The sequence below is a fragment of the Myotis daubentonii genome, chromosome 3, assembly GCF_963259705.1.
Source record: "Myotis daubentonii chromosome 3, mMyoDau2.1, whole genome shotgun sequence".
Taxonomy (NCBI): Eukaryota; Metazoa; Chordata; class Mammalia; order Chiroptera; family Vespertilionidae; genus Myotis; species Myotis daubentonii.
The window spans coordinates 62,135,824-62,280,002 of NC_081842.1; positions in this window are offsets into that span (position 1 = coordinate 62,135,824).

The following is a 144,179-nucleotide window of genomic DNA, read 5'->3' on the forward strand; positions in this document are numbered from 1 at the left end:
CCTGGGACCTTTCAGTCCACAGGCCGATGCTCTATCCACTGAGAAAACCGGTTAGGGCTTTTTTCAGGATTCTTGGTTTCACTTAAATTTTGGGGCTCTGTGGATTCTTTTTGTGGCCCTTCAGCAGTGTGTTTAAAAAATGCAGTTCTCTCTATTTTTTAATCCAGTGTTTAGTCACTTCTATCAAGGATAGTTATTCAGAGTATTTTATTTGCAACATTGCCAGACACGGGTGTCTTCATCTCTCTCTGCTCCTTACTACCCTTCCTTGCCCTATGTTTTCCTCTCTTCTGCTCCCCTCCCCTTTCTTCTCTCCCTTCTCCTCCTGTCTCCTTTCCTGCTTTCCCAGCTTTCCTGGAATGGTTCAGCAAAACAAGCGTCATCTTAGAAAGAAGAGGTGTAAAGAATAAAGGCCTTTTATGTGCGTGATGGGCTTTAACTAGACCAGCACCAATTTTCTTGCAGATTTTTAATTTATTGAATTATGTCTAAACAATGCTCTAACACAGTGGTTCTCAACCTTCTGGCCCTTTAAATACAGTTCCTCATGTTGTGACCCAACGATAAAATTATTTTAGTTGGTACTTCATAACTGTAATGTTGCTACTGTTATGAATCTTAATGTAAATATCTGATATGCAGGGTGGTCTTAGGCGACCCCTGTGAAAGGGTCATTTGACCGCCAAAGGGGTCACGACCAACAGGTTGAGAACCGCTGCCTAGCCCCTCTTTGCAAAGTATGGTGCTTTATTCATTATTATTTCTACAGTGAACTGGAGAGTTATCATAAGGTCACACACACAAACTTTCCTTCTGGGTGTATATAAAGTTAATCACATTTACAGGAACATAAACTGCATAAGTGAACCCTATCTCTGTCCTTAAGCCTTCGACTGTATTCAGTTTCACCCCCGTGGGCTAGGCTTTCATCCCTCTAATCTTTGGACATTCCAAAGTTTCTTAGGCATTTCTGAAGTCTGTTTTCATTGGATTATTAAAAACCTGTTATTTGAAAGTCTTAACATGTTTTCTTCTCAGATCTGCAAATTGGCTCATATCTGGAGATTCACTTTCTTTTCTTCTCTGGGGATCAGGGGTGACCATGATGGCTGTTTAGTCTGAATCACAGGGTTGAATTGCAGTCCTCACAGCCCCATGCTATTGGTTTCTCCCAGAAAGACTAGCTTGTAGAGTTGATTTTATCATCCAGAAAGAATGAACTGATCTGACTTTCAGAAACCATTCAGTTAAATTTAGTTTGGTGCCAGCACAGAAAATTCATATGTCACTCATTCACCCAACATTTATGGAATACCCACTGTGTGCCAGGGATTAAGACTATGTGTGAGGGATTGGAAATATAATTATCAATAGGGCAGATTCCTATTATCTGTATATCAAACCTCACCTTGAACATCTTAAACTTACCTAATGTTCTATGTCAGCTATCTACACTAATAAAAGAGAAAAATGGTAATTGGCGTACGACGATACCCTTTTCATTGGCTAATCAGGGCTATATGCAAATTAACTGCCAACTAAGATTGGCAGTTAACTGCCAACAAGATGGCGGTTAATTTGCATATGTAGGCACAATGCAGGGAGGCGAAAGGGAAAGCAGGAAGAAGCCCCTTGCCACTGACAGTGATCGGAAACCCAGGGGGGAGCTAAGAGCTGTGGGGCAGGGCAAAGGCGGCCCTGGGGCCGCCTTTGCCCTGCCCCCCCAGCCATGATCGGGGAATCAGGCGCCTTTTCCGCCCTGGCCAGTGATAGCAGGAAGTAGGGGTGGAGCCAGCGATGGGAGCTGGACACGGTCGAAGCTGGCAGTCCCGGGAGCTAGGGGTCCCTTGCCTGGGCCTAAAGCGGAGCCCACGATCGTGGGGCCGCTGCAGCTGCGGGTCCCCGCTGCCCGAGCCGGACGCCTGAGCCAGAGGCATTAGGCCTGGGCAGGGGCGGAGCCTGCAACCACGGGGAGCTGGGGGTCCCCTGCCCAGGCCTGACACCTCTGCCGGAGGCCTCAGGCCTGGTCAAGGGGCCGATCCGGTGATTGGTGATCGGAGGGTGATGAAGGTCAACTCCTCTGGCCGAGGCATCAGGCCTGGGCGGGGGGCTGAGCCAGGGTTTGGGGGGATATGATGGTCCCCTTGCCCAGGCCTGAAGCCTGGGCCAGAGGCATCAGGCTTGGGCGGGGGGTGGAGCAAGCGATCAGAGGGAGATGGGGGTCCCCTGCCCAGGCATGATTCCTGGGCCAGAGGCCTCAGGCCTGGGCGGGGCCAGAGCCAGTGATCAGGGGGAGATGGGGGTCCCCTGTCCAAGCCTGAAACCTCTGGCGGAGGCGTCAGGCCTGGGCAAGGGGCTGATCAGGTGATCAGAGGGTAATGGGGGTCTACGCCTCTGGCTGAGGCATCAGGCCTGGGCAAGGGGCAGAGCCAGCAATCGGAGGGGTCTGGGGGTCCCCTTCCCAGGCCTGATGCCTGGGCCAGAGGCATCAGGCCTGGGCTGGGGGCAGAACAGTGATGGGGGGAAATGAGGGTCCCCTGCCCAGGCCTGACACCTCTGTCAGAGGCGTCAGGCCTGGGCAAGGGGCTGGCTGATCCTGCGATTGGAGGGTGATGGGGGTCAACGCCTGAGGGCTCCCAGTATGTGAGAGGGGGCAGGCTGGGCTGAGGGACACTCCCCCCCCCCCCACACACACACACCCAGTGCACGAATTTCGTGCACCGGGCCCCTAGTATCTCAATAAAATTGGAAAAAAATAAGACATATTCCCTGATCGCAAGGAGTTAATGGTTTAAGAGGGATGGTTAATAGTTCATGGTTTAGTACTCTGTGTTCTAAAAGAAATACCATCTTCCTCCCCTATCCTGCTACCTCCCACCCCTCAAACAAGCTCTGGAGACATGGTTGGCTTAATGAATATGCAATGTTTATAAAGTTGTGATCTCAGTAGTGTAGCACTGGTCCCAGAGTAGTTTTGCATTTTTAAAATCAAGACCTGGAGGTACATTCTGATATTTATGCTATGTCTTTCTTAAACATTAAATGTCCTTGCAAATTCTACTGGAATGTTTTATTCTATTTTATTTTTGGATCCCCCAAACTTGGAGTCTCTTACTCTTTAATAATCCAAACTCTCCATCTACCCTATCCTGAGAATGCCCCCTTGTTTATTCAGTACCCCTCTCCCCTTCTCCTTTGTGCCTGGGTAATTGTACTTACTTTCCTGATTGCTTTTCTTGTGATAACCATATACTTGAGGAGAGGACTTAGAGTCCACAAAAAATCACAGGGTTATGGACTTGAAGGAAGGGACCTGGGTATAGCTAAAAAGGACAACATGAGGGATTCTTGAGGGGATGGAAATGTTTGGTATCTTGACTGCATCAATGTCAATGTCTATGTCCTGGTTGTGATATTGTACTATAGTTCTGAAAGATACTACAATTGAGGAAATGGGTAAAAAACACATGGGATCTCCCTGTATTATTTCTTAAAATTGCATGCGAATCTACAATTATCACAAAATTATAAGTTTAATAAAGAAGCAAATATTATCTCTCCATTATAGTGCTATTTATAATGGAAAAATTTGAAGCAATCTAATTGTCCAAAAATGAGGGATATTAAATTAAATTATATTCATAATGGAACATTATGAAACCTCCTAAATAATTTTAAGTAAGCATTTTAAATGATGTTAGAGTGTTTTACTATAATGTGAAGTAAAAGAGCAGTATGCAAAATTGTTTATACCTTATGATCTCAACCATGTTTAAAATTTGCATTAACAAAACTAGAAGACATAGTACTAGTGCATAAGCAGAAAGTACAGGAATAGAGGCACATACATATGGAAATGTAGAATATGATAAAGATGTCATCTCAAAACACTGGAGCAAAGATGGACTTTTACATAAATGATGCTGAAACTACTTGTAGCCATTTTGAAAAAGATTAATTAGGCCTGTACCTCACACTGCGAGTAAGAATAAACTCCAAATGGTTTAGAGATCTAAATGCAAAACTTGAAATCATACAAGTAGTAGAAGAAACATAATCTTAATCAACAAGTCAACACCAATGAGGTAATCTGCCATGTGGGCCCTCTCCATCCCCTATGGAAAGCAATCTGGTGTAATAAAAATCCTTGCTATTTTCTTCCCCACCAAAAGATGTTCCAGGCCCCAAGTAATTCTTTCTTTTGTTAGTAGCTCCCTTGCCCCACCCTTCTTCCTATAAAACCTTCCATTTTGTATGACCCCTGGAGTTGTTAGATGGGATGCTGCCTGATTCATGAATCTTTTAATAAAGCCAATTATATCTCTGAATTTAGTAAATTTGATTTTGTTTTTTAATAGGTTATATAACCCATAGAATAAATAAATATCATTGAATTGCACTCATCCAAAATCTGTAATTGAATATGTAGATAATCGTGGGGAAGTGATAGGTCTTCCTTACAGAAGAATTCCCATTAATACATATAGAAGGAATGAGGAGAGAAATGGCCATTGGGCAGATACAACAACAATAATGATTTTTGCAGGCAAAACCACTACTAGATGTTACTATCATTGGATCAAAGTTTGAGAGGAAACAGGATATTAGCAGTCTCAGAGTATCTTACCCAAAATATCAATTACAAAGAGGGAAATAATAACTACAGTGAAGAAATCCAACAAACACCACCTTGGCTAAATGCTCAAGATAAACACCAGTAATCTGATCTATCATGTACTCTCTGTACTCAGAAGGACACAGCATCACTTCTGAGGTGTTATTTTAAGATTTGCAGAGCCTCAATCTATTAATCAGGTAATACTAGACAAACCCAAATGGAGAGACATTCTGATCAAAAGTTCTTAGGTCACACAAGACAGGTGAAGACTGAGGAACTGTCATAGTTTGGAGGAGACTAAGGAAATACCACAACTAAATGCAATGTTCATCCTTGATTAGAGAAAGGACAATAGGGAATAAATTGGTAAAGTTAAAATAAGGTCTATAGTTTCACTGATGGTATAGTACCAATGTTAATTTCCTGATTTGATCATTTCATTAGATTATGTAAATTGTTAATATTAAGGTATACAAGAATACTTTGTACTATTTTTTCAGCTCTTCTGAAAGCCTAAAATTGTTTCAAAATAAAACATAAAAAAATATTCAAAGAAAATAAGACAGAATGTAAACAGTGTTATTTTTTTGGGTAATACTATTATAGATTTATTTATTGACTACATTTTTGTATTTTTCAATTTTATGTACTATTTGAAAATATAAAATATTTCAAATGTATTGAGAGTAGAAAGAATACATTCGATAACTACAATACTACTGGGATTTAATGATATAAATATTTTCCATATTTACTTTAGTATTTTTTAAGGATATAAAATGTTTCAGAGACATTTGAAGAGCTTCTTTCTCATTTTTACCCACATTATATATATATCTACATATCTATCTACACACAAACAATGTTAAACATTGCTGGGTGTATTTTTGAATATACAAATAGTATAATATAAAAAATGTACAAATCCTTCTACAACCATTTCATTCAACATTGCTTTAAAAAGTAGTTCATGCTCTATTCATTTTAAATGCTATATAGTGTTCCCTTGCATCGTTGTATGCATTTAACCATTCTTGTATTGAAAGAACTTGCTTTTTCTCCCTCCTCCCATTATTACTATAAATAATGTTCTGATTACATTGTGGACAAAACTTCTTGTGAACCTGTGTGCAAGTTTCTATAATAAACCTCATAAAAGTGGAAATTCTGGGTTGTACATTATTTGCATCTTGTGCAGGATTAAATGTTTCCCAATTTCCCTCCAAAGTGGCTAAACCCATCTGCACTTCCGCTATCAGTGTGTGAGTCCCCATTTCTCCACATTCTTTCCAACACTTCTATCATTAGACTTTTAAAATTTGCCAGCCTGATCAGTGTGGAATGGTATTTCATTTTTGTTTTAATTTGCATTTTCCTGCTTAGTAATGAGGTTGAACATCTTTTCATGTTGCCCTTGGTCACTTGTGTTTCCTTTCTGGAAATTACTTTTCATAGCTAAGTTTTTACTATAACTCCCTATGTACTGATCATGAAGAATGGCATCACAAATGATGCAATGCTTGATTACACTGGCTGAGATATAATATCCACAGTCATAGAGAGCTGTGTTTTGTTCCAGATATCTGTCCAGAGAATGGTATTGAGAATGGTTAAGAATTGAAATCATGAAATATGAGCAATGGTTGCATCAATAGGGAATGTTTCCCCTGAAGTAGTATCTTAGGAGGGATGTGACAGCTGTTTAAAAGAAATCAAAAAGTTTAGGGAGGTAGAAGGTTTATACAGTAGTCCCCTTTTATCTGTGTTTCATTTCCATGGTTTCAGTGACCAGCAGTCAACCTTGGTCCAAAAATATTGAATGGAAAATTCCAGAAATCAATAATTCATAGTTTTAAGTTGCATGCTGTTCTAACTAGTGTGATGAAATCTTGTGCTGTCCCACCCAGGAAATGAATCATCCCTTTGTCCAGCATCTGGGCCTTGTCAGTTACGCTCCCTGTTCCCTAGTCACTTAGTAGCCACCTTGATCATCAGATTAGTTGCACTAGATATTATAGAGCTTGTGTTCAAGTAACCCTTATTTTGCTTAATAATGACACCAAAGCACGACAGTAATGTGATGCTGAATTTGGATATGCCAAAGAGAAGCTGTAAAGTGTGTCCTTTAAGTGAAAAATGTATGCATGTATAGGATAAAGCAGTATATATAGGGTTTGATACTGTCTGCGGTTTCAGGCATCTACAGGAGTTCTTGGAAGGTGTCGCTTGCACATAAGGGAGAACTACTGTATGTATTAATATTGTTTCAGGTGAGCTAAGGCCAGTGGTAGGAATTTTGAAGAAGCATATTTGAACTTAAGGTCAAGGTGACTTGTGTTTTTATTTTTTAAGCAATTAGATTTATTCTGAGATGGAATGGGTTACCTGATCCCTGAGCATGTTTAAGCTGTTCGTGGGCCCCTGTGAATGTAGTTACAGAGATTCCTCTGTAGGCAAGGTCCCTGAATGAATAATCTCTACTCCAACTCACAAATCCATGTTCTATATATTAAACGATTCCTAGAATAAAGTTCCAGGAAATCCACAGAGAGTCATTTTTAGAGTTCATACTAGGTGAAAACATTGCTTGAGTTAGAGGTGAAGCCATCTAGTTTTTCTAAAATTCCTCAGCTAAACAAATAAGCCTAAATTGGCTAACCCAAAGTGCAGCATCAACTCCAAGTTCAAACTTGATTTTTATTATGGCACTTCACCCGCACCCTATTCCTACTTCTCCTCTGGGTGGCACTCTAATATATGCATTAGCTACCTCCTGTAGATATCCACTGGTACCATTTTATCTTTCATCTGAAAGATGGGAAAGCATAAGAGATAAATGATAAATGGATATCCCACTAGGGAAAGGAGAAAGTTATAACATTAGACAGAGTGTCAAGAGTTGTTTTGGAGCAACTAAAGGACCCTTTGTAAATGGACTTGGGGTACAATGGGAGGAATTTTAATTAGAGGGAGAAATTTTTATAGATTTTCAAAACACATTGAGTGTTTTCTGGAAGCTGAGGAGTCCTTTCTGAAGCCACTTAGACAGACTGACTTTGGGTTAGAGTTTAGATGCTGTCTTCCTGGAAACACACTCTTTGCTGGGATGACCCCTGACAGACCCTAAGTGGCCTTGAACACTCGAAGGTCCTGTTATGTTCTGAGGATCACAAGTGTTTCCCCTGACTACCCCATTTAGGACTTTAACTAAAGGGCCCCAGGCCAGTCACTCTCCACTGACTGTCCATCTGCTATTGTGCACAAAGTCGTCCACAGAGTCCCATAGGCTCCCCAATGCCCTGCTGTGCTATTGGGTCCTGTATTCTAGTATTTCCTCTCCTGGGCCAGGTGGAGGTGGGTCCAGGTTGGTGTTTGGACTGCTGGCTTTCTCTCATGCCTTGGGAATTGGCGATGGTGCCTGGTGCACTTGTGTCAGACAGATTTTACAGCCACTGATTATTCATTTCTCCCCTCTGGCAAGAAGCCTTTGGAGGCAGAGGAGGGCAGAATACAGTGTGGGCAGTTTTCTATCCTCTCCCTAAATGTGACCCTCATTCTCTCTTCCTTTAGAAAAAACTTTCTCGTGGACTCCTGCCAGGAAAGTTGACATCCCTGGCCTTCCCGATAGGCCCAGATCGGCCAGGATGCTCGTATGAGCGCAGTGTAGGCTTCTGGGGAGAGTGCCTACTCCCTAGGGGCTCCTCAAAAGGGTAAGATGGCATGAGTTTTGTGGACATATTATTCTCGCTTCAGGACACATAAAATAGTTGAAGGGAGATGCCCAGAGGGGAAAAAAGAAGTAGGAACCAGCTGAGAAGAAATATACAAGAATACGAATGCCAACACTAAGAGGACTGGGAAATTAAAGGGATTGAGTGAAGGGTAAAAAAGTTGAAAATTTATGTAAATACAAAGAATCAAAAGAAGGCTTTGAAAAAGAGATTAACATAATTATGGTTCTGAGAGGGTAGAATTTTGGCTAGATCATTAGTTTGGAGTCCTTGGTAGCAGAAAGTGTGGAAGCTCAGAGGAAGTTTGCTGAATAAATCACCTGGAGTCGACTGGATCCTACATGTCTGCTCTGCCTTGTTCATAGCACATGCTCTCTCTCCTGTAGGGTGCACTTGGCGTGCTAGGAATGGGAGCTCCGAAAGACCCAAAATGTTCAGGGCACCGATATTTGAGCATCTGCCTTATTTTCTCCTGAAAAACCCAGAAGAGCATTTTGCCATTTATAATGATTCCAAACATTTGAAGAAAGCAGTTTATACTAGTAAATGGAAAGGAGACCAGGAAACTGGGGACTCAGAAGGGTAATTATAGAGAAAAATGCTAATCGCCTGTAAGCAGCCATAGTGATTTGCAGAAAGCTTGGTTGCCTTCTGGATTTCTGAGCTGATTGTGGCCTGGGTGTACACTGGGCCAGATTCTGATTTCAAACAATCTGTCCTAACTTCAAACCCTATCAGACAATAGAAGCCTTGCCTTTTGGAGGCCACATGATAACATTTTAGAGGAATCTGAGAAAGGCATTGCTGTCCGACAGTACTTCCCCCAGTGGATCAACAAATGCCACAACAGAGGAGAACCCTACAGAGCATCCAGACGAGTGATCTCCAACCTCAGACTCTGGCATTTGAAGCAGGATAGGTGCCCCCTAGTCACTGTGACATTAAAAAATGTTCACATTTCTGTAATGCCCCCTGGGAGAGTTTGTGCACGTGGTTAAAAACCCACACAGTGCTAATTCAATCTCTTTATTTTATAGATGAGGAAATGGAAGTCCAAAGAGGTTAAGTGACTGGCCCAAGGTCACACAGTGTAGTAGCAGCAGAGCCAAACCCAGAAGGTATCTGCATGTATATCCTTCCATAGGGTGGAGCTGCACCCCACCCCTTCCATTCACTAACATAGAGCCATTTCTTTGGGATCAGGTTTTGCATTTCCAGTAGTCCCCACCCAGGTCAAATAGTACAAGGAAGTATGACATGACAAATCACCCTTGGGCTACTTTGGAGAAACCTAGAAATAACAGGACAGCAAAATGTTGACAGGAAAGGAGTGTATGGAGTAGACAAGAGAGCAACTGAGGGCAAGGGGTGCTGCTCAGGAAGAACCCCAGAGAACGGACGGCCCCTTAGATGGTGCCGGGGCCGGGGTTAGCTTCAGGTACACCTCGTCTTCATGAAGCTGTGAGCGCAGTTCGTTGGATGCATCGTGATACAGCAGTGAGTCTGGCTACCAGATGGGACTTGTGGATCAGTCTTTTGACTTTGGTTTATAGATCACCCCTCACAGAATTTATATCATGAATTCATCTTCGGGGCAAGTCTCTCTAGTACTCTTGTTCAGTCTGAATTTATTTCTGGCTTCTCAAACTCAGCCCACTTTAGGTCCAGAATTCTAGGCCGACTCTTCAACAAATCCCTTCTTGCCCTGCAGCAGGCAGTTTGGAGCCAGCACTCAGAGAAGCACATGCTTGGCTTTCAGCCAGAGCTGTGGCGGAGTCTCAGCGCTGTCCCTCCCCGAGCTGCTGGGACTTTGGGCACCTCTTAGCTTCTCCAAGACTCTGTTTCCTTCTCTGCCGGGAGCGGGTCCATCCTTGCTGTTTCAAGGGACCTGGCGTATATAGCATACTGTTCTTAATATGTTTGCTCCCCTTAGCGCTGTGTGTTTTAACCAAGGTCACCTCTCCGAGAAAGGTTGTTTCCCCAGGTAGGGATTTTTCCCTGAAGTTAGGGAGGGAATAAAACCCCTTAACTAAGTGCCAGGCGGGTAATTAATCACTTTAACTACGAATAATCATGCTGAAGCTACATAATCTTTACTCCCTGGAATGGAGATAAGAAACGCCCTAACCTTTGTAATAGAAATTGATAGGATTGAATCAACTGGTATAAATACAGATGTAACAAGACAGCAAGACACAGAACTCAGGAGACAGAACTTAGAAGAGAGCCAAGAAGACAGAACCTACACAGAACCTACAGACAGAAGAACTTCGCTGGAGAGAACATGGCAAAAGATCCTGGACTGAACCTGACTACAGAAATTGGCAAGAGAACCTGACTAGAACCTGGTGACCGAACCTGGCTGGAGATCTCAGACAGAACCAGTCTGGAGAACCTAGCTACAGAACCTGGCTATGGTGATCACCTGAACGCTGCCTCCATGTCATTCCTTCTTCACCGACTCCGTCCACACCTTTGGGGACCCCTGGACCTGCTGGGGTTGGACCCCGGCACTTCTCTGTAAAGTGGGGGAGCCAGCTGGTTTACATGGGGGAGTGTGCGTAATATAGTCGGCATCTAGTCGGTACCAAGTATTGGTGTCCTCCCCTCTGCCTAATCACAAGTGATCTGGAATACAATTCCTCTTCCATTTCAAAATCCCTGTGGCTTTCCCAGTCTCCGCCTTGGCCAGTTTTCCTGTCGTTCTGTCACTTGTGAAGAGCCATTTTGTTTCATACACAGGATCTTCAGTGGCTTACGTACATGTTCAAGGGAGCTCAGCTTGTCACAGAGCTGCTTCGTTTCCCCATGGCCACTAATCCTACAAGGTGCATTCTCACAAGGTGCTCAGAGGCCACTGCGGCTCCTTAAATCCCTGCACTCACAGATAACAACCACTCAGTTTACCTCCCACATTTACAGGACACTGCAACCAAATGGCTCAGCGTGTTCTGTTGTGGCAGGATGCACGGGAGAACGATCAGCCGGCACTCTGAGGGAGGAAAGTTAACCTTTATTTCATAGATCTGCTAGTCCAGGGGAATTCTGGATCCAAAGCCTGAACTGAACTCGTGGGGAGGCTCTGACCTATATGTGACCTATATATCTCCTCCTATGACGGGCCCCTGAGGGTCCCTGCAATTCCACCCAAGTCAGTCTTGCGGCGGCGGGGGTGGGGGTGGGGGTGGATGGGTGCTGGGGGCATGCTTCGGAGCTCTACCCAAGTCAGCTGTGGCGGAACCCTGGGGTTAGGCTCTGCAGCTCCGCTTCAGTCAGGCAGAACGGGGAAGTAAGACTACAGTTTTAACCAGATACTGAATTAGGTTGCAACCCGCCCTTCCCCCCCAGCCCTCCCCCCCTGCCATTTTCCTTTACAGTTCAAGATGAACTCCTTATGAGACTCTGCTCCACATTAACCAGAACCCAGGTTCTGCCTCTTCCTCCTCAGGGAAGCCAGAGTCCATGCCAGGGCAGTCTGCGGGGATCAATTACTTTTAGAAAGGGAGCGCTTCCAGGAAGTGTCCTCAGGGGCCCTGGGTCTCAGACATGCCCCTCTGCTCTGAGACAGGCCGCTGATTTGCATCTGTGTTGTGACAGGGTGATTATGCATGTTGTGAATAAACACACTTACGTACGCATGTGTGCTGTCACAGCAACGAGTAGCAGCCAATAAATACCGGGTTAAGAACATGCCAACATCTTCCCAGCAGCTGGCACAGCTGAAAACTTGCCTGCCTTATTAACACTCAACTTATCTGGAATCTGCTCACTGAGCAGAAACAACTTCATCAATTTCTGTAATTTGCATCCCGCCTCACTGTGGCTCATCACCACTGACCTCACTGCCTCCTGTGCCACAGCAGATTGGCCTCCCAGGTCCCATCTTCGAGATGTCCCTTACCTCTGCCCGTCAGCATCAGAGACCGAGCCGGGTGAAAGCTTGATGCTGCTGCCAGGGCTGGGAAGGAAGCATGACCATTTTCCCTTCATTCTGGACAAAGTGACATTTCCAGATTCCCTTCTTCCTCCTCCTGTCTACTTGTAACCTCTTCCTTCCAAGGCAGGTTAGAATGGAGAGGTCCAAACCTCCTTCCAAAGACGAGGCACAGAAAGGGGCCGGCAGCAATTGGGTTGTGTAAGAAAATATTTGAATCCCTGCCTGTGTCTATCAGAGTGAGATTAGTCGATTTTGTTCACTGTGTATGCCAGTTTCTTCTAATCATTCTAGTCTAGTTCCCCAGCCTTTTCACCTTTCTCTCCTCTGCCCTGGCTCTTTCACTCTGTGTGTGCTGCCAGCTGTCTTATTAGCCACAGTTCACAACTCCTTGCATCCAGTTAAATATTTGCAGGTGCCTTTTCTTATTGGTGTGAGGTGTAGGGGAAGCTGATTCCTTCTTTCCTCTTCTACATTCCCCCTCCCCTGCCACCTCATTGTCCTTGATTAAAAATGGTGGTGGTCTGCCCACTGTTGGGGAGCGAACGGGGGGGCGGGGGGGGAATCTTTCCCAAACTGGCCCCACCCCTGTCCTAATCCCTGCACCCCGTGGACTGGAAAGGTGGGTCCTAAATACAGCAGAACCTCCGAGCAGTGGCCTCATTAAAAATCACATCACGGATTTGTGTGTGTTTTTTCCTCCCTGGCTTGATGAAAACAAAACAAGGAAGAGGTGGGGAGGGAGGAAGGAGGAGAGGTATAAGTGAGTTGCTTAATGGAGACACAGTCTGAATATTTAATATGCTGATTTTATTGAATAAACGGTGAAAAAGTGATTTTTGTTTGTTGCTTGCCTGTCAAACCGTGGCAAACAAGCATTCTTTTCCCTGACTGGAGCTTTTTATTACTGTATGGATTCTAGAGTGTAATTATGCCCTATATCTGAGCTGCATTATACACACAATTATAATTCCCCAGCTGAACTATTTATTTATTACCAGGAGAAATGTTTGTTCAGTTTCCTTGGAGGATTTTTTTTTTTTTTGGCAGCGCCTCTCATTGTCTTGTCCTTCATCAGGATGGACTGTCTGAGAGTAGCTGCTCGCTCTGAGCCCCTGGCTAGTCTGTTGACAGTTGGGATTAACTTTCCAGCCACATTTATTCATGGTGTTGGAGGAAGACGCTGGGTCAAAGAAATTCTAGGGCTATAAGCATTTGAAAATGTTTTCAGAGCTTTCATCGGAAGGGCTTTTTATTCTAGCTATTATCATCTTATGAAATCTGATTTGGAATCTCTTTAGAAAATAGCTTTCTCTAGGTATAGCCTGCCTGCCTAGCAGTTCATAAAAACAACAACAACAACAACAACAACAACAACAACAACAACAACAAACAGAGCCCCAAACTAGTAGGAAATTGTTAATTTTTTACTTTTTTTTCTATATTAGATTAGTCCAAGTTATCTCACGTGAAATTGTGGTCTACACCCAAAAACTTGTCCTACCTAATATAGTAGGGCTACTATATTAGATATTTGAGGAATTTTAGAGACCCCTGACTTAAGGAAATTTTGAAGTGGCCAGAGAAGAACAGAAACATCTTTAGAAACCTGATATTCTTTTTTCAATCTACTTGTCTCTAAACAGCTTACATCTAGGCCTTATTTCTTTTCTAGGTCTCAGGATTCAAACATTGATGGCTGCTTTGTAATGATTTTTTAATTGTTTTATATCTTCTTTATTTTTGTAAAAACATGTACAGATGGTGCCAGTATAGTTTTCTATTTGCTATGGATGAAAAGCTCAGTACTTAATTGTGAAGAATTTGTTACTTCTACTTCCTACTTAGCTTTTCTTCCTTCGAGTCTCTCAAATATTCTTTTCTCTTTTTACTTTTTATCTTTCAAACTTATAATAACCTTTTTGAAATAGGATTACTTTAAAAAGAAACCAAACATTTTAATTAGGAATTAAATACATTTTCTCATGTGAATATTTTCCCCCAACATTTTGCTTTAATTAAGCTGGCACACATTTGCAAATAGGTTCTCATTATTTCTCCTCTTCATTTCTATTTTTAGTCTGGTTTGTCAATAAACTCAGGACATGAAATCCAAAGACACATAATGTGTGAACCTACAGTGTTCCAAATATCTTTTTTCTTATAGATTGTTTTTAGTCAAAATTATATCAAAAGGTAGAAAAGAGGAAGAGGTATACATAATTAGCTATGGGCCTGTGCCTACTATGAAGGTCCTGACATTAATGCAGACTTTTGAAATGTTGTAGAGATAAGCAAGGTTCTTTGCTACCACTCTGTGCTCCTTTAGCATCTCTATTTTGAGGGCTGACTGTTTATTTATTAAGAATTCTTAACCAATGGTAATTAACTTCTTCAAAAATTCTAAACTGCAAAGAGATAATCTAAAACCATGCAAAAGATGTCTAAACCAGCAATAAAGCAGACTACAATACCAATGAATGGGGACATATAAGCAGATAGAAATTATAATACAGATCAATAAGTGATCTTATAGTGGGTAAAAGATGCTTTTGGAGAGATCTCTACTAGTCTTGGGATGGGAAGAGGTTTGCAAAGGAAGGGAGGTTTTAATGAGACCTGGAGGAGAAATAAGAGTGAGCCAAGCAGAAACAGATCAGAGTTCTAGGCAGAGAGAACTGTGCTTACCTTCAAGGGCTACAGGTGAGTACATGTACATCTTGGTACCTTCATGGTGGCTTGAGCATGGCCCAGTGAAGGATGATGGTGGAGAGGCAACTGAAAGGTGCTGCAATATGCATAAGACTATCATTATGTGGAATGCAGAGTTAGCCTTCTTTGTCTCTTCCCCAAGGATCAGTCTGGTTTCCTTGTTGTTTTAGAGTAAACACTTGACAAAGTTTTGCTCAAGACTGAATGATAGAACATATTGGTGGTGCAGAGGATAGTATGGGTATGGTAGGGAGGGGTCCAAGATTCCCCCTAAAGATTTTCTGCCTTGAGCTCTAGGACTGTAGATATGTTGAAATATCATACCCATGATTATGTAACATTATACCACAAGTGGATTTTGCAGATGTGATTAAGTTACTGATCAATCATTTAAAAGCAGAGAGTTTTTACCAGCTAGTAGAAGGAAAAGTCAAAAAGATTCCAAGTGTATGACGGATTCAGTGCACCTTTGCTGGTTTGAAGATGGAGGTTCCCACATATCAAGGAATGAGGGAGGTCTCTAGAAGCTGAGAACAGATCCTGGCTGACAGCCAACAAAGAAATGAGGACCTTTGTCTTACAATCTTAAGGAACTGGATTTTGCCAACCATCTGAATCAGCTCAAAAGTGGATTCTTCCCCTGTTTCCAGATAGGAGCCCATTCCAGCTGACACCTCAACACCAGTGAGAATCTAAGCAGATAACCCAGTTGAGCACCCCTGGACTTCTGACCTACAGAACTGAGATAGTAAATGGGTGCATGTTTGTGGTAGTTTGTTATGCAGCAATAGAAAGCTAATCCAATGGGCATTACGTTTATGAAGCTTTAGAATTAGACAGATCTGAATTCAAGTGTTGAGTCTTCCACTCACCATTTCTATGATTATGGGACAGTTACTTTGACCTGAAATAACTAGTAGGGAGACTGATTGAGGAAACGTTTGGAAAGTGCTTACCTCAGAGTAAAATGAGCAGTAAATGTTAGCTGATCTTACTATTGCTACCATTTCTATTTTGTAAAATACCTAATAAGGTGCCTGGCACATAGTAGGTGCTTAATCAGTGCTAGTGCCTTTCAGCTTTCCTTTGTCTTCCCTCAGTTAATTGAAAGCCCCCAGTTCTACTAACTCACACATTCCTGCCTATCTCCTACACTTTGTGAATATTGATTTTGAGACTGGAAGGGAAACATTTATCATTCTTAATTGCAATAAAATCATTACAATGCTGTTAAACATTCAAATAGAAATTAAGTTCCACTGCATAATGCAAAGACAACTATTAATCTGTGCCTGTAGCCAAACTCAGGAAAAGTGATATGGATAACATTGATGTAATGTATTAATAACACCATGATGTGAGGGAAGGAATTTCGATCTGAGCAAAATAGTTATATTTTACAGGCAAGTCTTTCTGTTTCAAAATGGAGAACCTGCAGATAAACTCCTGCAGCAAAATCAGAAAGCAGAAGAAAAACTTTAAGAAAAATAAAAAAGTCATTTAATTTCCAAGTAATTACTAACACTAGCCAGGAAGGATAAAGTTGCAGCACTGATATATAAAGATTTGTGTTCACTCTCATACAAATTAGCATTAAGATGGATTAGTTGACATATTCTCTGCTCCTCCTTTCCTGATCAAATATAACCTCAGCTCCTGAGACTGACAACCCAGGCTCTCAACCTGGATCACATGAAGGTTTGGGGGAGACCGAAGCTGAATTACTTTTTGGAGCCCTCGTTAAGAAAAAAGATGTAACAAATTCCAAATTAGGCAGAACATATGGATACGTACTCCTCCTAAATGAGAAAAGAAATCATACCCATTACTAATTTTTAAAAGAGGTCATATCACAATCATAACAAAATTAAGAAAAATGGCTTATTAATTTCCTCTATAACAACCTTCATAACACTCTTTCCCTACATATTTGGTTGCAGGCTCTTGGGTCATTTCTTCATCTGACAGTGATTTTATAACTTTTCTATAGAGAAAATTCAGTTTTTCTTCAGCATGGTCGACAGAAATTTGTTTCCAATTGGTTAAAAACGAGTTTTCTGTTTCAGAAGGTTGTCTTGAAAATGCTGCACCTGTAACTTCCTCAGTGGGATCTTGCTCAGAAGATGCTTCTCATCCCAGGGCAGGCCTTGCCGAAGCCCGGCCCCTTGTTGCCTCTCGGCAGGGCTTCCAGAGATGCAGCAGTGTACTCACTGCCCATCCTTTTGTCAACACCTTCCTTTTGATTTCAGAACAGCCCCTCTTTTAGACCCTTCTTCTTGGAGTCAGAGATGGTGTCCAGATTCTCGCTCAGGTGCACCATAGGCAGTGTTTGCTGGAGGAGAGGTGGATGTGGCGGTGCTGCTGCAAGAGCAAGCCCAGGAAACCATAATCATGACCTCCATGCTGGGGCAGCATGCCAGGCCTCCACGGGCCACCGAGGCTGCTACTGCTTCATCCTCGTGTCCCTGGAATAGAACCTCACCATCCTTAGGAGGAGCCAGGAAAGTGGAACTTAAACTTCATTAGCGTAAGCTTAAACCCACCTCTTCTCTTCACTTATTCTCAATCTACCTTTGCAACTTGCAAACTTGACTAAAGGTTGCTCCCCAAAGATGCCTATATCTTTACCACTTCTGACCCTGACTCATTTCAGCACCTCTGCTTGAAATGCCTTTCACCAACATTTACCTGTGAGATGCCTGGAGCCTATTTCAAATGCTACTTCCCCATGAAGCCTTTCTTGACTCCCCTTACCAGGTGATATCCTGTCTATGCTCAGACCCCGTTAGCGTCTACTGTCCTTGGTTTTCACAGGGACTGTTCCTAATTTGCTTTGTATAATCTATACTAATAAAAGAGTAATATGCTAATTAGACCAGGAGACCTTCCAGAGACCTTTCGGACGTCCTTCCTGACAAAGTCATGGTGGCGGGGCTGAGGCAGAGCCAATTAGGAGCAATCAGGCTGGCAGGGGAGGGCAGTTGGGGGCCAGCAGGCCAGTGAGGGGGGGCTGTTGGAGGCGAGCAGGCTGGTTGGGGTGGTCAATTGGGAGCAAGCAGGCCGGTGGGGGGAGTAGTTGGGTCGGGGGAGCAGACCAGGGGTGGGGGAAGTTGGGGGCAATCAGTCTGGCATGGGTGGGCAGTTAGGGGTGACCAGGCCGGAAGGGGGGAGCAGCTGGGGTTGATCAGGCCGGCAGCAGAGTGGTTAGGAGCGATCAGGCAGGCAGGCAGGTGAGTGGTTAGGAGCCAGCGGTCCTGAATTGTGAGAGGAATGTCCAACTGCCGGCAGTCAGACATCCCCCGAGAAGCCCAGATTGGAGAGGGTGTAGGCCGGGCTGAGGGATACCCCCGCCACACACATGCATGAATTTCATGCACTGGGCCACTAGTGTTAATGTATACATTTATGTATTCATGAAAACTGAGCAGAAAATGTCTTCAGCTAAATAAAAAAGGAGGCAAAACCAAACAAAAGTATTTGCTTTTCAAGTTTTGAACATTAATTTCAGTTACAGTGGGGGTAGGGGCTTTGAAGGAAAAGGGCTCTTGTGTGTGTCCCTCTGGAAGACACATGAGATCTAAGGATGAAGAGCAGTCAACCAGGAAAAGGAGAGAAAGCATTCCTGGCAGAAGGAATAGCATGTGAAAGGCCCTAGGCAAGGAAGGACCTTGTTGCATTTCAAAACCCTAGAGGATGCTTATTAGTATTCGATCATGAGCACCTCTATTGCAATTATTTGTTTCTGTGGCTATCCTTTCTCACCCTATAAATTCCAAGAAAACAGAGATGATTTCTTAAGCATTTCTGCATCCCCCTGCCTATCACATTGCCTATCATATGCTCATTAAATGTTTGCCTGACTCAAACCTCATTTGTTAAATGAAGGAAAGCAGAGAGCCTATGTCAGAGCGTACAGAATGTTCAAAATAATTTTTCATATCTCATCAATTCTAAGATGCACATATCTTCACAATTTAACATCTCTGAAATTGGAATAATTTTTGCAGTTGATAACTACATTTGCATGTTTTTCTTTCTTAGTAGTACATAAAATAATAATGTGTTTTATAATCAATGGTGTGTTATATTCAATGACATGTGGCAGATGTCTTCATCTGGCTAAATCCTTCATTGTTAATTTGAAGAAGTAAGTGAATGGTTTTCATAATTTTTAATGTTTCAGACTGTTTAAATTAATAACTAATTTGAATCTGGTGGTGGAGAGTCTTACTCTGGACTAATAGACTTACAGGGGTAGATGAAAATTAAAGGAAATTTGTTGCACTTTTAATTTATTTCAGAGTGTAGTGGAGACATATTTTGTTTGTCCTAATATACTCATGGCCTTCTCCCCACTTATATGAACTTCTGTCTTCTTTCTGGGGCACTGTGTCTCCTTTTTCATCTATTTAGTGTTTACTATGAGAAGGACAGTGTTAATACAGTGGGATCCTGATTCCTAACCTCATTTGATTGATTTGAATGGCTATGATGGCAGTTGAACCAAGCATAGTTCCTTCCGCAAGAATTTGGGTTTGCAAAAACTAGAGAGCATTAGTCCTGTTATCATGTTGGGTGCCTGTAAAGTTTAAAATTTGTGAAGTTTTGGGGTTCACACTCTGTCATGGACACTGAGAAGCAGAGGAAGTCTCTCTTTGTTCAGAGTGATGGAAGAAATGCACACATGCGATGACATTGGGGTCCTGTCTGCATTCCTATCCATGGCTTCCATAAGACAACTAACAACCTACAGTATCTTTTGTCTTAAGTCCCTTGTAATCGCAACCAGTTGAAACCAAAACCAATATAGTATTCTCAGAAAGTGGTCACTCAGTACCTGCTTGAATAGCTCCAGTGATAATAAGAAATACACCATCTCTCATAGACCCTATTCCAGTGTGGGGAAATGATGATTATTTGGGAGTTCTATTCATATGGAGATGAAATAGCTTCATGTGAATTCCACAAGAGGTTACTAGTGCTATACACCAGTGCAAACAGAGTGAGTGTATTATGGCTTCTACTTGAGAGCCCCTCACCTGGATAACAACTAGCCCCTCTTCTAAGCTTTACTTATCCAAAAGAGATATGCCAGGCTCATCAAATTAAATTTGTTTTCATTTTCTTTACCAAAGTAATGCTCATGGAGAAATAATTAGTATATTCCTGACTGATGTTTTTGCCATCAAATCTATGCTTTCTGTTCTAAAATTAGATATTGGGGTCAAGGAGACCTTTGTTTTTATTGAAGGTTTGGTTGCAGAGTGGTGTTTAAAGATCTGGTTTCCTGGTGGGAAGTCGAAAATATGTGAAATTCACACATGCCACTTTACAACACAACTTTATTAAAACTCTTAAGTATGATGTTACTTTTTGGAATAGACATTCAGGAAAAGCCCAGTTACTTTGATTTTCACTGTTTACCATTAAGGACCTTAGTAGACAACCTGAAATCTTAAAAATCACAAAAATACCCAGAATAAAAATTTAAGATATCCTTATATAAGGAAAGCTGCTGACTATAAATACTAAATACTGACCATTCCAATAAGACCTGCCCTATCCAGATAGCTATCCTATATAATAAAAGCATATATGCAAATTGTCCCCTTGACCAGGAATTCATCCTGGGAGTTCGACAGGGGGGCGGGGCCAGCCAGAGGAAAGGAATACCTGTCTGGCAGCAGGTAGCCACTAGGGACCCTACCAGTGCACTGGGCCTCTAGCTTATAACAATGCCTGGAGCTCCTTGGTTTGAAATTTTGTAAAGATAATTTTATTTCAGAAAAGCTTTGGCATTACAGAACCAGAATTATACACTTGACTATGCACAGTTATCTTGAACATACTGTGGAAGATTGTATGGCTCATAATTAAGGACCCTGCCTGGGAAAGATCATATATTCTTACTCTGTTAGGCTCAGGCAGGGCCCTTTGACTCATCTGGGCCATCACAATGAGTGATGCATGTCATTTCTGAGCAGCAGCTTTATGGCGTGGCAGGAGGCTTGCCACATTTTTTTTCCTGTCTGATATGACTACCAGCAATGTTCCAGATGGAGGTTACTCTGTCAGCCTGAGCCTGGGAGCAGTACTACAGCCCCTCTGTGATAGACAGATAGCGTGAAAAAGAAATCAATCCTTGTTGAAATATATTGGGATAATTTTTTATGACATCATAACAGCTTACCTTAGCTAATATCCATGAGACAAAATACAATTGCATGTATATCATAGGACAGTCTTCTCTGTTTTTTCTTTATCTTTTCAAAAACTCTTAGTTTTGTTGATCTTTTCTACTATCTCTCTAGTCTCTATTTCATATATTTCTGCTCTAACATTTGTTTTTTTTCCTTCCTTATAATAAATTTATGCTTAGTTTGTTCTTCATTTTCAAGTTCCTTGAGTTATGAAGTTAGGGTGTTTATTTGAGAACTTTCTCTTTTTTTCTTAATGGAAGAATTTATCACTACAAACTGTCCTCTAAGAACTGTTTTGCTATGTCCCATAAATTTTGGTACATTGTGTTTCCATTTACCTTTGTCTCAAGGTATATTTCGATTTTCCTTTTTATTTCTTGTTTGACTCATTGGTTGGTTGTTCAGTAACATGTAGTTTAATGTTTAGATTGAAAATTTTCAGTTTTCCCCCCTGCTATTTAATGTCTATTTCAAACAATTGTAGTCATAAAAAGATGCTTGATATAATTTCAATCTTCTTAAATTTGTTAGAACTTGTTTTGTGGTCTAACACATGATCTATCTTAGAGAATGTTCCACCCACACTTGAAGGGAATGTGTATTCTGTTACTGTTTTATGGAATGTTCTGCATATATCTATTAGATCTATTTGATCTAAAATGTAGTTCAGCCCTAACCGGTTTGGCTCAGTGGATAGAGCACCAGCCTGCGGACTCAAGGGTCCCAGGTTCGATTCCAGTGAAGGACATGTACCTTGGTTGCGGGCACATCCCCAGTGGGGAGTGTGCAAGAGGCAGCTGATCAATGTTTCTCTCTCATCGATGTTTCTAACTCTCTAACCCTCTCCCTTCCTCTCTGTAAAAAATCAAGAAAATATATTTAAAATAAATAAAAATTAAAATATAGTTCAAGTACAATGTTTCCTATTGATTTTCTGCCTGGATAACCTAGCCATTTTTAAAAGTGGGGTATTGAAGTCCCCCACTATTATTGTATTACAATCCATTTTTCCTATCAGATCTGTTAATATTTACTTTGTATATTTAGGTGCTCCTATGTTGGATGCATAAATATTTACAATTATTATATCTTCTTGATAAATTTAAGCCTTTATCATCTATATATAAAAAAGGCTAATATGTTAAGTGTCTGATCGTCCACCGGTCGCTATGATGTGCACTGACCACCAGGGCGCAGATGCTCAATGCAGGAGCTACCATGAAGCACACTGGCCATTTACAGAGAAATGGCACTGTGGACCTGGCACCCACAAAGCAATACTTGGCTTCCCCCAAGTGGGACACAGGCCCTGCCACCACCCTGGAGTGACACTCCCCCAAATCGCTGCCAAGACCCCATGTCACAAAATGTGGCCCACAGTCCAGCGCAGTCCAGCCCAGCCCAGCCCAACCCAGCCCCAAAACAGTTGCTGTGGGCCCTGGGTAATGACATCATGTAGCAACACCCAGCTTCCTCTCCCTAGCAACTAGCCTGCTTGCAGTTTCTTCACCCCAGAAACACAACTTGCTTTTTAGCCAGGTGGAAACATTTTACACTTTAACCAAATGTCTGTTAAACATTTTCCCATGCCTCTTCTCATTTGATCTTCACAGAAGTCCTGGAGTAGATAGATAGGAAACTCGGTGAAATCCTATTTTCTTTTCATTAGCCAGGAAATGGAGATTTAGAAAGCTTAGAAACTTGACCCAACTGAAAAGAAGTAAGAAATGGTGGGCCTTGAAAATGACTTCAGGTTTTCTCACTGCACAGAATATAGTCAAACACTGCTGCAGTTAAATATTTTACCCTTTGTTCTCCCTGCGTGATCTACAATAATAATCTGCTTTGTGTTGATATTTACTGCTGTGTTGCAGACAATTACCTGAAAGAGAAGTTGGGGTGCTTCACTGGGCTGGAAAAAGTTTAGCTAAATCAGAAAGCAGGTCTAATTAAGCAAGTTTATTGTATATCTATAAAAGGCTAAATTAACTCACGCATGTGTGATACATGTAAAGCTTTTACTGGCACCAATTGCATTCATGTGTTTTGTTCTGTCATTGTCGATTGTGAATTTGGTTGACACTTCTATTATAGAGAAAAGGAGAATAGCGATATTAAAATATTTCTTCTAAATAATTTCCTTTCAGTGTGCACAAATTCGTGTACCAGGCCACTAGCTATATAATGATCTTCTTTATCTTTTGTTACAGTTTTTTACTTAAAATCTATTTTGTCTGGTATATTTATAGCTATTCTTGGTCTCTTTTGATTTCCATTATAATGGAGTATTTTTTTTAATCCTTTTACTTTCTTTTTAAAAAATATATTTTTATTGATTTCAGAGAGGAAGGGAGAGGGAGAGAGAGATAGAAAGATCAATGATGAGAAAGTAGCATTGATTGGCTGTGTCCTGCACTGGGGATTGAGCCCACAACCCGAGCATGTGCCTTTGATCAGAATCGAACCCAGTCCACAGTCCAATACTCTATTCACTAAGCCAAACCAGCTAGGATTTATCTTTTGACTTTCAACATCTGTGTGTCTTTGTAGCTGAAGTGAGTCTCTTGTAGACAGCATATCATTGATTATTGTTTTTTTAAAATTCATTCAGCCATTTTATGTCTTTTAATTGAAGAATTTAATCTATTACATTTAAAGTAATTAATGATAGATAAGGCATGTTGCCATTTTGTTAATATTTTCTGGCTGTTTTAGTTCCTTTGTTCTTTTCTTTTGCTTGTTGTCTTCCATTGTGATTTAATAATTATTGATAGGGTCATGCTTTGATTATTTTCTCTTTGTCTCTTGTGTATTGACTATAGGGTTTTTCTTTTGGTTACATAAAATGAGGCTTTCATAAAACATCTCATAGTTATAGTACTCTATTTTAAGGTGACAACTTAACTTTGATCACATATAAAAACTGTACTCTTTTATTTCCCTACTCCACATTTTATGTTTTTGATGTCAATTTACATCTTTTTATATTATATTTACATTTGCAAATATGGTAGTTATAGTTATTTTTAATACTTTTGTTTTTTAACCATCATACCTGAGTTATAAGTGATTTATACATCACCCTTATAATATTAGAGTAGTCTGAACTTGAGTATATATATACTTTTACCAATGAGTTTTACACTTTCCATAAGCATTCATGTTACTAACTAGCTTCTTTTTGCTTCAGCTTGAAGAACCCCTTTTAGCATTTCCTGTAACATAGGTTTAGTGGTGATGAAGTCTCTCAGATTTTGTCTGAGACAATCTTTATCTTTCACTTGTAAAAATAACATTGTGGGGTAAAGTATACTTGGTTGACAGTTATTTTTCTTTTAGTACTTTGAATATAACATCCTACTCTCTCAGCTTGCAAGGTTTTTGCCAGGAAATTTGCCTAAAGCTTTATGGAGATTCCCTTGTATGTTATGCTTCTCTCTTCTTTTGCTGCCTGCAGAGTATTCTCTTTGTCATTGATGTAGGGCAATTTGATTATGTGTCTCAGTGAAGTCTTACTTGGGTTGACTCTGTATATTTTTTAGCTTTATGTACTTAGATATTTATATCTCTCCCTAGATTTGGGAAGTTTTTAGCTATTTTCACTTTAAATGAGTTTTCTGCTCCCCTCTCTCTTTTCTTCTCTGGTACTCCCATAATGCATATAGTATATATTTAATGATGTCTTATAAATCCCATAGGCTTTCTTTACTTTTTCTTTTTTCTTTTCTCCCATGGATAATTTCAAATGACTTGTCTTGGAGTGAAGAAATTCTTTCTTCTGTGATCAAATTTGATATTGATGCTCTACTGCATTTTCATTTCATTTATTGCATTATTCAGCCCCAGAATTTCTGGCTTATTTTAAAATGATTTTTAGCTCTTCGTTAAATTTGTCATTTTGTTTATATATTGATTTCCTAATGTCATTGAGTTGTCTACTTTCTTTTGTAGCTCTCTGAGTTTCCTTAAAATAATTATTTTGAATTATTTGTTACACAATTCATTTATCTCCATTTCTTTGGGGTTGGTTACAGGAAACTTATTTTGTTCTTTTGGTATTGCCATGTTTCCTTGCTTTGAAATGTTTCTTTAAATCTTGCATTGCTATCTTTGCATCTGAAGAAGCAGTCACCTCTTCCAGTCTTTACTGACTGACTTTTGGACAGAAATACCTTTACCAATAAGCCTCGCTAGGGATTCTGAGGCTTTCTCAAAACTTTTTTTTTTATATATGCAGCTATTCCACACTTCTTGTTCCATCTTGGTGGAGGGATTCTTAAGGTTGTATGATTCTCTTGATATTGCAGAGCCAGTATGGTGCTCAGAGTCTCTCATTTATTTTTCCTGGGCAATGCCCTGAATTGCTCAAATTTGTATGCTTTCTCCGAATCCCACAGCCGGGCCAGTTTCTGCATGTGCTTGTGATCTGTCAGCAAATTCTTTTACTTGCAATCCACAGGGTTGCTCATGGAGAACTAGCCATAGGTGAGTGGGGTGGTAAGTGGGGCGGACTGAGCATTGGGTGTTCCTGGGGGCTAGTTTGCAGGATACACAGGCGAGGCCTCTCTGGTAACTCATGGGCGGGTTTCTTGGTGGAATCTGTGAAGCACTTAATAAGATTTGTGGCCCTTTGTTAAGTTCTGAGCCCTGGTTGCTATGCTTCCAGCCTCAACCAATCCTTTAACTAGCTGTGTTGATTACCTCCATATTCTTGAGCTTGCACAAAAGTATTCTTGTCTGAGTGTGGTTGATCTATGTACTGTGAGGGGATGGTGGTAGAAAACTCTTATTCCATCACCTTGCTGATGCCACTCTTCTCTATCTTCAACTTTTATTTTTCTTCAATATTTGAAATTTTATTCAGATTTTAAAAATTGGTGTCCCCATTTCTCCAAAACATTAGCTCATAGAGGTGTGTTTTGTGAAAGAGAGACTTTCTAATTTCAGAATCCACTTCTTTAATTTCACTTAACATGCATACTTAGGATGAAGATATGATGAATAACTGAGAGAATATCTTTACTAAGCTGAGTTTCGATTGTGTTGAATGGTGCTGACTTGAGAATATTATTATTCACCAAAATGCATTCTAGAAAACATCAAAGGCAGACATAAACTTTGGTTTTTAATACTAATTAGAGGCATCTATTTCCCAGGGGTGAGGCATTTATCTTTGAAAAGAGGGAGATAGTAAAGCATAGAAGAAGCATCCTGGAGCACCAACAAGCCAATAAATGATTGAGTGGCTTTAGGAAAGGAGGAAAAATAATGGAGAAAAAAATAAGGGAGATAAAATGAGATGTTGTGGTGAAGATGAAGAGCTGGGAAAACAGCTCAAGTGTGTTTCTATGCATGGGGGATAAAATAATTCAATTATGTATACTGCATTGCCTGTTTTTTTATACAAATTCTTTCCCTTTTTTGAGTCACGATCATATAACAATATTTAATTTGAAAAAAAATGTACTTTTCTCTGCAATTTTTGATCCCCAGGTGGGCTGATGCACCTATACATTTATTTGTACATTGCTAAATCTACCTCATTATTTATATTCAACACTTACAATGAATCTTGAAAACAGGAAGCACAAATTTCATGCTTTTCTTTCCCCAAATTTGAAGCAAATAGATGCAGCTTCATTTGACATACAGAAAAATAGAAACTTATTTTGGGAGAGAGCTCAAAATATCTACATATTTTTCCAGGTTTTCCTGAGGTGTTTGCCTTCATATCAGTGAACATAATGCCATGGCAACCATGAGTAATTTAGGATCTAAAGATCTGGGTTCTAGTCTGTGTTCTGTCTGTTCCTAGCTGGGTGATTTTAGGAAACTCAGTTAATCTCACCAGTTCTTAGTTTCTTTACTTGCAAAATAAAGATTTATCGCTGAAACCGGTTTGGCTCAGTGGATAGAGCGTCGGCCTGCAGACTGAAAGGTCCCAGGTTCGATTCCGGTCAAGGGCATGTACCTGGGTTGTGGGCATATCCCCAGTAGGAGATGTGCAGGAGGCAGCTGATCGATGTTTCTCTCTCATCGATGTTTCTAACTCTCTATCTCTCTCCCTTCCTCTCTGTAAAAAATCAATAAAATATATTTTAAAAAAAATAAAGATTTATGAAGAATACCTTTAAGGTTTCTACCATGCGGTTGTTTTTATTATAAAACTCACGAGTCAATTCAATTCTCTAAAGCTTTTTTGGGAGTATTAACTATGTGCTAAGCACCAAACATAAAACAAATATGAGATAGCATGGTCTGAAATAGTTCACCATGGAAAAGAGCAACAGTAGAGAACTGTCTCAGATACTGTGACTGTGGAAGTGGGGCTGATTAATTCTATGCAAGAGGATTAAGAATAATCTCTGAATAAAGGTGAGGTTGAAGCACAATTTTGAAGGAGAGATAAGAGTCACCATGTAGACCAGAAAAAGGATTTTTTTATATTATGCAGCTCAAAGGTCTTTAGCCTGGATGTTTCCAAGTGTTCCAGGGTCTGATGTCTTCTTTCCTATAACATTGAGCCCCTAACTCTATCCTTTGCAGATGTCCATCAAGCCCTTAGTAGAAATCTATGTCTATGTTTTAGGTAAGAGACATTTATTATCTTCTAAGTCAGAGGTTCTCAACCTGGGGGTCGAACAACCTTTTCACAGGGATCGCCTAAGACCACCAGAAAACACATATATAATTACATATTGTTTTTGTTATTAATCACTATGCTTTAATTATGTTCAATTTGTAACAATGAAATTGGAGGTCACCACAACATGAGGAACTGTATTAAAGCGTTGCGTCATTAGGAAGGTTGAGACCACTGTTCTAAGTGGTTCCACTCTGAGAGATGCTTTGAAATTTTTACCAGCAATAATCTTAGCTTTCAGCCCCTGAAGCTGTCACCCTTGCCTACTCAGCTCTACCTTCCCTCTTTCTTTCATGTTTCCAAGCTCCATGGATACAGACATCTTTTACTGGAGGTTTGGAGAAAGTAGAGGGCAATTATTAATAGTGGAGGAGGACAACTTTAGAGTAACTATCATAGAATTTCCATTGACCCTTGCTTTCAATTATGGGAGTTTCTCTTGTCTCTCTTCATGTCTCCCCATTTTCCCTCAGGATTTCCCTTGTAAATCCCCAAATTCCTAGCACTTGATTAGGCAATGCAATTCAACTTCTCATTCTCATTCTCTGGCTATGCCCATGTAGCATGACTTTTTTTTTAAAAAAAATATATTTTATTGATTTTTTACAGAGAGGAAGGGAGAGAGGTAGAGAGTTAGAAACATCGATGAGAGAGAAACATCAATCAGCTGCCTCCTGCACACCTCCCACTGGGGATGTGCCCGCAACCCAGGTACATGCCCTTGACCGGAATCGAACCCGGGACCCCTCAGTCCGCAGGCCGACGCTCTATCCACTGAGCCAAACCGGTTTCGGCTAGCCTGACTTTTTAAAAAATCTTCACCTGAGGATATGTTTTTTTAAAAATTGAGTTTAGAGAAAGAGGAAGAAAGAGGAAGAGAGAGAGAGAGAGAGAGAGAGAGAGAGAGAGAGAGAGAGAGAGAGAGAGAGAGAATGTCTCTCATATGCATCCCAACAGGGGATCAAGCCTATAACCTGGCTATGTGCCCTGACCAGGAATTGAACCCGCCATCTGTGTACGGGGCGATGCTCCAACCAATTGAGCCACCCACTCAGGGCTGAAGCCGGCTTTTTTAACTGAAGACACCCATTAAGAATGGGTAAGTCTTTTATTTTCATTTTTAAATATATTTTTATTAATTTCAGAGAGGAAGGGAGAGGGAGATAGAAACATCAATGATGAGAGAGAATCATTGATCGGCTGCCTCCTGCACACCCTCTACTGGGGATTGAGCCCGAAATGTGGGCATGTGCCCTTGACCTTAATCAAACCCAGGACCCTTCAGTTCACAGGCCAACATTCTATCCAATGAGCCAAACTGGTTAGGACAGTGTCTTCTTTAACTGATCTGTAGAATATGAAATGTGGGCACATTTACTTCTGTAACTTACTAGTTAAAATTAAAATCTAAAATAAAATTCACTTAAAGCAGACACACATTTTCCCTGTCATATTAAAGTGTTACAGTGAGACAGTTCATGGTGCTATGTTTGCCCTGTTCCACTAAATCTACAGAAACCCAGGCTATTTCTGTCTTGCTTCTTTGACCATGACCTATATCCTCAAGGTCATCCTGTGACCACTTGAGCTCAAGATGTTACACCTTGAAAGAATGAATGAAAACAAGGCAATGGGTAAGACAGTGCTTTATCTTAGGGAAGATTTATGAAAGTTGCCATGCAATTAACTGAAAATAGCTCTTTACATCTCATCAGCCAGAATTTTGCCCCATGGTCACACATCACACACAGCTATAAGGGAGGATCAAGAATGGAGCCCCTGCTAGAACTTAAGGGTTCTACTGCCACAGAAGAAGGAAAAATTGTATTAAGGGACATGCAGGCATTTTAGTGGCAATTCTTTTTTTGTGATGCAGAAGGTGTAAACAGAAGGCTCTAAGTAGCTTTTAGCTTGTCTTTATAGTGACTATTTAATCTTATTCATGTGATTCTTTGTAGATCCTACACAGTTTCTCCAGATTCCACTTAAAAGATGGATGTTAAAACTAGACATGGAGTTGTAATAAGGGCCTCACCAAATCCTTAATCTCTGTTTACTCACTTGTCAAATATGAGACTTTTCTGTTACCATCATGGGATTAGAGTCCAGTTTTTTTAAGGAGCATGAATGAGTCATCGGTTTTGTCAGTCTCATTTTTTTCTTCTGTTGTTATATTTGTGTTGCGTGAGTCAATAATCTTTTCTTTGGATTCTCTTTCACATATTCTTTTTTAAATATTTAACTTTGTACTGGTTCTCTTCAAGCTCTTTTTAATGAGAGCATTAAATCTGAGTAAGAGCTAAACTGTAAGGGGTTTAACAGAGTAAGTATCATAAAGGCATTGTTAATAAGGCCATTCTGTGAAAGCCTGTTGGATATATTTGGTATTTGTATAGCTATAATTATTCATTCATCCTTTTATTCATTTAAGTGATATATACTAAGTGCCTACACCTTGTGCTTGTACTGAGCATGGTACCTGCCAGGGCCAGGCCATTAAAAAGTGCCAATAGACAAGGCTCCCTGACCTCATGGAGCCTACTCTCTAGTGGAAGAGAGATAACAACAACGACAAATAAATTAGTTATTTTCCTCTCATCATAGAAGCTCTAAGAAATGAAAAAAAAATGGATTCTGGGAAAGAAAATAATGAGAGTGGAGGTCTACATTAGGGAGGATAATCTCAGGCTAGGGCTCTCTGAAGAGGTGGCATTGAAACTGAGGCCAGAAGGATGAAATGAAACCAATCGTGAAGAAAAGCGGGGAAGAGCAGTCTAAGCAGAGGGAGCTGTGAACGCAAAGGGAAGAAACTTAGCCTGATGGAGATGCTGAACACAGGACAGCATGGATGGTGTGCCCTGGAAGGCTTAGTGGGCCTATTATAATGCTTGCTTTCAGAATGCAAATTTGTTTCAATACATTGAACGGGAACAATTTGAGCATAATGTGGATTTTGCATTTGCTTATGTGTGATTTTGTCTGAGAGGAACACTAGGTGAATGCAGGAAACCATGCCCAGCTGAACCAAGCGGTGTGGGAAATTACTAAATGTACACGTGCATATACCTCAGACATCTACCAGCTGCCTCAGTTCACTGTGAGCATACAAGTCACATCCATCCCCCCTGGCATTACAATCTTTCTCAAATGATTTTAAATATTCCTCCTCCCATCATTTGGCAATAATTCATAAGCTGAAACTCTCTGGCACCCACTTCCAAAAGCAAAATTCAAGATATTGATTGTAGTACTATACATTTCTTAACCACTTAACGTATGAAAAAAATGATCAAAGTCACTAATCATCAGAGAAATGCAAGTTAAAATGACAATGAGGTATCACTTCACACTTGTCAGAATCAACAAATGACAAGTGCTGGCGAGGATGTGAAGAAAAGGGAACCCTAGAACACTGCTGGTGGGAATGCAGACTGGTGCAGCCATTATGGAAAAAAGTATGGAGTTTCCTAAAAAAATTAAAAATGGAACTGCCATTTGACCCAGTGATCCCACTTCTAGGGATATATATCTTAAGGAACCCAAAATGCCAATCAGAAAGAATATATGCACCCCTATGTTCATAGCAGTGCAATTTATAATAGCTAAGATCTGAAAACAGCCCAAGTGCCCATCAGTAGATGAGTGGATAAAAAAGCTGTGGTAGATTTACACCATGGAATACTATGCAGCCATAAAAAAGAAGGGTCTCATACTCTTTGGGAAAGCATGGAAGGACTTGGAGAGTATTATGCTCAGTGAAATAAGCCAGTCAGAGAAAGACAAGTATCACATGATCTCCCTCATATGTGGAATCTAATGAACAAAATAAACTGATGAACAAAATAGATCCAGAGACATAGAAGTGTGGAACAAGCTAATGAATCTCAGAGAGATGGTGGGGGTGGGGAGAGCTTAACCAGTAAACTTGTATGTATTATGCATAACCCATGGATACAGATAATAGGTTGGTGAAGGCCTGGGGTAGGGGTCAGGGGCGGGCTAGAAGGGGTCAATGGGAAAAAGAAAAGGGAGACATCTGTAATACTTTCAACAATAAAGATACATTTTAAAAATGTAAAATAAATGTGTAAGACTATGCTACCATTTTTATTAAATTTCTACCTTTATAAAATGTGCCGCTGATGAAGTTTTGGGCATTGCTCCTCCGTGGGTTTTTGTTGCATGATTTTGCAGAGCACAGCACTTTCAGGAATGCATATGTTACATTAAAGCAGAACTCTCGGTACCTGGGAAGGTTGGAGTAGGCAGAGGCCAGATCCTTATACATAACCTTACACACTATGTAAAAGAACTTTTGTTTTTTCCTGGTTATAATGGGAAACCCTCAAAAGATTTTCAGCAGGGGCATAGCACGGTGTGATTTGTGTGGTGGTAATGTTTACAGTAGGAGCTGAGAGTTGAAGCAGAGAGATTAGTTGGGATTCTGTTATAACGTCCAGGTGAGCATGATTGTGATTAGGATTAAAATGAGAGCCGTGAGGTTAGAGAGGGGTGTTTGGAAGTCAGCTATGGCTTGGCTTGTCGCATGGTGGTTGCCAGCTCTTGCTTCAGGGCCACACCAATTTCTCACATCTGGACTGTATCTCCGGCTCAGACCCCTACACTCCCTGGTTGAACACGGCCCCACCTAAAAGGAGACACCGAGACACCAGCCATTTCTGAGGGAATCTGGGCCATCCTGTCGTTTTCCTGCTCCAGTACTATTATGCCGTGCAAGATCTCTTTCAAGAAATGAGAGTGCCCTTGAAGGTATCTTTTGTAATCAAAAATGCTAATTTATTTTCCTTACTTTCTATCTTTTTCTTTTAAGATACACTTAGGATTAATAAAATAAATTGCAAGACACAATGACTTGAATCGTGGGATGCTTAAGGAATTAACTGAAACAAAAACCTTCTGAAAACTCTGGGAGGCTTGCTGAAGGGCCTGTGATACCAGATGCCATAAACCAGGCAGCATAATGTTCATATCTAGGAATACAAGACTGATGGGAGGATTCGTTTTTACAGTCTGAGGGGGATTACAAAGGAGTGAGGGTGGAGAATCAAAATGACTCTTAAAAGAAATCATCTTGTCAAACTAATCTGACTTTTTTCTACCGCAGTGTGAATGTGCTAAAGTGGCTTGGTGCTTATTGTGCTTTAGATTAGGCATTTGCATGGCATTTTCCTCAACAGTCTGGGAAAAGTGATTTTGAACATTTTCTCCTTGTGGGGTACCGGGATCAGAGGGAGGCCTAGTTTCATAGAGTAACAGATGGATCCAGGCCTCAGCGGTGGGGAAGTTTGGCTCTGAATAAAATGGGGACTGAAGATGTCCGAACTGAAGATCTCTTTTGTGAGTAAGAGTGAGCAGGCCAGTTTGAACTGGGAGCATCTACAAGTATCAAGTATCATTAAGGTGATAAGGAGTAGAGATGAAGGTCACCATTGGATCTTGTGACACACCTGTCACTGCACCCAGTTTATTGATTTTTTGAAGGTTGGGCCAAGGTATGAGGGTGGGGAATAGGATGTCAGAGGTTGAAGACTCACTACTTCTTGGTGTGTCCTGTTACCCTCTGTCTAACGGAGCAGTAAACACTGTCTTGGAGAATCAGATATATAGAAGGTAGGTTGGAACTTAGGATGATCTTGACGTACTTATCAAGTGAACTTTTGTTTTTCTCCAATGTAGTTGAAATTAATTAATCATTAACAAAGTCAGGCAGGATAGAAAACTACCGTAGTGAATAAGTAAGAGTCACTTGTAATTAAATTAACAATATCCAATTATATACAAATAATTAAACTGCAAAGGATTTTTTTTAACACTTTATACTCTATGGCAGGGTAAAAGAGAAAATACTGCTTTCTTCATTTCATCTCATCTTTTTTATGTATTGTATTAAATATACATTTCTGATTATAGTACCTGTTTTAAATAATTCTTAGCAAAGACTATACTTTCAGGGATCATTTCTATAGTTCCTTAAATAATTCTTAGCAATAATCCTATCTAATAAAGAGGGAATATGCTAATTGACCCTCATGTTGTCTCAAAGATGGTGGCACGCACAGCCAATAAGAAGAGAATATGCTAATTGACTGCCACACCCTCAAAGATGGCGGTGCTCACAGTCACAAGATGGCAGCACCTAGTACCCTCAGCCCCCCAGCCACCCAGGCCTGGCCTGAGGCACAGGCAAGCCTCAGATGGTGGCTGCCCAGCCACCCAGGGCCAGCCTGAGGCTCAGGTAACCAGGGCTGGCCGAGGCGTGAGCTGCTGGCAGTGGCAGCAGCAGAGGTGTGATGGGGCATCTCCTTCCCCTGATCACTGGGTCACCTCCTGCCCCTGAGGGCTCTTGGTCTGTGAGAGGGGGCAGGCTGGGCTGAGGGGCGCCCCCTCCAGTGCATGAATTTTCATGCACCAGGCCTCTAGTATTATATGATCTGCAAGATGGGTATATCTTTCATAAAGCAAGTCTTTGAGGAATAAAATAAGTAATAATGACTATAGACTGTTAAGCACTTATTATGTGCTGGATCCTATGTTAAGCATGTTTTATTTATTACCTAACAATTTTTATTCCCTAAATTTAGGGATTAGGAAACCAGAGAGGTTCTATAACATACCCAAAGTCCTAGAGTTAGAAAATGGCTAATGCCAAGTGAATTCTACAGCTAGTTCCCCCCACCACTGAAAGAAAAGTGAAAAGAGGCCTCCTCTCTGAATACAGTGAATGATTTTGGATGCAGTACCAACTATTGATCTCTTCCATTCTTCTGAGGACTGGACACTTTTCCCATCTGGGAATTTTTTTCTTGAGGACAGAGGTAGTTTATGACAGATATGTTATTTATGACTATTTTTGAACTGTGATTTGGCTGTTCTGATTCTACATTTTCTGAGAGAGTCAGAAGCTTTACTGTTTGGTCTCAGGAGTTCTCTGAATTGTGGAAATGTGTTAGTTTAATCCTTGTAGCCTGTGTCTGTGACTAGATTTAAACCAGTGGTAATAGTCAACATGCTACATGGCCATACACAACCTCACTAGCTCCTGTCCATCACACCAGGGCAGGCCCCCACTGGTACATCTCTTGCAAGAATATTATAAGGAAGCAACAGCTACATGATGGAATAGTGGTTCCTTCCATGATGTGGTAGAAGGTATGGGGGCAACAATTATTGTTTGTTTTATCTTTTTTCTAGAGACAGGATTTTGATTCCTAAGGGTTTTATAGCCCTTAAGAATCAAAATATTCTTTTAGGTAGTTCTTGCTAAATAATACAGTTACCTTTTATTAATCGTTTATTGTATACTAAGTCAGACTTCATTTAAAATATGTCAGCTCTAAATATTAGCTCTAAATATGGCCACTATCATTTTACTCCCAATAGTATTTGCCCACACACTCCCTACCCTCAACCTGGACAGATGATCCTAACAAATTTTTGCCAACGCAGAGGCCATCTGCTTTTATTTTTTTGTCTTTCTACCCATAAGAGGTTATGCTTATAAAGAGAGCTTTAAAAAGTCTCTTCCAAGTAGCAGAACTATAGTTTTAACTTGGCTGTAGCTAATGGTGAAGCCCATGTTCTTAACCATCATCCTTTTCTACTTCCAGTGAGATGACCATGCTTTAGGCTCTTTAGGTTTTAGATTTTAGAACTAGGAGTTGAAGCTTTCATTCAACTCCTGGTTCTAATCCTATATAATAAAAGCTTAATATGCAAATCGACCAAACAGCCCAACTACTGGTGGAATGGCCAGTCGCTATGATGCACACTGACCACCAGGGGGCAGACGCTCAATGAAGAAGCCGCCCCCAGCCCACAGGCCCCAGACCAGCCGAGGCAGGTGTGGGAAGGGGGGGGGGAGGAGAGGGGAGTGATCACCCTGCTGGTCGCCCCACAGAGGGAGGCAACCTGTGGTGGCAGTGAGGGGTGGGGCCAGCTAGCAGGCAGCGCCTGGCCAGCCAAAGTGAGTGTGTGTGTGTGGGGGCCCTGATCACCCTGCCGGTTGTCCCACAGATTGGCCCTGATCGCTGGCCAGGCCTAGGGACCCTATCCATGCATGATTTTCATGCATCTACCCTCTAGTTGAATATAAGTAAAAATAAAGCTGAACACTTTATATGAATATGGATACTTATGGAATTCTTTATGTAAGTTTATAATCATGTTGGCATGCACACACACACACCCACCATATGGGTATATGTCAAAAGCAGAGGTGTTCTCCCTCTGTCCCCTGCTAAACTAGAGAGAGAGAGAGAGAGAGAGAGAGAGAGAGAGAGAGAGAGAGAGAGAGAGTGTGTTTGTGTGTTTGTGTGTATGTGTGTTATTTGAATTAGTTAACTCTAGCTGGTGGGACTTTTAAAAACAATAACATTTTACTTGTAAAAGTGAAATTAAAAAGATTTGTTTAATGAGTCAGGGATTTATTTAAAACATGTTTTTTGTCTAAGTACTTGGTATGAAAGCAAGGGAGCCTGTTTTATTTTATTATTATTTTTTTTAAATCCTCACCCAAGGGTATTTTTGCGTTGATTTCTAGAGAGAATGAAAGGGGTGGGGGAAAGAGAAACATTGACTTGATTGAGAGAATTCAGTTGGTTGCCTCCCACATGTGCCCTTCCCCACTCCAGGCCAGGGAACCTGCAACTGAGGAAGGAGGAACATGCCCTTGACCAGGAGTTCAGCCTATGGAGACCCTTTGGTCCTCAGGCTGATGCTCTAAATACTGAGTCAAACCAGCCAGGACAGGAGCCTGGTTGTTTGTTTTTTTCCTTACCCAAGGACATATTCACCAGTGAGAGAGAGAGAGAGAGAGAGAGAGAGAGAGAGAGAGAGAGAGAGGAACATTGATGTGAGAGAGAAATATCAAGCCGTTGCCTCCCCTACAACACCCAACCAGGGTGAACCCACTACCTAGGTATGAGCCCTGACAGGAATTGAACGCACAACTTTTCAGTGTATAGGATGACACTCTATCCAACTAAACCACAACAATGGCCAGTGTGGAAGGGAGCCTGTTTTTGTTGGAATCTCAAGATTTGGGTTCTCATCTGACTAAGTCACCAACTGCTTGGTTGACGCAAAGAGAATCTTCGGTTGACTCAAGGAGAATCGTTCTACCTTCTTTATACAGGATAGGTAATTTTGAGAGTTGAACTAGACTGCTTATAAGCTGACTTTGAGCTCTAAACAGTCATACATTTGTGAAAATAATTATTTCCACCCTGAAACATATAAAGGAGTCTTCTCTTTAAAGAGAGACACCTATTATGATATAAGCAAAATGAAATTTATTGATTAATTGCAATAAAGAACACTACATAGGCAGCTTTGAGATGGCAGCACATGAGGTGAGTAATATTTTTTTATTGCTTATGGGTTGGGGGACAGAAGTTGTTAGGGTAGAATATCAGAAGTGGATGAGTCTTTGAATTTATTGATTTCTGACAGCCAGGGTCGATGTCCGTGGATGAACAAGGAAGTGTTATGCGAATTACAGATGTTCTGTGGTTGTAACTGTATACCTAATGGGCACCATTGTTCTAGTTTTCACCTGTCATACTGTTAGTCTGGGATCTGTGAGGAGTATGAAACTTCCCTCAGGTCCTTTCAGCTGATCTAAATAATAATTAAAATCTACAAGAGACAAATGAACAAGAGAAAATAACCAAATTTAATTTTATATGTATGCACAGGATCCCTACATACCAGTGCATGAGAGGTTCATCAGCAGAAAGTTAAAATTAGGTATATGTGGCATTCCAAGATAAGGATTGGGTAAGATGCCTTTGGGGATTCAAAGGGTCATTGCAGGATGATAAGAAGAGCAGGTGTTCATTAATTAGAAGTTTTTCCTGCTCCATAGATAGGTCATAAGTTGTTATTTCTGTTGATAACTCTTATTATGGGCAAGGTCCCTAATTTAAATTAAAGAGAGGTTGAAGTTTCTTGTGAGCCTGCAGGGTCTTCAGTTGAAAATAACTCACATGCCAATGTGGCACATTTTGGGGAGGCTGGTTCTGAATTCCTACAGTTCTCCAGAGAATCATAACTAATTTACATATATAATTTATACAGAACATATACATTCCTTATATATAATATACATTTATTATTACCTATTACACTGAGTGGCCAGATTATTATGACGACCTGATGTTTGTAGGCAAATTAGCTATAATTTCCCGCTGAAGTTGCTAGAGGCCCAGATCGTTATAAACGTCTGAATAGCACAACATACCTAAGCATCGTTGCTGATCAAGTTCATCCTATCATGTTGATGGTGTATCCCAATGGAGATGGCTTCTTCCAACAAGACAATGCGCCATGCCACGGTGCTCGTATTGTGCAGGAGTGCTTTCAAGAACATGAGGGAGACTTTACCTTGCTGAAGTGGCCCCCACAATCACCAGATCTCAATCCAATTGAGCATTTGTGGGACGAAGTTAAAAGAGCCATCAGGCAGCTGGTTCCACACCATCAAATCTCACAGAACTGGACAGTGCTATTCATCAGGCATGGTATTAGCTTCCTCGCATCACCTTTCAACATCTCGTGGAGTCAATGCCAAGAAGAATCGCCACAGTATTGAAGGCCAAAGGTGGCCCAATGAAATACTGATGGGGTGGTCATAATAATCTGGTCGGTCATAATAATCTGGCCACTCAGTGTATGTATAATACATTTATTATATTCATTCATTAATTCATTCAAAGTATTTGGCTCATGCAATTATGGAGGCTGAGAAGTCCTAATATCTGTAGCTGATAAGCTAGGAGAGCCAATGGTATACATTTCCAATCCTAATCTTGAGTATGAAGGCAGAAGACAGGTGTCCTCCTGTCATACGGAGGGGGCCCACCCTCACTGGGGAGGACAATCTGCTTTACTCAGCCTACCTATCCAAATGTTAGTCTCACCCAGAAACACCCTCACAGACATGTCCAGAATATCTAATCAAATTCCCATAGCCCAGTCAAGCTCACACATAAAATTAGTATCACCCCTACCATTTTTAATGAACTATACATTTCTCTGGGACTTCTTGGTGACAGGAATTGTGACTTGTTAATAACCAATATAGCATAGGAGCTGGCCTATATGTCATAGGTACTTAATACATGTTTGTTCAAGAGTGAGTGAACAAATGAATGAAAAGAAATTGAAAGTGGTCTAGTGTAGCTTAGATTGGGGGTGGGTAAGGATGGGAGCTGGGTAAAGATTTCTTCTACCTTATAGAAAATTGATACCATTATTTTCTGAGGGGGAGACCTTTTCAAAACTGCTCCATTTACTGTTGCTTATTTGAATTGATGTGACATTCCAAAGTTGGTATTTCTTAATAGCTGTGATTAGCATATCCAAATACTTCTCCAATGACTTCTGCAACATATTTCTTTTGTCTGAAGTTTTATTACGATTTAGATTGGTAATTGTGAGGAGCCAGGCTAGAAGTTTTATTTTTATTCCTTTTGCTGGTTGAAACATCATTGTGTAAATGGATATCCCAGGCATGGGGTGTCCTACCCCCAGGGACAAGAATCAGTTCAAAATTCCTATAATTGAGAAAACACAATTTGAAATACAATTTATGGTTACAAAACCCTTGTAGGTCCCATAAGGAAACAAACTCTACTCAAGGTCTGTCCTTAGGCATAAATTGTGTTTAATTTGCTTGGCCAGGCTTTTCTTCATGCGTACTGCAGAGGGAAACTGCAAGGCATCTCAGACCTTGTCCCAGTGCTCAATTAAAAGTCTGAATTAATAAAGCTGTCTTAATTGGATTGACAGAACTAGCAATATGACCTCATCACCCAGTTACACCTCTCTAATCCTGGGTTTAATTTCCATAAAGGACAGATAGGAACTAGCACATTCCCGTTTTCTTAATAACATCCCACATTCGCGGTTATAACATTCAGTGCCCCAGCTCACAACTTTATCTACCAATCTAGAGTGTGTTCTGGAGCTAGTTAAATTAACTTAGCTATCAAAATGCTAAGCTTGATAGCTCATTTATCTTTCTGTCTCACAACTCGACATTACAATACAGTAGTGATTGATCTTGCATCTTCCAGGTACCATATAGTATAAAAACCAAGAGAAGATTAATTAAAAGCTGTCTTACCCAGACAGGTTTTTAAATAAGTTTTAGATTTACACTATATATCAGCTGAAGCAGAAAGAGATTCTAAAACCAGGAGCTCTGAAACATCAATTGGATTTTTCTTTTATGCGGAATATGTATGCAGTAGTCCTGATGACCATTATTATTCTTTCACAAGCGTTGAATACCAAAAGAAGGCATAAAGACTCTGCAATAAATGTCCTCTAGCTGTCTCCATTCCAACACAGCATAACATATGGTACAGAGAACATGTTGTTGTACAAATGTTTTACACGCACAATCATAACTACTTAAAAGTTTGCTTTATAATCTTTTTTATGGATTTGGAAGCTTGAGAAATTTTAAGTGAATATGAATGAAAATCCCAGGACTGGGAAAGAGGAAAAATTCACATATAAAGGTGTCTTTTATGAATTAGTGAGAGGTATTTACAATAATAATAATTGTAGCTACCACTGAGTGCATTATTGTGCCACATGACTTATTTACATTATCTCCAAACTTTAGAGTAATTTTAAAAGGTTAAGTATTATTGTGCCCATTTTACAGATGGAGAAACTGATGTCCTGCAAGGTTAAGTTCTGTGGCCAAAACCTAGTGGCCAGTTATCAGCAGAGTTGGAATTTACATTACAAGCTGCTTTACTTCCACCTCCCTGCAGAGCAGCAAACACATCTACTTACATTTTCTCTCTTAGTATGTTTGGGCGGCTATAACAAAATACCACAGACTTGGTAGCTTATAAACAACAGAAGTTTACCTCTCACAGTTCTGGAGGCTGGAAGTTCAGGATCGTGATGCCAGCAATATCCAGGGAGGACCCTCTTCCGGGGGCCCCCTCATTGTGAGACTTCTCATTGTGTCCTCACATGGAAAACATGGCTGGAGGTCTCTCTGGAGCCTATTTTGTGAGGACACTAATCCCATTCATGAGGGCTTTGAGACGTTTTGATAGCCAATAAAATATTTGGTTTATGTAGGCTGATCAAGCTTAAGCTCTCTGTTTACCAGCACTTGTTGCTTCCATGGGATGTGCCACATCTTCTAAGCAGTGCTCCTCTCTAGTCATCCAAGGGGTTCTTTTTGGACTTGGGGCCCCACCTTACTTAATAGTCTTAATGGGCAAAAGTTCCTGTTTTGATTTGAGTATTTAAGTCCCTTGACAAGAAAATCATCAAGTCCTGTTTTTTCTACATTTAAAATGAAGAGCTGAGTTATCCTCGCAAAGCTTTAAACTAAGAAATCCCAAAGATGCTTATAGATTCACTGTAAAGGGAACACGATTATACCATCATCTCTCTCCTTTACAATCATAAGCACCCACCATATACCATGAATAACTGTACTGAAAATATCTGTAGGTTTTTATTATTTAAGATGAAGTGAAGTCTTCTCTAACTTTAACCAGAAAAAAAGGAAAGGAAAATAAAATTCACTGAGCACCTAGTAAGCAATAAGCTGTGTTCCCTACAACCTAATTTGTGCAGAGAATCTTCTGAATATCAGGCTCCGTGCTAGGCACTTATGTGAATACAAAGACTTTTAAGATACATTTTTTTCCCTGAAGGATCTCCTGGTCTAATAGGAGAATAAGATTATATCTACACACCAAACAAATATGTAAAATAATCACTCAAAGACATGATCAATGAGAAAACAATCTTCTTCAATAATGTGGACATTTGTCTTATTGGCTAATTCTCAAGTTAGAATTTGGATTAATTTCCAGGAGGTAGTGAACCCTGGCCCCTCCTCTGGGTAATATTTCTCCTCAGGGTCAGTGCTTGCCAATAACCACAATGTAGCAAGGGGACAAAGCAAACCCCAGGGTTTTACTCTGGAGGTAAAAACAAACAAACAAACAAACAAACAAACAAACAAACAAACAAAAACAGTCCCTAAGTTCCCTGTACAGACAGGCATGTGTGTACAGTTTGAGACTCATTGATCTTCAAGAGTCAAATATCCTTCTAGCCCTCTGTAATGGGCAGAATTCTAAAGACGTACTGTCCCCCCCCCCCCCCAGCCCTCAGATTTCTATCCTCTGGTTATTCAAACAAACATTAATCTAGATGCTGCTGTAAAGGGACGTTGCAGGTGTAATTAAATACTCAAGTTAGTTGATCTTGAAATACAGAGATTACCTGAATGAACCTCTATCATATGAAATCATTAAAAAGAAGAGTTTTCTCTGGCTAGCCATGGAAGAGGAAGTCAGGGGGATGTAAGCACAAGAGGGATTTGATGCGCTGTTGCTGGCCTGAGGATGGAGGGAGCCATAGGACAAGGAGAGGAGGTGACTTTTAGAAGCTGTAAGTGGCCCTCAGCTGACAACCAGCAAGGAAATGGGACCTCAGTATGACGATCCCAAGGAACTAAGTTCTGGCAGCAACACGAATGAAATCAGAATTAGGGTCTTTCCCAGGTGTCTGTGGAAGAGCCAAGCCTGGCTGATACCTCAATTTCAGTCTTATGCCACCTGAGCAGAGAACCCAGTGGAGAGTGTCTGGATTTTTGATGTACAGAGTTATGAGCTAATAAAGCAATATTGCTTTAAATCAGTGATTTTCAACCTTTTTTTCATCTCATGGCACACATAAACTGATTACTAAAATTTGGTGGCACATCAATAAATATATTTTTGCTATCTGACCAAAACAGAGGTACAATTTTGATTTATTCACATCAGACGGCCATTATTGTGTTGGCTATTGTCATTTTTTTAATTTGATAATCCAAGGGAAAAGAGGTCAGTGCCCCTGGCTAAATGAACAGTCATTGCATGTTTTAAAATTCTTGTGGCACACTGGTTAAAAATCGCTGCTTTAAATTAAGTTTGTGCTAATTTGTTATACAGCAGTAGGGCACTGATACACCATTAAACCCATGGAGGCTCTCTGTCCAAGCTTCTGCTCTCAGGGACTATCTATTCTCTGAAGAAAAGGGGAAACTTCCATTTATGTGGCAGTCAACTTGAAGTTAAAAAAAAAATCCTAAACTTTAGGGTCTCACAACTGGATTAAAGTCCTGCGTCTGCCATTTGCCCACTGTGCTACCTGGGTAACCCCTCTCAGCCTTGTTGGCTACCCCTGCAAAATAGGCTTAGTCCTCTTTATTGAGCAGGGATATCATGCAGATGAAATGAGTAGTATGTGAAGTGTAGTGAGTGCTCACTAAGACCTATTTTTAATAGTTGTCAGTTGGCTTAGTGACTGATTTTTCAGCATCTCTTTTGAATTATATAATTTTGTGGAGAAGCTTCTCATCAGGGAACCAAAGCTAAAGTAGAGACCTCAATTTCGTAACCTTCTGAGACTTAATTGGTCTAGGTGGCCAAGGTTGGACTTTTGATAATGTCCCACAAAGCAGGAAAAGTAGTCCATTTCCTTGTTATTGAGGATGCTTCTTGTAACTAACTGAATCTGGGTATTTATCAGTTGCTGGGTGGTCAGGATTTGCTATTGTTTCACTTTCTGAATTTAGGTCTGAGAAGTCTCCTGGTGGGTGGTGATAGGTTTATTAATTGTGTATTTGAGGAAAGTACTTCTTGAATTATCACAATCAACCAGTGTCAGTAGAATATATCTCAATACAGTTTGAAAACTGAAGAAGAATATTGCAGGAGGATTTTTGTTCATCTCTACCCTGATCACTCCTTAAGCATAAGTCCTCAACGTGCAGTTCTTAGAACTTCAAAGTGTCAAATCTTGGGCCCCATCCCAGACCTACTGAGTTAGAACTATTAGGGGTAGGAACCAGTATTTTATCAAGGCCTCTCTGCACTGTATCTCAGTCTTGAGGACCACTGTCCTAAGATGGGAGTGACTCCTAGCAGCATCTCCTAGAAGTTTTAAGTGGAATGTTCATTTTTAAAAAATGATGAACAGTCACAGAGAATTAATGAGAAAGATAATGAATGATCCAATTCTATAAGATACTGAACACAATCTCAGTTGAAATGCCGCCTAAGTTTTTCATGTATATTAAATTTTTGTAAAATGGATCACTGTGTAAATGTATCAGGAAACTAGTTTTTAAAGAAAAGAAATTAGGTGGCAAGTTCTTTTGTAAAGTTAAAACTCTGATTTATCTGTTTTGTAAGCACATTTTTATGTATTGAATTTTCTTAGGAGAAGGCAGATTGTATCTGGTAGTTTTATGCATTGGAAATGCTTCTGGAGAAATATTTGATTAGTTGATATGGGAGTCAAAACGTGCTACGTTGTGGAAAACGGAGAAAATTGCAATGTTTACTGGAAATGCTTTTAAAATGGAATTTGATACTTTTTCTATAGTTTAATCTATCTATCTATTTATTTATTTATTTATTTATTTATTTATTTATTTATTTATTTATTTATTTTACCCATGAAGGCGGTACAAAGAAGGGTAAAACCATGGTTTACTGGTAAGAATGTGAACAGTGCACTTGGGTCTCTCACTTACCATCTTTGTGACCTTGGGCAGTTCCTTCCTCCTTGGGATTTCTGTGTTTCTCAAAACTTGGAAGTAAATCTACGTTCCTTGGTGACCTGGTTAGAATACAGATAGTCTGGGGACAGGACCTGTAGCAATAGCCTTTTGCTGGTGTCACTACTTTAGCTAAATAGTCCACTTTTAGGTTGGGCTGGAGAGAATGGCTGGCTTCTGTGTTCTGGGATCCACCTCCAGGAATATGGCAAGAGAGCAAACTGGTTCAAGGAGCTACTAAATGAGAATATCCCTGTGGTCAAGGAAGAGACTGTGCTTCTTTCTGAACAGAAGCAGGTGATACTAGAAAGTGTTTCTGTAATACTTTGTCCTTCAAGGGTCCATGGGCTAGATGCACGCGCAATTACCTTTCCAACACTATTGCAGGGCAAAAGTCTTGCAACTTCAAAATGTGAAATTGTTTCAACAAATCAATTGACAATACTGTATAATTCAATAATTTATAAAAATGACATAAATTATAATTTAACATTTAAAAAATTATTTTCAATTGGGAGATTCTAATTTGTTGACATTAAATTACCAAAGAAAAAGTAGAGAAGTGAAGATAGAAAGCAGATAGGGTTATTAGGCATCTTTATATATAAAGAGGTAATATGCAAATTAGGCCAGGATGCCATAATGGTCACGACCAGCTCAGAAGGAGGGGCCAGGCGAAGGCCAGAGCTGGAGAGAATAACACACAGGGCAGCCCACGCCTGGCCCTGGAGCCAGAGAGAACAACATGCAGGAGGGCCGGAGTGGAGACACAAATCTGCAGGGGTCCCGGCCCCTAGCATCCCCATGGCCGTGGCACACCAGCAGTCCTGACTCTGCTTGGGAGATGCAGAGGAAACACCTTTTCTGACCGCTCATTGGCTAAGCTTGCGGTACGCCACTTGCTTGGGTAATAAGAATCCAAGAAGGTGATCTAGGGTTTTTTCACCTCACTCCTGGAGGAAAAAACGAAGGTCCACTGCTGAAGGAGCTAAGAAATTTCATTTCCTGCCCTAGCCAGATTGTCTCAGTGGATAGAGCCTCAGCCTGCAGACCACAGGGTCCAGGTTCGATTTTGATCAAGGGCATGTACCTAGGTTGCAGGCTCCTCCCTGGCTAGGGCCCAGGTCAGGGCTCATGCAGGAGGCAACCAATCGAAGTGTGCCTCTCACATTGATGTTTCTCTCTGTCTTTCCCTCTCTCTTCCATGTTCTCTAAAAATCAATTCAAAAATATCCTTAGGTGAGGATTAAAAAAAGAGAAAGAAACGGCATATCCTATGAAAGAGACATCTTGAAAATGCCTAAAGAAAGTTGTCATTTCATTTTTTCATGGTGAAGGGACTGGAATCTGTGTTGTGAAAACACCTTGGCGACTGCAACAGCCAGCAGTGGCAGCAGCAGCAGGGTGATGGGGGTGGCGCCGTCCCCTGATCAGCCCGGTTGCCTCCCACAGAGGGAGGCCAGACTATAGCTTAGGCCCACTTCATGGGGAAGTGGGCCTAAGCTGTCAGTAGGACAACCCTTGAGGGTTCTCGGACTGTGAAAGGGGGCATGCTGAGCTGAGGGACCCCCCACCCCCCAGTGCACAAATTTTGTGCACCGGGCCTCTAGTTGTAATATAAAAATGTAAGCTCCTGTGACTAGGGCTCTATCTGTTGTCCCTTCCCTCTCTTTCACAATATAGCATCTATACTAATACTAAGTATACTAATACCTGCTAACATTGTTTGAGTGCTTGCTGTGTATCAGACACTGTTCTAAGCACTTTACATTTACTAGTTCATTTAATCTTCATGATAATCTGTTGATATAGTACTAGTCTTACTGTTGAAAGAAGGAGGGTTGAATTATTTATCCAAGGTTAGAGAGCAGGTAAGTGACAAAGCCAAGGTTCAAACTCAGGGGATCCATAGTCTAAAACCCTTGTGCTATATCAGTTCTTGTAGCAGAATGATTTCTGTTCTGGTTTTTAGTGCTAAATCTTTCTGTGATTTGTCCAGGTAGTTCTTTTATGTCCAGGAGCCCAGTGCAACCTCACACAGAGCCCCATCCTACTGGCCTGTTCCTACACCTCACACCTTTCCCATTATACTCCCACCAACCAACCGAAACTAACATCTGTACTGCACTGATCACATTTTATTTAACTGTGACTTATTTCTTTAGTTAATCCTCTTGCCTTGGGACTTTCTTCCAACTTTTCTTGGCAAACTGTTCACTTCAAATCTGTGTGTAAACCACACATCCTGCCCCATGAGGTCCAGTGTAAAATGGAATCATTATCTCCTGCCTGTCTCTGGGCTCCTAGAGCCTTCCCACTTTACTCTCTTTCTTGCTTTGACCCACTTCATTATTTCACTGTCTATCTGCTTCTCTCTCTAGGTCTTACCTTCTGTTTCCATCTTCATGCTGTCCTCCTGGACTTGAAGGTAAAAATCAATTTCCCTTATTTGCCTCTGGGTCCTTGGGGTAAATACTTCATTAAGATTTACCCCCTGAATCTGCTCTGTGCCCCTTCAGGGAAATATCCATACTAGACCCAGTTCTGGCTTATGTGGTCCCATCCAGGGGAGGGGAATAAGATGGAAATTTAGAGTCTCATTCAAAGTTGTTAAGAACTGAACCTCACCTTCTTCCTGCCCATTTACGTGAACATTTTAATAGTGGCTTCACCGTGATTCCTTGGTTTACTTCAGGCAGAAAACAGGCTCCAGGAAGTTCAAGTTAGAGGCATGTTTCCAGTGCCTTTCAATTCACACCTATTCAAACATGCACAATGTGTCCCTGAGACTGACTCTTAATATATTCTTTTTAATTAATGGAAAGTGGAAACAATCTAAGATCAGGATTTAAATGATGTTTTATTGAATTAATTTTTCCTGTAGGGATTCTCTGACAGATGGAACAAACCTGGCCTAGCAGCAGCCTTTTCTAAAACCTTTCAAGTCAGGCACTCACAAAACCTGGAAGAGGAAACTATCGACAAATTACATCCCAAGTTCCAATCTCCTTTGTTTGTTCAGGTCGTTCAGGATATCATTATCATGTTAATGGAATTCTCTTATTTCTATTTGCAGATCCTTTTGTGTGCACATTGTAATCTGATTTGAAACGAACCATTTTCATCTTTTCTGAAAGCTTAGCTCACATGCTAGAGGTGTTGAGCCAACAGATTTATTGGCTATCATGAAAGAGATACCCCTTACTTTTTCATTTCATCTGCCTCTAATTTTCTGACTTCCTTTTCTTTTCTTTTCTTTTCTTTGAAACTCGATTGTAACTGATCCATGTTCTGGTGTAACAGAAGACCCTACAGGTTCCTGTAGTCAAACTAAGATAGGGAGTGAAAGCTAAAACGAGTTGCCGAGTGTTTGGGGATAAGGCAGGCAAATATATATATATTTTTAAATTTTTAACTGTATTTGAGTGTGTGCCTTCTCATTCCATCAAAGTAGTTAAATTGACTGTAAGGATGGTCCCAGGTTCACTGTAGAAGAACTTAATTCTTCATTTGATTTTACCCAGAGAGAACATTTTTATAGGTTGTGATTCAGGGATGATCATTTCATGCGCAAATGGTGTGTTTTAAGTAGTAAACAAATAATAACTTCCCAGACCCGAAAGATAAGTTTAGGCAAGGCTCACATCCTCCGGTGGTAAATCTGGAGCCCAATTTCAAACAAGTTGACTGCGTTTCTTTATGGGGCAATATGACGATGTCGGGATGCGGAAGTTTTATCCTGTGCTAGCAATGATAAGAGGGAGCAGCAACCTTAACAAGAGTTGATCAAAAGTCCCAATCAAATCCCACATCTGCAGTCCTGGAAAATTACAGTGCAAATAACAGATCATATGGAAATTCTTTTCAGTTCTATGTGTTTCACTAAATCAGAGAATTTTCTTGCTACTTTATTTGGTTTTCTTTCTCCCATAAGTAATTACTCTTTATTTTAAGCAACAGAATCACTTTAATTTTGCATTTTTTCATCTTTATATAGATCTTGGCAAAGATTAATCCATTCAGAATATTCTGGGTACTTGGCTCCTGTGTTTCAGGATTGTAAATGGAGACAGCAGGCAGCTTGCCTTTCTCCTGCCTCCTACGTTTATTTGAATGTAAATTACGTAACAAAAGTGTCTCCTTGCACAGCCTCAGTACTTACTATAGACAGAGAGAACTATGCTCACTCAGAGTTGCTGCACATCCACCAATAAACTCACTACTGCTCTATTGGGGCTTAGGAAATTCTGATGCTGTGAGAAAAAAAGTCAATAAAAAATTCATCCATGGCTAATTCCTCCTCTTGTCCGTTTTTGCTGATCTCCCCATGTCTCTCCTCTCTCAGCTTGCAGTCTCTTATTCCCTCTCATTCTTTCCTTAATTGATCCCCTTTTTGTTTTACCTTAAAAAAATCTTTTCTGTATATGTTCTCTCCCTTTTAGGTTAGTGTTTCTTCTCTTTGGGCCCCAATTCCCATCCCTCCTCCCCCAGTTTGTCTACCCCTTTCTCTTAAAAAGGAGCAGAGATGCTTTTATTGTTGTGGTCTGCTGTGAACTGGATTGATTTTAGACTTCACTTACCATCAGCTCCCATGCCCCTCTCCTCTCCAACAAGCAGATGAATCTGCTGCCATCAGGGCAATCTGTGTCCTTTGTATGTGCACGCACATGTTCTAAGGAGGGTGTGTGTGCATGTGCATGTGCATATGCATGCTGGGAATAGGAAGCAAGGAAGGAAAGGAGCATGAGGTTGATCACATCTCAAGGGCACCAAGTACATGGTCAGACTCCTTGGGGTAGTTACTGGCCCTAGTCCAACATGTTTATTTTGCTTTTGTGGTAAAAGGCAAGAGGAGGACACTACAGGCTTTTCTCTGCTTTACTCCCCCTGCCCCCCGCCTTTTTTTCTGTCTTCTTGCTCCTAAATAAGCCATTGAGATGTTTCAACAAAAAACACAGGCTGAGCCTTTGGGTAATGCCTTGGTTTCTATACTTTGGAAGGTGCTAGAGGTGAGAGGATTGGGTGACTGACCTCCTTGGACATCACACTCAATGGCTTTAACCCCTGAGGTGCTCTTTGCTTTTTGGTTGGCAGTCCAACCCTGTACGACTCATCATTTCTTTTCCATTTCCTCCTTCACCCCAATATTTCTCTTTTTCACATACACATAGTTTCACTCTACCAGTATGTCCATAAATATAGAACTTTAGAATTTGAAGACAAAAGTAGGGATAATTTGGAGATGAGGATATTGATTTATGTAAAGGTGAGATGATTAAGATCATTCAGGAAATTATAGGGACTATATTTTCCAGTTCAAAACTGAATCCCATAATCTGACAGTAATAATTACAATAAGTGCAGCAAAGACAGCAGCAATAACAACAATAATCACTGCTGTTAATTGGTTATCCATATTGCCAGGCATTGTACAAGATACTTTGCATCTTATTAGATCCTCCTAGCAATCCGCTGCATGCCAGGTTATTATTTTTATAGATAATGGAGGCTCAGACAGAAATCTACTTCGTAATAATAATAATAATAATAATAATAGGGCAAAGCAAGGTTGTAAATCCTAGTCTCTTTAATTCAGAACTTTTGCCCTACACTGTGGGGTACTGGAGCCATCTTATGCTGGTTCATGAGAGCTGATTATTGACATCTCTTTCCAACTCAGTGTTCAGACATCATGTTAGTAGCTTGATATCAGCCATGGTGAAAGTATTTACATCATGTGAATTGGCACAGGCTACAGATCAGGGCACGATTTTTATTTTCTGGAGAACTGCGAGTTGTTAAACATTTACCAACACATCCCTGCCTAATTGTATTTTTATAATATTGTTCTTTGAACAATAGGATAGGATTTTTAAACATCAGGACTCTACTAGAAAATCTGGATCATCTGACCACTATCATGTTGGTGGAAAGACCTAAATTAAGATTTAGTAGATGTCTACATACTCCTGACTTAGTTTTATTTTTTCTACCCCTTGCTGGAATTTATTTTGTTATAATTTTAATTCTACCAGCTCTGTGTTAGACAAGGAACATTTGGTTGAAGGGACAGAAACCCATTCAATGCATGTAAGCTGATGAGGGAAAATACATTGGGAAGATACAGGAACACTGGGGAAATCCACCCCACCAAACTCCACAGCAGGAGTGCAGCCTCCTGTGGGAGTGGGACATGGACTGGAAAGGTAGTCCTGAACTCCATTACTTCTGAACCTTCTGGTTTTGTGTCATTGCATCTCTCTCTGTGACAATGTCTGTAGACCAGCCTTTCCTGCTTCAGTGGCAGCACAGCCAACTCCCTGATTCATCTGGATTCTTGTTGCTAGCAGGCACAACTAGACTCAACGTTTTTGACTCTCATTTTCTAGGAGAGTAACACTTCCCAGCCTAAGATGGGTCAGTTGTCCAATAAGCACAGGCAGGTGAAACAGAACAGGGCATAAGAAAGGCTGTGGAAAGAGAGGTTTCTCTAGGAAGAGAAGAAAAGAGTGGGGAGGAAAGGCTCTTCTTCATCGTTAGTACATTGACTTGGGAGGGCGAGGATACCAAACCAAGAGAGAGACTAGATTGTAAGCAATCTGAGGTGAGAATCTGGTTTTTATTTATGTCTAACTATCTGATACATTTCACTATAGTTGGCATTTAATAGAAAATAAGATTTGAAAGGGAAGAAGTGGATCTGTGGACAAGAACACATTTTTTCAAACTAAATGAAAAAAGTCTTTCAGTAAGAAAAATGGAAGACTAGGAAATAGTTCATAAATGAAAAACAACATTCTGGTTACCAATGAGATCTGCATGGATCTATGGTGGTTATCAAGGGGCTTATGATGTAATTTCCAACATTCAGATATAACATTATATTGGGAGTCCAATTCAACATAAATTTTTACTATTTTCAAACTCCCTTCCACTTGCTTTATCTCCTTACAAGTTTATGACTAAAAGCAGAATCAGCCTAAGAATAATCATTTTATAAAATTGCATGCAAATAGAAGAAATCATACCCAAATTGAGGAAAATAACCATGTTTTTCCTAGTCAGTTTTTAGGAAATTGCTTTTAAAATAAATGCTATACCATCCCTACTTTTTTATGGTTAATGAGGAGCAAAATATGTGCCCTCAGGAGCACGAGCTCAAGAGTTTACATGATCAATGTAATTGGAAAAACTTCTTATCCTGCATACTGGACGGAAAATCTAAGAAAAGATTTTATTTGTATTGTTAGAATGTTACTGCCTAAAGCCTTCACATGGCCAGGAAAGTATTGTTAAGATTAAAAATAATTGCCCAAAATCCAATCTAAATTTTCCAAGATTTCAGGGAAAATTATGGTTTAGTCTTAGGGTTTGAATTTATTTTATCCTTTTTAGTATCTATATTTATTATTAATAATTTATATTCAAAATGCAATAAATATAATAGTATCAACTATTAATTTTTGGAGAACTGATTATCCACATTGAGATTTACTCATAACACATCTTGCTTTTGACGTCCATGTAACATAACCTTTCCTGCTTGAGCAACTCCTCTAGTGACATTATCACCATCTCAGTAAGTTTATTCTTACAGGGAATTGCAGCCTGCAAGGAACTGGAGGAGTATGTTCTGGTTGACTTGTTTTACGATATAATAAAACAATCAATTACTCTAGTTTTTCTAATTTCTCTTTCCCTTTCTCTCTCTTCCTTGTGTTCCCCACCTTTCCCTTGCCAGGTGTGAGACAGATGGCCATGCAGTAGGGAATAATTAAGGGCCTCTTCACTCCACTGGGTGCTTTTCTTCTCTCTCACTTGTGTTGTTGCATTTACCCAGACCTCAAAGGGGATCAAGGAGAACTGTGTGGTAAAGGTAGGTGGGACCATACACTGGACTGATTTGTGCCAACTGTACACTGGAATAAGCATGCCAGTTGTCAAAATGCTGAAGTACTTTTGTACGTGTTGATAAATAGTCATTGTTTTGAGCCCTTTAACATTTAATCACTCCTCTCATCCAGCTTGTGGCTTCCAGTGTCCCAACTCAGGGATATCCCGAGTCTCCCCACAACAAGTGAGATTGCTACCTGGCCCAGAAAAGGGCTGTAGGCTTTATTTTACTGCTTTTAAAACCACTCTTATTGTTTGTTTTTATCCTATGTGCAACTCAACCTAATCCTTATATATTTTAGAAAAGTGGTCAAACGTATAACTCAAATAATATGTGTGGTTGTTCTAGTATTAAGTTTAATTCCTCTTCTTAAAGGAACTGAAGAAATACTTGGCCACGGCCTAAGTAAAATATATCTGCCCAGGCCTGTTTCAGATCATCTCTTTCTTATGCTGTGGTTCATTATTTCAGTTAGGGTGCTTGTCATTGCAAGTGATCGAAAACCCAATTCAAATTTATCTGCTTCATGTAATTAATCACCTACAAAGGAAAGGCTTGGGGTGTGGCTTTATCCAGGACTCACAGGATGCCATCCTGATGTAGATTCTCTTTCTCTGTTCTTGGCCTTACTTCCTCAAGCATGGCTTTGTAATAAGACCCCACCTGTTCTCAGATTCACTACAGCCTCTCTCTCTTTGTGATCTCCAGAGAGAAAGAAAGCAGAAACAGCCTTCTAATGTTCCCAAGTCAGTGTCTTAGATCCTTGAGTCTTTTTGGACCTCATTGACTTGATATGGATCTGGCGTCCATCCTTGAACAAATCACTGTGGCCAGAGGAATGGACTATGCTGGTTTGGTTAACCTAAGTCACATGCTCTACTCCCACATCTGGGGTTAGACTGGCTCCACTGAAAATACGCAGACTAGGGTGGGCGAGAGAAGATCCTCAACTGAAGGGAATTCTCACTTATCACTTCAGGATAGTAGATGCTGACAGGAATGTGCCCGACTGCCATTGATTTACTTCTTTATTCCATATTATTTATGTTCCATCTCCAAATGGACAATTCTTTGTATTGGTAGTTTCACTCTTACAGAATTTTCAGTCTCTCACCACCATTCAGAATTTAGACCTTAATTGCAAAACGTCATAAACTATGTTTCGATGTTCTTAATTGGCTACTGTGCAGATTGCAGTGTCAGACCTGAGACAGCCAAAATATAAGTTGCGTGGGGCAGACACCTTGCCTATCTGCTTCTCTGTTTTGTCCCCAATATCTAGTGGGTGCTCAACAAATAGTTATTGACAAAATAGAGGTTTCTTCTCCTTCAGCACAGTTTCTCATTCTCCGGGGATGCTGCTGCCATACGTGTCCTCTGTCTCAGCTGTTCTGGAAGGCGATGGTAGGACGAGTTTCACAAACAGCCTTGATCTCTGGTAGGAAAACACGCTTCCAGAAAGGGGTATTTGAAAAGTTCTCACTTTACAGGGACTGACTCTATTTCTGACTCTATTTCTTGCATCTCAGAAATAAGAAACATTCCTTTTATTGGTAGGTCCTCTGGCATTTCCTACTTTAACTCACTATCTGTAGGAAAAATAGTTTTGAAGTGGCACTCACTGATGGTTTTCTAGACTTGAGGGCAGGAAGAAGATGGGATCTTGCATCTCTAAATGTATTGTCAGTAAATATTACTCTTTATAAATAGGATTTTTCATGTGTCAGTCTTATTGTTGTATGTAATTTTCTTCCTTGTAGCAATTATAGAGCAATGAAGGAGATCTGGAGGAAGCCTGTTGTTTTCATCCATAGGCTGGGAATTCATGGGGGTTTCTTTGAGTTCTGACTATGTGAGCCCTGCAGTTTTCAACCCCAGAATGAGCCACAAAGTGGCACACTCCAAGGTCTCTTTTTTTGATTAGCAGCATCTCTTATGTGCACATGGTACACCATGATTCACACGACATGCATTTACCACTGCGCTGGTTTCTTTGATCTTTGTAACAGCCTTGGGAGGTAACCAGGGTCAGGAATTTTTTAACCTGCTCATTTCGCCAATAAATAAACTGAGATTCAGACAGAAGTGACACAATTTGTTGGAACTCTGCAGCTAAAGGTGTGCAGAACTTCATCCAACTCCAGTTTCTAGACTCCTAGCCTAGCAGATTTCCCATAGCATCAAACGTGAGTGTCTTATTTATAGACTTGATTCTAAGCTCCTAAAAGAGGGTCCTGTTGATTTTCACCCTGAAGCCCTTATGGCATCACACTGAGCTGTCTGTGTATCTACACTGGGGTCTCAACTGCCAGACTGGGATTGGAGCAGCAGGAAGGGCCAGGGAGGTTCTGCTTGGTCCCTGAGAAGACCACTTGCTGCTACTCCATCCATCAAAGACCACTTGGTGCTTCTCCATCAGGTACTGCTGTTCAAAGCCTTTGCACTCATCATCGTCCAGGTCTGATCATAACCCTGTGCACTCTTCCAAAGAAGGAAGATTCTTCTTTAATTTTAAGTTTATTTTTTATTGTTGACATTATTACAGATGCCCTATACTTTTCCCCAACTCTCCCCTCCACCAGCCCCCACCCCACCCCAGGCCTTCACCATGGGTGTGCCCATGGGCTATGCACATATGCATATAAGTCTCTTCCCTCACCCCTTCCTTCTCCTCTAAGATCATCAGTCTGTTCGGTGCATCCATGCCTCTAGACCTATTTTATTCACCAGTTTATTTTGTTCATTAGATTCCACATATAAGTGAGATCATGTGGTATCTGTCTTTCTCTGACTGACTTATTTCACTTAGCATGATATTCTCCAAGTCCCTCCATGCTGTCACAAAAGATAAGATTCCTTCTTTTTTGTGGCCGAGTAGTATTCCATTTTGTAAATGTATCACAGTTTTATTATCCACTTATCTACTGATGGGCACTTGGGCTGTTTCCAGATTTGAACTATTGTCAATACCACTACTATGAACATAGTGGTGCATATATACTTTTCTGATTGGTGTTTTGGGATTCTTAGGATATATTCCCAGAAGTGGGATTGCTGTGTCAAAAGGCAACTTCATTTTTAATTTTTTGAGGAAACTCCATACTGTTTTCCACAGTGGCTGTACCAGTCTGCATTTCCCACCAGCAGTGTACTAGGGTTCCCTTTTCTCCACATCTTCACTTGTTTGATTTATTGATGGTAGCCATTCTGGCAATGCAATTCCTATCAGAAGATTTATACAACCTTTTAGGTCTACCCCTTTTATCATCTGAGGCCCATTTGGATGAGAGGAATGTTTGCCTATGAATTCTTATACCCTATGGCCAAATAGGATGCCCAACTTACTGCCATCCAGGGAGATAAGTTGATTCATTTATTTTTAAATTTTCACTATAGTGTGCAAGTATATATACATTACTAAAAATTTAGAAAGTTGGTTTTATTTTTCTTTGTATATATTTGTCAGAGTTGTAATAAACATGCATGCATATTTGTATGAGACATTTTTCATTTAATTTTATTTTATAAGCATTTTATATATTTCTATGCAATCAGGATTGAGTACCTAACATGTGATAAGTACTCATCTGGGCTCTTTTTAATGGTCTATTCAATAAATGAACTATGATTTACTCAACCATTTATCTATAGAGTTACATGTTTCCCCAATTTTTCCACTATTATAAATGGAAGTCCAATGAATATATTTGGGTAAACAGCTTTCCCTACATTTTCTTAGGATAGATTTCAATAAGTGGAATAACTGGGTCAAAGAGCATGAATATTTTGATGGTCATTAGTACTTACTGCTAAATTGCTTTTCAGAAAGGCTGTTTAACTTTATAATGCTATCAGTATTGTAGAAAAATATCAATGTCACTGGACTCTCACCAGCATCTGATTTTTTTTTTTTCATTTTAAAAAACACTGAGGCAAAAAAAGGGGGGTATTGTGATTTTTTAAAAACTCGCATTTTCTGTTTAACTTGAGAAAGGTGAACATTTTTTTCAAATGTGTTTTCTAGTTTGTTTGTGAGTTGTCTGTTTTCTTTTAGAACACTGGATTTATAAGCTGTGTCATTGCAGGTTAAATAACGACAGCAGCCAAGTTCTTGTAGGGGACACGCCCTCCCATGTTACAGCATTGCTTCCTTCCCTTGTCCTCACCCTGTGCAGGCTAACAGGACAGTCGCACTGCTGCACCGGACTATTTCCAGAAGATGTTAATGGTCTGCTTTCCCTTTGCTTTGACAAAGCAGCTGTGAAGGAGCCAGGATGCCAGCATGCAGGAAAAAACCCAGGGTAGCAGGAAATTACCCTAATAGGGTGAAAATTAAGAAACGACCCATGGCACAGCCTGTTTCCAGGATACAAGTGGTACTTTCACGCCTTCACAATTATTCTCTTAGAATCAATTTGCTGGTTCTTTGGGGGGGGGGGGCATATTAGATTTGAACCTGAAGGGGGTTAAAGAGAAAAGGATAAATGCTTGAAAAATATTAAATTCTGTTTAATAAAGAAATTATTTTCATCGTCTCCATTGAGTAGAAAATCCAACTCTTAAAAATGTTTTTTCTCAGTCTTTTCTATTTTGGGCAAAAACAAAGCATCTCATTTTGGGTTATACATTTTTGGACTCAGGTAGAGGATTAGACACCTACAGCAGGAAAACACTAAAGGCTTTTTATTCTTCATTTGCATAAAATACTAGGAATGGCAAGCCACTGACAGGTGATGGTGTTGGGGGCCACCAGGTTGATGGCCTGGAGGTGGGAGGTGGAGTGGAGGGTGCTAAATAGCTGCTGAATCAGCGTTTGAGGGGCAGGCATGTTTGCATCCACCTGCTTCTGTGCCAGGGGTTCAGAGCTTGAGTTTCTTCATGCTTTCCTTCCTCATCACTTTCTCACATCTCTAGCATACGACTTATATAGAAAGAGCCATTCAGATGTCTCTATTTCATCTACCTCTTTTGCTTTGGGTTTGTAAGTCTTGAATTGACTGGGGAATCTGGCAAGCACTGAAAAATATATTATTCTTTTGTATGGAAAATATTCAATATTTCTTTGTTTATTATTTCATTTATTCTCTGCACAGTTTATTTCAGCACATAGTAACTCTGAGGAGTTAAAAATGCAAGTATCTTTAAAAATAATCTCCACCCTGGTATATGCTGGGGAACCTACAACTGAGGTACATGCCCTTTACCAGGGAATCGAACCTGCAAACCTTCAGTCTGCAGGGCAAAAAAATGGAAATATTTTTCCTTTCATTTCAAAGGGTAAGATCTGCATTTGGTTGACTAAATGTATAGATATCTAATGAAGGACAGTAAGATAGAGATAGTAGATACTAGATGGTGAGGTCTTTGAGGCAGGGCATGCCTTGCTTATCTTGTGACTCTACATTCTTGGCACAGAGAGGATGAACAATGCCTGGAGATGACCAATACCTGGTGACTGAGCTGAATTAAGTACAGGAAGGGCAGCTTCTTTGTTTTTATTCCCTGAAACTCCCCTCTGAGGATAAGTGGACAGCTATTAGTGTATTCAGTAGACCCAATTTGATTTTAATAAATTCATAGAAATTCAACCCATTCATAGTGTCACTGATTTCAGAGTTTGAAAGATCTTGGATTTCAACTCCTCTAAACTTACCCTCTATGATTGTCAGTACTGAACTTAAAAAATAGTTTTAAAGTTCAGAAACAATGGGTAAAACTAACAAAATAGGATTTAATAGGGATTCATTTAACATTCTGTGAATGATTTTTTAAAATACATCCTGAGTAAAAAGCTAGTTGAGAATGAGATTGAAAATATGCATCAGAACTAGCCCTTAATGTCTGTTTGTTTTTAAGAAGTAATAGAGGTAGAAGTAAAATCTGGCTTCAGTGTTACAAAGAAAAAATTAATTCTACTAATTCCTTCATTTATTCAGGTACTCAATAATATGATGCACTCCTTGACAATGTAAACTAAGCATATAATATAACATGCACAGTAATGATGGGGAAGACCTGCCCAAATAGAAGAGAACCAGGGGCTATATAGTCAACCAATCCTACGAGGATGCTTCCAGTGATGGACAGCTCCTTGCCTCCCAGAGGGAGCCCTACATTTTAAAACAGCTCCCTAAAAATCTTATTAAATATTAAGTTTAATACTCTGGTCCTAATTCTACCATGTGAAAAGCTATAGAAAAATTATAATTTCTTTGCACACAATAATCCTACCCATAATTGTCTGAAGTCCCTGCTTATCTTTTAAAACTTAATTTGAATACCAGCTCCTCTGTGAAGCTCCCCAGCAGTTGTTTCTTTGCCTTTATTACTCCACGCACGGAGTCCTAAAACTTACTCTGTATTAGAACATCCCAGGGAACAATTAAAAATACAGATTCTAGAACTACACTCAAGAATATTGATAAAGCTCCCCAGAAAACCCTGAGGCAGTTCGTTCATTTGTTAAGTACTGTAAAGGGGAGAGGAACATGCATTTATGGAGCACTTACTATGTGCATTAATGATTCCTTCTTTAGTTATCATATTCATGTGTTTTTATTGTTCTTTAAATATCTCCATCATTACCTATTGAATTGCAAATTAACTATCTCCTCATCTATATTCCCCACCATACTGAAAAGTTTTAATTCATTTTTGTTGTTGTTGCTTTTGTTTTGTTAATCTTCACCTGAAGATATTTTTTCATTGATTTTTAGGGAAAGTGGAAGAAAGGGGGGAGAGACAGAGAGAGAAACATTGATGTGAGAGAGACATATCAGTTGGTTGTCTCCCACTTGTGTCCCTACCAGGGCCTGGATCGAACCTGCTACCAAGGTTCATGCCTGTGACTGGAATCAAACCCTGGGACCCTTCAGTCCACGGGATAATGTTCTACCCACTGAGCCAAACCAGCGAGGGCTAATTCAATTTTTATATTCCCAAGGATTGATGGAAGTGCCTGATTGTCCAATGAATGAATGAGGGCAAAAGGCTTAGCATTAACATTTGTTCGTACTTTAAGATAGGAAAATTAAAACAAGATTTTTAGAACAGTGGTGGAGTCAAAATTTGAAAATTAGAGTCAAAGTAGATAGGAGTGAGTGCTGTCTGAGTTTGGAGGAAAGCACTTGTGGTGGTAGAGAAGGAGAGGGAGCATGGATTTGAGTGCACAGGTTGGCCAACCAAGAAGGTGATTGGAGCCGTTTCTAGAGAACGTTTGTTTGCCTCTGTGAATAGAGGCCATGTCCTATCTCTGTACCCTTAACCCTGAGCACAGTCTGATATATGTAAGAAGGCTCTCAACACATGTTTGAGGAATGAATGAATGAATGAATGAATGAATGAATCACTGTCTGACACTGCTTGACAACAACAAAATCCATCTTCCCAGATGTAACTAGATCAGAGAAGCTAGGGCTCAGAGGTCATCTATCTCTATCCCCTCCAACACTGTCAGGAATGGGGCATGGACTGCATGGCTGTTATGGGCCCTGTGCAGCAGGACCTGAGGGAATAGCATTACCCCAGGTATTGGGAAACTTGGCTAGCACAGAGTAACCACCAAATAATGGCAGAGGCCCAAGGTTTCTCTTTTGTAAAGAGAGGGAATTTGCCTATATATTCTATTAACTTCCTAGTACCACCACAATTTATTTAGAGTCTCTGATATCAGTGTCTGGACCAGGATAAAGAGGAGGATTTGTTTAATGAATGGGGTGTGGGGGTAGACCTGAGAGACAGAGAGAGGAGGGAGGAAAAGAGAGGAAGAGAGAGAAAGAGATAGAGATTGAAATTGGCAGGGAATTAGTAAGGTATTGGCTAATGTGTCTGATAGTCTCATATTGCAGCTGCAGGAGTGAAGAGTATTCAAAAACTCTTCTCTCTCCCCTCATTCAAGTAGATGGAGTCAGGGCAGAAGGTGGATTGGTCAAGAAAATCAGGTCCTTTTGAGATCTTTAAATCTTCTTTATCATCTGATGGTCATCAGATCAATAATGATTCACCAAAGATTTAATTGAAGGGACAGTGAAGCCATTCATTTCAGGGACTTGCTTTGAATGGTTTGAAACAGTTACCACCTAATGGCTCTGCTATATTCCTGGAGCTCTGAATGGCTGTTTAATATTCTAGCTGTGTACAGCCAGTGAGAGCTCCCAACAGAAAAGGGAATTAACTGTTTGGTGTGTTTTAATGAGTGAGCAAAGATCATGTGAATCGATTATCAATTTGGCCAACTTTCTTGCAGGGCTTGTGTAGCAGAATTAAACGCAAACAGACTGCATGTTTACCAAAGAGGAATGCACCTTGGAGTGGCTATTAGGTTCTCAGGAATGGGATTTCTGTGATGCACTGGAGCTTTTTCTCCCCTTCTCTTATTTCTGTCAAGAACATATGTTGGAAATGGAGGTGGAAATCACTTAAAAATATGATTAGATACAGGACTAGCATACAGAGGGCCTGTTCCTGTACTAGGTACAGTTGAGACCATCCCAGTATCTTTCTGTTCGTTCAGAGGTCACCACCAGAGTCCCCAGGGACATTTGAGGATGACACTGTCTGTACTGACACTGTGTGGTGTGCATGTACTTAAATTTTAAAAGTGGTGTATTTACTTCATGGACTTGCTTGAGAAAGAATGGCAGAGACATGGCACCAAAAGCTTAATAGATCTGATTTTACCTCCAGGATGTTCAGATTGATAATAATTGGAAAGTGGGACTTAGAATGGGCTGTGATTCTAGTTCTTCCTTCCTCTTCCTCCTCTGCCTTTTGTGTCCTCATTCTTTGCTTTCTAAGGAAAGCACAGCTGCTTATATACTCATGGCTGGTGAATAGCATTCCTCTGTCTGAGTAGGCAACTTGGAGAAAGAGACACCTGGACCTGTGAAAAAGAAAGGGAACAAACCCCTGGCCAACCACTTGCCTGAACCAACAGGATTAGACTCCCCTCTGTTCCCCGTCTCTACTTGGGGACGTCTCTGTTCTGGCACCCAACACAGGTATGCATTACCATCTCCATTATTTGCTACTTAGTCATTGCTGCTGCATGACTGAATGAATAACCTGCCATGAGCTATGAAGTGATACACATTCATTTTTTTATTTTCAACTGTTGGACCTTTCCTGGTATTCATAAATTTCTGGTTTCTGTTGTTAAGCACTGGGTTTCAGTAGACTGTCCAGTTGAATTTTAAAAGTCCAGAGATCTTGTCTGGCCAGTGTGGTTCAGTGGTTGAGCATTGACGTATGAATCAGGAGGTCATGGTTCAATTCCCAGTCAGGGCACATGACCGGGTTGCAGGCTCGATCCCTGGTATAGGGTGTGCGGGAGCCAGCCCATCAATGATTCTCTCTCATCATTGATGTTTCTCTCTCTCTCTCTCTCTCTCTCTCTCTCTCTCTCTCTCTCTCTCTCTTTCTTCCTTTCTCCCCAAATTCAATAAAAATATGGTTTTTTAGAAAGTCCAGAGACCTAGTGGTTTATTTCAGTATTAATTAGGTCAAATAAACAGGAAGGACAGAGATTTACTGAGCCCAGGAGGAGAAGCTGATCTTCATACAACATGATAATTGAAGTGACAGTGAATGTCACGTTCTTTAAATCTTCAAGAAGTACAGATGACCCCAAGCAGCAAATTCATAGTAAAGTGACGAAAGTTTAAATAAAGGTTTGGAAAAAATGTAGAGAAAGAACTGTGGTTTTTTTACTGATTAGGATACAGTGGAAGTCCTTGCAGGGCTGGGTCTGGACAATGGAAAGGGTCACAGTTTGACAGTTTCTGTTCCCTGTTGGCATCTCAGGTCTCCCAGGTCACGAGTGCTCAGAGGGCTTGGGGCTCCTATTTCCTGCATCTTTCCCACCATGCATGTCAGAACTCACCAGACTTCTGTTTGCCTGCCCAGGGACTGCATGGTTGACCAAGTAACTTGTATTCAATGAATTAAATTATAGTAAGACTTGAAGGTTTGGTATTTTAGTTTCTAGGGTCATTTGCATTTTAACTGGGTATGCATGCACTCTTGGTTTAGCTCAAAGAATATTTTACTGATGCCTGAATTCCCAGACAGACAGGAAGGTGAAGCAGATATTTTTCTCAGGTTTATATTCCAATGTCAGACCTCAAACCCTGTGATTGGACATAGCACATTGCTCTGCTTTCCTCTTTCCTCTTCTGCTGCTTTTTCTCTATCCTTTTCTTCTTCCACCTCTTTCTTGTCTTCCTCCTAGTTCTTTGTTCTTCAAATGCTTCTCTTTAAAGGTCTGTAGACCCCAGAGTCAGAAGTTGCACTGGACATTGTTTTATGGTTAAAGGAAAGCTTTCACCAAAGTGTCCTTGGCCTTAAATTGTACTGGAAAATGGGGTAGTTGTGAGTGAGTTGGCAGGAGGAAATGAGACTGAATGTTTTGGGATTTGGATTGGGCCCTTGTCAATCACCACCACCTTTGCCCCTTGGTGAGCTAAAAATACTGCTGGACTTTTCTGCTCCCTAACACAGAGGATTATTATGTGGAGGATTTGGATCACAGTTTCTCTCCTCTATGGAAGATAGAGTCAGAAGAATAGGTTAAATCCAGCAGTCAACAAAAAGAAAACCTCGTGATAGGTAAGAGTTGAATAAATTATTATAAGTGGTAGTATAATAGCATTACCATTTCAGTCGCTATTTACAAAGAGTCACCTTCACTATCCTTGGTTAGATAAGATAATGACTAGAAGACAAAGGCCTTGTTTGGACTTGGGAAACTTAAGAGGCCCAGGATATTTCAATGATGTTATTATTCTTTTTTTAAAAACATATATTTTATTGATTTTTTACAGAGAGGAAGGGAGAGGAATAGAGAGTTAGAAACATCTATGAGAGAGAAACATCGATCAGCTGCCTCCTGCACACCCCCTACTGGGGATGTGCCCACATCCAAGGTACATGCCCTTGACCAGAATCGAACCTGGGACCTTTTAGTCCACAGGCCGATGTTCTATCCACTGAGCCAAACCGGTTATGGCTCAATGATGTTATTATTCTGCTAACCAGTGGATGGTGTACTCTAGAGCTATAATGTTCTAGAGCTATAGGAGCCACTAGCCACAGTGGTTGCTGAGTATCTGAAATGCAGCTAGCCCAGACCAAAATGTATTGTAAGTGTAAAATACACACTGTGTTTTGAAGGCTTTGTTAAAAAGAAGTCAAGTATATTATTTTATAAAATATGGATTATAATATACTAGAGGCCTGAAGCATGAAATTCGTGCAAGGGACTCGGCCCTTGCAGCCCAGGCTTCATCTGAAAGGTTGTCCAGAAGGATGTCCAGAAAGTCATTCGGCTGTCTGGTCTAGTTAGCATATTATGTTTTTATTATTATAGACTAGTGACCGGGTGCACAAAATTTGTGCACATTAAAAGGGGATTAATTAGAGGAAATATTTTAATATTGCTATTTGCCCTTTCTCTATAATAGAAGTGTCAAGAGATGAAAGAAAGTAGTAAAATGTATGTGAAAATCTTCCTCCTGTCAGAGTCTGGGGTGTGCCGCGGGACCCAGAGTAAAGTCCCTGCCCACCCACAGTACCTCAAAATTGCACAAGACCCAGACCCAGCTGGCCCCACCCCCATTGGGCGAGATCCAGACCTGGCCAGCCCCACCCTTGTCAAACCCCACAGGGTGGGGGGGCACGGCCTCAGGTCCCCCAGTGCATACTGGGCAGGGGTGCAGCCTGAAGTCCCCCGGCCCAGCACTGGGGTGGGAGGCATGCCTTGAGGTCCCCTGTCAAGCCTTGCTGGGAGGGGGGTGCAGCCTGAGGTCACCCGGCCCAGTGCTTGGATGGGGGCATGGCGTGAAGTCCCTTGGCCCGGTGCCAGGACTGGGGTCATGGCCTGAGGTCCCTCAGCCCGGGCCAGGGTGGGAGGCATGCCTTGAGGCCCCCCGTCAAACCCCGCCAGGCAGGGGGCGCAGCCTCATGTCCCCCAGCCCAGCGCCAGGAGGGGGGTGCAGCCTCAGGTCTCCCGTCAAGCACCACCTGGTGGGGGGCACAGCCTCAAGTCCTTTGGCCCAGTGCCAGGGTGGGGGGTGCTGCCTGAGGTCCCCTGTCAAGCCCTGCCAGGTGGGGGGCACAGCCTGAGGGCCCCAGTCAAACCCTACTGGGCAGGAGGTGCAGCCTCAGGTCCCTGCTGATTGCTCATTAAGGCTCATTAGGAGAACTCAACCTCCGCTGTGGGTGCAGCCATCTTATGTTACAGAAACCCCCCCTCTTCTGTGGGCACTGCCATCTTTGTGATGGTGTGATGGTCAATTTGCATATTCCCTCTTTATTAGATAAGGTAATTTTCATAATATTTTTGACATGTTGGATTAAATAAAATATATTGTTATAATTATTTTTGTTTATTTTTTTCAATGTAGTTACTAGACACTTATAATTACACATGTGGCTCACATTTGTGGCTGGCATTATAGTTCTCTTAGACAATACTGATACAGATCCCATATATTTTCAATGTACAGAGTTTTTTTAAACATTGAAAAAACACCAAGTCATATTTTCTATTCATCTGTTTTGCTGGGTGCGTTTCATCATAACCCCCAAAGTTTGCTTTGTTATCTTCAAGGGCTCTGGTGATGGGCCTCTTGGGTGTCACTTTTTGGAAATGTTTTGAGACACAGCACCTCTTGGCTGATCGTTTTGGGATGTGCTCAGGAGAATTCAGTGGGGTTCTCTACCCTATAGAGAGTGGCATGGAAACTTTAAAGGACAGGGTTTTGCTTGTGGATAATTTTTTTTTTCTGAAGAGAACATCTTATTTTGCATACTATAAAAAAATTATATCTTTAATGAAAATGACAAGAGTTCCTTAGATTACCAGAGAAGGATGAGAAAATCTCACCTTGAGATGATTCCGGCCCTCATTTCTATTCAGGATTTCTTCTTTGCTATAGGTCATTCAAATTATTACCTGCCTACATAGCCAATTAGGCCACAAGAGCTATGCCATAATCTCTGCATATTACTTAAGATAGGATTTGGCTGTAAGTAATAATAAAAGCCAGCAAATAGGGGCTTTAAAGAGGTAGTAGCTTCCTTTCTCCGGTATGAAATGTGGTGGTATCAGGTAGTGGCTTTGTTTCACTGTGTCCTCAGGTACCTACGCTCCTTCTAAACTCTACTCCAGCTTCATCTCTAGGGAGGCTCGTTCTCTCATGCTCCTAGATGACATCCTCCACATTTCAGCAGGTGGGAAAGGAAGAAAAGAGAAGAGGGGCAGAGTATGTGCAAGAGCTACTTCTAAAATCTGAAAAACTGCCACACTACAATTCCACTGATATCTTATTGGCCAGCCTTTAGTCAGAGTGGCTAAATTTTCTGTGACTATGACAGAAAGATAGAATGGATATTGTGGGATAATTAGTAGTCTTTGCAGATTGTGTTGTGACATAATATAGGCACTAGAGGCTCAGTGCAAGAAATTTCGTGCACTGGGGGTGGGTCCCTCAGCCCGGCCTTCACCCTCTTGCAGTCCAGGACCCCTCGGAGGATGTCCACCTGCTAGCTTAGGCCCACTCCCCCCAGGGATCGGGCCTAAGCTGGCAGTCAGACATCCCTCCCGCAATCCAGGACCCCTCACTCCTTACCCCGCGCTTGCAGCGGAGGTGGAAAAGGCTCCCGCCACTGACACTGCGCTCGCCAGCCATGAAACTGGCTTCTGGCTGAGCAGTACCCCGCCTGTGGGAGTGTACTGACCACCAGGGGGCAGGTCCTGTGTTAAGCGTCTGCCCCCTAGTGGTCAGTGAGCATCATAGCAACCAGTCATTCCACTGTTAGGTTTATTTGCATGTTAGGTTTTAGTATATGAGATTACTTGGTTATATATTTATATATTATATATGACTACAGGCCCAGTGCCTGAAATTGCGCACAGGTGGGGTCCCCTGGGTGGCCTGCGGAGGTCGGGCCCCAGCTCGCGAACCCAGCCTTGCAGCCTGAAGCCCCGCCTTGGCCAGGCACTACCCCTTAACCTGCTTTACCATCCCACCTGCGGGGTGATCAATTGGGGCCAAGATCCCATCCAGCTCTCTCAGTGCCTGGGAACTGGGTGGCGGCCCACCCCTTGCAACTGCCACTAGTCACCATCTGCAGGGCGATTGGTGGGGCGATCGGGCCCCCACTCACACCCGCCTTGGCCTACTGCCACCCGCTCACCTGTTCCACCATTCCCCCATGGTCCTGCTCTCATTGGGGCCCATTGGGGCCGGCAGTGCCTCTTCTGCTGCTTGTTGCCAGTGCCATGTCGCTGATGCCTGCCATGTTCTGCACCACCCCCTGGTGGTCAGTGCACATCATAGTGAGTGGTCGAACTCCTGGTATCCTAATCGAATGACCACCTGAGGGGACAATTTGAATATTAGGCTTTTATTATATAGGATATTTATTTAGAGTTCTGTAACATAGTTACCTCATGGAGCTTGGACAGCCTATTTCATGTTTGGCCCTGATTCTTAAGAAAAGCCAAGTTATTTCTGGAGAATAACTGTTATATGTGACTAGAGGCACGGTGCACAAAATTCTTGCACTTGGGGGGTCCCTCAGCCTGGCTTGCGCCCTCTTGCAGTCTGGGAGTTCTTAGAGGATGTCCAACTGATGGCTTAGGTCTGCTCCCCTTGGGAGCCGTCAGTCAGACATCCATAGTGCTGCTGCAGAGGCAGAAGAGGCTCCCACCACTGCTGCTGCACTTGCCAGCCGTGAGCCTGGCTTCTGGCTGAGCAGTGCTCCCCCTGTGGGATAGGGCTGAAACCGACTCTCCGACATTCCCCGAGGGGTCTGGATTGCGAGAGGGTGCAGGCCAGGCCAAGGGACCCCACCAGTTCATGATTGTGGTCAGGAAAAGATGTGGAAGATTGGCCAGCTGGGGAGGGACTCTAGGAAGGTTCCAATATGTGCCCAGCCCATCTGGCTCAGTCCTGATTGGCTGGACCTAAGCAGCAAGCTAACCTACCAGTCAGAGCACCTGCCTCCTGGTAGTCAGTGCACATCATAGCAACTGGTTGACCAGTTGACTGTCTGCCCCCTGGTGGTCAGTGCATGTTATAACCAGCAGTTGAGTAGCCTTAGCATATCATAAGCATATTATGCTTTGATTGGTTGAATGGCTGACCAGTCGACTGGTCATTTAACATATTAGGCTTTTATTATATAAGATAGTATAACAATCACACTACATTTGTGGAGGGATGGAGCCATTAATCTGTGCAACTAATTTTGTGCACTTAGGATAAAGGTAGGGTCTGTCTATTAATATTTAGAGGGAGTCCTTTAGAACCCTCATTCACTGCTGGTGGGGGTGTAAACTGGAACAGCCACTATGGAAAAGTGAGGTGGTTCTTTAAAAAATTAAGAATAGAGTTACCATATGACCCAGCAATCCCTCTCTGGGTACCCAAAAAATTAAAAAAAAATTATTCATAAAGATTCATTGCAGCATTATTCATGGTGGCCAAGACGTGGAGACAACCAAAGTGTCCTTTGATAGAGAATTGGATAAAGAAGACATGGTGCATATATACTATGGAATACCACTCAAACATAAGAAAAGTTGAAATACTGCCATTTGAGACAACATGGATGAACCTTGAAAATATTATGCGAAGTGAAATAAGCTGGTCAGAAAAAGCTACGAACCGTATGATTTCACTTATATTTGGCCTATAAAACTGAAACTCATAGACACAGACAATACAGTGGTTGTAAGAGGGAAGGGGGTAAGGTGTAGTAAATGGTAAAGGGGCCAAATATATGGTGATGGAAGATGATTTGGCTTTGGGTGGTAGGTACACAATGCAATATACAGATCATGTATCTCAGAAATGTACACTTGAAACCTGTATGATCTTATTAACCAATGTCACCCAATACATTTAATTAAAAAAAAAAGAATAGAGGATGTCCTTTGCCATGGGAATCTATAATAATAAAAGTGTAATATGCTAATTAAAACAGACAGCCAAATGACCTTCCAGATGTCCTTCCGGATGACCTCTGGAAAAAGCGGGGGCTGCAAGAGCCGAGACAAGCTGCCAGGGCTGCTAGGGCAGAGCCCCTTGTAGGAATTTCATGCATTAGGCCCCTAGTCTTATATAATAAAAGCCTACTATGCTGCTCAGCCAGAAGCCAGGTTCACAGCTGGCGAGCACAGCAGTGGTGGCCGGAAATCCCCTGAGAGCTCCTGGACTGTGAGAGGGCACAGGCCAGGCTGAGGGACCCCTCTCCCCCAAGTGCATGAATTTCATGCACCAGGCCTCTAATTGATAAATAAAACAGGATTTGCTGAAAATGCCTGGACTCACCCTTTAGAATGAGAACTAAACATACTTAGCAAGGTTACTGGCTTAAGCCTGGGTCAGGCAAGCTTGGGCACCATTCTTGTACTGATGTGACCACAATGCCATATGTCTTCTATGTACCTGGGGTTTGGAGGTTTGAGAAAAGAATACTGAGTACATGTGTGTCCATCCCTGCTGATGGTGCATAGTTCCATGTTCACCGACTGTCACAGGCACTATGCTGCTACTATGAAGGAGACCCATAAGGTTTCAGCAAATGTACTTTTGCTTACATATGACTTTCCTGGAGCAATGGCTTTCCTGTATATACTGGTTGCTATATACAAAGTTTCCCAGAACTTCATAAACATTTCCAAAATGTATACTTTCTTCTCAATGGAAGCAAACCCTGAAGCTTCCTTTCTTCAGCTTCTTCAAGAGGACTCAACTCTCTTTCCTGAGCACTGTGTGAAAGGATCAGCTTTTCCTTCCCCACTCGGCAAGATGACGTTCTTTTTCATAAATTACTGCATTAAAGCTTTGAAGAAGCAGCCATTCCTTTAATGTTAGATAAAACATTTGTAGCTCCTTTAAAAGGTCCCCAATTTAACAAATTTGTGTGATTTCACAAGTTTGGCACACATGGTCCCAGATATGTATCATCATACATGTCAAGAAGCCATGTGGATTTTGAGTCAGACTAATATTGGATTGAATACTCTCTATGTTTATCAGCTTTGTTGCTTTTCCTAGCTGTGTGGCCTTAGGCAAGTCACTGAACTGTTCTGAGTCCTGGCTGTGAAATCATTTTTCCGACTTTAGTCTTGCAGGGTTATTGTACAGATGGACATAATCTGTGTAGGGAACTTAAGGAAATGTCTGGTATTAAAAAGAAGCTCAGTAAGCTCTATTGTTATTCTCTTAGGCATCCGATCCTACTCTACATATTGTTGCAGATTTTTTTCCAGTTTACACACCATCATATTCCAAAGGGATAGTATTTATTGTGAATTAAAAGCGTCTCCTCTTTCTTGCTCCTTTCCACCCTCTATTTCTATTTCTTCTTCCTTTATTACCCCAACCCTCCTTATTTTTAAAATCTCCTATCTTCTGCTGTCTCATTCGAGGTGTAAAATTCTTTTAATTTTGCCTGCATGGTTCAGTATTTTCCTCATCACAACATTCCTTTGGTTACTACAGACGAGGATTCCACAACTGGCTTTCAAATACTAAGACTGTCAAATCATCCTTTGATTTTATTCAGCTGGAATTGTAAGTTTGCATTTGATAACTTCATGGTGTAGGGGTTAAGCTGAGTGAAGCCAGGCTTGGGTTTTCTCCTGGTGTTGATAACTGGCTGTTGACTAGAAGATCAGATACTGAGCCTCCGGCACTCTTCTGCTTCTGGTTTCTTTGCCTTGGGGGTTGGGGAAGCAACTGGCAAGTCAAGGCAATGGATGGAGCAGGGTAGGTGTAAAGAGCAAGAGCTCAGGCTCTGCTGAATCCTGTTGCTAGGCAACAGCATGCTGGGAGCAGACACTTGCATATGCCTGCTAGCATTCTGTTGTCTTAGCAACAGAACATTTGGGTGGAGGACTGGGGGAGGGAGGAAACTGGGTTCAAATTATTCCAAGTTCTCAGGATCCTAGGGTCCCCCCTGGCCTGATCCCCATGTGTTCATTATTTTAATCTTTCCACATTCACTGAAGCAGAGGTTTCCATGTTTTTTTTTTTCTTTAGTTCATCACCCAGCGTTTGTACGAGGTCCCTTCTCAGAGCTCTACATTACCGAGGTCACGTGGCAGCTCATTAGAGACCATCCACCTCCCAGTCCTCTGATGCTCCGCATGGCAGGGCCTACTCTATGGAATTTTTAAATGATCCCTTGCTTTACGTGCAGCCCCGTGGGGCAGAAACTAAATGTCCATGCTTATGGAAATTTGAATTCTGGTTGTTTGGTATGTGAAATGTTGCTAAGTCATTATTGCTAGATCTAGTGCTGTCACTTGTGAACTTTCCATTCCATTACAAAGCGTAAGGAGAAGGACAGAGCACAGGATGGCTTCCCTTCTCCTGTCCTGTCTGTTTACCCATCAGTTCTCCACACTTGACCATGCTCTCCTCACTGTCAGGGCCAAGTGTTCTGCATGTCCAGGTTCCGGCTCCGGGTGTTTCATCCCTGCCGTGGGTGCTGGCACATGGTTGGTGAATTTATTAAGTGGATGACCTGAGGACCCATACGGTGTGTTACTAAAGATGAAAATAGTTTGAAACTATGCAGTGCTGTGTGCAAATATCAATTACTGTTCCTGCATGCCTGACTCTAATCCCGTGCCCTTTGAGTCCTAGACCATCACCTCCTGTTGTTGGACCCCTAAGTTGGTGAGTAGGTCCCTGTCTTATTCTTTCAAATCTTACACCCTGTTTTGAAGACCTGTTATGCCCTTTGTTTTTATGGTTAAGACCTTAGCCTTTCCTGTCTTCCGCAGAGACCTTGTAAAGCAGCCCTATGGCTGAGATTCTGCCTCACTCCCAGATTTTCCTAATGCTGCCTTTGGCTTTCTGCATTTCTCTTCATCCTAAGACCGCCACCGTTTTTCTCCACTGCCTCATGCACATCTGTAATCACGGGACTCTTTGAGGCATTTGCTTGTCCTGGCTCCAGCCTGTTGTCTGTTATTGCACCTTCTGTGGATCCTTGGTACTCACCTGCGGAAGTACTGAACTTTAGATCTTTCTCCACTGCAGCTAATGGGTATATTTGGTGGGAGCAGTCATTTCTAGCCATCTGCGTTTATATAATGATAGCAACTCCAGCCCTAATGCCTGCCCATTTACACTCACTTTGCTTCCATTTATTGTATGAAAGAGATCATATGATCACTGTGAAAAAGGCAAAACAAAACAAAACTTTTCAATAAAGTGAGCTAGTTGAGAATTTCATCTTATTTACTGCCTTATGCTATTGTTTATTTTGTTCTTAACAAACATATATGACATTAAATGTAGGGGGGGAAACAATGTTTTAAAACCCCTATTCAATGTCTAGTGTAGGGTTAAGCGCATATTTAATTAAGATTTAATTTTTGAATTACATTGAGCATAGATTTTAATATTTAGCAGGGAGATAGAACTTCCTCTTGCTAAGCCTTTGCATTTCTTCTAGTGAGGAAGTAAGCAGCATATGCCCCGGTATCTCAATGAAATGATTAGGATCCTAAATAGCAGAGAAGAGACTAGCTCTCTTTAAGTGGTACTTTTATGATACCAGCTTTACATTTTGGTTCTATATGCCCTTAATTGGTGCACATCTTCCCATCTTTGCAATGGAAACTACTGAGTGATTCTTGCAAATAGCCCTAATGGGGCCCCTTGCCACAGATCTCTGCGTGAAAGGATAAACAGCGTGCCTAGAATTAGTCATCCTGGCAGGCTGGAAATCCAATGGCGCATTCAAGGGAGATTTTCACTTAGAACAATTGAGAGTTGTATAAAGCACAAGTCAAGCTAAATTATAAAGATCTTCTGAGTCTATGTAAATATGTATATACACATATATTTATATATAAAATATATAATAAATTTCCATACCTATATATTTCATATATATGTATATACTACATATATTTGTAGATGAAAACTTATTTTTTTCACTAAATTCAAGACATGTATCTGCATGTAAACCAGTGGCCCACTGGTAAGTGGAGACCTTAAAAGAGGGCAGGGAGGCCTGCTGCAGGCTTGGCCAGGTATTCCTGTCCCTACCTCTTGTCCACCTCTCTCCTACCAGTGTCCTTATTCTAATAGAATAGATGCTCACTGCAGTTTTCTTACCCCTCCAGGCGATCCAGCAGATACTCTCTCCTTTGTTTGCCAAGAGACATCAGCTCAGATAAATGCTAAGCTTGCGTTTTTGCCTCTGACCAGATCTCCCAAAGGTGGCATATGGACTAAGGCAATCTGGAGTTGGAGCTGGGTGGAGATCTTGGTGCAAGGATTACAGATGTAGTTGGTTTAGGGAGGTGCAAAGGGAGGGAATGTTTTCTTACTCGAACATTTCCTACTCTAACCTGACAGTCCCTTGTGGAGGACTCAGTTTTGCAGAATGCTTGGAAGAGCATGTAGAATAGCTCTCTGATATTGCTGGTCTATTGAAATATAACAAAGCTCTTCTCCTCTGGGTGCTCAGGTACATAATACAAAGCTGCTTTCTCCAAAGAATTTAATCAAACAAGCTGGAATCTGTTCAGTGGTAAGAGGTCTGTTCTGCCCATTCAGGGAAATGTGTGGCTCAAAGTCATAGCTACTGCCTACAAATCACCACATTTTCACTAAGAAAGAAAGTGTCCTCCCCAACCTCAAGTTCTTGCCTTTCAAACAATGAAGAACATTCAAGCTAATGGGATTCCTTAACATCTCCCTTTACTACCTGAAATATTCATTTTAGAAAAGTCTTCCATAATTTTTCTCATCAACAGTTATAATATAAACCAGAGCTGTTGTTTGTTTTTCAGGAAACAGAGACTCCTCAGAGATGTAAGGAGAAATCAGAAATGAATGTCTGGGCACTCTTGAGAATCCTCATAACTCAGAGTATATTGTAGCTTTGCAGCATAACAACAGGATGCACCTGTCTAGGGCATGGTGTTGCTGGAGTGGCAATGGAGCCTCCTAAATCCCCTGCCTTCCTAACCTCTTCCTGCTCCACCTGACTCTGGAGATGCAGACGAGGCTCTGCAAGGCTCACCTTCAGAACAGTGCTCTAGGGAGTGCCTGGTGGACGAGGCAGTGCTATTGCAAATACTCCAGTTCATGATTTGAAGAGACCAACAGATGCCTGTGTCCTCAAAACCCAAACGTAGTATCTGGTTTCATGCAATTCTCTTCTTATGATGCATACATGATATGAAACAAGTGTTACAATAGGGTCACCCACAATAATAGAGACCCTTCCCTCTGGGAACTGCCTCTATGTGCCTAGGTAATGAGCTGTGACTTATCTGTGCAGAGCCTAGAAAAATGTGGCTACCTTGATCCTTGTCACGATTCAACTTTGGGAGCTGTACATGCTGGGTATCACTGTCCATGGTGGAGTGGTTCTCTCTCGATTCTTGTATGAAAAAAAATCACCAGTTCATTCATCACTCATCAATCATTTCCCCCAGTGACTCATCATCTGAAAGTTTTATTTCTCAGTCCCCCTTTCTGAGACTGGTAAATAGCATGTCATTCCAGCAAAAGGCGGAGGGGGCGGCAGTCCATCTGGACCCTTGTTTGATTTCATATTTATGAAACAGCTTAAATGTCAGTTTGAGTGAAAAACGACACCTTCTCCAGCTTCTCACATTAGTGCCTGTGGCTGCTGCTGAGTGCTTCTTGCTTTTTTTTTTTTTTTTTTTTTTAAAAGGCAACTCATGGCTCCCCTGCTTAGTTCCTCAATGGCAGGAATGGAAAAAGGAATGGGTGGATGGATGGGTGGATGGGAGACCAGAATGAGATATCCCCACCAGAGGAGAAGGACAGAAATTGGAGAAAAGAAAACAAAGATCAAGTAGAAGAACTATTTTAGTTTTGTAGAGAATTTTGATCAGTGATGAAGACCTTGAGATATTTTTGGATTATTTTCCCTGAATGTTGCAGATTGATAAAAGTAAATATAAACCAATTGGAAAATAATAATTTAAAAAATGTCATCTATAAGTCCACCACTCTAACAAATGTAGTGATCATTTGGATGTATTTCTTCCAACTTCTTTTTTTCTAACATGTACAAACAGTTTTCTAAAGCTCAAAATAAAATGTGAGTGCAGGGACCTGGGACTTCACAACAGCTTGGGACTTTAGGAGAGTCTTAGCTTGGGCCCAAGGAAGGCTGCCTGGGAAAAGGGGGAGCAAGGTCATGAATGAATGCCTTCAAAGTAATTTCTATACAGAGTTTAAGACTGTCTTATTAGTGAGGGATTTTCCTCTTGCTGGAAGGCTGGGGAATTTGAGAAGCATTGAAAAATGGCTCTGTGATGATGCATATGGTTTTGCTCATCCAGGTGCACGCCTTGGACATGGGACCTCTGTGTTCCCAGACACACTGAAAGAATGCCATGAGAGAGGGCTTAGCTGGAGCCTCCACTGGATGGGAGTTCTTTGGGGAATAAGTAAACTGTCTTTCTTCAGCCATCCACTAGGGGGAGCCTCAACAAGGAAGAGAAGTACTGGTTTTCCTTTGCGGAAATAGTACAAGGGTTAGCTGCCATAATGAGAGGTTTTAAGAACTTTCTAGTGGAAGGCAGAACAGCAAAGCTAGGGAGCAAGTGGAAAACAAAGGAGGCAGTGGGATAGGTGACAGGAGGAATAAAGGAGTCCCGTCAGCAGTGGTCAAAGCGAGTGCAGCTTTACTCAGACCTCTCCAGGTGGTGGCCTCTCGCATTGCCAGAAAAGGGATATTAGCTCCAAGAGGTAGTGGGAAATCCCTGCCTACAGGACTGCCCGATTGGCACTTCTGGGTCCCTACAGACTTGCTAACTCCACTGTACAGATCATAGCCATGGTTGGTGGGTAGCAATAATGTTTGATGTACAGGTAGATCCAGGGAGAGACAGTGAGTTGCAGATGGTTGGTGGGACAGAGGTAAATACTGGTTTTCATTTGCTTTGTTCAAAGCAGGATATTTGGGTGGGAGGAAAGCAAGATGCCTCCCATGTTTGTGACATGAAAGGAGGTCACCATTGCCCTGCTGAGGTGGGGGGAATGGGAAGGAAAGAGATGTCACTCTAGTCCACAGGTGGGTAGTGAGATCCTTCAGTACTGGACCTTGTAGAACTGTTTATATGCACCTTGTTATGGGTTTGAATATGTCCTCAACTAATAGGAGAAACTAACTGGAGAGGAAAATGATGCTTTTCTGTATCATCTCTGCCTGTCTTTTCAGATTTTCTTATACCCTTTTACTTAGGTTAGAAGTTATTTAAGCTTTGCTTTCTTTTTAAAAAAATATATTTTTATTGATTTCAGAAAGGAAGGGAGAGGAAGAAAGATAGAAACATCAATGATGAGAGAGAATCATTGATCAGCTGCCTCCTGCACACCCCCTACTAGGGATCGAGCCCTCAACCCAGGCATGTGCCCTTGGCTGGAATTAAACCCAGAACTCTTTAGTCCACAGGCCAATGCTCTATCCACTGAGCCAAACCAGCTAGGGCTGCTTTCTTTTTTATTAAAACTACTAGAGGCCCAGTGCATGAAATTCATGCACTTGGTGGGGGAGGGGAGAGTCCACTCAGCCTGGCCTGTGCCCTCTTGCAGTCCAGGACGCCTCGGTGGATGTCCGCCTGATGGCTTAGGACCGCTCCCCACAGCAGTTGGACATCCTAAGTGCTGCCGCAGAGGCCGGAGAGGCTCCCGCCACTGCCACTGTGCTCACTAGCCATGAGCCCAATTCCGGCTGAGTGGTGCTCCCCCTGTGAGAGTGCTCTGACCACCAGGGGGCAGTTCCTGCATTTAGCATCTGCCCCCTGGTGGTTAGTGCATGTCATAGTGACCAGTCATTCTGCCATGCGGTCAATTTACATATTAGCCTTTTATTACATAGGATATTTAAGTATTTTCCCATTGCTACCTAGTCTCAGTCATTTATTTTAATGGCTATAATTTTAAAATTATTTTATTAATGTACTTAATTTTTTAAAATTATTTCTCAATTGTGGGTCAGTTAGTTTCCTTCTAATTTTTGCTCTTATAAATTACTAGAGGCCAGGTGCACGAATTCGTGTATGGATGGGGTCTGGTCAGCCCGCCCCGATGGAGGCCGATTGGGGGTGGGGCTGGCTGGGGGGAAGGGCTGAGGGAGGTTGGCCAGCTGGCCATGCCTCTGATTGGGGTGTTGGGGGCTTATTGGGGGCCAGGCTGATTGGGGGGTTGTGGGGGTGATTGGGCCCGGATCAGGCTGGTTGGCTGCCACAGTGCGTGTCATAGCCACAGGTAGTTCCAGTCGTTCTGGTCGTTCTGCCATTCGGGTCACTGGGCTTTTATATATATAAATGCTACAATGAACACCTTATAGCATATCCTCTGCCCCTCTCCAAGTTTTGGATTTTTTTTTCTTAGGGCTATATTCCAAGAAAAGGGATATTGGTCAACGGATATAAATATTCTCAGCCTTTTGATATATATGAGATGAAGTGACCAAAAAACCTCAAAGGACTTATGTTTTGCTAAGGATCTTTGCATAAAGGTGCTGAAGATAAACATAAACAGTATAAGTAGGATCAAGCTGACCAAAATCTTCCTTTCTTTCTTTTTTTAATATATATTTTTATTTATGTCAGAGAGGAAGGTAGAGGGAGAGAGAAAAAAAAAACATCAATGATGAGAGCCTCTTGCACACCCCTTACTGGGGATCAAGCCCTCAATCAGGCATGTGCCCTAACTGGGAATCGAACTGTGACCTCCTGGTTTTATAGGTTGGTGCTCAACCACTGAGCCACACTGGCCAGGCCCAAATTTTTTCGTAATTAAAAAATTCTGGTGACCACATCTTCTGCTTGTAGGTGAACCCAGAAAGAAAATTGGCTTCTGGAAGTTTCATGGGGAGGAAAAAAAAGGGTATGTTTGCTAGGCCAAGACCTGGACAAAGGGAGAGAAAAAATAAATAGGAAGTGCCTCTGGCTCATAAGTCCTCAGCAGAAGCAGACAGTAGAGAGTAGCAGTGTGGATGGGAGAGAGAAAGCTGCACACTTCTGCCCTGGAGCATGCAGCACAGAGACAGGAGTGTGAGGAAGAGCCAAGCTAAAGCCGAGGCCTAGCAGGGCACATCCTGTGAAAAAGGAATTAGCCCAACATCAGATGCTAGAATAACTCAGACAATTGGGTATTCTGATTGATTTTTTAAGAATACGAATGGGCAATTTACTTATACTATCATTCTTTTTTATGGTTATTAAAAAAATATCCAGTCTGCAGAACATTTAGAAAGTATAGAAAAATATAAGGAAGAAAATGGAAAGTCATCATTCTCATACTGAAAATAACTGTTGTTAGGATTTTTATTTCTTTCGTTCTTGATTCATGGATGCATGCCCTCACACACAAGCATACACTAATGGAATCATACAGTGTATAGAGTTTTATAGATTATGATACCATATAGATATAAGAGAATGTATTTAAACTTGTTATATTATTGGCAATTATATTACTTTAAAATTCTATTATAACTAGCAATAATATGCTTTCATATTATTTTTTTAAATGTTTTTAACATTTCTTCAGACTACATTTTTTGGCTTGAAATTAATAGGTCAAAGGATAAGGTCAATTTTAAAGCTTTGTCACATTTAGACCAATAATTGTATGAGCGCACGACTCTGGTCATACCCTTACCAGCAAAGGGTTCAATATTGTTTTTGAATCTTTGACAGGGGCTTTCTTCCCTCCCCACCCTCCACCCCTCTGCCTTAGCCTTGATGCTGAAGTTAATTTTTTAAGGTAAAAGAAGAATAGAGTGTTCAGGACAAGCCAATAATGGAAAGAAGACAGCTATAGCGAGAACATGTGTTGGCATAGGCCCTAAAGGTAGACTAAGATACTCAGAGACGGTTACTTTCTTCAACACATTAAATGACTAAAAAGTGTCAAGTGGCAGTAAAGAAAAGTAACAATCAAGATCGATTAATCCTTTTATTTTTGTGAGAGAGAAGGAAGAGAAATGGGGAAAGAGAGAGATTGAGGCAACTTTGATTTAAAGAAGGAATGCTGCTCATATCCATTTTGGAAATGGGTGTATATTTCCCACAAAATATATTCATAAGCAATTATCCTTCTATTTTACATAAACTCAGGATCCTCTGGCTAGCTAACATTTTTATTAGGAGGTCCAAATATTGGAAAATTCAGCCATCACACTTGAGTATCAGTGAAATTATATTTAAGTCTATAATACTATTCAGAGGTATGCCTTTTGTTTTCATTTTATAATCAGACACACACACAGAGGCACTTTCTCAAAGCCACTACATAGGCATGATAGAACTAGGATTAGTAATGTGGGTCCCTTCTCACTTTCCTTAATTGTTCCCAATGACCTTGGTTTCATCTTTAGACGTTGATTTTGATTTCATTTTGTATGTATGCAGTCTAATCTCATCATCACATGTCTCTCCGGACCGCCATATGGTCTTGTGTCTTCAGGCTGCATTTGCCTTCAGAAAGCCCCTGGCTTCTTTCTGCTGCCTTAAGGCCGGGGTAGTAAGCCATTCAGAAGATGCCAAGTTGCTGGTTACTGTTCTTTCTGTCCTGTGGTGCAGGCTGGCAGCTGTTCAGAGCAGGGATGGTTCAGCGAGGCTTCCCACCTGTTAAGAAAATATCCTCTCTTACATTTCACTAATGACAGATTCATTTAAGTTAGTGGTTCTCAATCTTGTTCAGTTGGCAAAACACCTGGAGGAAGTAGTACTCTGAGAAGAACTCCATGAAATATTGATGTACTTAATTCCATTTACAAACGAGGAACACTTAACCAGCAGAAATATGACTGCATTATATGCTGCACTCTGAAATCACTTCCATAATCACATGTGCCAAAGAACTAAGGGTGATTCTAAATAATTCTGGTGACACTAATATAGTACTTAATAATTTGTGTTGTCATTTGCTAGGACTCACCAACAGCAAAACTGTAATAGTCATGGAAGAGTTAAGGAATTCTTTGGTTTTCTAATGGGACAAAATTTTAAATTTAGAAAATTTTACTCATTGGAATGTCTTTTCATTGCAAATTCAGATATAAATAGTTATCTTTATTTGATTTCAGCAGCAGAACACCTCACAGTAGCATTACTTTGAAGACTACTAACTTGTTCTATTAACTTCTTCTTTTAAAATGCAAGCATTCCCTTAGAGAGTAAGCTGGGCTCTAGTAACATCTTAGTGTGAATTACTTTAATCAGATAATCACCTAATGTCTAGCCAATATCAGTGGCTCTGTGATCTATTTGCTTTGCTTTAGTCTATCATTTTGGTCTTCAAACTTATAAACTTTAGTTCCAGAGCCCTTAGCTTCAATTGTGTAATTGCTTTTTCAATCTTTGGGCTCACAACTTCAGGGTCATCTTGGAGTTCTCCTCTCCACCTTTATTTGTTAATACTATTTCATGCATTATAACAAACTATCCCAACACTTGATAGCTTAAAACAACAATTACTTATTTTCATGATAAATGTGAAATTCAGGTGGGGCTTCCGAGGAGAAGGCATGTCTCTGCTCCACGTGGAGTCATCTGGGACAGCTGGACTGAGGGCTGGAGTATTTGCTTCCGACATGGTTCACTCACGTGGCTTGTGGGTCGCTGCAGGCCATTGGCTGGGAGCAATGGTGTGCTGAAGCCAGCTTGTGTTGGTTTGCAAAGCCCATTGTGCCCATCTATTTCCAGAATCTATTTTCAGCAGCATCATGTTTATACTTCGAAATCAGCCATAGTGGGAGTATTTACACCATGGATATTGGCAGAGTCTACAAATTAGAGTTCCCACACTCCTCCAGAGAGTTGGTGGGTCAACATTTAACACATATCCCTAAATGAGGCCTCAGCTAGGGATGAGGGGAGGACTTCCTAATCTCTCTTATGGGCCTCTCCACCAGACCTGGGCTTCTTCACAGTCATGACTGTGTTCAAGGAAGAGCATTCAAGAGAAAGAGGGGGCACTAAGTGGAAGCTGTATTACGTTTTATGGCCTGGCCTCAGGAGTCATGTAGCAGCACTTCCACTGTACTCTATTAGTCCAAGTAGTCACAGAGACCTTTTTGGTTTCAAGGTAAGGGGATAGGAATTCCAACCTTTTGATGGGAGAATGGCAAATAATGGATGAGACTGTGGAACCAGAATTATTGTAACCATTTTGGGGAAATGCAATATAACCACACCATTATATCCAACTGTTAGACATGAATCTTTTTTGTTCCACATGTTCTAGAAATTATAAGGATAATTGGTACAAGTGAAGAAAGGGCATGCGATCATAAAATTTGGGATTAAATTTGAACAAAACTGAGGAAATGGCAAGGGACAAAATGTATTAAACAAATAGGGAAAAGATTGCCCAGTTTGCAGTAATAAGTTTGCCTTGGTAAGTACAGTGTTCTGAAGTTAGGTAGATAGATTATGGCAAAATTCTAGGTGACCTCTATTATTTTTCTTATTGCAGTGTAATAAGTTACCACAAACTGAGTGTTTAAAACAGCACATTAATAGATAGCTTTATTTTTATTTTAAACTATTTCTCACCATTTCTAATGGCCAAGGTCCAGCATATTTTACCTGGGTCCTCTGTTCAGGCTCTAACAAGGCTGAAATCAAGGCTCTCATTTCAATTCAGTGGTCTGTTTTCAAGCTCCCTAAAACTTTTGGCAGAATTCTTTTTTTAAAATTTTTTTATTTTGTGGTTGTAGGACAAAGGTTCCCATTGTATGGCTGTTGGCTGGGGACTCCTAGCTCTGTGAGGTTGGTCTCAGGAACTTGCCGCATATCTCTCCATTTGGGCAATGGAGAATCTCCCTCAAGGTGAATCTCTTTGTCTTCTCCTTCTAAGATCAGCTGGAGAAACCTTCCTACTTTTCAAGGCTCATGTGATGAGGTCAGGCTTATCTAGACAATCTCTCTCTTTTAAAGTCAATGGTGCCATTCAACATAACCTAATCATGGAGAGAATCCATCAAGTTGACAGTCCTGAAGAATATTCAAGGAGAAGAGATGGGAAATCTTGGGAATAATTTTAGACTTCTGGAGATTGTTCCCAGAAATATACATGCCAGGGATGCATCTGGTGAGGTCTCAGACAGAAATGAGAAACATGTGTTTGGAAACTGGAGGAAAGGTGATCTTTGTCATAAAGTGACAGAATACCTGGCTGCATTGTGTTCTACTGTTTTATGGAAGTTAGAACTTCTATGTGATGAACTCATTTCTCCTTATTGCTATGGTAGAATGCAAGAGGAAAGGAAAAAATCAAAGAAGGAATTGTGGAACAAAGAGGAACCAGAACTTGATGATTTGGAAAATCTCAGCATATTGCAAAACAATGACAAAGCATGCTCTGGAGAGAATACCAAGAGTGTAGCTGAAAAATTATTTACTTCAGAGATGAGGCATGTGACACTTGGATCCAGGCAACCCTCTCAACAGAAACTCTGCAATGAAGGGGACAGTGATAGGATAAAAAGGGCCCGTAGAGCTACTCATCTGAGAATGTGTGTTATCCTTTCAGAAAAGGGCAGAATGACTCCAAAGATGGGCCAGAGACTAGGTCCTCCTTGGTTATCAAAGGCGGGGCTACTTCATCAGATCCAGAGGCCGAGGCCACTACCCAGGGCCAATGGAGCAGGAACAAATACATTGCAACAATTTATGAAGTCTTTGGAAGGAATAACACATACAAGAGATATTTTTATTCAGAATATTGGGTGCCTTTAGATATAAGTTAAGAAAAAACATTTTGTCTGTTTATTATGCAGATACTTCCTCCATTAGCAGATGGAGAATGTCTGTTTTCTAAAGCCCAGCACTAGATTTCTATTAAGTAGCACTACGAGGAAAAAAATAAAAGAATGACAGACTAAAGATCCTGCCTTATTTAGTGATTAATGAAACTTGTCCAGCCTTGTGCCAGCCTGTTGACTTTGGGTGTGTCACTTAAATTATCCAACACTCAGTTTCTTCATTTGGAGAAAAAGGTAATAGCAATATTACTAACTTCTCCATCTCACAGAGCTGTCATAAAGCTCAAGCAGATTAATGAATGTAACTATAGTTTGAATAACTTAGTGCTCTGTTGATTTTGTGTTGAAGAATCTCCACCTGTCATTATCCTACTCTTGTCTCAAGTCTCAATCTATGTTCTCCAGATTTCTGGATCCTTCCAGCAATCCCACCATCCCCTGATCTCTCCTAACATTCGATCTGTTTGTCTTATGCTATTTTGTAGATTTTTTTAGTTTAGTTACTAGTATGTATGCATGTGTCTTATTTTCTGTTTTGACTTGTGAGTTCACACCTATGAGCTAGTATGAAAAAGCTAGCATAATGCCTCCCACAAAATAGGAGCTACTTAAATATTTGATTGATTGATGAAGATTAATTTACTGGGATAGTGAATAGCATCAGATGCTTATTAAAATGAAAGAAACAACTAAGCTATAACTGCAATTTTTGTTCCTATATTTCAAACATAAACAATACCTAGCTGATCTCCCCTAGAATTAATATCTTAGAATCAGCAGAAATATGAGCTTTAACCAAACACATTTTGTCAACTGACTACCAGAGAATGTGAGCTCTGTGAAGGCAGCAACCATTTCTGTCTCTAGTTTTGGTACTGTGTCTGCTTATGATAGCCAAATAACTATTGAGTGAATGAATGAATGAATGAATGAATGAATGAATATTGGTTCTGGTATGGCTCTGGTGGAAAAAATATTGATTCCAGCATGGCTTTCTGATCCAATGCCATGGCTTCACCCTGCCTTACATAGTACCCACTGAGGTAAATAGAAACTGGAACTCATATGTAAAAGATCCAACAGGGTTTGCAATCATAGCAAGGTGGCTGGCCATGCCTCTAGATTCTGACCTTTAAGGATCAAAAAGCCTGGGTTCTGGTGACAGTGCCATTAAACCGCAGACTGTCCCAATTCCTGAGTGCTGAGGTAGTCTTCCTTCATAGCAGCTCAGATTCCTGACAGGCAGCAGCCTCAAAAGGCTTTCCAGGCAGACTCACCTCCCACAGACTCAGGGCTGGAATTTTGTCTGGGGCTATCTGTATAAAAATGCCACAAGGAGACAGTGTCAAAACGGAAACTTAAAAATCACAGTTCTGCATTGTCTATAATAAAGTATAAATCCAGTAAAGGTGGTGGTGAAGTGATAAAAATAGCAGGCTTATTATGCTCATCTCTAATGCATTTAATGTAACAAATGATTATTCTATTGTCATTAAATGAAGGGAAAGTAGGAGGATCTAATTCTATCTCTAGATTTCTTAATAAGTACTTCATTGTCAGTAAAATCATTTACATTGTTCAATCTCCAAATTTTTTTAAAAAGGGGGGACGTACAGTGGCATGTACATTCGGCAGAGAACTGGGAACTGTGAAGGGACTTTAGACCCTGGTGCCCAGTTAAATGCACCCAGGAAGGAGGTTGGTGATGAACTGCTATTTGTTCTGAAATGAAGTGCTTCACTGTGGTGGAATCAGGGAGGTAGTGTTTTGGTGAGATGGAGTTGACAAATGCTTCACTTTATCCACCTCCTCACACCCCCATGAACGTGGGATTTTGTGGCAGGATTTGGAGATGAGATTTTCTACTGTATAGGCTTCTTGTCAGGATGAATGAAGACCCTGTGTGAGCGAGACTGCATTAACTTCTATGGCCTGTAGGCGGAGCTTTCGCTCTAGATTGAATCACCCTCAGGCTCAAGGCCAGAGCTGCTTTCCTTGCTGGTGCCTGCTCTGGCCATGGCAGAGTGCAGTCCTATGATATCTCTGCGCTGGGGATGCCTGATCGAAGAGGCCAGGCACAGATCTCCTCATGCCAAATCAACAAACCCTCAGTATTTGCTAATCAGCCATTAATGACCTATTGATAAGCAGGACCCAAGCCCACTTGCAGGAATGGGATCATGAATTTATAGCCTGATTTTTTTTCTCTTTCTTGTTTCATTGCTTCATTTTTCCTTTTTTTCTCCCTTGAATCCCTTAGAGATTTAAAGCTTAGAAAATTATATTACACAAGTTTGTTGAGGGGTGAAAAGGAAAAATCATTGGAGAGCCACATATATTTGATTTCTTATATTTAAGAGATAAAGATTATGTATACACACATAGGCACATATTCTGTAATGATTGAAAATTCTGTGGAATAGAATTCTGTACTGTCCAATATGATAACTGCTACCCATATGTAACTATTTAAGTTAAATTAAAATTTTACTTCCTCAGTTGCATTACCCACATTTTAAATGCCCAATAGCTACATGTGACTACTGTATTGGAAAGTGCATATATAAGCCAATTTCATCATTTCAGGAAGTTTTATTGGGTGGCACTGGGATAGATAAAAAGGAAGATAGATAGGGATGAGAAGGAGAGGGGGGAATTGAATATGGAAGGGCAAGAATCAGATAATGGGGTAGGTCATCTGAGAGAGAAAGAATGAGAGAATTACAGAGTCAGATGGGCTTTCAGACAGAGAATGAAAGGCACAGATGGATCAGCATAGCTAGAGATTGTTGAGTTTAGACACAGAGTAAAAGGAAATTTCAGAGAGACATTCTAATTTTATAGAAATCTAGGTTTCCATAGATAGTGGGTTTCAAGCCATGTTGCATTTTTGCAACTGTAAGCAAAAGTATGTTTGGGTGATTATTCCTCTTGGTACTTTCCCTGCTGTCCAGATGAAAATAAATTGAGAGTTTCTCTTGGCTCATAGACCATAGATTATCTATGTCTAATCTATAGAATGCCAACCCAGTTGTTGGAAAGTGTAAAAGACTCTTTCAGGTAGTTATTTTGTATCTATAATCTATACTAATAAAAGGGTAATATGCTAATTAGACTGATAGACCGGATGTCTTCCAGCCGTCCTTCTGGACTTCCTTCTGGACAAAGCCATGGTGGCTGTGAGGGCGAGGGCAGGCAGCCATGGCAGCTGGCAGTGGCAGCAGCAGTGGGGTGGTGGGGGTGATGCCTTCACCTGATTAGCCTGGTCGCCTCCCACAGAGGACATCCCCTGAGGGCTCCTGGACTGTGAGAAGGGGCAGGCCGGGCTGAGGGACTCCCCCCCACCCCAGTGCATGAATTTTCATGCACCGGGCCTCTAGTATAAAATAATTAGTTTGATTAATTTGTATTGAATCAACAAAGTACATTGGTGCCATATAAGTGCATTTGAAGAGTCATATGCTAGTGATGACTAAGAGATAGGTTTAACTATATTAGACCAATAATTGAAAAATTATAGTGAAAAATCTTAGGAATTTGAATTTTATAGCTATACATTATAATAATTCTAATTTTAATAGCCCTGCTGAACGTTACTCTTTTTAGCTAATCAATAGTTCTTTTGCCATAATATACACCTATTGCTTTTTGAGCATTTGCTAGGTGTCTATTGAGACAAAAAAAAAAACTGCTTTGTTGTTGTGGTGGTGGTGGTAGTTCATATAATGCTCCTTTTGCACTCTGAGGGACCCAGTGGGGATAATGGCATTGAAGGATGGGGCTTCCTTCCAGCCCTTCGCTTGTCTTGTAATCTTTGCTGTAGTTATTGAAGTAATAGGACAGGTCAGGCTATCAGGTCTAGACCTTCTAACTTTTATCTCCTTCTTTTTAACAACCAGTGCAGTTTTATTGCACTAGCAATTTTATTGTATTTATTTTTTTCCTGGCATGACTAGGTAGTGAATAATTGGTTCATGATAACACTCCCACCCACCCCAATTCTGATGTGGATTTTGGAATGCAGGTTTATTAATTTACAGATGGAGAAAAACTGGGCCTGAGACTGTGAGTTCACTCAGAAAAAACACACTGACAATTCAGAAGGTTTCTTGGCGAATATAGCATCAGAGCTGGGTGTCCTCAGGGACAGTCCTGTCAAGCCTTGGTAACTTGATGAATTGTCTCTCTTGTCCCAAGAGATGTTTCAGGTTGAAGAGCCAGAACATTTCCCCTCTGAGCACCCTCATGCAGAGAAGAGCAGAAGAGACAAACCCTTCTCCTCTCTGATGGCCATTGGCACCTGCCTTTGTTGTTGAATCAGCCCTTCCCTTTTTCATTTAGCTTCCTTTTGTAACTGTTCACACTTGACAAGTTTACAGATTACTTTTAATTAATTGCAGTTTAGGTTGGCTACCTGCTAGTGACATTTAGGGAGGCATTATAAACTCATTTGGTAGTATGTCTCCAAATCAACTTGTGGGATACATTTCTTCTGAAGAAGGACTTTTTTTGGACAGCTTTTCATTCATTCACAATTTATTAATGCCTATTCTGGCATCAAGAGAAGCTTGATTCATCTTAAGATGAATAAAATTTTCCTGACTTTGCTGAGCTCAGACTCCAGGTCAGAGGCAGATTCATTAGCAAATAATTCCACCGATATACTAGTAAGTCCTGTAGTAGAAAGAGGTACACATGGTCTTTGGAGCAGGAAGGAGGACTTGTTTGACTATTTTGGAGAGTTTGTGCTTGTACACTTTATTTGCTGTGAAATTCCTCTTCTTGGCCATCTTCTGCCATAATTGGGAAGTGCAGCACATGTCTGCTTTTCTAACTTTTAAAAAAATTGTGTTGGTATTAATAACAATAATGACAACAATAATGATACTTATTATCATTTCATGGGCATGAACCATGTGCTTGGCACTATCTCTAGCACTAAATAAACATCATCTAATTTAGTCTTCATAACAACCCCTGGAAGAAAATATCATTTCTGTTTTGTGGAGGAGAAAACTAGTGCTCAGAGTGATTAGGTAGCTCCCCAAGGTCACCCAGCTAGAAAGGGGTATAGTGGGGCTTGGATCCCAATTCTGATGTCCATGCCCAGTTCATGTCACCACGTCACATGCCACCTACCAACCTTTAGGCCTCCGACTGTGAGCTCTACTAACTGGAATGATAGGGTAGGGTGTGTGTGAGTCTGCTGGAGGATCCCCATCCATATGGATGGAATGTGTACGTCATCTAAAAGGGGAAAGCCTCCCCACCACACCCCTGGAGGGAGGCACACACACTAGAATTGTATTGTGAAAATTAGATGATGACAGTTGAAGTAAATACATTGAAAACAGGGGGAATGACAATTTTAAGAGACATAGCAACTTGGATTTAATGAGTTTTGAAAGCATTTGTGAGGTCTTTGGAGGGATTGTGTGTTGAGTGAGCAGAGGCAGTACCAGGGACAAAGCTGTGTGCCACTAATATGTCTATGCCAGTTAATACCATCACAGCCCCAGTTCTCTTGTCTCAGGATAACTCTGCTTTCTCAGTTGTCTCATAACCTACTGATTTGATTCTATCTCTGAGGCTAAAACAGTGGGGGTTAGACTTCTTGTGAAGCAACAGAGATGAGTGATGCGAGGAGCTTTCAGATGAATTTAAAACACATCTTTTGGGAGAGCACTGTGGGTCTGTGAAGGATTTGCTAGATAACCACTTATTTCCTCTGAGCATCCATTTCCTTATCAGCAAATATTTGGTGCTTTTCTTCATTGCTGCTTCCAAAAGGTAATGCCTCCTGCCCTTTCTTCCTCTGTCTTTCTTTAATTTTCTCTGCTATCCTCTCTAGTCCCTGATCACTTCTTGGCCATCTTCTGCCACAATTGGGAAGTGCAGCACATGGATAAGGGCTGCCCTGATGCCCCCCAGGGAAAGATTCCATCATCCACAGGGCAAGATGGGAAATCACTGGAAGGAACCCAGCATTCCTTTCTCTTCTAACTTCCACTTCAGGTTTGAGGGAACAGGAGAAAAGGGGACCTCATCTACAGGTCAGGTAGCACAGAGTAAACTCCCACAGAGCCCCTAGTTCTCAATGAGCACACGTACCCACCCCCAACATTCACACATATAGGGACTGGAGACACCGTATCTCTACTCAGTGTCTCTAGAACCAGGGTCCTGTACTCAACAACACAGCAGTCTTACTGTCCCACCATGCCCTGTTCTCTCCCACAGAATATAAACGTAGACATGGGAACCAAAGGATTCCATTAGGTGGCCCCTTACCACGCAGCATCTTAATGAGAGCTTGGTGAAAACCTGGATGCGTGTGTAGGTGGAGACCTGGGTTTAGGTTCAGGAAAACACGAGTTCTAGTCCTAGCCATGCCTTTTACCAGCTATGAGACCTCAGCCACTTACATCATTTCTTCCCACCTTAACTATGTCCTCTGTCAAATGAAAACAGTAATGATTTGTTGTTTTTGTTTTTGCCTTGTCTTGGTGAACATAGAGTTAGATAATGTGCAAGAAAGCAAATTGCGAATTCTAACACATGGGGCACATGCAGTGTAACTAATTTGAGAATATCAGCCCTCGATCTATTCCTGTTGAGTAGGAACTAGTCCTGTAGGAAAGACACAAAGGAAGATCTGTTTGTTTGTTTATTTATTTGTTTTTCCCCGGGCATGAACTAATTTGTGGGAAAAAAATAGGAAAGGTGTATTTGAAAGAAATGTTTCTATATTTGGGGCACTGTGGGAGTATGCTAATGTAAAAAATTCCTTACATTTGGAGGCAGCAAAGTAGTTAAGAGTATGGGCCTTGGAACAAGACATCCTAGCTCTTGTGTGTCCGTTGGCAAGTCTTAGGACTGCTTTGTGTCTCAGTTTCTTAATCTGTAAAATATCAGGATTATGATACTAATAACCCCCCTCATAGAATGATTGTAACCATTAAGTTAATACATATGTAAATTACTTAGAAGGCAGCCTGTTCCATATTAGGCTTCATCATTATTACTATCATTCACTCAAACATTTTCCAAGGATGTTTGCATATTACATGTCATTTGATTATCATCACAGCCACCTTGAGCAGTAGCAGCCACATGTTACAGGAAAGGAAACTGATCACTCAGTCACTGGCTCAGGCTCACACAGCTAATGAGTGAGGGCACTGCAGCAAGCATCCAGGGCGTTTTAAACATGCTTTCACTGTTGCTCCCTCAGATCCGCTGAAGACTCGGACAACAATCAACAAGTAATAGTAATCATGACAGAGTCATTGCTCAGCTAAGAATCCAGGCTGGATTAGTGGTCAGAATTTTTAGGGGAACTTAGAACTTCATGATTTCATTAAATATCTGAAATGAACTTTTAAACCAGGCTGTATTTTTTCACATTACATCATAATAATGTCAATTAAAAAAACAAACAAAAAAACACAGTATTCTTTTCCCTAGTTCTTTGCTCCCTACCTGCTTCCATGGTGCAGATTCCTGTTGAAACACAGGAGTTAAGAAGACCTTGAGAGATTCAAAAAGAGAAGAGTTCACCTAACTCAGCACTAAGCAGCCTTCATTTTTCTGTGAGAGCTAATCCAGGACAAATATACATATTTATTTGTAATTTTTATTTCATTCAAAATGAAAATAGGATTATTAGTTCCCTCGGGGGAAATGCATATTTATATAACTTAGATTACCTACATTATTGAATATGAGAATGTCAGTGAAATAAATGGCACTGAGTTTTAGCTATTAAAATGTTAATTTTTGGTCAAACCCAAGTTCATCCCGAAATTGACTAAAAGGTGGAAACTTGAACCTAGATGGGCTTCACGTGACTGAGAGGTGGGGGCCTCTCATTATTGATTTAAATAGAATGGAGAAGCAGAACCTCTCAGAGCAGTAGGGACCAGTGGTAACGCTCAGGGATACTAAGTCTGACTAAAACATTGTTTGGCTTCCTAACTTAAGAGTAGAAGTTTGCGTATTATTTCATTTTCATTTTTTTTTAACACAAGAAAGTATATGCATTCACCTGAAGAGACCTTTTTATTATTCTGGAATCAGTCCTAAGCAGACATTTATGGAATGAAAATTTATTTAGAGAGCTTTGAGTAACACAGTGGACAGTATCTTCAGTGACTGCTCTGTAAAAGACACTCAAATCCTTTTGAAATAGACAACTCTTATTTCAACCACCCATAGAGGCAGAAGGCATAACATTGAATTCTACCTTAGTGAAGGCACTTTTTTTTGAGAAGGTGATGAGAATGAGCTAAGCTAGTACATAGTGTTTTTTCTGATAACTTACCTTAAACTACAGTGGGCCCAGAGAATCTAGATTGGGGTCCAAACTGCTGTGTCTGTGGGGGCCTGATGTGTGGCTGGCAGGACCACTCTGGCCCATGTGGACAGTACAGCAGCTTCTCAGCTCCAAATGGTTGGTGCCAGGAGAGAATGTGGGCCAGTGTATCATATTTTCTGTTCTTTCAAGAAAAGTAACAAATGCAGATCAGACATGAAATCCATTTCTAAATATTGGCAGCGAATTCATATTTTTTAAGAAGCCCTCTGTGACAGGTGCAAGGCTACACGTGTGTGAGGGTTTTATTGAAGCATTGTGTGTGCTGGCAAGTTGGAAACATCTAAATGTTCATTCATAAGAGGCCCGTGAAATAGATCAGGGCACAGCCATTCCGTGGAATATTGTGCTGGTATTAGAAACACACACAAAAAGAATAAAGGTCTTGATATGTAAATCTCAAAGACATTGTTCATCTTAAAAATCAAGGTGCATAGTATGCTTCATTGTGTGAAAAGAAAGAGGGAGAGGGGAGTGTGTGTGTGTGTGTGTGTGTGTGTGTGTGTGTGTGTGTGTGTGTGAGCTTGCTAGCTAAAGCTGCCATAACAGAATACCATAAGCTGAGCAGCTTAAACAACAGAAATTTATTTTCTCACAGTTCTGGAGGCTAGAAGTCCATGATCAAGGTGACTGGCTTGCAAATTTGGTTTCTGGTGAGAACTCTTCCTGTGTGGCCTTTCTCCTGGTCCTTGGAGAGAGAGAGAGAGAGAGAGAGAGAGAGAGAGAGAGAGAGAGAGAGAGAGAGTTCTCTGGTATTTTTCCTTCTTCTTATAAGGACATCAATTCTATTGGGTTAGGACCTCATCCTTATGACCTCATTTAACCTTATTTACTTCACTAAAGGGCCCGTATCCAAATACCATCACATTTGGGGGTAGGGCTTCAACATATGAATTTTAGGGAGATACAATTCAGCCCATTGTTTTAATATGCCATTTAGAATAATTAAATATCAGTAACATTAGCTGACTAAGGGTAAGAAATTGGAACATGCTAGACAAGTGTGTTCCTTCTTGTATACTCCCCAGATGAGCCAGCATCACTTTTGCATTGCCCAAGTTTGCAGGGAGTACACTAATGACTTGTCCTCTCACCCAGAGTGAAGGTCGGCCCTCTCCTTCACATGCAGTATCTACAAGGATACCTACTTCCACAGTCGGTATTATTTTTCAGAAAAGAGTGTTGAAGCTTTAAGCATGTGTGTAACTGCTTGCTTGAGATCCCAAAGTTCTGCTCCATATAACACACAACATAAAAAGAATAGCAAACACTTAAAATTAAAGGAATTGTGGTTTACTGAATTAATCATGCAGATTTCGGTTCCATTTCATTTATCAATGAAGAAATAGTCATAGTTATGCAGCATATTGTGTTCAGCTTGAGTCTCCTCTGCTATGTAGGCAGAAAACTCATTCCTTAGAAGCAAGGAATTCCAGTTCTCTTTCCCCTCCATCCCTCTAACCTCTCCCTCCCTGCATATTCCAGCAAACATCAGGGGCATTTACTATTAGCTTAAGCATATTCTCTCCCTGGTTTATAAGTTGGTTCAGCAGCTTTAACCCCTGTTGGGATGGGCTGGAGGTGGTGGGAACAGCTACTATTAATGTACTCCCTGCAAATACTCAGATGTTCCTTTAGTTGCATCTCTCCAGATTTCATGGAAGGCAGGAAAGTATTGGTGGCAATTGCTTATCCACCCACAAGCCTGGGTGCAGGTATGAAGGATAGTTAAACTCCCCAATGGCAATAAAAATGGTATATTTCTTGATGAGTCTCAGCTAGGGTAATTTGTTACAATTTTAGCTGTCCTCGTTTTCTCTCCATCTCAATCAATCACTTCCATGCCAAACACATACTGTAGCTTCTCAGATGCTGTTAAACGTGGCAAATTCCATTCTGGTTCCAGAGCTGGGTCTTACCTGTATGATGCTGAGTTAGGCACTGGGGAACCTAGGGGCTGTCATATATGTGGACTCTGACATAGACTGCACTGAGCATCACTCAGAGGAAAGTGTCTACTTTCTCTGCAGCCAACATCGCTACCTCCAGAGAAGCTGGTTGTGATCTCCAGGGGTGAGACAAGCCCCTTGAAAGTGAATAAGGGCGTAGGTTCTCAAATGCAGGTGAGCATTGGGACCATTTTTTTTCACTGTACCCACACTCTGGAAGCTCATAGCACCCCATTTCTCCTTGAGGAAGTGAGGTGAGAACCCTCTCTCGTCCCCACCATACACAATGTCAAAGAAGGTGTACTTCCTCCCCTTCCTCCTCATCTTTCCATAGTCATTCATCTCTCTTGGGTGCTCCCTATTCCCAGCTGGGCTCTCCGCATCCAAAAAATCTCTCTGTTTCCATTGGCTCTAGTGGGAGTGAGGGTTTAGTTCAGACCAGTTGCATTTTGGAAACTGGGGGAAAACTGAGGAGATCAGAACAATATCTATAGTTTAGTTTATAGTGTATTAATTTTTCAATTTTGATCATTGTACCATGGTTATGTAATATGCTAATATCTGGGGAACTGGGTAAACAGTATACAAGAACTCTCTTTATTATAACTGCAACTCTTTTGCAATTCAAAAGTTAATTTAAAATAAAAGATTTTTAAAAAATGATATCTGGGTAAGGGAATCTATACGCATGTTCCAAAAATCGCTCTGAACCCAGGCCTCAGTTTTGACAGCGGCCTCTATGTTGGGGAGGTCCTTGAGCAGCACTCTGTGCATGTTGGTAGAGGTCATGTATTCCCTCCCCACTAGTTGTGTGTAGACTGGCCATTTTATGCTAATTTATGCCAACCCAAACTGAGATAGCCATGGGGTTGGGGAGTAGGAATGAGTCAGGGGTAAGATGGGTTGTAAAATTCCAAGTAGAATTGGATGCAGGGCAGTAGGAACAATTATATATTGAGTTATAACTTCGGTGCATTTGAGTTGATATGAATACGAACGTAATCTAAAGATTCTAGTAATTTTCAGACACTTTTCCAATTGTTCCATTAAAGTTCGTTTTCATTTTAATAAGACAGATCTCTTAAGTGTCCCTAGAATGTGTCTACTGACGGCAGAGGGCAAAGGAGACTTCTCTAGATTTTTCTTCAAGGGTGTAGATACAAGGCATCTGCAAAAGGAAAGTTGTTGCTGTATCTGGTTATAAGCCATGCCAGTTGCCTGGATCCCTTTCAGAGGTTCTAAGAATAGGGTCTCAAAGTTGTTGGGGGTTGTCAGTTAGTTGCATTTTCTCCTTTGCTTACAGAATCTTGAGAGATCTGGTCAGGCCCACATTCTCAGTCTTCTACCATGCTCCAGTTACTATGTGCCAGCCACACTGGATTTATCCTGTTCCTAAAACAGCTGGCCTCCCCACCACACACACACACACACACACACACACACACACACCCATGGCAAGAGCCTTGAATTGCTTTGGGGGGGGAACATTCTTCCTCTAGGTCTTTTCATGGTACCATCTTACCCTTCAGGTTTCTGCTTAAATTTCCCCTATACAGGAGGCATTTTCTGACCAGCTATCCAAATTAATCACCTGGTTACTCTATCACATTATCTTTCTTTTTCCTTCCTAGTGCTTATTATAGTCTGTGATTATTGTTTACCCACTCATGTTTACCATGTAGCCAGTAAATTTCATGGGAACAAAACCTACTTGTTCACCACTGTACTTCAAACACCTAGAACAGCCTGGGAAAGTATTATTTGCTGAATTAAAGAGCAGAAGAAAGTTTCTGTGCTGCCTCTGCAACCTGTGCGGTGTGAGAGGGAAACTACAGGCACTCCTGGAGGTGGGGGTACCTCCTTGTGGGGGTGAAGTAGTGCAGTGTACCTTCAGTCCACAGAGCAGGCACCACGTCCTTTGTCAAGGACAGGAGGAGGGGCACTGTGCAGACCGTCCTGAGTCCAGAGGGTGTTCCTCTCTATGAAAGGGGAGGCTAGAGGCCATATATCCCCCTGGTGTGATGGGACATGGTTTGTCCTCTCCTTCCCTTTCTTCCTCTCTTCCACAGATATATATTTGTGCATTAGAACTTAGCCTAGTCCCTGCCCAGAGTGAATATAACTGTGAACAAGGCAGACTCAATCCCTGGCCCTCCTGTTACTTATAGACCAAGGCAGGAGGCAGTTAGCATTTGGTTTGAGAGGTGCTCTGAGAGGAGACTGCCATGAAAGTGGATTCTCCTCCTCACTGGGATGCCTGCCAGGTACAGAAGAGGGTGAGGAGTTTTGCATTGCTCACAGCCTGGATGCTCAAAGGCCCTAAATAATCCAGGGATGTGCTATGCATCTCTAGGCAGTTGTCATGCCAGGTTCAGTTACCAATAACTGACTTAACACTTACTGACTTATATCTACATTCTCCGCAGACCTGTTTTACCTGCCTGGCATCTGGAGGAGTTTTTAGGGCAGCAATAGAGCCACTGGGCCTGGAATCAAGGGACTAGGGCTCAGGTCATCACCTCGATAATAATGGTTTTCTCTTCCTAGACTTCTGATAATGGGGGCTTAGCAATCTACCTGAAAGGCTAGGCCTCAGGCAACTCTTATGTAGGCCAGGTTTAAAACCATTGCATTAGACTTTAAGCAACTGGAGCTAGGGATTAAGTATTTCCTGTTTACTGTTTATTCCCAGCAAGCCTGTAGGCATTCAATAAATACCTCTGGAATGTTAAATAAATTGTTGTGAGGCAATCAATAAGATTCAAAAACTTAATTGAACCCCAGTTCAGTTCCCATATGTTTAGAATGAGGACAATAATAGGTACCTTAAAAGGCTGTTAAGAATATGAATAAAATAATATGATTTAATGCCTGGCCCATGTGAATATTTCAGTGAAGGTTAGCTGCATCTGGGTCAATGTGAGGAATTGGGGGAGACACTTTGGTGTCTAGTGTTATTCCTGTGGATCCTAACCTTCCTGATTGGGCCCTCCTGGATGCAGAGGCTGGAGGGCTACAACCTGCATTTCCAGATCCTTTGCAGCTGGATTCAGTTCCACCAATTGGATACCCTTGCTAGAGACTTAAATTAGGAACCGAATTAATAAGGGAGAGAAGCAGGGCATCAGTATCCTTTTCTGTGTGGTTCTAAGAGCTGGGAGATCCGGTGCCTTCTGAGTGAGTCAGGAGGTGTGGCTCCTTTAGCTGACTGCTCCCACAGTGTGCTTTGGGAAGCCTATGGTATGTTTCAACAGCCTTCCAACAATAGTCCTCTGGGCCATTTAACATGGGGTGTATTTGTTTCCTACGACTGCCATAACAAATCACCATAAACTGGATAGCTGAAAACAACAAAAGATTATTTTCGCATGGTTCTGGATGCTAGAAATTCAAAATCAAGGTATCGTCCAGCCCATCCTCCTTCTAAATTCTAACAAGAATCCTTCCTTGCCTCTTACTAGCTTTGGTGTTTGCCAGCAATCTTTGGTACTCCTTGGCTTGTAGCTGCATCATTTCAATCTTTGCCTCAATTATCGCATGGCCTTTTCCCCATGTGGGCCTGTGTCTTCACATGATTTTCTTATAAGGATAATGGTCACTAGATTTAGGGTACACTCTGATCCAGTATGACCTCTTTTTAACTTAAATAATCATGTCTATAAAGACCTGCTTCTAAATAAAGTCACATTCTGAGGTGGACATGAATTTTTGAAGGCCACTAGTCAACTCAGTGTAATAATCTCAGGTTGCTCAAACTAGCTAGAGTGAATTATTTCTCTGAAGCTGAACCCCACTGATTTGGATGACCTCTGGGGCTCTCAGCCATCTATGACATTGTGGGATTCTCCTCTTAATAGTGAGTTATATGACCTGAGTTGTGATTGACAACTGCCAGGCTCAGGCACCAGCAACCAGGCAGAAAACATCATTGAAGGAGGGCTTCACTTATTTAAAGTCTTGTTTCACTTGTGCATGGGAAAGCAGCAAGCCCCCTTCTCTGTGGAAACCTAGACTCACGCTGACTCATTGCTTTCCTTTTCCCTTTCTTTCCACCCCTCCTCATACACAATGGAGACAGTAGTAGGCTTTGGTAGGCTAAGGCTTGACACACCCAAGCAGTATGTCAGTGTTGATTCTATTCTCAGCAAGAGAAACTCATCTAAAAATTAACTCAAACTTAAATCTATGGGAACATTTCATTACAAAATTAATGAAATGATTAAGACTAGGAGGTGGTCACCAAAAAAGGGTTGAAGAAGAAATTTAGACATAAACCATGGAGATTGCCAGCTCCAGTTATCACTATTAGTACTTAGTATATGTTGTGTGTGTGTGTGTGTGTGTGTGTGTGTGTGTGTGTGTGTGTGTGTATTCTGAGTTATTTATATATAACTAGAGGCCTGGTGCACGGATTCATGCACCAGTGGGGTCCCTCAGCCTGGCCTGTGGGGATCAGGCTAAAACCAGCTCTCCAACATCCCCCAAGGGGTCCAGAATTGTGAGAGGGAGCAGGCCAGGCTGAGGGACCCCACCAGTGCATGAATCAATGCACTGGGCCTCTAGTATGCATATAAGATCTTTGTTTAATCTCTTCCCACCCTCCCTCCTCTCTCCTTCCCTCTGAGATTCATCAGTCTGTTCCATGTTTCCATGCCTGTGGTTTCCACTCCTGCATTGAGCATCTGCCCCCTGGTGGTCAGTGCATGTCATAGCTACCAGTCGGATGGTCAAATGGTCAGCTGGTTGGCTGGTCGCTTAGGCTTTTATATATATAGATACAAGTGAATATAAATATATAAATACTTTTTAGTTTTCTATTGTTGCAATGGAAAATTACCACACATTGGTTGCTTAGAAGTCTTAGCTGGCCAACTGGCTCATGTGTTCAGACTCATAGGCAGAAATTAAGGGGGTGGCTGGGCTCTAGGGAAGAGCACACTTCCAAGCTCAAGTAGGTTGCTGACAGAATTCAGTTCCTTGTGATTGTAGAACTGAGATCACCATTTCCTTGACACATGACCTCAGTAATCTTTAAGTCAACCAAACAGTGCATTAAATCCTTCTAATGCCTTGAACCTCTCACTTCCTTTTCTTTTTTTTTTAATTAAATGTTTTGGTGTGACATTAGTTAATAAAATTATATAGGTTTCTGGTGTATAATTATATAATACATCATTTGTATATTGTATTGTGCATTTACCACCCAAGTCAGTCTCCTCCCATCACCATTTATTCCTTCTATGTCCTCTTCTACCTCCTCCCATGACTTCCCTTATGCTACCAACTGCAGAAATATCTCCCCTTGAAGGGTTTGTTTGATTAGATTTGGTGTACCCAGATAATCCAGGATAATTTTTCTATATTACAGTCAACTGAGTAGTAATCAACTACATGAGCAATGTTCCTTTTTGCCATGTAATGTAACATCTTCATGGGAGTAATACCTGAGAAAGTCATGGGGGCAAAATTGTGCCTATGGCAACACACATTGTCTAAAACAACTGAATGGAATAACAACCGAGTCTCAATATCTTGCATATAGTTTTACAGCTTTTAAAAGACAGAACCATGATTTTATACTTTCTTTTCACAAATAATTATTGAGTACACACCATGTTCCAGGCACTGTTGTAATAAAGAAGATATAGCAGTGAACTAAATAAACAAAAAACCTGGCCCTCATAGAGTTCTCTCTCATGGCTTGTCTCATGGCATTTTCTAGCTCCTCATAGCCCCAAGCTCAGGACAACTCCTCTTCCTGATCCGGCAGTGCCAGAGAGTGAGACAAAATGCTAACATGACCAGCTTTTTGTGCCAGGCACCATCCCTGGGCACTCTGGAAGACTGTCAGTTATAGCTGTGCGCTACACCAGTGTGGATCTAACCCAACGTACTGGCTTCCACACATCCCGTCCTGTCTGGTGTCCCAGACTTTTGTAAGAGGCACTGTCCTGACTGGCTCCTGTTGGCCCTTCTCCAGGAGATGAAATCTTTACCTGGGTTCCTTCCTGCCCTCCTTCTCCCAGATACCTAGAGGTACCACCGTGAGTGGTTGTTCCTCAGAACCTGGCACTGCTCTGTTCACTCTGCTCCAGCAGGGATATCCCTGACCTTGTTTCTGCCAGATGGACCAGACCAGGCTTATCTCGGCTTCTCCCTTGACTCATGCCAGACCCCGGCTCTGAGCCTGAGCACTCATAGCTGCAAGGTAGGCAAAGGTCCTGGCACAGCCTTTGATAGAACAGCTCCAGTTTTCCCCAGCCTGGCTTCAGGGGCTACTGAGCCCTGCCCAAGCTTATTCTCATTCTGAAAGAGGTGCTTTCAGGAGAATGGATGTACAAAGACAGGGGTCTGGAAATGAGTGAGGGATGCTGAATAAGCAAGTTTGTTTAGATCATACCAAGCATGATTGGAAATGAAGAGGAAACAATTAAAATGTGAAGTTTCAGGCAGAATTCAGTACTGTTCTTCCATTATTTAAAATTGGCTAGATTTGATAAGCTGCTTAATGATTTATTTAATTCTCATTTTTTAAAAAGCTCAGGAGCAGGATGGTTTTATAAAAATTGAAAATAATGAGTCCTGTTAATTTGCTTTCCCAGTATCTCTCACATTGCTCCCTTAAACATTCTTCCCCAATGCCGTGTCAGTAGGGCTTCCCCAAGCCCTACTGTGCAGAGAAAAGGTAATAAATGTGACCAAGATTATTTCTTGATCTGATTTCATTTCTTGTCCCCTCAAATTTTGGCCCATTCAATCAGAAGTGTTTAATATCTGAGGGGAAGATAGTATCACAGAAAACAAACAAAAGTCAAATAACCAAATCTGCAGAGAACATGAGTCAAATTATTGACCTTATGATGATCAAAAGCTTCATGTGTGAATAAGAATATGTGATCATTCATTTTATTCCTGTTCCCCAAGTCCCATTCTTACCTGTCTAGATAAAGCTTCTACAGGTGGAGGAAGGTGAAATGTTTAGAGGGAGCTCGGAAGGAGTAGACATTGTAGGGTGCTGAGAATGTGCCATAGTAGAAATACTAAATTTATTGGGATCTGAAGTGGATGTGTCCTATGTTCATGCTATAGGTGGATCCCGAGAAGATGAAAGTTGTGCAGAGCTCCCCAGTTTCCCAGTCATGGAGCTGTGTGGTATGTGAGTACTTATGGATCTGAGGCAGCCTAGCCAAATTTCTTGTATATCTGGCATGGGCAAGGGAACAGCCTAATGCTTCCCAAATACCATGGAAGCTTGTGGGAGAGGCTGCGAGAGCTGGATCTGGGGCATGTAATGATTTGAACAATTAGAGTGTCACAGCTATCTGCAAAAACCCCTGCCAGGAATGTGAGGCCCTAGTTATGCTAGTGGCAGTACAGGCCATGAGGAATGATGACTGATTGTCTCCTCCTTCCTGTCTGTTAGCCCTAAGTAAGTTCCTCTGCTACCCCCAGGCACATAGGCACCCCATCAGGGAGGGGTGAGGAGACCCTGTGTATTAGTCTGGGTTCTCCAGAGAAACAGAACTGATAGGATATTTATCTGCCTAGAGAAAGAGATTTACTGTAAGGAATTGGCTCACATGGCTATGGAGGTTGAGAAGTCCAGGATCTGTAGTCCACAGGCTGGAGACTCAGGAGGGCAGACGGCATAGTTCTAATCAGAGTCCAAAGGTCTGAGAACCAAGAGAGCTGATGATGTAAGTTCAAGTCCAAGTCTAGAGGCAGGAAGACTTACATCCCAGCTCAAAGGCAGCCAGAGAGAAATAATTCTTTTTTATTTAACTTCTTCATCTATTTAGGCTTTAAACAGAATGGGTGAGGACCACCCACATTGGAGAGGGCATTGTGCTTTAGTCTGTCTGAGGATTCAAATGTTAATCTCATCCAGAAACACCTCACAGACACACTCAGAATGTTTAACCAAATATCCAGGCACCTCATAACCCAGTCAAGTTGACGCATAAAATTAACCATCATTCTCTGAATGGATAGAGATTATGCAAACTAACAGAAAACAGGGTACTATGTGCAGAATGTGTTCACAATAGAAACTGAGTTGAAGTATCAAAAATAAAACAAAGCAAAAATGAAGCTGCCTTTCTTGCAGATCTGAGTTTATGGCCTGAGTTGACTTACCTGCTTTATACCCAGTCTTCACAGTTACAGTGGAGAACTATGTCCTTCCATTCATGAGTCTTTCCAGAGCCTTTCTGGACTCATGAATGAAAGCACTCCCCCATGACTCTGCCTCTCTTTGAAGTGCTGTGGCTTCTATAGCCATCTCTGTGCCCCACAAACACCCAGCTCAGAGTCTTGCACAAGATAGGAGCTCAGGATGGGACTTTGAATGAATTAATGATCTGAAGATCTCTTTCTTTCAGGTATGTTAAAATTGCACGGACAGAAATTAGAGGGTAGGGAAGGGAAGCACAGGAAGTTGTGTGTCTACTGGGAAGAACACTGGGCATGGTGTCCTGGGACCCAGAGCTTAGTCTGGCTTCTGCCACTAAGTACCTCTGTGGCCCTGATACATGGCTCAGACTTTCTGGGCATCGATTTCCTCAGCTTTATGATTGGCATACTAATACCTCTCCTGCCTGCCTCAGAAGCACTGGGAGCTTCGAAGGAGATTGAATGGAATGTTTATATGAAAGCACACAACCTTTATTATAATAATAAAAATGCTATAAAATGCGTGGTGGATTGGTTGTTGTTGTTTCTTAGGCATCTGTGCCGTTTGCTCAGGTTGTAAACTCAGTGATCAGGAACCCTGGATCTCACCTATGCCTCAGAATTCCAAGGACAGAGAAGAGCTTGGTGGGGGCTTAACACTTGCCTGCCAACCTGAACTACACTGCTGTGAGGGCTGGCTATGTCTGGAAGGGATTAACCCCACACTTCAAGAACTATGTCTTGTCATTAGGTAAGAAAACTGCAAAACTGATTTAGTGGAAGGAAGAAACTATGAAAATGACTCCCTAGCTCCTCTGGGGAAGGGCCATGTGCAGGGCACATACTGTGCATTAGGTCCTGCTCTGAGTGCTGGTGAGAGAAACAGATTCACCAAGTGTCCCAACCCTGCCATTTCTGGAACAGTTGAGTGCCTGCAGATCTAGGTGGCATGACTTGTCCTGTGTTCACAGGAGCATCTCTCACAATCCTCTATGGCCAGGGTTGTGACCCATTTGGCAATTGAGGAAACTTGGAGGCTGCAAGAATTGATGTAACATACCCAGTAAATGCCTTAGAACTAACATTCAAACTGGTGTCTCAGTGCAAAACTATGGCTTTCCCATTATTTGTATGGAGTATGAATCTGGTTAATAATTTGGAATCCTGCACAAGCACCCCCCCTTTTTTTTTTCTTAAAAAAAGTAAGAAAAAAAGAAGGCAAAGTGGTAGGTGGATTCTTTTAAATGGCACTCTTGGAAGTTATTATGTATTGGGTACCAGTTCAATGTCAGGCTCTAGTTTTTAATTTTCCATGAAAATTGCTTTGCATTTATAGCCAATTTGGCCTGATATGCTTTGCTCCCTCTTGTGTGAATATTGCCAAAAATTTGTAACAATCCCATAGATGTTTTGTGCTAACCAAGGATTTGATTGTTCTTATCATTTTTAAATGATTAAATTAAAATTTATCCTCAAAGGGTTAGGACGCTGAAAACACTCAATATTGTTGGTTCCAGGCCAGGAAATGAATCTGCACAGAAAGAAAGGGGTCAGATTAATATAACTGTGATGACCCCTACATCTCCGTGGACCTGGACATGGGGTCTGGGCAGCAGGCAGCCCACCTAAAGAAGGCTCCTCTCCCTTAGGTAAAGGTCGAAGGCAGGGCTTGGAAAGAGAAAATAATGCAGAAAGAGGAAGGAGAAAATGAGTTGTGGGCAAAGAAGGGAAGGTTGTCATTAAAACTTTAAATGTTTCAAACATTTTGGGAACTACACAGTGTTTAAGGAAGATGTTCCTGAAATAGTATAAGGCTCACAGGACATATCACATGAATGTCATCCAGTTTACAAGTATTTTCTGAGCCTTTTTTTCAGTGCCCAGCAAAGCTTTCATTCTAGTGGTAGGCACACATCATTTATTTTCTTTTCTCCTGGTTACCAAGATTCACTGATGTTTAATTGAACCAGTCAGTCAGCCCACAAACATTTAATGAGCATACCTTATATATAGGGTGTCCCTAAAAATGTGTACACACATTTTGAATAATTATAAAGGCAGTGTTTATTAAAATACATTTCATTTTCAAAATTGAGCCATCAGCTGTTAAAGCATGTATACATTTTGAGGGGGTTGGGGCATCCTGAATAAGGTACTGTCCTAGGTGATGATGAAAGGAAAACATGCATTAAGAATCTCAATCCTGCCCTAACCGGTTTGGCTCAGTGGATAGAGCATCAGCCTGCAGACTGAAGGGTCCCGGGTTTGATTCTGGTCGAGGGCATGTACCTGGTTGCAGGCACATCCCCAGTAGGGGGTGCGCAGGAGGCAGCTTATCGATGTTTCTCTCTTATCGATGTTTCTAACTCTCTATCCCTTTCCCCTCCTCTCTGTGAAAAATCAATAAAATATATATTTTTTAAAAAAGAATCTCAATCCTATCCTCTTGAAGTTTCCACTTCTGCAAAGGAACTAATTAACAATAATGTAAGGTAAGTACCATACACACATAAAATATGACAGGGTTAAAGTGGAAAGAGATTACTGTGGGGGTGTGATAATACTTCCTGAAGGAGGGGATATTAAAACAGGGTTTACTTATGTTAGTACTAATAGGAGGCTACAGTCTGGGTAAGGAGAATGTGGATCTAGAAAGTCAAGTGCATGTGTGAGAACCCATGATTTGACTGGCTGGAGTAAAAGGTGATTGAAAACAGTAGTCAGAGGTGAGCAGGGCAAGACTGGCTGGGGCCAGATTGAAGAGAGCTTTGGATGCCAAGTGTAGTAGTCAGGGTTTGTCTAGAGAAGCAAAACCATTAATTATCATGTAATGGTTTATTGCAAAAATGCAAGCATACATGATTGTGAGAGGAGCTGGAGTATTTCAGCTTTCCATTGTTCTGTAACAAACCATTCCAAAACTTTGTGGCTTAACAAGACAATCGTTTTACCTGTTCCTGCTTCTATGGTTTGGCAAGGGCTTAACTGAGTGGTATTTCTGCTGTTCTCAATTGGGATCTCTCATGTGGCTAGGTGGGAATGTCCAAGAGGGCTTTACTCACATATCTGGGGCTTAGCAGGGATGTCTGGGAAGCTGTGACCTCTCTCTTAACTTCTAGCAGCAGCAATAACTTCTCTATGGTTCCAGCTTTGGGAACCCCATCTTCCATTTTTGCCTTTCTAAGGTAGGGGTGGTAGCAACTTACTACTGTACTACTTTCTGGGTTGCTTGATCATTCCTTATTTAGCTTCTTGGTTCTTCTATCACATCTAAAGCTAAAATTCTGTATTTGAGTCTATTTTAAATAATTAAAGTAGTTTCTATTTCCATGGTTCAACCCTATTGGAAACAGAAGGCCAGTAGGAATAGAGGAGAAGTAATACATACAAAGATGAATACATAGGACTTTGAAAAAAATTGTAGAGTTGTGTATTTTAGAATATTAACAGATATTGAGGATGCTTTGGAGTTGTTGAATATGAGTAACAGAGAGAATGGCAGTATGAGTTAAGATTAGAACAATAAGAAGGAGAAGCAGCCCTTGGAGAAAGATGATGAGTTCAGTTTTGGTTGTACTGAATGGTTTGTATGGGTGAGTTATTTAGATGATGATGACCACTAATCAGTGGGAGAAAGGCCAGAGGCAGGAATTTAGCTCTTGGCACCATATGAATAGAAGTGGTTGTTGAAGTTATGAAATCTTATGAGATTGCCAGAAGGAAAATAAGAATGAAAACAAAAATTTAGAAATTACCTATATATAGGGAGAATGGGAGTAAAGAAGAGTTGAAGATGAAGAGTTCAAGGAGATAGGGGTAGAACCACAAAAAGGATTATTACAAAAGCCAAGAAGAGAATTTCAGAAAGAAGGATGTGTGTTAAGTTTCTGCTGCTATAACAAGTAACCAAAAATTTGGTGGCTCAACAACACAATCTTATGATCTTCAGTTCTATACATCACAATTTTGACATGGGTCACTCATGGGTGAAATCAAGATGTCACAGGACCATGTTCCTTTTTGGAGGTTCTATGGGAGAATCTGTTTCCCGGCTCTTTATGTTTGTTGGCAGAATTCACTGTCTTGTGGTTGTAGGACTGAGATCCCATTTTTTTGCTGGCTGTCACCTAAGAGCCTTTCCCTGCTTCTAGAGTATTCCTGTATTTCTTGGCTCTGACTGCCTTACATCTTCAGCAATAGTGGGTTGAGTCCATCTCATGCTTTGAATCTCTCCTATTGCTTCTTCCATCATATCTCTGACTGACTTTTGCCTTTAAATGGTTCATGTGATTAGATAATACTTAGACCTGAATAATCGTGAAACTCTCCCTATCTCAAGGACTGCAACCTTAGTCATGCCTGCCAGGTACCTTTTGCCACATAATATAACATATACACAGGGTCCAGGAACTAGGAGTTGGGTATTTTGGGTGGATCATTATTCTGCCTATTGAAATGGATAAAACATTATTGTAATATGACACAAAAGCTAAACAGAGTGAGAATTAAGAAAAGAACCTACAATTTGGTGATTGGGAGTCCACAAGTACCCTTTGGGACAAATGTTTTCAAGGAATGTTGAAGACAGAGTTTTCTGGCTTAATGGAGAGTGAAGGTGGACAGGAGGTGGAAGCAGAGTCATGCAGTAGACAGAGCTGTGGGGATGTTGCTAATAAATGTGAAATGCTCAGCATACTAACTTGAAAGTAGCCAGAGCTCAGCACTTGTTTACAAAGTGCAGATCTCTCTTTCCAGTAGCTTAGTGATGAGATGAAAGAAAACAGAAGCTCACTTGAAGACTAAGGGGAATCCCTGGATAAATAGACAGAAATGGGAGATGAAAAATGTGTGAAGGGGCCGGTAATGGAAGAACAGTTGTGGAGGGTTACTCAGGAGATGGAAAGGAATGGGCCCAAGTTGAGTTGAAGGGTTAGTGTTAAAAAGGAGGAGGGAATCTTTTTGCTTAGTCCAAGAAAGAAGATGGCCCTAGCCAGTTTGGCTCAGTGGATATAGTGTTGGCTGCCTGTGCACTGAAGAAGGGCATGTACCTCAGTTGCAGGCTCAATCCCCCACCCTGGTCAGGGCTCCTGTGGCAGGCAACTAATCAATGTGTCTCTCTCACATTGATTTTTTTTCTCTCTCTCTTTGTCTCTGCCCTCCCTTCCACTCTCTCTAAAAAATCAATGGAAAAAATATCCTCAGTTGAGAATTAACAAACAAACAAAAAAAAGAGGACATCTATACTAATAAAAGGGTAATATGCTAATTAGACCAGGTCAACCGGCCATCTTCTGGACATCCAACTTCCTTCCGGACAAAGCCATGGTAGTGGGGGCCAAGGCAGATGCAGTTAGGGGTGATCAGGCCAGCAGGGGAGGGCCATTGGGGATGAGATCAGGCCGGCAGGGGCAAGATCAGGCCGACAGGGGAGAGAAGTTAGGGGCGAGATCTAGCCTGCAGGGGAGGGCAGTTAGGGGCGATCAGGCAGGCAGAGGCAGTTAGGGGTGGTCAGGCCAGCAGGGGAGGGCAGTTGGGAGCGAGATCAGGCTGGCAGGGGAAGGCAGTTAGGGGTGATCAGGCTGGCAGGCAGAGAGGTTAGGGGTGTTCAGGCAGGTAGGCAGGTGAGTGGTTAGGAGCCAGTGGAGAAGAAAAAGATGATTAAGTCAGAGGTGAGGCAATCTTCTTTGGAGGAGGATTGTGGATATATGTGTGTCCATGAGGGGTGTGGGTTGGGGGTGGGGTGGGACTGGGGAGATAGGAGCTTGAATTGCAAAACTGACAGAAGTTCACTTCCCCACCCCCCAATTGGCTTTTATTTTTCCTTCTGTTTCTCCATATCATGTGCTAATGAGAAGGTGGTCAACTCAGGTCTCCCAAGTTTGCAACTGCTCCATTTAAAAATCAGGTCGGACTGACTAACTCTTAATTCTAATCTAAATTTGTAGGAAGAAATCATTTGACTAGTTCATCTTGGTTGAGCTGTCCCCTCTAAATCCAACCAGCCATAACTAAAAGATCCTGTACCTTGAAGCAACTCATTTTCCAGAGGAGGTGGTAAGTACCCCGTTAGCTGCAGGACTAGTGGGATGGTTTTAACCAGTATTCTGAAACCAGTCAGCATGTCAACAGGAGCAGGTGAATGCTGATGGTTACACTAGTACTAATAGCGCTGATCATGGTTAGATTATTACTGGAGATGGGGTTTGGGGGTTTATACTGAGGATTTCTATGGAAGAAAGCATGAGAGACTGTTTTGAAAAGGATTGTTTTAGGTAATATTGGAACATTTTTTGTAAAAAGAAGAAAAAGAGGCCCTAGATGGGTATCTCAGTTAGTTAGAGCATCATCCAATACTCCAAGGTTGTGGGTTTGATCCCTGGTCAGGGCACATGCAAGAAACAACCAAGGAATGCATAAATAAGTGGAGTAGCACATCTCTCTCTCTCTCTCTCTCTCTCTCTCTCCCTCTCCCTCTCTTTCTCTCCAACTCACATTCTGTCTCAAATAAAAATAAATAAATAAATAAATAAATGGAAGAAAAAAATAAACAGGTAAAAGAGGAGTTTAGAATGAAGAAATGGAAAAGGGAAGGCAGCTCACTGGACACTGGATATTAGGCCAGGCTGTTGGCTCACCTCCTTGATCAGATCACAGATCTTTTCCCTTGAGGTGAGCAGTGCTCACCTAGGACATGCCAATCAAACCTTGAATGGATCATTCCAGAAGCTAAGATATAGCCTGCTGAATTCACAAATTCTGAACAGATTAAAATAAGGCCAGGCATTAATGTGGCTTTGCTCAGTGAATTTCTTTTCTTCAATTAACATGATTACTATCATTGTCATTAAATTAAATTATTTCATGTGGGAAGAAGCCAATTTTCAGAAGTTAAATAGCCTTGTTGAGTGTTTTCTAGGCCAAAGTCATTGAAGATCAGAGTTCTGAAGATGATACCAAAAAGGCAACCCCAGATATATAAATATTTCATCCAGGTATGTAAGCAAGATAATGGGAGGTACATGTATCTACTCAGTGCAATTACTGTGCTTTATTTTCATGGCATGTATATCAGCATCTACATGAATATCGAGGGCTTGTCACTGTGGGTATCTTTCATGTTCTTCTTCAGAAACATAGTCACAATTGGGTTGAAGTCTTTTTATGAATGAAGGGAGTGAAGAAGCTCTCATTTTAGAAGTAATAACACTTAAATATTTATGATGAGCTTCAAGTCACTGAGAATATTAGTTTTTAATGAGAACATCCATAGACCCATAGCTAGAATGAGGTGAAAGCTGCTAGTAGTCTTCTAATGCATCAGTTTAAATGGTCCTACTGATATAAGAGCCCACACTTAACTTTCTTTGTTATGCATTACCAAGAAGAAGAAATAAATCTCAGCATGAGGTTTGCTGGAATAAAATAATTCACCTCAATGGTGTCTCTATTATCCTAAATTTTATTCTTTTCCCTATAGTCCAAGCCATCCACCCACACTAATCATCTTTGACTATAAAGTTAAGAATATAATGGATTTGACTATTTTTACAGGAAATTTCTCAAGTGGAAATGTTTTGTGCCTAATAACTTACTGTAGATTGCTAAAGACATCACTTAACAGTATCTATAATAGTAAAAGTGTAATATGCAAATTGACCAAATGGCCAAACAGTGGAACGACCATCCAGACGCCCTTCCGGATGATTGTCTGGAGGGAGCCAGGGCTGTGAGGGCCTACTCTTGCACGAATTTCATGCATCGGGCCTCTAGTTATATATAAATTCAAAGCCAATTTAAGATCAAATATCATCTGGTTACAGGTATGTTGTGAAGTACACATAGTTGCCTTCAGTTGGTAAGATTTCACCTTTCAGTCCTGTTCATTTTTTCTTCTTTTTATAATGACTTAAGATTTTATTAGAAGAAGTCCATACAATGAATGCTTCTTAAAAATAAGGACATTATGCTTTCTCCTTTCTGACCTTTTCTAGGGTAGTTCTGTCTAATAAAACTTCCGGGGGAGAGAGAATCAGCTGTAGTCAGGAAACACAGTAGCCATGAGCCACAGGTGCTATTAAGCACTTGAAATGTGACTAGTATGCCTAAGAAACTGAATTTTTAAATGTATATAGATTTGATTAAACAGCCATGTTTGTCTATTTAGCACTTGAATGTAGCTAATGTGGCTAAAGAATCAAATTTTTAATTTAATTTAATTGAAATTGAAATATCAACCTGTGGTTCTTTTCTTTCATATTTAACAGAGCAAATGTGGGATATTTTTATCAATGTAGGAAGTTCTATTTCAGTTCTAGAGATGATAAAATTATTTTCTTTAAAGAATAGTTTATTAATTTTTAGAGAGAAAGGAAGGGAGAGGGAGAGAGAGAGAAACATTAATATGATCATTTGGCTACCTCCTACATGCCCCCTACTGGGGATCGAGCCTGCAACCCGGGCATGTGCCCTTGTCTGGGAATCTAACCTGCAACCTCCTGGTACGTGGGATGATGCCCAACCAACTGAACCACACTGGCCAGGGCAGGAGAGATGATAAAATTCTTTAGGACCAGGGAGCAAGCAGTTGCCTTTGCAATCCTCAGCTCCTAATGCAGTGTGGAGAATGCAGTTGTACATGTACTTACTGCTTGATCAACTTACTAATAGGAAAGGCTACTTGCTGAAGGCCCATTTTTCATTTCTGGCCTTTGATTCATTCTAAAATGTACTTCTAGCTCTTGCAGTTCCTTGCTGCTTTAGGATTGCTGTATTTCTCTCTTAATTTTTAGCCAACTACTAGAACTAGTTACAACCACACAGTATGATGCCTTTGCTGGTTTGCTCTGTCACACTCCTGATAGATTTAGGTAACTAATTAAAAACAAACAAACTACTTATCAAAACAGGTATGATATTTTAATCTGAGTACTTAATTCAGAGTATGATTTAAAGATAAGCAAATATTTAGATACAGCAGGTTACCTCTGAGTACACATTACATGTAATGGATCACTGCATAATCTAATTCGTTTTTTCCAGGACATGGTAATTTGAACAAAATATCCCTGAAATGGCATGGGTTTCACAAGGTTTGTGTGCCTCACGTTTTCTTTTTTATTTATTTATTTATTTATTTATTTATTTATTTATTTATTTATTTATTTTTTTTATTGCTTAAATTATTACAAAGGGTATTACATATGTATCCATTTTATCCCCCCGCCCTAGACAGTCCCCTAGCCTCCCCTATCACCCAGTGTCTTATGTCCATTGGTTATGCTTATATGCATGCATACAAGTCCTTTCGTTGATCTCTTACCCCCCTACCTCTTGCCCCCCAACCCTCCCCGGCCTTCCCGCTGCAGCTCGACAATCTGTTTGAGGCAGCTCTGCCTCTGTATCTATTATTGTTCAAAAGTTTATAATGGTCTCTATTGTCCACGAATGAGTGAGATCATGTGGTACTTTTCCTTTATTGACTGGCTTATTTCACTTAGCCTCACGTTTTCAAGAAAGCTTGGCATTCATAGCCGCTGGAGACAGTCTGACTAGTGTGTTTTTTGCCCAGCATATAGGGTTTTCTCCCTGAAGATGTTTGAAATGTGCTTTTCTCCACATGGAGAGGGGAGTTTAAATGAAATGATAGGAAATCATTGCCCTCTGCTACGGCTATGTGACCCTATAGATCAGATTCAATCACTGTTCTACTTCATAACTGTGCTATGTACTGTAAAACTATATTGAAAAATTAACATCTGTGACAAAGGATATGGGTCTTTCGAAAAGAGGTCATAGTAGATCAGAGATCATGCTCAGAAAGCACAGGTTTATCAGAGGAGGCCAGTGATAGTAGCTCAGTATATCTAGTGGTTTTGAGAGAGGGCTATAGAGTCAGAAAGGCTGTCTGAATTTGAATTCAGATTACTAGGGGTGTGACTATGGACAAATAATTCTTTTTGTTTCCATTCCTTAGTTTGGTTATCAATAACATGAGGAAGTAGTACCTATTTTAATAGGCTCAGGTGACAATTTAAAAACCCTATTTATTATTATTGCTATATATTATTTTTACTATTATTATTATTATTCCAGCTATACTTGACATGGAGTGGAGAATCTAAGAACACATTAATTAGATTGGATTGGAGAAAGCAACAATGAAGAGTAAACAGTTAGGCTGGTTAACACAGACTACAGAAATCATTTTACCACAAAAAGCAAGGCGAAAAGAAACTGAGGAATTGTTTTCATGGAAGAAATATTTCTATGAATCCAGTTCATGTCTTCTAAGTGTTTTGTCAGTGTAATTCTCTCTGTAGTGGAAAATCTTCTCATTACACATTCTGTCTGTAGATGCCTACCTCTTCTTTCCTCCTAACCTCATTTTTTTGGATCAGGGATTGAGCTGAAGAGCTACTCTGTAAAACCTGAGGTGAAAAAACACAGACCGACCTATGGTATGGAGGGAGAACAAAAGTCAAGACAGGGACACAGGTCATACAGATTATTGCAAACCTGTCCTCTGGTTTCTGAATTCCTTTATTCTTCATAACCGGGTATGTGAACACATCAGGCATCTGGACTTATCTCCAGTTCCGGGCACAGGAGTTGTGGTATGAGGTGCTAACTATCTTGCTAATCTAACCCTAACTATATGCCTCCATTTTGGAAATGAAAATTTCCAATTTTTATGTTTTAACCTAGTTCTTCTCACCATCCTTAACTGGAGTTTTGGCTTTGATTTCTGGCCAGACTGGCATGAGGCTTCCTTCCAGGAATTTAGTGACTGAAGTTCTACTACATTTTAGTGGCTGCTTTTCTGTCTGGGTTTTGGAAGATAGCCCACCCTAAATTTCTTATCACTTTTCCCCATTTTATATTGGAACCTCCTGTAACGCTCATGTTGGGGAGCACTACTCATTACCTCAGCTCTGATAGGAAATTGATACAGTCCCTAAACGTTATGCTTTATGGGAGGTACTTTCCCCAGGTCTGTCCCACCTGGTAAAGAGGAAAGTCTTGGTCTGGTTCCCTTCCACTGGCTCATCTGATCCACTGGCTGTGTGTCCCACCCATGCCCTGCTCAGGAGGTCTGACCAGAGACCCTCAGTGAAAAATATACACATTTTTTCATTCATATGTCATTCATATTGCACACTCACTTTAGCAATTCTAAACATGGGAAATTCTGCAGAGAACAAAACAAAGTCCCTATCCTCATGAAGTACAGATAAAACCATATCTAACATTGTGTTTGTGTGAGAGAGAGAGAGAGAGAGAGAGAGAGAGTGTGTGTGTGTGTGTGAGAGAGAGAGAGAGAGAGAGAGAGAGAGAGAGAGAGAGAGAGAAAGAGACTTAGAATTTTCTGCTATTTTTGTGTGCTTTCCAACTTGTAGTATATCACATTTTGTTTATTCATCCATTTGTCAATGAATACTTTCATTGCTTCCAATTTTTGGCTACTAGGAACAATGCTGCTTTGAACAAGTATCTTTTTAAGTTCCTGATTTTAGTTCTTTTGGTTATAAACCCAGAAGTAAAACTGCTGGGTCATTTTAAATTAAATCAGTGTTTAAATTTTTTTGAGAAACCACCATATTGTTTTCCACAGCAGCTGTAGCATTTATATTCCCACTAACAGTGCATAAGGGTCCCATATCCTGACAACACTTGTCTTTTTTTTTCCCCCCAACAGCTATCCTAATAGGGTACCACGGAGATGGCAGTGAGCATGGTGTGAGGTGGTATCTCATTGTGGTTTTATTTGCAGTTCTCTAATGATTAGTGATGTTGAACATCTCCTCATGTACTTTTGGCCATTTGTATACCTTCTACTGTGCTTTGCCTGTTCATCTTTCCCTTCCTGTTAACTCCTGACAACCACTGATCTTTTTACTTTTTACTGATGTGTCACAGTTAATTGATCCATTCACCTACTGAAGGACATCTTGATTACTTCCAGGTTTTGGCAATAATGAATAAAACTCCTGTAAACATCAATGTGCGGGGTTTTGTGTGCACATAAGTTTTCATCCATTGGGGACATGGCAATAATATTTCAATGTGTAGGCAGGTTAAGCACCTCTGGCAGAGACATGGTAACTGTAGAGAAAGGCCTGGGCATGGTGCTCATAAATCAGAGGTAGATCAATAATGTGGAGTCATACCACCTTTAGTTACCAAAGGCAGCTTTGAGGCTTATCACTGAGGAGTGGTAGCATGGAGATGGCTGTGAGCATTGTAGACAAACTAAAAGGAACCTAGGCCAAGCTTTTTATCAAATAAGAAAAAATATGACAGCATTGTGTGCAAATAAATGTGTGGATGCATTTTAATGGGCAGTCTCCTTAGCCAAATATGTTATTGTCACATAATAGGGAAAATTAACTAGTGCTGATAAGAGGTTACTCAAAAGGCAGCAAACTTTCTGCCTCCATATTGAGAGAAATTCAAGCTTGCTGGCTAATATCTATGTTCACCATAGGGAGATTGTCAGGGCGAAATAGGGGCAACCAAATCTACATTCCTGCATTAGTTTCTGCAAAAGCTCCTGCAGTCTTTAATCCCCTATAGAGTTTTCCAAGATGCCTTCCAAAATTGCTTTAAAGAAATCTTTCTGAAACCATGACCCTATCAAAGGAGTATCTTCACCTCCAGATTTATTTTAGTAGGGAGTTTAAAGGATGATAACTATAAGTAGGCTTTTATGATAGCCCATATTAAATAAAATTATATTTTACAGGTGTGTTGCCTTCTTTAATTGATTTATATACACTGTAGAAAGCTTTATATCCTATAGTGTAATAGGTGTAACATTCGTAACTGATTAAATATCATGCTTGTGACCATTCATATAAAGAAGTTGGGCCCAAGACCTTGGTTAAGAACAGAAACCTATTTTATATCATTGCTTTTATCAGAAAATAAGATTTAACTTACTTCTCTTAGGCTTATAGGATCTGATTCAGTAAACAACCTAGTAAAACTGTTATTAAATGCCTTTTCTACTTTCTACAAGGGACAGGGAAAACTATATACATAACATCATACATTTTCTAGCTATGTTTTCGATGCTTAGGAAGGCACATTAACTCTTTCAAGCCTTGAGTCTTGCACTTGATCAATAAATTGAGTAACAAGAATTAACTGAGCATCCATTATGAATTATAGTTTGGAAGAGGAAGGCAGTATAGAGATAATGGTGCTCCTAATCCAAAAGGACAGAAAAGATAATTCATTATAATATGCAGGATAATGTGATTAACATCATAAGAGAAATACAGCTGAAGTCTAGAGTTTAGGGGACTTTCGAATATTATTTTTTATTAGCTTTCTAGAAGAAATAGTATATAAGTTGGACTTTGAAAGATTTGAGTAAGTAAAAGTGGGGTAGGGCATTCAGGCTGAGAAAATGGCATGGGGAAGAAGGTGGTGGGAAAGGGCGCGTTGGGTTTGGAGAACAATCAGTAACACCATTTGCTAGAACATAAGGTAGAAGTGGGTCAGTAAATGATATGGGTTTAGAAAAGTAAGACTGCAAAGAACTAAATTCAAGCTATAGGAAGGTTGAGGAGGGGCCAACTTGTAAGGTGAGTTTGTAGGAGAAGAGAGTCTGGCAGTGGGGAGGTAGCATTTAGTTAGAAAGTAATGAAATGAGAGGAGAACAGAGAAGGATGGATAGCAGGTAGCTTGCAGAGCCAGAGCCTTCGTTTGCCAGGCTGGCTCAGGCATCTGGAAGGCATGTGCTGTGAATGGCAGGAAGGCCTGGTTTAAACTGGCAGAGTGAATGCCCCATGTGGAGCACATCCACATTCTCAGACAAGCACAAAGAAAGGGAATCTTCCTTTGAACATGAACTCTTTGAGATTGGTCTGTGCTACAAAGGATTGTGTCTCAGAGCAGCCTAAGAAAACTGGGCATCTGCCAACCGTAAATGGAGCTCAGACCTTAGAAAGCTCCAGGTTACTGCAAAGGTTGTCCCCCTGAGGCCTGGATTGAGTTTAATGTACCCTGAGAGCCTTGCCAGCGCTGTGGATGAGATGGCACAAAATCAATATGGGGTCCTGCCTGTGTCCTAAACTATGTACCAAGTGGAGAGAGACAAGCTTCGTGATCTACAATGTCCTCATTATGTGGGTTGACTCACTAGGCATTTTCAGGTAATTTGCTTATTATGTAAACCCTCATTTGATGTGGAGAATATCATTCCAGGACAATGAAGTCTTTCGCAGTGGGCCCATTTGGGGATCTTGACTCAGCCTGCATTCTCTGGAAAGTTCTGACTTGTTTGCCTTCTCATAAAAACATGTCCCCCACACCAGCCTTTGTAGTCTACTCACCAGCTGTTTTCAATTCAGAATGCCTAATGAAGAGTTCAGGTAAAAAAAACAACTCATGGGGTTGTGTGACTATTCTTGATTTCCTCCAGCTTATTTTTCAGTTTATTTTCTAAGCTACTGACCTCCCGGGATTTAGAAGTGAGACTTCCCTCTATACTTGTCTCCCAAGAGAACAGGCTGGAGCAAGGCTTATACCTGATTGCCATGGAGAATAAATCCTCCGTCTGACAGGGAATGAAAATTCAAAGACAGTTCTGAAGACAGCAAAGAAGCTTATAGAGGTCTTGGTGGCAGCAGCTAGTTCTTCAGTGGAAATGAAGGGACCATCCTTTGAACAGGGACTGCAAATGTGTCCTATGGTTCACATATTCACCCTGCCTGTTGTCTCTGCAGGATAGAGTCACCAGGCACTTGTGGTGGGGAACGAGGAAGCCAAGGGTCTTCTCATGTTCCAGAGAACATGGAAAATTTTTCTTTCTCTTTTCAAGTTTCATCAATCCTCAGATAACTTAGCTTTATAAGAAGTACCTTTGTGGGCAAAGTACCTGATATATAACAAATAAACTATTCCCCATGCAGAACAAGAGAACTTAAAGTAGAATGAGGAGCTTTGGTAATATAATGCACCTGTTTTGAGGTATAGTTGACATATCATAATGTGTCTTTTAATGATGAAGGTTGTTAAACCCTAACATGAGTCCATGAGGGAGGTAGAGACTCTCTTGAAGGAGGTTTTGCTCAAGTATCTCTTAATATTCATTTCCTAAAATTCATGGATATATACCAGGGCTGGAAAACTATGACCATCAGGCCAGCTGCCCTTTTTTTGTACATAAATTTTTGTTGGAATATGGCCATGCCTATTATTTATATGTTTTCCATGGCTATCTCATGCTACAATAGCAAAGTTGAGCAGTTGTGACAGAGAATGTATGACCCACAAGCCCAATACAAACAAAGAGTATTATTTTTGGTAATTGTGGTAATAGCTTATCTTTGAGCTTTCTAAGGACTTTCACATCCATTATCTCATTTGGCAGAGAAAATAATACCCTATCCTACATAATAAAGAGCTAATATGTAAATGATCATCATGCCCTCATGCCCTTGCACCCTTGCACCCTACCACCGGGGTGGGGGGAGAACCTGAGGCCAGGCCAGGGGACCCGAGGCCGCGCTTCCCACCCCAGCGCCGGGGCTGGGGGACCTGAGGCTGTACCCCCCCGCTCTGTGGGGCTTGATGGGGGTGGAGCCGACCTGGTCTGGGTCTCACGCTATTTCAAGGTGTACATGGGTGGGCAGGGACTTGACTCTGGTTCCTGCAGTGCGTCCCAAACTCTGACAGGAGGGAGATTTTCATATACATTTTACTAATTTTTTTCATCTCTGACACTTCTAATATAGAGAAAGGGCAAATAGCAATATTAAAATATTTCCTCTAATTAATTCCCTTTTAATGTGCACAAATTTCATTCACTGGGCCACTAGTTTTACATATAAGGAAACTGAGTCCCAAAGATATAGCCCCAAGACTATCTAGCTATTAACTGGTGAAGAACCAGTGATATATAGAGAACCTCAGAGGCCCTAAAAACTGAAGTTATAGGTGCAACTATTGAGCCTGATTCTTTACCTCTCCTATATCTTACACCATTGGCCAGGTGATTTTGCAGTTTGTCTCTCAAAAGGTGAAGTGTACCTTTCCATCACTTGAAGTTGGACTTTGACTTGCTTGGTCCAATGAAATGCTAGCAGACAAGATTCCAGCAGGGACCTGTGCTTGCACACTGGGGTTGGCCCTGTTTTGTGCTTCCATCAACACCAAGAGTAGACATGCCCAAGCTAGCTGGATGGTACAAGAAAGAGGAGAGACACGTGCAGCAGAGCCCCTCAGCCATCTCAGGCCACTCTGAGAAGCAGAGCAGCTCCAGATATTCCATCCAGACGCACAGCTGTCTAGCTGAGTCTAACTCAGATGAGGCCATGCCCAACTGACTTAGAGATTACTGGTGTTTGAAGTCACTGAGTTTTGGGATGGTTTGTTAGTCTAGGTTAGACTCAGCTAGACAGTATTTTTTGTAGCAAAGGCTAGCTTATCCAAAGCACATTAAACTGTAATATAAGTATAAGAAACTATTCTAGTTTCCCATGCTGATTACTTGGATTTTTTTTTAATAGCAAATATTACATTACATCAAAAACATTTTTTGGTGTTTTCCTGTTTTGCTGGGTACGTTGCTACTCCCTAAATCTGCTGGTTGGGTAATATATGATAGCACCATTGTACTCTCTGCTGGCATAAATGAGAGGTTTAACAGCTTTGGTTCTGCAGTCATGAGAAAAGGCTCCTTTGGGACCCACAAGTCCCTAGAAAGCAGACTGTGGGTGCCGCAGTCTCTGGCTGATTTTCAGGACAAATTCTCTCACTCGTTTTCTTATCGAAGGCCTGCTGTTTGCCAGACCAGTGGCAGAGAAACTGCTTGGACACCTCCTATGCAAAAGCAGATTCTGATAGGGGCATCTTATGTTAGCGCTGCCCTTTTATTTCTCAGGATCAATGGAGCCTAGCAAGGCTGGGGATGTAGGAATCTCCCAGCTTTGCAAATAGACTCATTTCTTCAGCTTTCTTTTTCTTTCACTCCCTACCCTTCCTCCCTTTCTGTTCTTGTTACTTTTTATCCCACAGCATGGAACTCTCCAAGGTTTGAAAGAAGGGTTTTCTTGGCAAGGAATATTCAGACAGTGAGTGCAGCAACTTGGAGAGTAATCAGGGAGGATTGGGGGCCTTGGAGCATTTGCAAAGCAGAAGAAAGTCACCCACCCCTTCCTCTCCCATAAGCTTCTCCTGTACTCTCCTGGGATCCTGCAGAATTCCAACTCATTCATCAACATGTCTTTCTCTCTTTAAAAAATAAATCAACAAAGCAGGCGAGGGCTTTAGAAAGCCTTTGTAGAAACTACTTAAAGAAACAGGCTCTTTTTATTCCAGTCATATGCTCTTGAAACTAAGCACCTGTCTACACACTTAATTATTTAGGTAATTAAGGCCCAAACCACATTTTGACCTGAAATATTAAAGTAACTAGAGGCCCGGTGCATGAAAATTCATGCACTGGGGGTTCCTCAGCCTAGTCTGCACCCTCTTGCAGTCTGGGAGTCCTCAGGGGATGTCCGGCTGCCACCTCCACTGTGTTCATCAGCTGTGAGCCAGCTTCTGACTGAGCAGCGCTCCCCCTGTGGGAGCACACTGACCACCAGGAGGCAGTTCTTGCATTGAATGTCTACCGTCTAGTGGGTAGTGTGCGTCATACCAACTGGTCGTTCCTCTGGTCGATTTGCATATTAACCTTTTATTATATAGGATTTTAGGTCAAAGTATTTGGAAGTGAGAGGTTCCATGATACTTCATAGTGATATAGCAAAACATTTCTCTGAAGGGGCAAAATTCGGCAACTGATGCTGCCTCCAAGACTCAATTGTCTGGTTTTGGTTACTTAAGATGGGATTGGGGCTACTACCCCTGAATGAAGTAAAGTGGTTAATGAGTCTTCTCTCTGCTGTTAGTAGATCTCAGAAGATTTTGGCAAGTGTTCCCCTTGGTCCCAGTTTTAACCCATTTCCTATCTGCTGCCTGGCATATAAGTCAGAATTTAGAATCAAGGCAACAACCATGAGTAAGGCTGATTTCAGTTCTCCTCTTTCTGTAGAAGTTGGGGACACCTAGCCCATTTCCACTTGTCCCTATATTTATTCATGCTGAATCCTTTTAAATTGTAAACTCTGAAGCCATATGCCTTCTATGGCTGCAGCCACTGCTGCAATGGATCAGGTTTCTTCTCACTTTTGAGTCTGGAAAGCTTTGCAGGTCACACTGGGAGAGGCTTGGATATGACATACTAGTTACTGTGTGTGGTTACCAAAACTTGCACAGCTGAGGCCAAGTTTAAGGAAAATATGGCCTGCGATATCCCCACTGCAGTATTCAAGATGGATTGGAACACGAGAGACCAAAGGCAGAGAAGGTGGCTAGGGTGCAGTTGCTGCAATTGAGGCTGATGTTCGCAGGGTGGATTTCAGGCACCACTATAACCACTGGGATTCCATGATCAAATATTTTATTTCACCCGTGGAGATTCTCAGTGCACAGGAACACATTAAACTCTCCGAGAGGTTCTGCAGCAAACACTTGAAACTCTGTTTAACACAATGTTTCCAAAACATAACTGACTACAGAACCATTTTTATGCACAGCACCTATTAAAATTTATATTTTTATTGAATTCAGAGAGGAAGGGAGAGGGAGAGAGAAGTAGGAAACATCAGTGATGAGAGAGAATCATTGATCGACTGCCTCCTACTGGGGATCAAGCCTGCAACATGTGCCCTTGACTGGCACCGGGAATCAAACCTGGGACCCTTCAGTACCGAGGCCGACACTCTATCCACTGAGCCAAACAAGCTAGGGCGGCACTGGTTCTTGACAGAGGACAGAAGGATCAGGGCCAGACATGAAAAGGAACAGTTTTAAGGTCCAATCACCTCTATTGTTTCAAGTCTGGGAAGGAAGAGAATAGGGCAAATACTGGCAGTAATAGAGAGAATAGAAGTGGTGAAGGTGATGTCAGTTTTTGACATGTTTTGATAAGAATGTGAATGACTGAATAAGTTCCAAATTTTAGTCTTTTATATCCACTCCATTAATCCAAATTAAAAATAACAAACCAGGGCCCAGACCTAATTTATTCAGAGGTTCATAATATTGCTTGGACAAAAAGACTCCCTATGGAATATTTTAATTGGTTCAGCCAAAATTTTACTATATTTTATTCCATTTCCAATTTAGTAGTCTGACAGAATCATAGTAAGTCAAATATTATAATTAAAAAGAGAGAGAATTGCCAGTTTTCCCCTCAGCTGAGACGGATGAGATATTGGCTATTTTTAACTTCGACTGAGAATGCTTTACTCACCCACACCTAGAGGCCCCTGAGCCACTCCTGCCCAGGACAGATTTACACACTCATTCAGGCTGTGTCCGCCATCACACTCATCAGGGCTGCTCTTCCTTTGCAGAACCTCCCAGAGGAAGTGGCAGAGTCCTCTAGAGTCTGCCCCCGACATGCCTACTTTCCCCCTACTTGTTGCTGCCCAGCAATTCTTATTTCTGTTGGGGACCATTCCAGATTTCTCCTTATGGTCCAGCCCCACTCTAGCAGCAAATCCCATCTTGTACTTTGTTGAGAAGACAAAGCTAATCAAACATGAAGCCCCCATAACCACCTAGATCCCTTCCTTCACACATATTTGCCTTTACAGACACCTTTTAATTCTTCCCTCTAGTTTCAGACATCATGGCTTTGTTCTCATCATTCCCTTAGAGTGTTTTTAATTTCTGATTTTCCATAGAATTCATCCTCTGGGCCTTCTTATGGGTCAGCTCTCCTGTGTGACCTTGAGCAAAGTACTTCACTGCTCCCAACCTCAATTTCTATAATGACTCCCCCTTTGAGGGATGCTCTAAGACTTGAGTAGTGATGTATACAAGCATTCTATACAGTGCCTGAGACATGCAATATGCTGATAACTATTCTTATGCTTAGTGCTTCCATTTTAATTTTTTAAGAATCAATTTTATTGGGGCACAATGTATATAAATTAAAATGCACAATTTTTAAGTGTGTGGTTTGATGAGGTTTTGTAAGTATATGCACCCATATTACCACCATCCCAATCAAAACAGAACATGGCCATTTATCCAGAGATCTCTTTCCTGTCCCTTTACAGTCAATTCCCCATGCCTGCTGTGCTGAATTAATACCGATCTGATCGCTATCACTTTTAAGTTGCTTTACCTGTTTTGGAATTTCATATAACTGGGATTATTCAGTATACTTTTTGGGTCGGGTTTCTTTTGCTCAGCACAATTTTAAATTTTCTTTCATGTTGTTGAATGTAACCGTTGTCCATTCTTCATATTGCTGAGTATTCATTGTATGAATGTACACAGTTCATTTTGTGTGAATATATATCATTTATCCTTTCACCCTTGATAGACATTTGGGGTGTCCCACTATTTCCTAGTGGCAATACAGCTGTTATGAACAGTCATCTATGAGAGTTTTCATGGATAAATATATGGTATATATATATATTTCTCTTAGAGGAATACCTAAGAATAGTTATTGGATCAAATGATTAGTGTATGTTTAATTTTTAAAGAAACTGCCAAACTGTGTTCTGAAGTGGCTGTGCCATTTTACACTCCAAAACAGCAAAGTATGATCATTCCAGTTGTTCTACAACCGCAGTACATTTGGCCTCATCAGTTTTCATTTAAACTTGTCTGATGACATGGCACCTGACTGTGGACTTAAAACACATTTCCCTGGTGGCTAGTAATGTTCAGCCTCCTCGTGTGCTTCCCGGCCATTTGTGTATCTTCTTTTGTGAAGTGTTGGCAAACATTTCCATAAATTGGCTGCTTGTGTTATCATTAGTAGTGAGAGACTTTTATTTAATACTAGAGGCCCAGTGCATGGATTCATTCACCGGTGGGGTCCCTCAGCCTGGCCTGAGCCTTCTCACAATCCAGGACCTCACCCCAGCTGGGGAAGGACCACGGGAGGGCTTTAGGGCTGTCCAGCCTGTCTTGCCCAGTCCCAATCAGCCGGACCCCAGGAGCAAGTTAACCTGCTGGTGGGAGCGTCTGCCCCTGGTGGCCAGTGTGCATCATAGTGACTGGTTGAATGGTAGAAGGAACAATTAGCATATTAGGCTTTTATATATATATACTAGAGGCCCGGTGCACAAAAATTGGTGCACTGGTGGGGGGGGGGGTGTGTGTCCCTCAGCCCCACTTGTGCCCTCTCACAGTCTGGGACCCCTTGGGAGATAACAACCTGCTGACTTAGGCCCACTCCCGGGTGGCAGAGGGCAGGCCCAATCCCTAGGTGCAGCCCGTGGTCAGGCTCAGAGCAGGGCCGATTGGGGAGTTGGGGCGCCACCCCCTGTCATGCACAGAGCAGGGCGGATCGGAAGGTTGCGATGCCACCCCCAGTCACGCTCAGGGTAGGGCCGATTGGGGGGTTGGGGCACCGCCCCCTGTCACACTCAAGGCAGGGTCGATGGGGAGGTTGCGGCGCTACCCCCTGTCACGCACAGAGCAGGGCCAATCAGGGTGTTGGGGCGCTGCCCCCTGTCACTCACAGAGCAGGGCCCATCAGGGGGGTTGGGGCTCCGTACCCTGTCACGTACAGAGCAGGGTCGTTCAGGGGGTTGAGGAGCTCTCCCCTGTCACACACAGAGCAGGGTCGTTCAGGGGGTTGAGGAGCTCTCCCCTGTCACACACAGAGCAGGGCGGATCAGGGGGTTGGGGCGCCGCACCCTGTCACACTCAGGGCAGGGCCTATGGGGAGGTTATGGCTCTACCCCATCACACACACAGCAGGGCCTGTGGGGGGCGGTTGGGGCACCACCCTCTATCACCCACAGAGCAGGGCCGATCAGGGGTTGGAGCGCCACACCCTGTCACACACAGAGCTGCAGGGCGATCAGGGGGTTTGGGCACTGGCCCCTGTCATGCTGATCCTGGTGCCGGGAGGCCTCGCGGCTCCGCTGATCCCGGTGCTGGGAGGCATATTACCCTTTTACTATATACGATAGAGGCCTGGTGCATGGGTGGGGGCCGGCTGGTTTTCCCTGAAGGGTGTCCTGGACCAGGTAGGGGTCCCGCTTGGGTGCCTGGCCAGCCTGGGTGAGGGGCTGATGGCTGTTTTCAGCTTTTCACACCCCCTTCTGGGTGGGGGTCCCCACTGGGGTGCCTGGTCAATCTGGGTGAGGGGCAGAGGGCTGTTTTCAGGCTGGCGGGTGACTGAAGCTCCCAATCGCTCCTTTTTTTCTTTTTTTTATTTTTTTTTATTCTGGGCCAGCTTTAGCTCTGAGGCTTGGCTCCAGCTCTGAGGCCTGGGCTGGTGAAAGCAGGTATCTGGTTTGTTTGGGTTCTATAATCGAAACACTGTTTCAACTCCAGCTCTGAGATCCCTGCTGGCTGAAAGCAGGTTTCTGGAGTTTGTTTAGATTCTATGTTTGTAACAATGTTTCAAACTGCAAGCTCAGAGGCTGGCAAGGCAGGCGGGGAACGTTGGCTTCCTCTGTCACTGAAGCAAGCAAACCTCATGTTCGCTTCAAGCTGCCTGGCTGCCGGCCGCCATCTTGGCTGGCAGTTAATTTGCATATCGCCCTGGTTAGCCAATGGGAAGGGTAGCAGAAGTATGGCTAATTACCATGTTTCTCTTTTATTAGATAGGAAGGAAGGATAGATGTCGTGTTACAAATCCTTTGTTAGATATGTGTTCCAGATGTTTTCTCCAGGTCTGTGGCTTGTCTTTTCTTAATAGTATCTTTTGAAAAACTGAAGTTCTTAATTTTGATGAAATCCAATTTATCTTTTTTATTTTATTTTCTGGTTAGTGATAATAGTGTCCCATTAAAGAAATCTTTGCCTATCCTAAAACGTGATGATGTGCTCATTTATTTTCTTCTAGAAACTTTATAGTTTTTGATTTTATGTTTGTTACAAACTGTTTCAATTAATTTTATATTTGTTAAAATGTTGGGGTTCAGTTTCATCCCCCCATTTTCTATTTGTTTCCTTTTATTCCAACATTATGTGTTGAAAAGAAGGTCTTTTTCCTTAGAAGCTTTCCCAAAATCAATTGAACATGTGTGTGTAAGTGTGTTGTACTATGCTTCTGGGTGTTCTGTTCTGTTCCATGGATCTGTATGTTTATATGTTGGTACTACACTGTTTGATTACTGTAGCTTTATAGTAAGTTTTAGAATGAGATAGTGTACATTCTCTATCTCATTCTAAAGTTGTTTATAAATTTGTTTTACAAAGTTGCTTAGGCTATTCTAGGTCCTTTATGTTTCCATATAAACTTTCAAAATCAGCTTGTTAATTTCTACAAAAATGCTGAGCTGGATTTTTATTAGAATCAAATAGAACCTATAGGTCAATTTGAGAAAAGTGGACATCTTCATTTTGAGTCCTTTCATGCATTATGTGTTATATCTCTGTTAATTTAAATTAAATATTTTTTTTCTCAGAAATATTTTGTCATTTTCAGAATTGAGGTCTTGCACATATTTTGTTAAATTTATTTCTAAGAATTTAATGTTTTGTGATGCTATTATAAATAGTATCTTTTTAAAATTTCAACTTTTTTTTAGTACATAGAAATGCACTTAATTTTTGTATGTTGACCTTGCATCTTTAGATTTTTTTAATATAAACAATCATGCTGTGAATAAAAATAGATTTACTCTTTTGTCCCAATATTTATGCCTTTTATTTCCTTCTCATGTTGTATTTTACAGCTTCAGACTCCAGAACAATATTGAATAGAAGCAGTTGGTATGGATAAACTTGCATAGTTCCTGATCTTAAGAATAATTCAATATTTCATCATTAAGTCTGCTATTAGATGTAATTTTTTGGTAGCTGACCTTCCTTGAAATTGAGATTTCCTTCTTTTCTAAGTGTGTTGAGAATTTTTAAAAGCATGCATAGATTTTGAATTTTGTCGAATGTCCTGCATCTATTGAGCTAATAATATCATGTTTCCTTTATTCTGTGAATGTGGTGAATTACTTTATTTTTTTTATTTTTTTTATTAGTTAAGGTATTACAAATGTGTCCTCATCCCCCCATTAACCCCCAACCTCCCCCCCACACACAAACTCATGTTCCCATCCCCCTGTGAATTACTTTATTGACTTTCGTTATTGAGCCAACTTTGCATTCCTGGGATAATTCCCACCTGGTCATTATATAATTTTCTTTTATATCATTCTGGTTTTCAGTTGCTAATACTTTGTAAAGAATTTTTGTATCTATATTTATGAGGGCTGTTCATAATTGTATTATATTATCTTGCTTGAATGTTGGTATCAGGGTTATGCTAGCCTGATACAGTAAGTTGGTAAGCATTTTTCCTGGTCTGTTTTCTGAAAGGGAATTTTTAAATTGGCATTATTTCTTTCTGAAATGTCTGATAAATATATCAGAGCAGACACCTGGATCTGGTGCTTTCCCTGAAGTTGTATTTTCATTATGAGTTTAATTTCTTTAATAGAAAACCTGCTATCCAGATTTTGTATTTCATTATGTCAGTTTTAATAACTTGTGTTTTTTTAAGTAGTAACCATTTTCACATAAGTTTTTGAATTTGTTAGTATAATGCTGTTTATAATATTACCTTTTAATGACCATAGGAGCTGTAATGATATCACTTCCTTCATTGTTGATATTGGCAATTTTTGGTTTCTTTATTATTTCTTGATTTTTCTAACTAGGTACTTGTAAATTTTACTAATCTTTCCAGAGAATCAGATCTAGATTTTGTTAATTTTCTCTATTGATCACTACCTTTATCTCTATTTTTTCTTAGTTATTTCATGCTTGTTTTTCTTTGTCTAGCTTTTTAACTTATAAATTTAATTTATTTTTAACATTTCTTTTCAAATATAGACATTAAAGTTATACATTTTCTCTAAATTATTCTTTAGCTGAATCCCACAAATTTTTCTATTTGTGTCTTCATTATCATTTTGTTCAAATATTTTCTGACTTTTCTTGTGAATTCTCCTTTGACTAGTGGGTTAGTTATAATATATTATTTAATGTCCAAACATTTAGGGATTAAATTTTTTTTATTGATTTCTGGTTTAATTTGATGGCCAGAAAATAATGTGCATTTTTATCTTTCAGAGTTAACTTTTAATTAATGTTGTATTACTTCATATTTCTCATTTTCCATTTCTCGATTCTTCCTATACACTTTATTTTTCCCATTTCACTAATATAGAAATATTACAGCAATATAATTTTATTTACCCACCTCCACCATCTTTTGTCCTAATATTGTCATATATTTTACTTGTATATATATTAGAAAGTAAACTTACAAAATTGTTTCTTTTGCTTTAATCAATAAGTTATTTTTTAAAAGAAATTAAGAAAAGAAAAAAAGTTTTTTCTATTTACTCACATATTTATTTTCTTATTTTTATTTTAGTGGACAATGGCTTTTATTTATTAGAATTGATTGAATTTTAACAATATCAATATATTTTTGGAAGAATATATACACCCCTATGTTCATTGCAGTGTAGTTTAGAATAGCCAAGATCTGGAAGCAGCCCAAGTGCCATCGGTAGATAAGTGAATAAAAGCTGTGGTACATTTACACAATGGCATACTACTTGGCCATATAAAAGAAGGAAAGTTTACTCTTTGTGACAGCATGGAAGGACCTGAAGAGTATTATGCTAAGTTAAATAAGCCAATCAGAGAAAGACAAATACCATATGATTTCATTATATGTGGAATCTAATGAACAAAATACACTAACAAACAAAATAGCAAAAGACTCATAGATACAGAGAACAGAATGTCTACTAGTATCAGAGGGGAGAGGGGATGGGTGGCTGATTGCAAAGGGGGGAAGGATTAAGCAAAAAACAACTTTACTCACATATTTACTATTAATTTCTTCATTTCCTAAAGGTATGAATTTCCATCTACTATTATTTCCTTCAAGCTGAAAAATTTCTATACTAATAAAAGGGTAATATGCTAATTAGACCAGATAGACCAGATGTCTTCTGGATGTCCTTTTGGACAAAGCCACAGTGGCAGGGGCTGAGGCAAAGGTGGTTAGGGGCGATCAGGCAGGCAGGGGAGAGCAGTTAGGGGAGATCAGGCTGGCAGGCAGAGGTGGTTAGTGGCAATCAGGTAGGCAGGCAGAGATATTAGGGTGATTAGGCCGGCAGGCAGAGGTGGTTAGGGGTGATCAGGCAGGCAGGCAGGCAGAGGTGGTTAGGGACAATCATGCAGGTAGGCAGAGGTGGTTAGGGGCGATCAGGCAGGCAGGGGAACAGTTAGGGGCATCAGGCAGGCAGGCAGAGTGGTTAGGGGTGATCAGGCAGGCAGGCAGGTGAGCAGTTATGAGCTAGCTGTCCTGGATTGCGAGAGGGGTGTCTGACTGCCCCCAAGGGGTTCCCAATTGGAGAGGGTGCAGGCCAGGCTGAGGGACCCACCCACCCTCCACCTCCATGCACAAATTTTGTGCACCGAGCCTCTAGTTTTTTAATATTTCTTGAGGTTCTAATCTTCATGCAACAGACATTCTCAGGATTTGTTTTTTAAAGAAAATGTTTTTATTTTATCCTCATTTTGTAAAGAAACATTTGCTGGCTGGATATAGAATTTTGGACTTTTTAAATTTTTTTTTTTTTTAGCACTTTAAATATGTCATTTCTTACAGCTAATGCATGGTCTTTCTGAAGTTTTAGCTGGATGTGCGTGCTAATGAGGTGTTAATAGAGTGTAAGGAGGTGTCCAGAAGTCTCATGTAAGTCATAACTCAGCTTGACGTTTAGTATCTGTGTTCTACTCTCAGCCTCATAACAGTTCCTTTCTTGTAAAGTTGTGTACTCATTCCTTGCACATGAACAGTGCAGCTTTCAGGCAAGGACCCACCAGAAAACCCCACCTAGAGTTCTGGGGCTCACTTTGACAAAGGTCCCTCCTACTTACTGATGTTGTTTAGATTCCAGCCCCTTTCTGTATTTTCAAACTAATGTGAGATTCCTTAGCTCAGTTGGAATGCTGTACCCTGGACTCCAGGTCCAGCTCCACCTGTTTAGGGAAACTGCCCAAGTGGAAAGCAGACTGGGATGGTAGGTGTTACATTAATTTTTAAAAATATTTTTCCAGCTTTATAGTGTTTATGATGTGTTGGAGTCAGCTCATACCAGCTCGTAAGAGGCACATTTTAAATTTGTAGGAATTTTGCCAGCCAGTTGTTAAATTATTGGTAGCTTGAATTCAGCCAAAGGAAGAGTATGTATGCCATAGAAACAGGCAAATTTTACAAATCAGGTCTTTTTTTTCTTTTCTTTATTAGAGAACTGGTTTTTAAAGATTTACTAGCACACCACTGTTTCTGGCACTAATTATGCTACAAATTACTCCATTGATCTTTGCTTCTTTGTCTCCTTCTTTGAGCTTCCACTGGAGAAGAATTGAGACTTGAGATTGAGAAACCAAAAGCCGTAGAAAAGAGAAAAAGAAGGGAAAAAGTCCTGAAGGTACTTTTGTATCTGCCAATTTAGTTGCTCGTCTTCTTTTGATTACTTGTGGCTTCTACAAATTTCAGTTTATGCCTGATATACCTCATGTTGGATTTTGTCACTTGAAGCAAATATATTCTAATTTTAGTTCTGCCTCTAATGTAGTTAAAATCCACATCTTCCACGAGACTCCCCTGACATCTTTGCCCTATAATACCCTGGTTCTTCTGTACAAATACTAATTTTCTAGTCATTCCCCAAATTAGGCATAAAGCTATATTATTCATTATAGTCACTATTGTGTTCTGTGTCCTCAATTCAGTTAGAATATACATAAGTATAGGAATCATTTTCTCTTATTTGTTTCCCCTACTGTCTAATAAAGGTAGAAACTCAAAACATGGAATTGTAGAATCTCAACAGGTCCCTGATGATGGCTTGACTTCTGAATCTATTTAAATATACATATTCTTTGTAGACAAGTCTATTTAATTTTTGTTTCTCTTCAAATCAACCTCTCCTGTTTATATGGCACTACATCATCAACACAATCACTTCATTTAGAAGAGATGAGTTTAATTAGTTAAATATCAATCCATGGATTTAGTAAAATGGTGAATCTAATATATTTATCTTAACAAACAAGATAATTTGATGTGGCCTAGTTATTTTAGTGACTAGTTATTATAGTTTATCAAATGTGCTTCATCTACCAAGATGTGATTGGATGATTGTGATTAACCTTCAAGTACCCTATCATCTCTCTTCTCACTTGCTGTGGAGACTATAATGGATCTACAGAAACATCTGTGGCTGTTTTTTCTCTGTTTAAGAAATTCCTTTGGCTCTGTATCCACTCTTTTCTTGAAACTTTCTCATGCTGGCCTTATTTTTCCTCTTAACAACTTATTTTCACATAAGTAGAATTCTTTCTGTATAACTTTTTAAAAATATATATAATTTTAATCCTCGCCCTAGGATGTTTTTATTGATTTTAGAAGAACGGATATATAGAGAGAAACATTGATGTGAGAGAGAAACACCAATTGGTTGCCTCTTATATGCACTTCGACAGGAATCAAACTTGCAACCTAGGTATGTGCCCTAACTGGGAATCGAACCCACAACCTTTTGGTGTGTGGGATGACACTCCAACCAACTGAGCCACACCAGTGACGGCTTTGTATAGCTTCTTTTGTAGATTAATCAAGTAGACTTGGGCTCCCATTTTAATACGACTTACATGATACAAAACAGACCAAACGATGAGGAGACACAATAGATAAAACAAAATTACCATAAATCTTAAGAGGTAAGCATAACAAATTAGAGACCAATTTCATTATGAAGCCTGTCAGAGAAGTCACAGAAGTTGAGAAGTATTTAAACTGTCTTTTATTTCTTTTCATATCTAGTCCAACAGACATCAATTGACAGATGAGAAAACTGTAACTCAGAGACAGGAAAATGACCTGCCCTAGGTCATGTAATTGATTAACTTTAAAGCTAGAAGTAAAACCCTGGTCTGATCCTTAGTCCAAAGCTCCCTTCACTATCACACATAATTAAAGTGAAATTGTCCTCTCTTTTGTTTTGTCTTACTTACCTGCCTTGAAGGTTGGAATACTTTTTTTCTCATTGTTTTTTTGACTCCTCATCTCCTCCCACCCTATTTTTATGCTACTCTTCACAGAAAAAAAATCTATAGCAAGTTGGCTATACTTTCCTTCACCTTTGTCTCACTTTCCATTTGTTTTTTAATTCACTCCAATCTACCTTCACTCTACCCCGCCTCTGACCCCCTGAAAGATTAATATCAATGTCACCAATGATTCCATATTGTCAAATCCATTGTTGCTCCTCTGTCCTTATCTATTAAACTCTCAGCAGCAGTCAATATGCAACACCTTCTTTTTTTGGGATTCTGTGAACCACAAGCTACTTATTTTCTTTCTTCCTTACAGGCTGTTCTTTCTCAGTTTTTATTGTCTCCTACTCCCCTAACTAATCTCTAAATGTTAAAGTGTCTCAGAGTTTCTCCTCAGCTCTCTTTCCAATTTACACTTTTATAGTAGGTTGTCTCATCCATTTCAGTGGACTTAAACATCATCTAGATACTGATAACTTTCACACATAACTCACCAGCCATTTCCATTAAGCTGTAAATTTATTTATACAACTATCTACTTGACATTTTCCCTTGGATTTCAACTAAACAAGTCTAAGTCGGAGCTCTTGATTTCCAACTTTCCCACACATGTTCTTGCTGGTCTTTCCCATCTTAGAAGATTATTCAACCATTTGCACAAGTTAAAAAAAAAACCTATGAAAAACCCTGATTATAAAACTGGCAAAGACATTACAAAAAATAAAATTATTATCCAATGTACCTCATGAACATAGATACAAAAATCCTTAAAATATTAGCAAATAAAATCCAACAGCACATAAAATGGACAATACCAAGTAGAGTTTATCCCTGGTAATATTTGGTTTAATATTAAAAAGTCAATCAATATAACTCATCATACTAATAGAATAAAGCAGATAAAGCATATTATGATCTCAATAGCTACAGAAAAAATGTTTGGCAAAATTTACACCTATTCATTGATTAAAAAACTAAACTCTCAGCATTTGAGGAATTCAGGGAAATTTTTATTCTGAATAAGGCATCTATGAAAAATTAATAGTTAACATCCTTCTTAATGGTGAAATATTAAATGCTTTCTCCTGATACCACCGACAAGGTAAGGATGTCCACTCTCACCACTTCTATCAACATTGTAATGGAAATTCGAGATTTTCAATAAAAATAAATAAGGAAATAAAAGGCACACAGATAAGAAATGAAGTAAATATGTCTTTATTCACAGATGACATACATGTTAAGGTAGAAAAGACTAATGAACCTTCTAAAAACCACTAAAACTGATACAGGTGAATTTAGCAATGTCTCAGGATACAAGGTCAACATACAAAATCAATTGCATTTCTTATATTTAACTGCATAAAAGAGGAGATGAATTTAAACATTACTATTAAAATAAAATAAGTATAACATAATTAGAAATACATTTAACAAGATATGATGAACACTCACCAACATAGCTAAAATTAAAGTTATTGACAGACACCAAGTGTTGACAAGCATTATGGAACAACTGGAACTCTCATATATTGTTGATGAGAGTGTAAAATGATCTACATTTACTCTACAAGAAAGTCTGGAAATTTCTTAACAACATGTACTTATCCTATGATTTAGCATTTCTGTTTCTGCCCAGAGAAATGAAAACAAGTCCATATAAAGAATTATATAAGGACTAGGGGCCCTGTGCACGAAATTCGTGCACTGGGTGTGGGGAGGGGGGGAGTGTCCCTCAGCCCAGCCTGCCCCCTCTCACATACTGGGAGCCCTCAGGCGTTGACCCCCATCACCCTCCAATCGCAGGATCGGCCCCTTGCCCAGGCCTGACGCCTCTGACAGAGGTGTCAGGCCTGGGCAGGGGACCCTCATTTCCCCCCATCACTGGTTCTGCCCCCAGCCCAGGCCTGATGCCTCTGCCAGAGGCATAGACCCCCATCACCCTCCAATCGCCTGATCGGCCCCTTGCCCAGGCCTGACTCCTCCGCCAGAGGTCTCAGGCTTAGACAGGAGACCCCCATCTCCCCCCGATCACTGGCTCTGGCCCCCGCCCAGGCCTGAGGCCTCTGGCCCAGGAATCATGCCTGGGCAGGGGACCCCCATCTCCCTCTGATCGCTTGCTCCACCCCCCGCCCAAGCCTGACGCCTCTGACCCAGGCGTCAGGCCTGGGCAAGGGGACCATCATATCCCCCCAATCCCCGGCTCATGCCCCGCCCAGGCCTGATGCCTCGGCCAGAGGAGTTGACCCTCATCACCCTCCGATCACCAATCACCGGATCGGCCCCTTGACCAGGCCTGAGGCCTCCGGCAGAGGTGTCAGGCCTGGGCAGGGGACCCCCAGCTCCCCGTGGTTGCAGGCTCCGCCCCTGCCCAGGCCTAACGCCTCTGGCTGAGGTGTCCGGCTCGGGCAGCGGGGACCCGCAGCTGCAGTGGCCCCGCGATCGTGGGCTCCGCTTTAGGCCCAGGCAAGGGACCCCTAGCTCCCAGGACTGCCAGCTTCGACCGTGCCCAGCTCCCATCGCTGGCTCCACCCCTACTTCCTGCTATCACTGGCCAGGGCAGCAAAGGCGCCTGATTCTCCGATCATGGCTGGGGGGCTCTTAGCTTCCCCCTGGGTTTTCGATCACTGTCAGTGGCAGGGGGCTTCTTCCTGCTTTCCCTTTCGCCTCCCTGCATTGTGCCTACATACGCAAATTAACCGCCATCTTGTTGGCAGTTAACTGCCAATCTTAGTTGGCAGTTAACTGCCAATCATAGTTGGCAGTTAATTTGCATATAGCCCTGATTAGCCAATGAAAAGGGTATCGTCGTACGCCAATTACCATTTTTCTCTTTTATTAGTGTAGATGTTTATGTCAAAGTTATTAAAACTATATAAAATTGTAAATAGCCCAGTTGTCTGTCCATTTACAACTGAATGACTAAACAAACTTAGGTACATTCATGCTGAGCAATAAACAGGGACAAACTATTGCTGTACACAGCAACGTGGATGAATCTCAAAAACATGCTTATTGAAAAAGCCTTTCACAAAAGAGCACATACAGTATGAGTTCACTTATATGAAGTTCGAGACCAAGCAAAACTAATCCATGCGGCAAAAAAATGAGAATATTGGTTATCTCTGTGAGAGGGATGGACATTTACTGGGAAGATGTATAAGGGGTGATGATAATGTTCTATATTTTGGTAGGAATTAGGGATGTAGTTATCAATTGGGGGCAATTTTAACCTTCAGGTTACTTTTGGAAGTGTAGAGATGTTTTTAGTTGTCACAGCTGGAGAGGGTGTGTGTAGTGCTATTGACATGCAGTGAGTAGAGGAGAGGGATGCTGCTAAACATTCAACAATGCCTTGGACAGCAGCCAGACTACAGACTTATCTAAAGTTGAGAATAGTGTCACATTTTAAAACCCTGGGTCAGGGCTACGTAAGTGCATGCATTTTTCAAATGGTATGCTTAAGACTTGCATTTCATTGCATGCAATTTTTCTATAAAAGTAGAAGAACCCAAACCACATATTGATTCTAGTTAATACCATGCATACTGTAGTAGGAGGTAGGGAGGGATATGTTTTGATGTTCTCAACTTTTTTTGTTCACCCTAAGAACATAAAAAAATAACATAGATTGATGCATGGTCAGTAGAATAAAATAACTGGATGATTATGTGATCAAGTATGCAGCATAATGTTAACTGTGCAACCTACATCATGAGTATATAGGTATTCATTATTCAATTCATTCAACATTTCTGTGAGCTCGAAAATTTTCATGATAAAATGTGGTCATCCCTGATTTCTTTCTTTTAACCTGTCTACTCTTACTCATTCTACCAGTATGTCCTGCTTATACTATTATCAAAAAGTATATTGAACCAGTTCAGTTCTTTTTATTTTTATAGCCATCAACTCAGTCTAAGGTACCAACAACTCTCTTCACTAGACCACAGCAGTAGCCTGCTAACTGGTCTCTTTCTGCTTCCTCTTATGCTTCTTTATAACCTATGCTTCCTTCTGACTGCAGCCAGAAGGGGCTTCTTAAAACAGAGCTGACACACAACACTCACAAATTAAAATCTTCCCAACTAGCTGTTTCCTGTACTCGCTGTCCTTGGAGGAAAGTCCTGCTGTCTTGCCATGTCCTGGGACAAATGCTACATCCAGCACTTGCCTACTTCATGAAGTTTTCTATGTCACCCATCATTTCACTTTATCCAGCCACTCTGAATAACTTCTATTTTTTTGAACATGTCATATTATTTCCCACATCATGCCTTTATTCCAGCTGTGTTCTCTACATGGGATGCTTTCACTGGCTCTTGACATGGACAGCTCATTTCTTTCAGGTCTCAGTTAATATGCTACTTCCTTTCTCTCCATCTAAATTTTTCTCTTTTCATCAATTCCTTTCATATCACCTATTTTACTTCCTTCATAGCAGCTATTTGAATGTATTTATTTTATATGTTTATTCTAAAATTTAAGTCCAAGAGAGCAGGGGCCATATCTATCTTGCTCATTGCTCTATTATCAGGTGCCAGAATAGTGTCTGGCATTGGTTAAGTGCAAAATAAATATTTTTTTTTTCTGAGTGAATGGATGGTTGATATATTCTGAAGCTTGATGACAGTTTTTTTTGTGTGTTTTTTTTTTCAGTGCCCTAGAATTGCCCACAGACCAGAGAGTTAGATTTCCTGGGGCACTTTCTTAGACAAAGAATACACCATGTAGAGATTTATAGAGGAATACAAAAGAGATTATCACAATGCTGGTCCTCAGGGCATACACACCTCTGGATTCAACTCACTACCTGGATTTTTTTCATTGACTTATCTCAGCAGTAGAGGATTAGTTAAGTGAATTATGGAATGTACTTCCTGACAATGGAATCCCTGTAGATATTAAAGATCATGTTGTAGAGGAATATTTATTGACACAGAGAAAAGTTTTGATATATTGCCAAGTGAAAAAGCAGGCTTCAGAAGAATGTGCTCAATATTATCTCTAGGTCACTGAACACCTTGAACAACCTCATCCCTTCTTAACACTCTTCCAAGATTGTTAGGACTTTATTTTCCTTGCCTAGATCTTCTACAGGCAGGCATCTTTGGTCACTTTTGGAATCAGATGGAAGGGGTATTTTTGGAAATGCCAAATATAGAAAGGCCTTGAAGTAGGTATAATTCATAGGATATTTATTTAATATTAAATGGCAACAGCTTGCTAGGAATAATGGAGATAGTAAAATTGACCAGGAAAGAGTTTGTATTGTACTATATTGTATTATATGGCATGAAAGAGTTCCATTCTTGCTGGGTCACAAAAGTAACTCCTTTGATACAACAAGGGAGCTGGAGTGCTCCACTCTGAATGCAATAGAAATTCATCTCTCTGAATGTAACTAAGTTTTTCTCCCCCACCTTTGATGTCTAAATTACAATAATCTGAGAATCCCTTCTGTGTGACTGCAAGAATCCAATCATGTACCTAGTTATTTCTGAAGTTCATTGGAGGAATACTATATTATTTTCCTGGGCTGCCAGAACAAAGTACCACAAACTGGGTGGCTTAAACAACAGACATTTATGTCCTCACAGTTCTGAGAAATCAAGGTGTTGGCCTGATTGGTTCCTTCTGAGATCTGTGATGGAGAATCAGTTCCATGTCTCTCTCCTAGTGTCTGGTAGCCCTTAAGGTTCCTTGGCTTGTATAAAGCAGTCTCACTGTACCATCAGGCTGTTTTCCCTCTATACATATCTCTGTGTTCAAATTTCCCCTTTTTATTTGTACAAGATCCTGGTTGCATGGGCTGGTTGTTGAGAAACACTGGGTGACTGAGAAGGGCTTTTGGCAGTTCTTGGTGACATAGAATATACTAGTACTCAAGCAAAGCTTTATCACTCTGGGGCAGGTCACCATAGCAACCAGGTTGAGGGGGAAAAAAAAGAGAGAAAGAAAACATGGGTAACAACCTGAAAGGCAAAGTCAATTAGATTTATTTTGTTTTGTTTTCTTTATTAGCTGATATTTTTGGACCTTCTCAGGATCTCTAAGCAGATATCAGACATAGCTTTCTTACATTATCTTCCTTGGACCAACTGACTGCCAACATATTGCCAATTAACACGTACATGTTACCATGGGCACAGTGTGTTTTTCAGTTTAGCTGGCTCTTGACCTGAGGTGATGATGATTTCCATTTAGGTTTTAGGAACCTGATGATTTATAGCAGGTGCTAGTTGGCCATCAATATCCTTAGAACTATAAGACAACTGGAGAAATGAGACTGATTCCTAATGTGAAACTAACACCTTTAAAGGCTTACTTTTAAAAATAAAAAGAATACTTTAGTAGCCATTTTACTCACTTAACATTCCAGATCTGATAAATTGCTCCTCCATAATTTTATTTGATTTTTATTGCAAGGATGCGATATGAGGAGGGGGTTAGAATTATTATCTGTATTTTCGATATAGAGAATTTGAAACTCAGAAAGATGAAGTAATTTGTCCCAAACTATATGAGTAGTAAGTGGCAAAGCCAGACCTGAAAAACAGGTTTTATGGATCCTTTCAATTACTTTTCACCTGCTCAGTGTTCAATATATTCTATCCCCTGAGACACTATATTTTTAAAAAGCTATTTTTTGAAGAATTTTAGCATGATATCACTAAGGATATTTTTTTTCAGTATCAAATGATAGGAGATTCAACTCAAACTGACTTTAATAAAATGGAAAATGATTTTTGGACATAAATTTCTAGGCAGTCCAGGATTCAGTTGAGGCTTGATCCAAGAGGCTCAAGATATGTCAGGGAGACTTAGTTTTTCTCCATTTCCTGACTCTGCTTTTTACTGTGTTGAGTTTATTCTCAAGTTCCCTAAAGTTAGCAAGATAACTGGAAGGAACTCCAGACCTTAAATGTTCCCATGTTTGTATCCAGTAGCAAACAAACAAGGGAACAAACATTCCAGGCAGCTCTTGAATTAGCCCTGGGATTTATCTTGATTGGATCAGCTTGGGCTGGATGCCTATCTCAGAACCAGTCATTGTGACTAGGGTGACTGTGGGTAGGATACCAAGCTGAGTAACAGACTTCACTTCTGCAGGAATGGAACCACACATGGACTGAAGGTAGGTATAGGGTGATTCTCCAAAGAAAATGTGGGGTGATAATACCGTAAAAGAAGGGGACTGGGTTCTGGGTAGCCAAAGCAACAAATTTCCTCCATGAAGAGCAACTTAAATTCCTGCCTCTGTTTGTTAGTTGCTTGAGGAGAACAAGCCCATTGTCTACCAGGCAGTAGCACTCTTTACATTATAATGCAGGGAGAGCCACAGGTAAATTGTGAGGAAAGGAAAGTCTGTTTCATTGCGCCCTAGTTCCCTATTCTGAATCCAAGTAGCCTAGAGACCAGTGGTCAGCAAACTCATTGGTCAACAGAGCCAAATATCAACAGTACAACGACTGAAATTTCTTTTGAGAGCCAAGTTTTTTAAACTTAAACTATATAGGTAGTTTGCTTCTTCTTGGTAGCCATGTCAAACAGGGCACCTAAAAAAATGTTTCATTTTATAATAATAAAGCCACCAACACAAAATAATTACAATTCTTAAATTGATGACAAAAATACCTGTAGGATTTGCAGCTGGTTGGAAAAATACAGGTAACTTTATGCTTCCAGTAGGTACTTTTGTCACCCGCGCGCGATTTGCGGACGTGACTAGCACTAACCACTGCACAATGAAACTGCTGACTGACTGACTGGCTCACTCAACTGGTGCATGAATCACGCACGTGCCTCCCCCACACTGCTATCCTGCAGCCCACTTGCACAGCGTCTCCCGTCGCCCTACCTACCGACACCCCCCACTTCTTCTAATGCCACTTCTTTAAAATAGACTTGCCCAGGCCGAAAACAGACTTCTGCGCATGGGCCACAGAGTTTCAGTCACGCTGTAGGTGCGCGCCCGCACGTGGTGTTTTGTGGAAGAGCCACACTCAAGGGGCCAAAGAGCCACAGGTGGCTCGCGAGCCGCAGTTTGCCAACCACTGCCCTAGACTAAAGCAGCTGAGTGACTTGTACTAGGGTGGCAGTTTGCCATGCTGGTTCTTAACTAGTTTTTAGTTAAGTCCTAACTCCTTTTGGCCTTTCTATCTCCACATTCATGACCGCCATACCCCACCTGCACTGTATGCCACAGTTTTCCTATCTACTTGGCACCTGGGAGTGTTCTCTCATGTTCCTGTGCCTTTGCATGGGCTCTATCTTCTCTATGGTATAGTTCCTCCTACCTTTTGTTCCCTGATAGAGTCACACCTAGTTATCCTTCAGGACTGTTTAACCGTGGTGTACTCTTATGAACTTTTCTGATCTTGACCCTCCAGGAAGACAGCATTCTCATGGGACCCTATACATTTTTACAAAATAACAGACTTATTGAATTCTAATTCTTGATCTTCTCTCCTAGAGCTCTGATAGGACCACAAATTGATCTCATTTGCCTTGTATCTAGTAACTATCCTAGGATTGGCCCATAGTAGTTCCTTAATATGTATTTACTAAATTGATGAATGGACAGATGACTATGTGAATGAATCATCGGTAATATTTAAAGGTATCCACCTAACTCAACGGCCTTTATCATTTTCTTCTCTTTCTGATAGCCAAGTGCAGGCAGGCAGAGGAAATGCCCTGAAGAACTGTCACCCAAAGCCAGCATTGGAAAAGGAAGTAGATAACAATCCTTGGCAATGAACTTCCCAGGATCTCTTTGGTGGGAGGCAATAGTTTGCAAAGAATTTACAACTTGCCATTGTTACAATGACAACAGGAGCTAAAGAAGCAGGCTTGGAAAACTCAGAGACCTGCAGTCCAATTAATGGCTGTGGCTGCTCGTTATGGTAGGAACCTGGGCCCACACTGCAGAAGCTGCTCATGGAGGACTGGCTTCATTAACTACCTTTTTTTGCCTTGGATGAGACTGCCAAGGGAGATGGTGGTGTCATCTAACAGGAGATTACCAGCGCAGGCAGCTCCCATCTCACAAGCCATTATCTGAATATTGTGACCAACCTGTAATGTCGCAGAATCACATGATGAGCAAAATGTATATAGCGGGAAGTCAAGCACCAAAAATAATTGCCCAACATTGAAAAAATAATGGCCTAGGAGAAAAAAGTTACAGTAATTAGCTTATTTCACCTGGAGAAGGATAATGCAGGGGAAATTGACTGCATTAACAGGCTTCGAGTCCAGGAAGGGTAATTCTACAGGGTGGTAAATTTATAGTTGTACATGTTAACAGAATTTTTCCTCTTGTCCTCTCTCTGTTTCCTGCTTGATTTCTCCTCTGTGATATGTGATGAAAGGTAATAAGTGGTGACTGTAGAGAAGGCATGAGAATAAATACTTTGGAAGTTTGCAGCACAAGTGCGCTGTCTTGCAATTCTCTCCCTCCCTTTCTACCCCCTCCAAAAAAAAAAAAAAAAAAACAGGAAGGAGTAAGGACACCATCTGCAAGAGCTCTTTTCTCTTTTGCAGCCATCCTCTTGCCATCTGCTAATTCCTCAGCCCACCTGGTAGTGAACATTAATTGTCTTCCAGAAATGCGCAAGAACCACAATCTCCTCCAAGACTGGGAGGAGCAAGGGGACGTTTTTTAGCACTTTCAAGTGAGTCTGCCCACCTGGTTCCCTTTGTTAATCTATCTCCGGTTCAACCAAGTTTACTGTCTGAGCAGGGGTAGTTTGGGGGGTGAACAGAATCTTAGCATTTGTTTGTATTCCTTGGCTTCCTTCTTTGAAATGTTAATGCCTGTAGTGACTCAGGTGCTGTCCCTAAATTGAGAAGAATTTAGAGTTTATTGTTAGAAGTGGCCATAAGGGATTTTCTTTGCTTCAGATCAGAAAAATATTTTCAGCCAAATCCTGGTGCATTTCCTATATGTAATTATGACTAGCGGTTGGTTTTCTTTGCTGCTATTTAACAAGTGCCTGTGAAATTTCCAAAAGAGAAGTGGCTAAATATTTCTCAAAGTAATATTATTTGGGGCAGGAAAATTCTTCCTTGGAAACTGGCCTGTATGTTGCAGAACGTTTTTCTTTCCTGACTTCCAGCCATTAAATGCTATTGGTGCTCCACGTCACTGTGGCAACTCCAAAGCCCCCACACATCTCCAAACACACACTAAGAATCTGTAACACCTCCTGTTGAGAACTATTAAGCCTGTCTTGCCTCCTCACCTTTTGCTATTTCAGCAAAAAAGGAGAGGTTTAGCTGCTGCTTCCTGCTGAGGTGAAAAGATTCTGGTTTGTGTAGCTTCAAACTATGAGGTCAGGGCCATAAGTTACCTGAAAGACCCTAAGGTTATGGAAAATTGAGAGTGTAACTGACAGGAGCTCTTCTCAGGCTAGTCTTCTCTCTCTCTCTCTCTCTCTCTCTCTCTCTCTCTCTCTCTCTCTCTCCCTCTCTCTCCCCACCCCAGTCTCTCTCTCCTTCTCTCTCCTTTTCTTTCTCTGCCTCTCTTTTTCTCTCTTTATTTCTCACATGTGCATACACACCCATCATGGTACTTAAGTCTGAATCTAAAGTTTATAGCAATCCATGTGAAACAGGAAGCAGTTGAGAAGAAAAAGAAGGCTTAATTCAAATAACCATTTATCAGCCAATTTGAAATATTAATAACTATTGCTTGTAATTGATCTATGTGTACATATTCTCATAACAAGTTCGTTTTTCAATTATATTGTCTGATGTCAGTTGACAATGCCTATGAGTATTTTGGCTATTATTTTCATGATTTATATATCATTTATTAATTTATTTATTCACATTTTATGGTCTTTACCTTATGTTAATAACAAGCCACAATCCAACTGAAAGTAATTTTATCAGTTAGCTTTATTACATGCAACATATTTTAGTCAGGTAGTCATCACATTCAGCCTCTCTTAACCAGTTTGTCACTTTTGTTATGAGAAAGAGCTTATGTTGACTTCTATTTCCCTTTTCTGAAACAACATTCCCTTAAAAAACTGGAAATGACTTTGTAGAGCAGGCCCTTTTAGGCTGTTTCTACATAGGAGACGAGTTTTGTCATCTAGTGGCTGATTGCTAGGCAATCAGTATACTGCACAGAATCCAGCCCATTCAGTTGGCTTAGCATCTAGAATACTCACTTATTTGGTAATTTCTCCGTTAAGTGACAACAAACGGATTGACCATCATAATGATGCATTTACTATATTGTCTTTTTTCCTATACAGAGCTGTTATGTTTATTATGATTCAAAGCTATTTTCAATCAACAACTACAAACTTGTTTGACGATCTATCTATGTACTACTATACATCATGTTGACTAGTGAGGACACAAAGATAAAAGGAGCAGGTGTTGTGGAAAGACAATAGGTTTAGGAGTCAGAGAGATAAGCCTTCAAATCGCAGGAGCATTTTGGGCAAGTCATTTTACCTCTCTGAAACTGCAGTTGCTGGTCGGTGGCGAGGATTAACACCAGAGCATATACGGGTACTGCACAGTGTCTAAGAGTAAGGATTCAATAAGTAGCCATTGCCATTAAGATAAATGGGACACAGCTTCCACTCTAGAGCTCACATTGTTCATTATAATTATGTAAAATAATAAATTCTAGGTATATGAAATATTATGTCTTATCTTAATTTTAAATTATTAAAAACTCTAAATTCAACAAGTATAATTTTTATTGAGCTGCTGCATATTCACACTTTGTACCCAGTCTTTTTCCTTGATATCTGAAGATAAATTATAAGTGGTAGGCAGACTAAACATGACCCTGCCACAGCTCTATTCAGAACATTATTTCACAATTGTTCCAAATAATCTGGGGCTGAGTCATCTAATGTAGCTTACTGGAAAACAAGCTGTGTGTTACTGTAGGCAACCTTAATGATGAGTTATTTAAGAATCCGGTGTTCACCACTTCCAGTTGAAAGTGCATGAGCAAATTAGGAAGACAATGTAATTATATATATATTAAAATTAGGTTAATGTAAAAAAATAAATAAATAAAATTAGATTAATGTAAATGCTCTAATAGCTCAGTATGACCACAGACCAAGACTTCAGTATCAGAGAGCTGCCTCTCTGTGTATATATACACAATCTCTCTTATATGCATACATCTGTTCAAGGAGTGCCTCACCAGCCAATGTTTATAGTAGATTCTATAAGCTAATGTTGTAGAATGCTGACTATTTGGTTATGTAGCTGCTTTTCACCCTAAAAGGGAAAAGCAGTTTCTTGAAGTGAGGGACTCTTCCTATTATCTAATGTTTTGTACGAAATCATTCCAAAATTTAGTGGCTCAGAATAACAACAATGTCAATTCTGTTCATAAAGCTCCAATTTGGGCAGGGTTCATTGAGGACAGCTAATTTCTTCTCCACATGAAATTAGCTGGGGCAACTCAAAGGCTGAGTGCTGGAATCATTAAAAGCAGTGTTTCTCAACGGGGGATGTTTTCTGCCTCACCCCCAGTGGATCTTGGCAATGTATAGAATCATTTTTTATTATCATACTTTGATGGGTGTTGCTCTTGTGGGTGAAGGCCAGGGATGCTGCTGAGTATCTTACAATACACAGGACCTTCTTTCCTTCAAAGAAATTATCTTCCCAAAATGTCAAGGTTGAGAAACCAAAAGGCTTCCCACTCAGTGTCTGGTGGTTGATTTTGTGCCTTCATCAGAGGACCTGAGTTCCTCTTCATATAGACCTCTATAGTGTGGTTTTTCCACTCTCCATATGGAATAGTTTGGGCCTCCTTATTCTATGGTAGCTGGCTCCCATCAGAGTGTTCTGATGGAGAGAGCAAGAGAAGCTGAATCCTTCATGTAACCTAGAGTAAGAGATCACGCCACTTGCACTGTGCTCTATTGGAAGGAGCAGTAAAAAAAAAAAAAAAAAAAAAAAAAAAATCCTACTCATGTCCTGGCTGGTGTGGTTCAGTTGGTTGGGAGTTGTCTCATGCATCAAGAGGTTGCTGGTTCAATTTCTGGTCAGGACACATGCCCAGGTTGCAGGCTCAATCCCTGGTATGGGGTGTGTAGGAGGCAACTGATTGATGTTCTGCTTTCATATCAATGATGTTTCTCTTTCTTCCTCTCCCTTCCTCTCTCTCTAAAAATCAATAAAAATATATTTTAAGAATCTCACTCAGATTCATGGGGGGGGGGGGGCATAAACACCACCACTCTGTGGGAAGAGCATCAGTAAATCACACTGTAAAAAGAACAGAAAATGAAATTTGCCACAGGGAGCGTGTCTCATTCTTCTTTGAATTTCCGCACCTCAGCAGTAAATGGAAAGTTAGCAGATGCTCAATCTATACATTTTTGAATTGTATTAAATTAAGTAAACTTGATATAGAAAATATATCACAAACAATGAGGAGATTTGGCATGATACATCACAATTTTCCACAGAGCACCTTTATATAGTGACTTGTTCCACTTCATTATAAAGTATGATTTCATTATGAAAATTTCAATGGCATATTTATTCATCTGGTTGTTCATCAATTGAGTACTCAGTGAGTACATACTGTAGGTAAGAGACTGCAAATAAAAGGATGGATCAGACATAGAATTCCTCTGAAGTCACTCAGTCTGGTAGGGAAGGTAGGCAGCATACATATATTACTAATACAGACAGAGCTCACTAGAGGTACAAATAAAGTACTTTGATGCTATAAGAAAACATAGAGTTTTTCAGAAATAGAAAGTGAAGACTATATTATGGGTACTCACTTTAATAAATACTAACCCTTTTACATTTCTCACTCTACACTTTTATAATTGCAAGTGGAAATTGGTAGAATTTCATCCAATTTTATAATATTCAATTGAAGCAGTTAGCTAAAACATGACTGAGGGCCATCTGCTGTGCTGCTGTTAAGCCTGTCAGTCTTGGTCAGAGTCATTTATTGCTACAGGAAGGCATATCTCTTCATAAGGATATGATGAATCCTCTTACCATAATCTGAGGACATTCCAATCTGAGTGACGTAGAAAAGTCACACACATCCATATGTTGCCCTAGAAAAAGAGGCCTGTTTTATGACTCAGTAGCAGGATTACATATCTACCTTATGTAATTTGGGGGGCCTTCAGTGGTGTTCCTGGAAGTCTGTGTGCACTGTTGTCACTTACTTAAAATTCCAAAAGCGAGAATCGGGGGTTTGTGCCAAACCCACAGACTCTTGGCATTCAGACCTTATAAATTCGTTAATCAAGTTGATCCCATCTGAAACATTAATATTCTTAAAATACCATTGTAAAATATATGTTGAATTTTAGGGACTAATTAGTGGCATTTTGGAAATTACTTATGACATTTTATAAATTCTACATCTATAATTCAGAGAG